A 144179-nucleotide genomic window follows, 5' to 3' on the forward strand; every position below is an offset into this window, starting at 1 on the left:
AGATCTCAACACAAGACTAAATCCTATCAGATCTCTCTCGAACGAGCTCAAAAATATCCTGTGCTACCCTGAAACTTAGCTATTCTCTTCCAAATGTTGGCTGAGCTAAGATCATCACACAATGCAGGGAAGAAGAGAAAAGTCCACCTGGTTGCATCCGTTTTCTTCCAGCCACAAGGTGCCGCTAGGGGGTCCCCGTTAATAAGCTCTCCTCATGAGGAAATCCGGCATTCACACTGCCCCTGCCGTCCCCAAGCAGCCCCGACGCCCCTCTCCCACTGGTGGCCGCCCAGCCTGTCAATGGTCTTCTAATGACCCTCCCAGTTGGTGGCACTCTCCCCCTCTTCCCTGCTTCACACACACACACACACACACACACACACACACACACACGGAGCCAGGACAGCCTTCCCAAAGCACAAATTTGATTACATCACCCCCACTTCAAACCCTTCAGAGGCTCCCTGGTAGAGTTCTAGCCCCACCCCCGACGCTGCTCGCCCACCTTCACCACAGTTCCCAGGTCCACAATGACCTCAGGCGCCCCCTGAACTGCTGCTACTCCCCACTTGCCTCCAGGCGCATTTTGACGGTTTGTCAAGGGAGCCTTCCTTCCCTCGAACCTCTACACTTTGGGTTAGGTGCCCCTGCTGTGTTCCCAGAACATTCTACGCTAAGACAACTTCTGACAATGCTAAACTCTCAAGAAGCAATACATTTTGCTTACTACTGTGAGTCCACCCTCTCTCCCCTGGACACTCAGAATTGCATGTGTTATGAATAAATGAATGAAGGGGTGGGTCTCAAAGGGACGGGCAGAGCTGCTCTCGCCCACCCCGACCCCTTCTTTCTGTAGAACATCAGAAGCAAAACCAGGAGTACCTCTCCTGAGGGTCACTTTCTGCTGACACCCTTCACTGCCTCTTCTGTGTCAATTCTAGTAAAAAACCAAGCTCCTCCTAAGCCCTCCATCCCTAGGCCCACTCCAGTGTCCTCCCAAGCAGGGGCACCCTCCACCCTGGACCACACAGTGCACTCTCCCCGAGTCCCCACCCCACAAGCCTCCAGGCCTCTACCCGGGCTGCTCCTGCAACCTGAGTCACCCTCTTGATTCCTTCTCCTGGCTGACTCTTACTCTGTCCTCATAACTGAATGTAGAGCCCATTTCTTCAAGGAAGCCCTCTCTGATGAAGTCCTTTAGCTCTTGGCTGGGCTCCCTCTACAGCAGGACTGCTTGGCGACCAACTGGTGTTTGTCCACCTGCTCCTCTGAGACCATGAACTCTTGGAGGCCACGTGGGAAAAAGGAGTGAGACGATAAGGGGGGTGGGAAGAGCAAAAAGCAAAATCACAGCCCAAGTCCCAGATTCAAGGATTCTGTCTCAGAAGAAAAGAATAAAATGTTTAATACGTATGTCATTTGGCTATGATTTTTGTGGCTCATGGAAAGCAAGAGGTTGGTGTTCTAGTCTAAGATCCAAGTTACATGCAAAGAAATGTACATATTCATATCCAAAGGAAACCAGAGCTGCTCAACAACAGTTTGCAGTTAAAATCAAAGGAAATTTGATAAGGCAATCTCTCTCGCTCTCTCTCTCTTTGTTTTTTTTTTTTTGTATCATATAGTTGTAGAAGTATTTGTATAATTGAGTGATGGCAACAGCCTATGATTCTGCACTGGAGTGTTTGGGGCAGAGGAAGCCCAGATTACATGCACTGTGTAAATGCAATCACACCAACACACTGACAGGTGCCCTACTGGCTGAGCTGAAGTTCCAAAGCAGACAACATTACGATGCAAGACACCTCTCATTAGAAAGTAAGGAATGCAATGTTCTGTACTCAATTACTTACGTTATATGGGCCATTAAGCGATAGTGCATCTTGTCTAATGAAACCCCAAAATAAATAGTTAACGTCGATTTTCTCCATCTGACCCTTATTTGCTAACTTTGGATATCAAACCCTCACTCCATACAGAAAGCTCAGACCTACGGTGCAGCAGGTTACATCCCGTGGAAGAAAGCCTATCAAGGGAGAACTGGAGAGTTTCCCTTCAGAAGCTGCTAAGTCTGGTTTTGCACCTGTACGTCATTTGCAACCACGTCATCGTCAAAAGAGTAAGACCTTACCTCTGTGGGGCGAAAAGCACTGCGGTGCTTCTGAACAATTAAAGAACACTGAGATTTGGGAAAGAGTCCTGAGGCACTTAAATCGTACTTTTTGTGAAAGGCTCCAATACTGACCCAATTCACCAATCCAGGTACAACATGGAGGTACCGGAATTAGTAGAGAGAACATGCCCTTGAAGTCTGACAAGGCCCTGCTTGAATCCTGCTACAGCATTTACTAGCCGCGAAATGGACCAATTCCTTAACCCCTCTGAGAAGGCTTCCCAATCTGCAAAAGGGGGCTGCCACCGCCCACCTGGGAGGCACGGATGTGAATGCAACACGCAAGTAGTGAGGCCGACTGCTACCTGACACGAGACCTGGCTAGTTTCCCTCCGCTGCCCTTCTCCCCCTTTAAACTTGCCCTGTTCCCCCTGGTAAGGGTCAAGCCCCGGACCAGACTGCCCGATTCTTCTGTGTATCCCCGGATACATGTCTTACCCTTAGGAGGCCAGAAAAAGAACTATCTCCTCCAACGTCACTATCAATGTTCTTAAGAGTCTGGGTTTTTTTAACTCTATTTTGCAGGGAGACAATTCCAGAACTGTCCAACCACCATTCTCCACTTTGGCTCTTTTTCACCTCAAATCTTCTGTCTGCTGGCCTTTTGTTCATGGGAAATAGAGTCCGCTAGGGTGGAGACTCATTAGGCCTCTGTCCCTCCCTCACAGGTGAGTGTGACTACATTCTCAACACTCCCCACTCCGACTCCATCTTCCGAGGAGGTTCCCCTCCTGGAACATGCAGCCTCTGCTTCATCCCCAGATGCGCACGCGTGGCCACAACCCTCCATTCAGATTTCTTCCTGGGTGGCCCTGCCCACCCCCAAGACCCTTAAGGATAAATGCCATTGCTCTGAAAATCCCAAACGCCACTGAGTGACACGCCAAAGCTGCATGGTCTGGGCTTTCCTCCAACCCAGGCACAGCCCTGACCCGCCTCAGCCTCAGTCTGCACCTCTCGAGATGAACTCATCCACCTGCACGGCTGTGAACACCAGCTAAGAATGACGACTCCCAACGTGTATCTCTAGTCCGGCTCCTTCACCTGAGCCCCGGGGCCATAGACCCGAGTGCCTCTTTGAAGTCCTAACTTGGATGACAAATGGAATCTTAAAAATGCCTCATGTCCACCATTTACTCTAGAGTTCGATTCCTGGCAGGTACCTCCCAGGCTCCCGATTTTAGTAACAGACCCAGAACCCACCTAGGTGTTTGAGGTCACATTCAATTTCCCCTGTTCCTCCCCCCGGCCCTGCCCTGGAATCAGTCTTGTCATTTCTATTGCTAAGCCAATCTCAAGTCTGGTTCTGCAAGGACCACGGATGGAACCCCACAAGCTGACAGCAAGGTGCAGTGCGTCACAGTCCTCCGAAGAGAGCTCCCTGGAGTGGGAGGCATCTCCTGCCTCTGGTCACCTCAGAAGGCACTGGATTCTCACAAAGGAGGCCCAGGAGAAGGGACTCAAGGTTCTCCTGTGGTCTGAACTTTGAAGGGCCCGAGGTTTGGGGGAGTTCCTAGTTAGCAGACACACCTGCCAGTGAGCAGATGAGGATGGGGGAACCCAGGCAAGGCTGTTCTCACTCCGACCCCTGGGCTCTCGGGAGCCACGGGAAAGGCCTGTGAAGGGCACAGCCCAGCCTTCACAGATCCCAGCCTGCATTTGCCAACCCAGAGAGCCTAGACTCCTACTTGCGATTCTTGTGTTCTGTTCCCCCCCAGAATGTGATGGGCTCTTTCAGAATGTCTGGTCTGTCTCAAGCGAGACCAAGTCAGTGAAGGATGAAGTGTCCACAATTGGACCAGGGCATGAAAGGTAAAACAAGGTCTCATGGCCAGCATGACAGTGGTGGCCAAACCCTTCCCCCGGGTGAGATGAACCAGGGTGTGGGTGAGAATGCAAGGTCACTTCACAGCTGACTAGGGTGTTGGAGACTCACTACCGCAAACTAACGACACGGCCGTCAGTGGTGGACGTCAGCTGCAACAGACACGGAGTCAGCTATTTACTGCCATAATGGGTTAATAGTAAAGGCTGGTGCAGGGAGGACTGCATGGCTGCTGAGGCAAACCACAGACCCGGCTCTGAATGCCCACCGGCTGGAGCAGAGAGGAAGCTACAGTCCCCTTTAGCGGTCCCTGTGTCCACCAGATCCAAGTGAGCCAGCTACTTAGGAGAAGGCCATGTTGTTCTGATACTCAGAAAAACCAGCCTCGTAAAGGGAAAATAAGAGTGGCATGGAGTTTAGACCCGCTCCTGCCTCTCTATGAAGGCAAAGTAAATTAAATGGCACCGGGAAGGTGAATGAAAAAACAAAAAACAAAAAACCGGTGACTGCTTCTTCCAACAGCATCCCCTGCAGCTGCTCACCCCCGAGACTGCCACTTTCTCACCAGTGACCGCCGGCCAGGAAGCTCCGTCACGCACGTCACACAACGACAGCCCTGAACCGCGTGCCAAGCACGTTTGTCTAAAAGCCAGAATCAAGGAAGATGCTGCAGATTTTGACATTCCAAGTTTAAATACTCCTTGAAAAAAAATCCCTCAGCAGCCGCCTAAATCAATTCACATCTCACTTCTTCAAAACAATCAAACAAATTTAATAAGGGCGCATTTGTCACCAAACATAAGGAGGACCAAACTGTTCCCCAAAGCAAGGATTTTAACAGGTATCAAACACCAGTGGGTGATGTGCTAACAAAGCAAAAATTCCAAAAATCTAGAAAATAAAAAGATGACTAGGATAATATATGGATCAAGGCAACTGTTAAGGTTTTTGCTTTTTAAAGCGATGGGGACAGCACGGAGGACAATCTCGCTATTTCCAATGCAGGGTGTGCACAGTCCACTTTTCAGACGCAACAACATGCTCACAGGGCGGTACAAGATAGAAAGGGAAATAGAAAAAGGAAAAGAGGAACAGCGAAAATTAGAAACACATGAGAACAAAAATAACTGAGAGCAATTACAAGAATTTAGGTGAGTTTGGTGAGGACAGGGACGTGGGGACGGTGAGACCCACCCTCACCTATTGTTCCAGGGAAGGCAGGGGCCTGAGGCGAGCGGCGCTGCCGGGGGACCCCAACGAGGTCAGCGCCCCAAACCTAAACTTCACCTAGATGCGTGTAAACAGCTTTTGAGCTACAAAATGTGGTCGCATTTCAAGCTGGACAATTTTACTCACTCCCACCAAGAGTAACAGGAGAGAATTAGGCTCTGTTCCTGCACCAAAGCATAGTTTAAAAAATTAATGACTGTGTAATAGTAAAAGAAACAATGGAGTAAAAGTGACTGGAGGAGAACTTACTTGACCCGAGCTCACTGGCCGCGTTATCTCACTGACGTTCAGAGGCTGGCTGAGCCCTTACGGTACCAAAACAGACAGACCCACCAGGAGGGAGGTTTAATGCGCTGCTGTATTTTGATGCCGGGAGCCATGCCTGGTACACGAGGTTCTGGGTAAACAATGGTGACAGTGTCAACCACTATGGGCTAAGCACACATCCAGCTACTCCGCCAAATCCCAAGGACAGACTTCAAAAGGCAAAAACAAGCTGGTATTCTCTGGTGGGTCTGCAGACTCAGAGCCAAGCAGTTGCTGAGCAAACATGTCACCAGTGCCTCCTGTGACAAAAGAGGAGGCACTGGTCAGGGGGCTGGGGCAGGGCTCCAGGCTTCCACTGCTCACCCACCATTATGTCCAGGGGGAGATATTGGTCCCTACTTACGTTGCACCGATGTACCGACATTGACTGACGCCTGGGGACTCAGCAGGAGGTGACAGGTGACGGGAATGGAGCCAGCCTGGGAGTGGCACGGTGCTGGCATCTGTGTCCTCAGCTTTGCCCAGGCCACTACATCTGCCAGCTCATCTACAAGAAGCAGAAGGGGAGAAAGCCGTGTAGATCACGGGGCCCTGTGAGGACAAGTACAGGTCATGGAGACGACAAGCCTCGCCCCTTCCTTAAGATATAGATGTATGTCCGGGGAGGAAGTGAAAATTCATCCAGAGCCCGCCAGGCACCACAAGCAGGTGGGACTCGTGTCCCCTGTGCCTGTCACTCAGAGGACTGGTCTGGACTATCTTTTTATCAATTCTCTGGCATCTTCTCCTCCAACTTACCAACAACCAGAAAGTAGAATCTGATTTTAGACTCACAGAGAATCGCAGAAACCCTCCTCCACATCAGGCCCGGCAGCTCGTGCCAGGCCCTCCGACCGTCACCTGTGGGACCGCCATGAGCCCTCTCAATACTCAAGGCCCGAGGCCGTAGGTCGGGGTGGCACAGATTCCCACACTCTCCCCAGCAAAGGGGGACCACCTCTCGGCAAAGGCATCTCACCTTCTTCTTCCTGAGGGACATCTCGATAGATACACAGGGAAACAGAGCAGAATGTGGGGGGGTAGGCAGCCCAGAAGAGCTCGTCTGCACTTCCAAGGCAAAGTGGGTCCGTTGACCTAATCACAGGGACAAAGTGAGGACGAATCTTTCCCTGCTGTGCCCCATGCTCCGTGACACGCCTTTCCCTGCGTAAGGAGCAAATTTTGGAAGCCCCTGGCAGTGTTTCTGTTGTCCTAAATTGGCATGGTGGTTGTCAGGCAGGGAGAGAGCTCCTGAGCCGTGCAGGTGCTGGACCTGGGAGGCAGGAGGCACTGGCTCCACCCCCAGCTCAACCAGCACCTCATTCTGCGTCTCAGGATTCAGCATGACATCTATAAGCAAAGGGATGAGACTGTCCCAGGACATGCTGTCCAACAGGAATGAAATGACAGCCATGTAAAGAAAGTTTCCCAGTTGCCACATTTAAAAATGTCACCCCCCCAAAAAAAACCCTAGAAACTGATTTTAAGAACATATCTTACTTATTGTACAGTATGTAAAATACTATCATTTTGACATGTAATCAATAAAGAAAGAAACAAGATAGTTTACATTCTTTTTACTAGACAAGTCTCAGCGTCTGATGTGCATTTGACCTAGAGCACATCTCAGCTCAGAGCAGCCTCCTCCCCAGCTCTCCTAGCATCAGTGGCTTTGGCTACTCTATTGGAGAGCAACTCCAGGGGTCACACCAGGGGAATTGGCTGAAAAGCGGGAGTAAGTGTCCATAATAACCCTAAAAGTATCTCTCTGAAACAAAGGCGGATTCACTTTTAAACGTCTGAAAACCGGCGGGTTTCACCTCCTTCACGCCTTGGCTACAAGACAGCCCTCCTCCTTGCTGATCCCTTTCTGGATGTAGGGAAGCAACCCTTCACACAGCCAGGGTGTCCGTGCATCCAGGTAGACTTTCCTGCTCTCTGTGTCCAATCCCACAAAGTCCTCCTTCTCAAACAGGATGTAGAGCAGGAGGATCTTGTCCCCAGTCTTGTCGGATGCACAGTCCAGCCACTTGGACTTGAGCATGATGAAGTGAGACTCAGTGAAGTCCTCGATCCTCTTCTCCACCACCCTGCAGTCCTCGTAAATTGAAGGCCACGTTGGTGCGCGGCTGCTCGGCAACCTCCCCATGCAGCACAAAGACAAAGAGCCGAGAGTCATAGAGCGTGGTGCCATACAGCTCCTCTGCACGTGGAGCTTCTCGAAGGTCTTGGCCAAGAGGCAGTCGGTAATGGTGACAAGGCCCACTACCTTGCGGTGGGTCTCGAAGTCTCTCCACCCATTCTCGGGCGCATAGTGGTGACTGTAGTGGATACAGAGTGCCCACTGCGAGCCGCAAGGGATGATCTGCCTCACCAAGGAGATTCGCTTATAGATGCAAAAGAAATTCTCCTCTGAGATGATCCCCACGGGTTGGACCACCACGGGGAGAGTCTGGTGGTCCTAAGCACACTGCACGTAGTCAGGGATGTTCATGTTGCAGGCCCTGACGAGAGGGAAGAGGAGACCGAGGTACATACTGTGCTGCAGGCTGCGGGCCTCACTGGGTTGCGGTGACCTGGTGTGTACCAGTCAGAAGGCAGGGGGAGCCCAAACAAAGCCGGGGGTACAGTTTGTCCTCAGCATCTGCACATGGCTACCGCAGGTCGGATCACATTACGCAGCTTTTGGTCTAGGCTTCCGACCTCTGCAGAAAGGGTCATTTCTTGTTTTCTGTTTCCAAGCACCTAGCCAGGCCCTGATGCAAAGTCAGTGCTCAAAACTGCTGAATAAAGGAATGAATAAAGGAACTGCTTCCACACCCCTCAGCAGGATATAATGCAAAGAAACACAGTAGGATCAAAAGACCTGGATTTCAACTCCAATTTATTTGAACTCCTAAGCTGCAGAATACTTGATAAGAAAACTTGCTTTGGGGAGGAGGGTTCAGTTCAGTGGTAGAGCACATGCTTAGCATGTATGAGGTCCTGGGTTGAATCCTCAGTACCTCATTTTAAAAAAAATGAAACAAATAAATAAACCTATTTACCCCCCTCAAAAAATATTTTTTGAATTCCAAATTCAAGAAAAAAAAAACACCTTGCAATTGACACAACATTGTAAACATGAGTATACTTCAATTAAAAAAAAATCCTTGCCTTACAAGAATATATCTGGATTATGGAAGTTTACAAATGTAAAATGCCTAGGGTCCCACCTGCATAAGAAGAAGGAACTGTACAAATTTACTATCCCTCATTTATGAGCTATATTTCCTTTGGGGGGTTTATAACCTCTCAGAGCTAATTTTCTCAGATTAAAAAAAAGAAGGAAACATTACCGGATTCTCCATACTGCTGAAGAATCAGATAAATCTATGATAGCATCTGACCCACAGGGTTTACTCAATAAATGCTTGTTGAATGAATGAATAATCAAGCAATGTGAATGCTGCTCCCTGCCACAGAGAATCATGATGATACTGCCAGGAAATCCCAAGCCCAAGTTTCACCATACTCTACACTAACCATGGGTGACCTGGGCAGGCCTGTGTGCTCCTCTAAACCCCAGTTTAATCATGAATAGAAATGAGGGCAATAACACAAACCTCAAAGGGTTAGTGAGTCATTACTGAATTGTATACCAACTTTGCAAGATGGAACCTTTAAAGAAATTTGGGCAAAAAGTCCGTAGGCCCTCTCCATATTATCTCTTACAACTACATGGGAATCTACATTATATCTCAAAATTAAAATGTCTAATTTATTAAAGAGGCTATTGAGGTTAAATGAGCTCATTGTCTCAAATAAGGAATACACAGTACCAATCGGTCAATGCCCAGCCCATGAGATACACTCAGTAAACATTCCCACTGAGCCCACTGGTCCCTCCAACTTCAGAGCACGATGATGTGTCCTCATGGCCAGAGGCCCCTGCACCTGAAGCTAACAAAGCTAATGGTCCCCACTTTCAAGAGCCCCTGCCACCACCGTAGGCCTAATTTTGTACTTGTAAATTTTTCTTTTTATTAAATAGAAAAACGTAATTGCATAGGCTTCAGGTCACCAAAACCTGACCACAGAGATCATGATGGCAGCCCTTCTTCATGAAACAATAAAATGAAAAGCCATTTCCACAAGATCTCTGTGTAAATCTACTAGGGAACCTCATCCTGGACTGAGAGGAAGAGGCCTGGGGAGGAGGGGGCCATCTGCGGCACACAGACCCATGGGCCACCTGTCCCACGATGGACTTTAGACCCAACCCTCACCCTCAAGGAACTTCAAAATAGACACAGACAGAGAGCTGTGGACAAGATTTTATTTTTTTTAAAAAAATCCCTGATTCTCCCGCAGGTTTTGTTTCTACCGAGAAACAAATATCTTATGTGTATAATGTTTCACAAAAGAGTTAAATTGTTATCACCCCAACTTGACGCATTAAGAAACTGAGGGAGAGAAGTTTATCACATTGTGCAAGATTAGAGAGAGGCAAAAAAAAAAAAAAAAGATTAGAGAGAGGCCACGTCGGACACTGTATATAAGCCCAAGCCCCTGTTCCAGTGCTCACACTAGAAAGTGGGATATACTGCCCCTTTCCTGCCCTCTCCGTGCAGTAAATGTCTGAAGAGTGTTTTCTGTGCCACCTGGAATCACAATCACTTCAATTTTCCACAAAGAGCTATGTCACTCCTTGGAGGATGTGTCAAAATGTATATGTTGAATGGGAGGAGAGATTTGTATTTTCTGTTTCTCAAAGGAAACATGGCTTAAAAGAAACTGAAAAGCACTTTTCTAGTCTAAGTCTTCATTGTGCAGAGAAGGAAACGGAGGCTCAGAAGAGATGAGGAAAGGGCCTTATTAACAAATATTGCCTCAGCGCAGCACCAAGCCAGCCTTGTGCTCTGCTGGGGGAGGATCTGGAAGGCCCAGGAGAATGAGTCTTAGAAAACGGAAAGAGAAGAAGCATACAAGGCCCCGTCTCTACACCACCATACCATGAAGTTCCACCAAATTACACAGTATGGGTGCAGCCAATATTAAGGTGGGCTAAACCGGTTATAGAAACCTGGAAGTCTCAACCATAGTGGAAATTCCAACATTTACTATGTTTTTTTTCCCAGTTCAAGCATCAGCTCAGTGGGTGCTCTGTACCAGGCACTACACGAGGCCTGGAGTTCTCCCAAATACACAACTCTTATATCACGTGTGCAAAACACAAACAGGCGCACCAGAAGGAAAATGCCCACAGATAAGTTGGAATTACTGAAACTGAAAGCAGCCTACCAGCATATATTACTAGGAAAATCGATGCTGCTAGAAATAAACTCATGGACATAGAAAGCAAACTGTGGTTAGCAGGCAGGAAAAGGGGGGTTAACAGATACACATTAATAAATATAAAATAAATGACAAGGACCTACTATATAGCACAGGGAACTATATTCAATTTCTTGTAATGAGTTGTACTAAAAACAATCTAAAACATATGTAGATACATATGCATATGTTTATAACTGAATCTCTGCTGTACATCTGAAACTGACATTCTAAATTGACTACACTTCAATAAAAAATAATTTTAAAAAATAAGTAAAAATAAAAGCAATGCCATTTAGAAAAAATAAAAGAATACTCTGATCCCCTTAGCTGTAGGTGCTGGAGAATTCTGGTTACAAACACCAAGTCCACTGGATCACTCCAGCACTGGCTGTCACTATTTCTGACCATCAGAGAGTCACTTGGCTTCAGTGAGTTTATTTTCTCTTCTGTGAAAGGCTTCAGTTGCAACTAACGATGTATCTCATCATTCACAAACCCAACAATTAATGAGGACTTCCCATGGGCCAGGCTCTGGAAATATGAAAATATAGGGTCCGAGATATATTCATGGCTAGAAGAAATTTATGCCATAAAGACATTAATTCTTCTTGCTTTGATAGACAGATTCAATACAATTCTGTTTAGATTTCCTACCAGATTTTTTATGGGTAACAAGATAATTTATGGTCAGGAACAGCCAAGAAACTTCTTTAGAACCAGCACTGGGAAGGGGTGGATAGGTCATTCATTTCCACTGGTCTTTCTGAAGTGATGAAAACGTTCTGGAATATTAATGGTTGCACCACTGTGAATATGCTAAAGCTGCTGAATTGTAGCATTTATGTGGGTGGACTTCATGGTGTGTGAACAATATCACAATAAAGATGTTAAATGAAAAAATATTTCTTGACAATTATTTTTCCCTCTATACAACTAGTCTGCCCCACAATTTAAGAAGAACAAAAAAACCAAAACAAACCAAATTTTGCCAGGAGCTCTTTTGGACTGCAATGTCCCTGAGTCTACAAAGCCTCTGGTGGTGCTGTTCCTGTTAACACACCCTAGCTGGATTGGGCTAGTTAGGGACTGTAACTATTTTTTTAACATCGACGGTCACACGTTTCACCCTGGGAGAGGGAAGGATGGAGGATGTCACAGCCTCATGCCTTCAGCTGATTTTTAACTGAACCAAGCCTTGCTTTCAACACTGTAATCCCTCTCACTATAAAAACAGTGACATCATCAAGCACCGCCATCATAACACGTGAAAGGGTTCAAGGTACTTACCTGGGGCAGAAACACTGAGGGAGGAGACGGAAGCTCGCTCAGCACTGACGCTCCATTTTCCCGACTCCACCAGGAGAAGCTGGGGTTTACAGCCGGAGGCACTCAGCCGGGGGAGCAGCGCAGACGCCACTGAGCTGGTCCCCAGGGGGCGGGAAAGGGAGAGGAGGGCAGCCCCGGGGTCGCGGGGCAGGGAAAGCGGGGGTGGGTACGCGGGCTGTAGCCCCGCTCGGAGGCCAGCCCCAGCCCCAGCCGCCCGCCCCCGTCCGGGTCCGCAGACCCCGCCCGCCCGGGACGCAGCCCGCCCAGGGGCGGGGACGGGCCGGCGGCCGAGGAGAGGCAGCCCGGGAGGAGAGGACTCGCGGGTGGGAGAAGGGAAAGGGACGCCAGCCACGGACACAGGGGAGCCCGGCTGGGGCGAGAGGCGGCAGGTGCACACCTGACCCTGGACAGCTGTGGACGGGGCGCCGGGGCAGGAGCAAATGTCCTACCTGGCGAAAGAGCTGAGCAGCCTTTGGGGCCGATCCCCGGCTCGGAGCTGGAGCTTCCAACCCTCATTCCAGCTGGCAAAGACTGCGCATGCGCAGGAGGGCCAGCGATCCTCTCCGAGTTCTGTGAGAGAAGGTGGGGAAGCAAGGGACGGAGAAGATGGGAGGAGGACGGGAGAAGGGGAAAAGTGGAGGAAGAGACATGGACAGGAGGAACAGAGAGAAGGCAGGGATCTGGAGGGTGGAGGACAGTAGCAGAGATGGAGAGAAATAGTTTTAACTCTGGGGGCATCCTGAAGGAGGCAACAGTCCTGCCTCTGCACACTTCTCTAACCCTTTAAGGCCCGCAGCTCATATTTTACCTCCCTGGTCCAGCCCTCCACCCAAGGCCTCTGCAGAACCCCTATGGGGATCACACCCGTTGCTCCCAAGTGGAGCTGGGCTTCTCTTGCTCTGGGAACCAAGCACCCGCAGGTGTTGTCGCTCAGAACTACCTTGGAAAGAGTACATATTCCCCTTTTACATGCTGGGACACAGGCAGGCAAGATGTCTGCCTTACCTCCACTGTCCCAGGTGTGTTGGCGGGGAGCGGGAGGTACAAGGTCAGATCCCAAAAGGAGCATACTGCCTGAGTTTTGGTGCTTAGTCCCCATCCTTCCTGGGTAAACCACTCCCCACCCTCGGGGAACCATCAAGGGCACACAGTATGTCCCTGGGTGTGGGATAGCTGCCCTCAATTCCAGTGCCCAGCTTGCTAGGAAGATAGGAGTGTTACTGAGTCCAAATTCATTCTCCTTAGTGCAGGACAGGCCAGTAAGTTGGGAGACCAGGTGTTGGGGCATGGAGTAGCAACTTTCTGTAGACCTAGATGGCAAACTAATGTCCTGGAAAACCATCTCCCCAAGTCAGAATTCAGGCTCCTTTCCTACGTGCTTGGTTGTTGCAATCTTCTTGGTGTAGGAATTCTTTGTTGTTAGAATCCTTTGTTCTTGCAGCTATCTGCCTGGGTCAGATCCCTGTAAACCTCAAACAAAACAAACGTTATTTTCTATTATGTAACTTGTTATCTTTATATGAATGGAAAAGTGTTAAATATCCTTAAAGGTCAGAGCATTCAAAATAGGCTCTCCTGTATATATTAGGCTCTAGGCAACATTGTTTTACAAGCAAAATGAAGCCTAGGAGACAGAGCACAGGTTACAGTCAAAGGAAAAGATCTAATATGGAGTCAGATTTGTTCTTTTCTATTACCAGGGCAGAAGACACGAGGTTTTAAATCCCTTTAAGTTAAAAATAAGTAATACTTTAAAGGAATTTACATACATAGGTCGGAATGTGCATAGCATATCTGCAAAACAAACAAAGGATTGTAAACAGTGGCATCTCCAGGGAGGGCTGAAAGAAGAGAGGATGAGGGAAAACTTCTTTCACTTGTGTATTTTTGTGCTCTGTTTGAAATTTTTTAACCACATGCATGTATTTCTTTTTCAGTTAAAAAAAATGTGTAATGGAGCAAAGGAGTAGCAAGCTCAGCAAATACAGCAGCCATGGAATCACTGAGCCATCAATTTTGATTTTAGCCAGGAAGCATTTATTGACTCTCTCCTATGTGCCCAGTGCTGTTTTAAGACTTCTTTTATTTTTTTTTTTATAAAATAATAAAGTGCTATTCCTCACCCCTGCCCATGGCTGGTGGAAAACCAACTGAGTTTTTATTGAGTTGTTTTCCAAGAAGTAGAGATCAGTTATAAACAGAACACATCTTCAGGGCAAAACAGGCGGAGTGGTTTTCCAGCAGGCTAGATAGCTATGAAGGGTTTTCAACAGAGGCACACAGAGGCTGAGAGAGAAAGCCTCCAGGACCCTACGAAAAGCTGCCCAAACTGCCTTCTCCATGGCACTACTGAAATAGGAAAGAAAAAATCTGACTCCATACTAGATCTGTTCCTTTGACTTTAACCCTGTGCCCTGTTTCCTAGGCTTAGTCTTGTTGGTTCTGCACCTTTTGTAAAACAATGTTGCCTAGAGCCTGAAATATACAGGAGAACCTGTTCTCAAGGCTCTGACTTTGAAGGATATTAACACTTTTCTATTCACATAAAGATAACAAGTTACAGAATAGAAAACAACATTTGTTTGTTGGAGGTTTACACGGATGTGACCCAGGTGAAGAGCTGCAAGAACAAAGGATTCTAACAACAAAGAATTCATACACCAAGTTTGCAACAACCAAGCATTCCCACTTCCCATTTTTAATAAAAGAAGAGCCTGAAATCTGACTTGGGGTGATGGTTCCTCAGGACATTATTCTACCATTTCTCAGCTGGCTTTCCAAATTAAAGTCGCTATTTCTTGCCCCAAAACCTGGTCTCCTGATTTATTGGCCTGTAATGCACGAGCAGAACAAGCCTGGACTCGGAAACACAGACATTGAAAGTACCCATTTGGTATATTAAATGACCTGCTTCTACTCATCTTCCTGACGTTTTATTCTCTTGAACACTCCTGCTATGTTTATGAAAAACCTGTCATGTGGACACATTTCCACCTCTAGCCACTACCCTTCCAGGTAAGAACTGATGCCAAGAAGGCAATGGAAGTTGCTAGAAGGTATTACCTGGGCAAAATAGAGCAGAAGTGGGTTCTGGCTGATGTTCAGGAGCAGGCTGGAACACCTGACAAGATGTTATAAGTACGGATAGACAGCTGGGCACCAAAGGAGAAGCTTCTAAACTTCCATGAGGGACTTGTTGGATAGGAAGGAAAAGTCCCAGACTATAGCTAGGATCCCACCACGAGCTTCCTGGGTGAGTCTGGGCAAGTAATTTAAAATCTCTAGGCCCGTGCTGTCCAACATGGGAGCCACCAGCAACATGCAGGATTATGAAGTTATTCTGTAGCCAGACAGAATTATAAAAAGACATTTTATTGCAAAGGCCCAGCAGGTATAATACTTAAAAACGTTATTGGTTATCTTGACCTAACGAGTTATTTTTGTATGTGTAGGTTTCTGTGGTTTGTAAGGCCTGTGACTAATGATTCCGTTACAGTGATGTATTTTGAAATTATAAGTTACTAGACACAGTATCCTTATATCACAGTTGAAAAAACTGATCCACATAAGCAAGGTGATCTGACTTATTAGTTATGAGCAGGGGCTCTTGGGCCAGCCTGCCTGAGTATAAATTCTCACTCTGCCTCCAGGGGGTTCTGTGTGAATCTTGGACAAATTATTGTTGTTTTTGTTGTCGTTGTTATTATTTGTGCCTCTTTTTCCTTACCTTTTAAGTAGCGAGGAATATGTGGACTCTATCTCCTACTGTGTTGGCAGGATTAAATGAGTAAACGTCTGTGCTGCCCACTTCCCTGGGTTTCAGCATTCTCCAGGCAATCAGTGCCAAACTCAGAGGCATTCTCCACTGTCTTCGTCAGTCTGGGATGCTGTAACAAATTACCGCGTGTCGGGTGGCTTAAACAAACAGCATATTCCTTATGGTTTGGAGGCTGAGACTTTCAAGGTCAATGTATCCTTGAGAGGATTGCCAGCTCGAAGATGGCTGTCTTCCCAATATCTTTATATCCCAGAGAGCAGAGAGAAGCAAGCACTCTGGGGGCTTGTTTAAGAACACTAATCCCATTCATGAGGGCTCTACTCTCATGACCTCATTTTATCCTACAAATCACCTCCCAAAGGCCCCGCCTCGCAATACCATCACCCTGGGAGATGGGGTTTCGACATACGGATTTTGAGGGGATGCAAACATTCAGTCCACACATCGGCTAAGTCTCCCCAACATGCAGTCATCAAACCTGTAGCTAATTTCAAAGTAATATTTATATCTCTCTGCCCATTTCCATTCCTACATCCACTATCACTGAAGCCCTGTTACATTTTATTCCTTATTTTTCTTGTGGAGATTTAATTGATTCCTCTAACTCCAATGCTCCCCTCGCTCCAGTCTGCTTAACAGCCCTGCCAGGTAAGTCTTCCTTAAAACACCTTCCCATTTCACCTGGTTGTTTTTTAGGTGTAAATGTCAGAATCCTCTCCACACCCCATCCTATACCTTTAATCCGTTACACTACGGCTCACTATGTTATTTTCCTTTTACCAATGTAAGAAATTTCCATAAGCTTAAGAGCTTAAACCAGCACAGTTTTATCAGCTTATGGCTGTGGAGGTCAGAGATCCAACACAGTTCTCACTGTGCTAAATTCAAGGTAGCAGCAGGTTTCCTTCCTTCTAGAGGGTCTAGAAGAGAATGTTTCCTTGTTGTTGTTTTTTTTTTTTTTTCAGTTTCCAGAGGTCACCCACCTTCCTTAGCTTGTGCCCAACGACTTCCTCCATTTTCATGGTCAGCAGCCTTTCTGAACATTGCTCTATGGCTACACCTCCCTCTGATTTTAAACTCAGCTGGGAAATGTCCTCCATTTTAAGGACCCCTGTGAATACATTCGGCCCACATGGACAATCCAGGCTACTCACCCTATTGTCTCATCTCAGGATCCCCTTGTCCCATCCAATTCAGGCATTATGGATGTGGCTGCGACACTCACCTGTGTAACATTTCCTCTCATGAGCATTTTATGGTTCAAGGCACTTATGAATGACTTTTTGTTTTTCTTCCTTAGCCTTTCTGCATTCAGTATGTCTGGTGGATTATATGAATCCTTTTTATTTGTTCCCCTGCACTAATCTTTAATAATGTATCATGGGTTTAAAACGCTAACTGATAGACAATTTAGAAGACAGAAATCTTCTAAGATTTTTGTCCTAAAATATCTGTCATGCATTTTGCCATGTACAGTAACATGTCACAGGTGGCTACCCTGTGGCCGGGGAGGGACATGATTCTGCCATCACACTCCCCTCATTTTCAATGTGCTGATGTGCTGATCACCTATCCAAGGCTCTATGCTCCCCGCTTCACTCACTTCCTCCTCCTTTCCATTGACTACCCTGTTCCCATCACTTCCTTCATTCAGCACATCAGGATTTCATGACCACATTCTTCTCTAAATGGAAAGGGTATCTTGAATCTAATGTCTGACAACTCTTCTTACTGTATATGCACACACTGACCTTCACATAACCCCGTCCGGCTCTTTATTTTCCTAGAATCTCCCAGAGGAATCAGTTCCATGATGATGGTGATGATGATGATGATACTGACAATGATGACAGGGACCTCTCAAGGATTCTGATAAAGAGGGAATCAATAAAGGGAGGGAATCATTGCAAAATTGCCCCAGAGACAGGCTTAAATGTAAATAACTGCTATAGTGTTTAATGAAATTGACTAATATATAACTATTTTTAAAACTTTATATCACTGAATTTAAAATTTTAACGGGAATTCTCATTCACCAGTAACCAAGATTCAACTCTAGGACCAAAGTCTAAGGATTTTGATCTTCTAACAAATTGTCCACTAGCCTTTTAAACACGTGATCCTTTTAAAAACTTAGTGCTGGGCTGAAAATAAGCAGGATTCATATAATCTCACCAGACACAGTGAATGTGGAAAGACTAAGGAAGAAAAACAAAAAGCCATTCATAACGTCTTGAACTTCACGTTGCTCACAGGAGAAAATGTTAGCCAAGGTGAGTGTCACATCAACATGACGCCTGAGTGGGATGGGGAAGCTGATCTTCCTCATCAGACATTTATGCTGATTTGTTAGATGACAACACAGTTTCCTCATTGGATTTGCTTCTTACAAGTATGGAAGAATTTACGTTCTACCAAAAGCAGTCTAAACATTTTCCCCTGCTGTCAGGTCTCTGGACTGAATGTCCCCACAAGAAGGACATGAATATCCTTCATAGGGAATTCTTCCTGAGAAGCAACAGGATTTTCGAGGGCAGAACTTCAGGCCCCCCATGGAGGGCTGGAGGAGGGCTAGAGGGGGCACTGGAAAAACAGCAGGAGTGAGTTCAGATACTACCGCTCAGGTCGCCAAAGACAGCATTGCTATCTCTGAGGATATGACATTCTCCCAAAAGTTCCATGAGTGAAGGTACCTGTGAACACTAAGCAGGTTGTTAAGAAACAGCAGCACATAATTTGCGTCACAACTCAATTACAGTATGTTTTGATATTTGGAAAATAATTAGCCCATTGTCCTTTGAAACTGCAGCAGTAGCAATAGAAATAAAAAAGGCTGAGCCGTCTTGGAGACAACAATCAATAAACAATTCTAAATCTGCAGGATTCCTTGACGATATGCAAGCAATGAGCTAGATGTGTCTTGCAGATAGCTCTTACTGCAGGGCGCTGTCCTGCAAAGCATAGAACTAGTTTTCTCAGCAGACAGAGGGAACCAAGTCAAGATTCCAAATCTTCAGAGATTTACTATATGGCAGGAAAGATCACAAGTACATCCAGCCAAATATGAATAAATGTAATCAAATATTATCAAATGTGATTGGAGCACAGATGAAACAGAAATTCCTTTCACCTGGGATCTAGAGAGACTTCTTCAAAAAATGTGGCTTTGGAGATGGCCAAAGACATGGGTGGAATTTTGGCAGAACAGGATGTAAGGAATTTTAAAACTGATTCTAAATTTCATATAAAAATTCAAAGGATCCCAAATATCCAAAACAATTTTGAACAAGAAAAACACAGTTGGAAGACTTGCACTATCTGATTTTCAGCTTTTTTTTTTTTTTAAACTACAGTAATCAGAAAGTATGGTGTTGGTGTAAAACAGGAAAATAGAATAATGGAGCAGAATAGAATGTTCAGAACTAAACCAACACTTATATAGACAATTGATTCTCAAAAAGGATGCAGTGGAGAAAGGATCTTTTCAACAAATGGTGCTGGAAGAATTAGAGAGTGATATGCAAAAAAAAAATGAACTTTGATCCACACCTCACAAAATATACAAAAATTAACTCACAATGGATCATAGATCTTAATAGGAAATCTAAAACTACAAAACAGCTAGGAGAAAAAGCATAGGCTTAATCTTTATAACCTTGGGTTTGGCAAATATTTCTTTGCTATGACACCAAAAGTATAATCTATTTTAAAAAGAAACTGATAGAGTGAACTTTATCAAAATGAAGACTCTTAAAATTTGTTCTAAACACTGCTAAACAAATGAAAAGACAAGCCATAGACAGAAGCTATTTGCAGATCATATATCTGATAAAGGTCTCTCTTTGTATCTGATCCAGAATAAAGAGGTCTCAAAACTCAATAATAATGCAAACACCTGAATGAATGAATGAGACCAGAAAACACACTTCAGTAAAGATATCCAGATGGATAATAAGCATATGAAAAGATGCTGATTAAAGATGCCATTAGTCATTAGAGAAATGCTTTCAAAAACCACAGTGAGATACTAGTACACATACATACAAGAATGAATACGATTAGAAAGACCGACCTTACAAAGTGCTGGTAAGGAAGTAGAGCAAGCAGAGCTGATACACACCACAAGGAATTTACAATAGTACAACCATTTTGAAACAGTCTTTTACAGTTTCTTTAAAAAAGGTAAATACCTATCTACCATATAACCCAGATATTCCTCATCTGGTGCTTTAGAAAAGAAAAGCATATGTCCTTATAAAGACTTGTAACCAAATATTCACTGCAATTTTATTTATAATAGCTCAAGTTGTAAATAACCCATGCATCCATCAAGAAGTAAATGGAGAAACAAATGATGGTCTATCCAAACACTGCTCACAACAAACTATTCAGTAAAAACTCAGCACAAAACAATACTCTGCTATAAGACAAAAAAGCTATTAATACAGCAACACAGATGACTCTCAAAATAATTACACTGAATGAAAGAAGTCAGACAACATAGAGTAGATACTGCATGAATCCATTCATACAACGATGTTGAAAATGCAGACCAATATGTTGTGATGGAAAGCAGATCAATGGTTTCCAGGGTAAGAGATTGGGAGGGAGGGAGGGACAACAAATGGCAGGAGAGAAGCTTTGTGGGTGATGGGTATGTTCACTCTCTTGAATGTGGTCATGGTTTCTTGGGGATATACTTATGTCAAAACTTATTAGCTGTACACTTTATACGTGTGAAAATTACTTTGCCAAGTATACCTCAAAGCTGTTTTAAGAAAAAAGGCACTTCAGTCCTGATCCACTTCAGCGCCTGATTGGAGTGACATGATCAGTCCCTCACCCTGTTTGCCTAACAGGAAGGTAGAAAACCTCTCACGGAAAATAACATATGGATTTTTCATTTGCAATGTCTGCCTTGTAATAAAGAATTTCAAGACATGCAACATGTCAAGACTATATAACAGATAATATGAGAATAAGAAACATTAGACAAAGGATGCAAACCCCCAGGTGATGTAGGCATCAGAGTTACCAATAAAGGCTATGAAATACTTTTAATATATTCAAGAAAATAAGGAAATTATGGGAGAATAGATAACAGGGTAAAGACTTTCACCAGAGAAATATACTGGAATGTATTTTTAAGAGAAATCAAACAGATACTCTAGAACTGAAGCTTTCAGCTCTGGAAACAGGTAAACAGAGCTAATTAGGATCCCTTTTAAGTAAAACTTTCAGTAATACCGGGTAAAATACAACAACAAATGTAACACAGAGCTAACTATGGAAAGAGAAGTTCCCAGGTGACAATACAAAGAGGACACTTAAAGCCCAGAGTGGTAATCTTGTGAGCTGATGCCACCACACCCTGGAGGGAAGGGGTTTTAATCTGCACATAGAGATACAATGTCCATTTAGGAAAAACGGTCCATACCAGATGTAGAAGACTCTTCCTTTATATCTATATAGGCAGATACAGAGATGTAAAGTGGCAGCAGAGGTCACAGTGACACAGGGCCCTGGGCCAAGGAGTGTGAACACCTCTGCAAGCTGGGAAAGGTAGGAGGACGAATCCCTCCCTAGAGCCTCGGTGTGGAACATAGCCTTGGCCACACGTTGGTTTTAGCCCACTGACAATGACTTTGCACTTCTGCACAATAGAACAGTGAGACGATGAATGTGTATTGCTTTAAGCCACTGAGTCTGTGGTCCTTTGTTACAACAGCAAAAGGAAAGAAACTCAGGAACCAACATGAACATGAACCCCAAGCTGCCTGCTGTGCTGGCAGGAAGTTCTTTGTCTCTGATCCTGAGGGAGACTCCTGTCTTCTGGCAGCATCCACAAACTACCTCATGCTAACTTGACAGCTTGCAGAGGGTTAAATCTTAACCCTGCACAGTTCTTGATATTTAGTTAATAAAAATGATGGTGTCATCATGGGTATTTTTCCATCTTTTAAATACCCTTCAGTCTTCTAATAAAGCTACCTCTAATTGAGAGACAGTGTAAATAGTTTTCAATCTTCATAATAAATAACTGTGGTTTTATTTGGTTATTTAAATTATGAATAATAATATTCACATTAGTAAAAGTTATTAAAATCAACATTGTTTAATGAAAATATCATTTCTTTTTGCATGAACATGTATTAACTACAATAAATGTTCCATGCTTTGTTCTACGATTTACTGTTAGAGCCTTAAAGAATAATATTTTCCTCAAAAGATATTATGGCAAAGGGATTTCTTTTGGTGGAACAGTTCCTACATCAAATCTGGTGCATGGCTCAGGCCACTGGGAACCTAGAGTTGATAGAAATTAGGAGGCATTATAAACACAAAATGATTTTTAAAGAATTAAACAACTGGATGTGTGAAACAAAGAATCCGAGAATATTCTAGTGAAATAAATGTATTTTTCAGCTTAAGCAAGACACTGGGTGAATAAATCTAAAATGAAAAAAACACCCAGAGATCAGCAGTGAGTCATGCATGCAGTGTGACTGATCAAAACCAAGTTGTTTCCAAACCAGTGTGCAGGCTTGATGCCTTCATGTATCAAGTCTGTGTGGCACCAGGCCATCTCGAATACATGTTGATGAGGTATTTATAAGCCCTTCACCATCCCAGCACAAAGCCCACACATGAGCCACAAGACCATCACCTACACATCTGCAAAAGACACAGCATGGTGAATAGCACTTTTCTTGTTCAGTAGCCGGTGGCAGGGCACTGTGAGCAGACAGAGATACAGGGACACAGAGACACAGAGGCACTTCCCCTCACTCAGCTGATAACCTTCCGTGCATTCTTGGGGACAGGATTGTCATAAAATGCACCATGGATTGATCCTCCTCCTAGGAAAGGAACGGTAGGTCTGTCCTCAGGTTGGAGCAAGGGTGGCCGGAGGATCTCAGAAGAGCTGTTTCAGCACAACAAATAGAATTTTCGGCCACCGTGACCACGAGAGACAGGTCTCCTGCCATCCCGGTAGGCACTTGGGCTCCTGACAAAAGCTGGGCTCAGTAAAGGCTTGAGTAGAAGGCACAGACCTGAGGGATGCCCCAGCAAGAGACAGGAGGTAGGGCCTGGTTTATACTGCTCTGGGTGTATCCCAGCCTCATCCGAATACGAAATCAGAAATTTGCAAAACAGCAGAGCTGGGATGGATCATCTACTCCAGACTCCTCACATTACAGTTTAAAGGGTGGCAGCCCTGGGAGGCAAAACAACGTGCTAAAGGCAGAACGTGGAAGAGGCAGCGCGAGATAAAATGCACCGTGCCAACCCCTGTTCAAGGATGCTGACACTGAGTGTGGGGCCAAGGTTTCCAACGAGGAGAATGAGACAGTGTAAATACTTTGTTCCCCCCAAAACCCCAAATATTTTTTAATGGCACAAAACTCACCTTAACTAGCTCTCTTCTGAGGGCGCTCTCTTCTGCTTCTTCGTCTTTCTGTCTGTCTCCATTTCTCTCTCTCAGAGAAAAACACATACAATTTTGTGAAACGGGACTTCCTGCCATACAAAGACAAAATTCATATCTTCAAAAAGACACCTGACAAAGCACGTTTCTCAACTCAAGTCTTTGTGTGGGGTCTGGGCAACTGGCTTATTTTCTAGAACATTCGGTGGTTCGAAAATCAGATCATCTTCCCCAAAGGAAGAGTTCTGGTCCGTGTTGATGAAGTTGGGGATGTCACATTTCATGGGCAAGTTCGGCTCCTCCTCTGGCCATCCGCTGCATCTGATGGCTTCCTGGAGCCGAACATCACTGTCAAGGGCTATGGTGGGGATACTAGCTTTGGCCTTGTCGAAGTGGCCCACTTCATTGACGTAGCAGTGAAAGATGGACCTAGATTCGTCATTGACCTGCCAGAGAACATCTGGGGCACCAGCGGTCTCCCAAAGTCTGACACAAATCTGTTCAGTCTGAATCTGTTCTCGGGAGACTCTGCATTGCTATAAAGAAAACCAAAATAAAATATCGCTCACACTCTAGCTCGGTGACCTGAAGAATCATAGTTTTTGCCATCTACTGAGAGCAAACCCCTGCAGAGAGCATGCTGACAAGCACTGGAAGTGAAAGACATCACTTCTGAACACATACAATTACACCCAAGGCAAAAGTCTCAAGTGAGGACCCTTGGACAATCCTGAAAAGACATCGCTCCCTGAGAATCCTCAATATTGGTGTCTCGCACACCAGTGTTTCTCAGTGGGACAATCAGATCATCTTCATCAGATTTAGTTAAAGTGCTTCTTAAAATGCAGAATTCTGGTGTGCACACCCTCAGAGTCTCAGAGGTAAGGACGGGTAGTCTGTATTTTCATAGCCACCAAGATCACTAAACATGCTCAGGTTTAGCACAGCGGTCTACATCGGGTCACCTGAGCATCGACAATGCTGTCTCATGTGGTGGGGTGGCCATGTGTGTCAGGGTGCTGTCCTACCCACGTGACTCCCCTGATTCTCAAAACTCACAGTGCAGCCCCATTGGGCAAGAAATACCACCATTTCACAATGCATACTCAAGGAGCCCGACTGACAGATACAATCAGTGATAGGAGAGGGGACAAAACTCAGCTTCCTGATACCTTCTTTCACTTACTGTGGGACAAATGATCAATTCAATGGTAATAAATTAGTGAATGAGTGAATAAGATGACTCGTTAGTCCCACGAATGCCTGGAAGAGCGAGCCTGGGCACACTGAGAACCGTAACAGCCCATCTACTTAATTGCCATCCTCCCCAGATCTATGTAAAGGTTACTACCACGCAGGCAGTGTCTCCTGAAGGGCAAGAATCATGTCTGAACACACTCTCAAATCCAGAACAGAACCTGACAACAATTAGGCTCTGGAGTCTGTGTTTAGCGAGTGTGGAATCTCAGTGATTTCAGCTCTTAGACCTTGCCTTCCCATCCCACCCCTCATGATATGGCCCCTAAGACTAGTTCTTTCAGGGCTGGGGCCACGGAAACCATTTACAGGACTGGAAGAATCTGATCATATAAACCATCCCCCAGATTATCATCAAATGTCACCTGCATTTCAGGGATCAGTAATTCCAGAAGCTTTGCAGTTCAGGCAGTGAGGGATTTTTATATCAGCTCTGTCTTCTACTGTGACTGCCTGGGTGACATCCGACAAGGAATTCTCAAAAGCCTGAGCTTTTCCTTTCAGGAATAATCTAATTAACAAATCTCGCTGACCACTCAACCAATGTGATGTGAAGATCAATGATTTACACAGGAGTACAACATTCACTAGGTCGTGGATTTAGAATCAGAGAAAAATCATTTGAGAAAGATTGACAGAATTTAGCTTTAATGCAAATTTAAGTATTCTTACCTTTCAGTAAATCATCTTCCCCTACTTATCACTTCACCCAAGTTTAAAAGATATTTGAGAACAGGGATGAGTGTGCCAGCAATCTGTGACCCAATAACCTAAAATGTCACCTAGGAAAAAGAGAGGAGTAACACATTTTTAAAAAGCATGGTGAGGATGGCGGGGCCATCCCCCAACTCCAGACTAAGAAGCTCTAAGTAATAGATTTCCTGCCTGCCTGGGGCATCAGCTGATGTGAAAACCCACCCAGAAACCTCACTGTCCAGCAACTCTTCCGTAACACAGGCTACACTTCCTCAGAATTAAGAATTGGGTCAAGTAACCCCTTTGCTGAAGAATAAAGACAAAGGAGAACAAGAGGTTTCTGCCCCTCCCCAGGGGAGAGCCCAGACCTTGGGCTGCATGCACTGCGCCCACCTCCCAGGAGAAGAATTAACTGGAGAAGGGCGTTCTGCGAAACTGGGGCAGCAAAGTTTGAGATGGGAACAAATTGACCAGCTGGCCAGGGACAGCCCCCTTCGTCGCTGCCTTGGCAGCTGCCTCCGCCCCCTCAGCACATCCTGCCCACCTCCAGTGGCTAAGCTGTCAGGGAAACTGTGCTTTGGGACCTGGGGCAAAAGAGGCTGCCCCCAGGCCAAGCTGCGGAAGAGATGGGAGCTAAACCACCAGCTCCCAAGCGGCAGGCTCCATACCCCAGCCAACACCCCGCCGCCCCCTCACACTACTGCAACCCCGGGGCAATATGACCCGGAGAAACGTGACCTGGGAACGAGGGTCGGCCACGTCATGCCTCCAGAGAGATGGGAGCTTATCCTTCACCTCGCCAGGGGCAGCCACTCTCTCCTCTCCAACACCTGATCTCACCGCGCCCACCTCCCAGGAGCAACCTGACCGGGTGTGGGGTGTCAGGCGAATCTTGCGCGGGAGAGGCCATCCCCAGGCCAGGTCAGTGGAGAGGAGAAGAAGTGGCCCCATTAGGACAGGCAGCCGGACCTCGCAGCTGCCTCTGCCCTTCGACCGCATCGCGCCCTTCTCCCAGGGGCAAGCTGACCTGGAGACGGGCATCCGGCTTCTTGGGCAGCAGAGGATGCCCCCAGGATTGGCAGCGTGGAAGAGGAGAGCAAATTGACAGGCTCAGCGCTGCAGGTCTTCTACCCCCGCCGTCGCCACCCCCGCACCTTAAAGGCACCGCCCAGGGCACCCCTCCCCCAGCAGGTTGAATGGGACAGGTGTGTCTGGTGATCTGGGGGAGGAGAGGCCACTCCCACACCAGGCAATCGGGGAGACGGGAGCCAATCCACCAGCTCCCCAAGGCAGCCACCTACCCCTGAAGCAGCCACCTCTCTTGCCCCCTGACCTCACGGTGGCCTCCTCTAGGGAGCAGGCTGACCTGGAGATGGACGTCCGGCGAACTTGGGACAACAGAGACAGCCCTCAGGGCAAACCATGGGGGGAAATGGGAGCAAATGGACCGGCTCCATGGGAAAACCTGCCGCTGCTGCCACCACCCCCAACGTACCACGCCCGCCTCCCGGGGTCAGGCCGACTAGGATACACGTGTCCCGTAACCCAGGGCAACAGAGACCGCCCCTAGGACAAGCCGCGGGGAAGATGGGAGCAAATGGGCCCGCTCCCCCGCTGCAGGCCCCCGACCCCCGCCACCCGTGTACCCTGACTACCCTGCCTCCCGCCCCCAGCAGGCAAAGTGGGACAGGGGTGTCCGGGGACCTGGCGCAGCAGAGGCCGCCTGCAGGCCACGCGGCACAGACATGGGAGCTAATACACAAGCTCCCCCGGGGCAGCCTCCCTATCCCCGCAGCCACCACCTTACCAGCCCCCTGACTGCACCGCACCCATCTCCCAGGTGCAACCTCACCTGGAGTCGGACCGCAGGCAAATCTCTGGCGGCAGAGGTCGCCCTCAGGCCAGGCCGCGCGGGACAGAAGAAATGGAGCAGCTCCCTGGAACGGACCCCCTCCCCCTGCAGCCGCCGCCGCCGCCTCCCAGGGGCAAGCTCACCTGGAGACCGGCGTCCCGTCTCTACGGCAGCAGAAGCTGCCACTGGCTCCGCCGCGGGGGAGAGCTGAGCGAACTGACCGGCTTCCGCGCGGCAGCCCCCCTAACCCCGTGGGCCCCGCACATTAATGGCACCGTCCCCACTCAGCAAGCTGAGCGGGACAGGCGTGTACGGTGACCAGGGGCAGCAGAGGCCGCTCCCAGGCCCGGCAGCCGGGAGAAGGCAGCTATTCCAACAGTTCGCCAGAGGCAGCCGCGCTCCGCCCCCCTGTCGCTGCCGCTGCCCCCTGACCTAACCGCCCCACCTCCCAGGAGCAAGCTTACCTGGAGTCCAACATCTGGCGAATCTCCAGCGGCCAAGGCCCCCCTAGGCCAGGCTGCAGGGAAGAGAAGAAATCGACCGGCTTGCCCGGGCAGCCTCCCACGCACCGCCGCCTCCGCCGCCCCAAACGATTGGACTAGCCTCCCGGGGTCAGGCTGACTGCGAGGATGTGCACTTGCCTTCTAATCCTGGCCACGTGCCTGAGCACCTCCCTGCATCCCTACACTCCCCGCACCTCTGCACCCCTGCCACTATCTGCACTTCTGCACTGCCTGCACTTCTGCACCCCTGCACCCCCGCATCCCCTGAACTGCCTGCGCCCTCCACAGCCCCTGCACCCCTGTCACCAGTTACACTTTTGCACTTCCTACACTCCTGCACCTCTGCATGTCCCACACACCACCTCTTGGGCCTGTGGCAGAGTCTCTGCTGTTAGACCAATGCACAGGAACTCACATCTTTGCCAGTATATGATGCATCAGTGGACGTCTGGGGTTGGCTGCAGGAAGGTACATGTTCCCGGTCACTAGCCTGGGCCACTAGGGTGATCTCTCTGAGGTCACCAAGGGCGGGCTCAGAGATGCTGTTTTCCGGGAAGAGAGGAGTTGAAACAGGTCTTGAGGGCAGAGCTGTGCTCAACAGGCCGTCCACGCTTCATGTTTTACACAGGGCTTCGGAGAAGTGAAATGGATCCAGCCAAGTAAGACCGGCCTGCTGTACGCCCACCTCAGTCCTGGGCTCTGAGTCAGACCGACTGGCTCCCACACTCACGGCCCAGTTTTGGTACCTGAATGGTCCCTTTGAGGCATCCCATCAGTTCTCAGGAAGAAGTCTGGCTGCTTCCACCCCATGGCCCTCCCTCCTGTGCTGGCCTCAGGAAGTTTCCTTATTTGGGGAAGAAGGCAGCCCACCCCCTACCCCACCCCTCACCATGCTCTCACCCAGGCTGCAGCTCTCGCTGCCCATCAGAGTCTGGAAAGCCATCCCTCTTCAGTTATGTCCCTTCTGAGATGGACTTGCTTCCACTCAATTCTAGGCGAGGATGCACCATGGAATGCACTGGGTAAGAGAACCAAAATAAATAATTTCTTCTGTGAGGTTTTCTGTTTATCTACTGGGATGGGCTGTGTGTAGTTTGCTACAGCTATTGGTATGAGAGGCTAAAACAGCCTGTGTGTCCTTGTTTTCATCTCCCCACTGTCTTTGGGTTTTCCCTTGACACTCCTGAGACATTTACTTCTTTTAGTTTTATTCCTGTTATTACACAGGGGCCCTACTGACATGGAGGTAAGGTGTTGGGGGAGCAGGACAGAGCAGGGCATCTGTAGTCCTGTGATTAGTTCTCATTGAGCCTATGCCCTGAGCTGTGACCTCCACAAGTGTGTCTCTTTCCCCCCACCCCAATTTGGGTGAGACAGAAGGGATTTCCCTTCTCCCAGGTTGGTTAGGCTCTGGTAAAATAATTTCTCATTAAAAAAACAAACAAACAAAAAACAACTTCCCCAAATGAAACAGAATGTTTTGGGTATATTTCAATAGAGTTATTTTCTCCTTTCCAGGCAGGAAGCATGAGGAGTTATCCTCTGAGGCCTTCATTCTGAGAACAGGACACGGTCCTGGAGGTAAAATGCATGAAAAAGAGCAGGGGGCCCCTCTGACTGGCCCCCTGGAGTTGTCACACTCGGACTTCCCCACGCTGAGATTTCCACTGGCCTCAGGGACCTGTTAAATCTGCCTGCCCTGGGGGTTGTTACAAAAGCGGGTTCTGCCCTGGGAGCTGTGACTCGCCAAGCCTGCCTGGCTGCCTCTCTGTGTTGGGAGCAGATTTTCCCCTCATTTTTCTGGGATCTAAGAAGTACAGTGGGATTGCAGCTCCCTCAGCTCTGGTGTTGTTTTCAGGACAGAAGGAGAAATTTCTGAGCTCCACACGAGCTGGAACAAAGGCTGGAATCCTCCCCTCCTCTGCCTCCGTGCAATAAGTTTCTGTGGTTCTAGCCGAGTTTCTGAAGATGTGGATTTAAACACACACATCCCAGCCCCTACAGGAGCACACAGTCCCATAAATCCCCCCAGTTTCCACTGGTAACTACTGAGCTGATGGGGACACGGGTTTCGGGTCCACAGAGGCCTGACTGCACTACTTGCTCCGTGGCCTATTAACGTGGTTGCTCTGGGTCTTGTCTGAAGTGGCTTGCTTACCGCACCTGGTACATGGGAAACACAAAATAAGTTCTAGAAACTTCACTTTTTCTCCCTCCAGGGCCTTCAAACATAGAAAGTATTAAGTGAACTCAGACGGCCTAGTCACCGCAATGAGGTCCGTCCAGCCTGGCTCTCCTGAGTGATGGGCACTGACTTGCACCTTAACTCGGAATAGTAGGGGAACCGCCTTCTTCTAACTGGGCCTCTCCCCACACCGGGCACGCCCTCAGCTGAGACGGTGTCAACTCCCCCATTGAGGTGTGTGCTGGTGGCTTCAGTGTGACCTGGCCCTGCCGGGATATGAACCTGCAGTGAGTGAGGTGGAGGGTCGGGTGGAGAGGGGTCCCTTCTGGGGTGGCAGGGGGCCCGGTAGCACCCAGCCCGGCCTGGTGCCTGGGGCTCCCTAACACCTCCTACAGCTCCTGGGTTGGCTCCGGTCCTGGCCAATCCATACACCCTCCCAGCATCTTCTCATTAAGTCCCTTTTTGCTTTTATCAGCGAGAGGTGGCTTCTGTTGCTTGTTCAGTGAAACAGTACATAGGGAAACCAGACTATTTCTAACATCAGTAAAATACCAACCTCAGTTATCTCGCCGGGCAGACCGTGCAGCACAAAGGCCTGCACAGGGCTGTGCGAACGGCTTACGTGAAGGGTCCTCATCATCTGTCTTCAGAGATGCAGAAGCTGGTGGTTCAGGTAAAACCTCAGGGAGGGATTGAGGAATCCAAAGCTGGTTGGTTTCAAAGGCTAACTGGTCAGACCAGACCCCTGAGCTGTGGTCAGAAGCCTAGCTCAACATCACTCAGACTCAGCACCATAAGTGCCAGGTGGGGGTGGTGGTGTTCCCTTTGCAGGCTCTCATTGGGGATTCACTGTAGTCCCTTAAATGCAGCAGAGATTCCAGCCCCCTTAGCCCCCACTCTGCGTGTTCCATGACACAAATCCCGGGAGTGTTTAATTTTCATCTTTGTTTAGGAGGATGAAGGAGGGGCAAGAGGAGACATAAATTCATACTGACTGACACAAGGTCACAGCCAGTACCTCCTCCTTGGAGAGATATGTGCTCCCAAAGTGGTGGCTGGGGGGCTGGGCGGAGACCCTCCACTGGTCCCAGAGGGACTCCCTCATCTGGCCACAACTGATGGGTTGGACAACAGATCCAGAGGGAGACAGAGCATCTTTCCTGGGAATTTGGAACTGACACACAGAAATCAAGTTCACTCATCTGGGGATTGGCGAGGGGCGGTGGTTGGAAGTCAAATGAAACCAGAGCATGAGAGAAAGTTAGAAGTGAAAGAGAGAGAGACAGAGAGACTGAGCTTGTGAGAGCAAATAGTCAGAAAGAAGGAAAACAATCAGGGGACAGAGGAATTCCAGCTCTTGACTGTCTAGTCTGTCCTAGCCCATCAACGACCCCGCGGGATGGTTAATAAAATTCCAGTTTTGCAGATAAGGATAAAGGCTGAAAGAGGTGGGGGCTGGGTTTGGGTGCACAGTTAATTCAAGTGCCGCTGGACCCCTCATTTCCCATTGCCTGAAGGCACTGTAATCCTCACTGGGACCCCTGCGGTCCCCTGACAGCCCAGCACCCTGATCAAATGGCCCCTGCGGGAGTGGGAACCCCTCTGAGCGTGAAGAGTTCCCTGAACCGAGATGCCATGCATCAGCAGGCTCCTGCACACCCCAGGTTAACATCTCCCCAGCTGTGCAGTCTCCCGACCCACTTCCCTCCCTGCCAGGCACCCCTTCCTTACCACCGAGTGTACTGCAGGAATTCAGACACAGGGATGCCCAAAGCAACACGAGCCCACCGGCTATACAAACAGCAGACTCCCAGCCCCACCTGGGTTCCGAGGGGACAGTAGGCGTCCTCAGCTTCCATGTGTCTAAGACAATCTTCTTCAGCTGGAGGTTATAGAGAAAAATAAAAGGTCCAAAACATAGTTCAGTGAGGAATTCCTCCAAGGACCTGACTCCAGAGACTACAACCAGGGGTCCCTACCCCCCGGACTTGGGGTGAAGGTGGATTATTGATCAGCACAACCTCCGGTGGCCCAGCTCCTCAACTTGGCTGCCCAGAGTGGGCTGGGGGAATGGGTAAAGCCAGGGCACTCAGGAAGAGCACAGAGGACCTGATCTCCCCTCTCCGCACTTGTAAACCCTTCCTCAAATCTCAAGGCATCTGACAGAGAGCAGCCACCACAATAAGGAGATGCTCCCATTTCTTCACTCACTCCAGTCTGTTCACTTACGTGCTGAGCATCCACTGGGTCCCAGGACATGACACATAGGATGGCCGATGGGACAGGCTTGGTCCTTCCCCCTGGACCCTGTTCAATCTGATGGAAGAATGATCACTCATAAAGAGTTTTTCAAAATTATACAGAGACCAAAGACAAACTGCAGAGTGAACCAAATTTAAAAATATATATGAAGATCCCCCAGTCTCCCCGCCTAAGGTTAACAGCATAAAGCAAAAAGATGTTGCCTTTGATCACCAAGGAAGTTGTCACCCCCTCTCAGGTGGAAAGGACAGTTATTCTTTGAGCAGGACACAGAAGTGCTCCATCGGATTGGACCAGGGCATCTACAGTCATTCAGCAAATGTGTATAAGCTCCTACTACGTACGGGAATCTCCTAACTAGACCAATTCACAAGGTTCTCGGGCTTTATCAGTCAACAAAATAGACATGACTCCCCATCACTGGGGGCTCAGAGTTTTAGTAGAGGAAACAGGCAGCATGTTGGGGGTAGTAAGAGCTTGGAAAAATTAAAAAAAAAAAAAAGAGTGATATGAGCAAACTCCGGTGATGGCGGTGGGGTGGGAGGCAGGCAGGAGGGAATAAGGCAATCCTGGCAGATCTCACGGAGTAATGAACTTGAAGCAGAATAGATCCGGAGGAAGAAGGAAGAGCCGGAGTCAGAGGCCCCCTGAGTGAGGGGGAGAGTGTGGGCAGAGAGGCAGAGCACGCCGGGTCCTGAGGCCTTTGTGATGACTTTGGCTCCTAATGAAATGATGACCCGTTTAGTGAGTTTTGAGGGGAGGGGTGATATAGTCCAACTTAAGCTTTTGTGTTTGTGTTTATTTGTGGGAGGTAATTTATTTATTTTAATGAAGGTGCTGGGGATTGAACCCAGGATCTCTTTTTTTTTTTTAACATTTTTTATTGATTTATAATCATTTTTGAACCCAGGATCTCTTGCATGCTAAGCATGCGCCCTACCACTGAACTAAACCCACCCCATCAATGTATGTTTTGCAGGCTCCCTCTGACTCTGTGTGGATGAGAGATTGTAGGAAAGCAAAGATGGAAACAGGAGGCTATTGGTGTCCAGGAAGGGCTGAAGGTGGCTCTTAGGAGGGCGGGGAGCAGGGAGCAGGTGGTTAATGAAGACAGAATACCCAGAATTTTCTAACAAGCTGGATTTGCTGTCTGTGTGTGTAAGAGAAAGACAGAAAGAACATTGTTCCAACATCTGGACCTGGACAATGGGAGGGATGTCCTCTCCATCCACAAGGGATGGGACAAGGTGGGGCTGAGCAGGTGGAAAGGGGCTGGTATCAGCTCAGTTCTTCAATGTCATGGTTAAGGTGTGTATTACATATTGCCACAGAAATGCCTAATAGGTAGAGGAGTCTGTTTTCTTTTTCTTTTTAACATTTAAAAAATATAATTTAAATGTATTAATTGTATTATGTGAATGATTTGGGAAGTTTGTTTCATGCCAAGGTATATGTTATATATAGCCAAATGGAAAATATATCAGAAAGGGGAGAAATGAGGGCTTTCACATAAACTGACTGTCCATAACGTAGGTAAAATTTCAATAAAACCAGTGTTCAGTGAAAAAACCTCATCTTGGTGTTACATAAAAATAAATGAAAAAGGACTATGTTAATGTATCATTATTTCATGTTACATAATAGCCCCAAACAAACACACTGTTTAACTATGAGGCTTGTAGAAATGCTATTCGCTTTTTCCACATAAATACAGAAATGCAGAAAGGTTCTAAGTTAGAATAAGCATCTTAGTGGAAATAATACAGATTTGAGCATTTTACATGATATATATATTTACTGATACAAAATTTGGAAAAGTAATTACATAGTAGAACATATGTATGAATGTGAAAGCAAGATTAATGAAAGAAAAAGAATGTGAGTCTCAGGGATAAAGGTCCAGATGGAAAGGGCAAATCAGGGAGTTTTGGAGAAATCGAGAAATTGATGGCATGCCACTTTCCAAGGCTGGGTTGCTTCCACCAAAGGAATAGCAGAGAGAGAGATGAGAGGCCCAGGAGCCAACCCTGGGGCACACCCACAGTGTATGTTTGGGAAAAAGAGGAGACATTGGCAAAGGACCAGCCAGTAGACCAAAAGCAGAAAACAGACTGAGCGATGGGCTGGAGTTTAAGTGAAGCAGGAACACGGGGGAGGAGGGATGGAAGAGCTGGGTCAAATGCTGCCGAGGGTCTACTCATGATGAGGACTGAAAATTGACCACTATATTTAGCAACGTGTGGTCACTGATGGCCTTGACAGAGCAGTTTCCATAGAGCGAGGGATCAGGGGAAGAGCCAGAGTGGGTGTAAAAGGGGATGGCTCAAGAGAAGATGCAGACAGTGAGTTTAAACAACTCCTTAAATATTTGCTGCAAAGACACAGGGTGGCAATTGGTGGGGGTGAATTAGGGTCAAGGAGTGCTGTTTGTTTCTTTTAAGAAGATGGACGTTTATATACTGATGGGAGCCAACTAGCAGGAGAACAAAATAGATGAGGTAGTGAAAGAGAGGATGGTTTTGGGAGTGACAACCCAGAGAAGATGGGAGGGATGGGGCCCTGGGGACTTTTCGAGGAATTGGCTTTCGATGTTATCTGTAATAAGAGGTGGGGCACCGAGAGTGAGGTCACAGACAACACTAGGTGAGCGGATGTGCTGGGAGTTGCTTGTGAAACTTCTCTTCTGTTGGCTTGTTTGCTTGTTCAAAGTAGAAAAGTAACCTTATCAGCTGAGGGATGAGGAGGAAGAAAGAGTTACTGGAGCCATGAGAAGAAGATAAGAAAGAGCCTTCCAGGGAGAATGGGACAGTGAAAAGAGCAGGGGGAGATGGGGGAGTGCGCTCCCAGAAAGTTACATTTTCTCTTTGACGTCCCCAAATGTGTGATGTGTGATTACCCTTCCTGCTGTCTACGAAATAAAAATTAAGTATGGTTCAGAGGAAATGCTATTTCATTCTAAGAGGCTACCTGTTTCTCAGGAATGGCCATCTTAAACTGCAAATATTACAAAAAATGTTGAAAAGATGAACCTGTGTACCTAAAATCCCCTATTTTCTATTAATCTGGTTACTATTTAATTCCCCTATCAATAACTCATAACCAATACTGCCATGATGGAGGTACACTGATGCTTAAAAGGAAATGAGATCTGTATCCTTTTCCTAAATTCCATGGCTTCCTTAATATACAGTTCCCCTTGGAATTTAGGAATGTCTGGTATAAGAAGTGAGAAACAGTTTGAGAAAATCCCGGCTCAGAATTACACAGCACAACCGCATCTCAGAAGTATATACAGCCGTAAAGAATTTTAGAAGCAAAACTCCGTAACTACTCTTAAAGACTTTTGCAAACCTGGGCCTGCCCAGATGTTTCCAAACTGGAAAGGGACTCCAATCACTTGCCTGGTACCGGACCAGAGGCTGACCAGCCTTTTCTGTAAAAGCGAGAGAGTAAATATTTTCAGTTTTGCAGATCATTTTGTTGTAACCATGCAGGTCTGCAATAAGAAAGCTAAGAGCACTGGGAGACAGGAAACAAATGGGCATGCCCACACCCTCCCTTCCACTCAGGGCAGCTTCTCTGTGGTGGGCAGTTTTGCCACAATAACTTGTTTCTTTGTTTCCATTGGTTTCTTTTTTTCCACCTTACTGCTCAAGCTCAGAAATTCAGGTGGTCCTGGTCCTTCAGCATCCATGCAGAGAGAAGGCTGAGTGGGGTTGGGAACCCCACCTGATGGAGAAGAGAGATTGCTGGGAGGGACACTACGGCGGCCACCATGACACGAGACAATCACACCTTCTGGGGTGAAAGGGAATGAAGACAAGGGAGGGACAGAGCAGTGGGACCCCTAGGTCGCCTGCCAGGCTTTCTCTCCCTCCACAGCCACCCTGGGTGCCTGGGGGGTGTTGGGATTCAGCTACGGTGATTAGGCTGAAGGGACTCAATATAAAGGACCATCCAGCTCCTCACTAGGTTCCAAACGCAGCCCCTCAAAGTCCACCCTCTGAGTTTCTGGAACTCAGCTGGAAGAATAAATGAGCAGGCCAGATCCAGAGCCCAAGCCAAACACGACGGTAGTCACGTGGGGTTGTAACCCCATGCTCAGTGGTAGGGGACGCCTTGCAAATCTGCAGAAATCCCTGTTCCACCTCATTCCTGGGGGAAACCCCAGATCTCCTTCTGCTCTGTCTGTTCTTCTCTTGATGCTATTGTCCTGGATGGATGCAGAGTCTTTGAACCTGGCCCTCCAAACGTACATAAGCAGCCTGTTCGATAAAACAAATTATGCACTTTTTCACATTTGCCAGTTTTTTGATTCCAGAAATTTTGCGGGACTCATTCTCACAGTCTCCTGTGCCCCCACCACTTGGTGGCCCTCTGCTCATGGAAACACCATTTCCCACAACTGCACCCTGCCTCCCAGCTGGTCAGAGGGGAAAGTCCCACAAAGACACAGGTGTTTGTGAGGATCCTGTCCCCAAGCAGAAAGCCTACTCCTGGAGCCACGGACAGGGATCTGGCCTCCTGAGCCGCTCAGCTCTAATTCAAAGCCTAAACTGGGGGCCCCGAACATTGCTGAATGACTTTCTGAGTCACCTGGACTGGAGGGGCCTGATTTTTCTTTCCAGGAATGGATGTAGTGCAGCCTCCATTTTCAGGGCTGATATTGACGATGGATCTAGTTCCCCCCACTGCACCGCAGGAAGGAGAGGCCCTTCCATCCCACAGCTTGGAAACCCAGCCCAGGTAAGTTCTGAAGCAGTGTATTGCTGCCAGGTCCAGTATCCCTGCAGAGTGGCCTCTGTCCCTGAATGAGCCCCTTACCTGGGCCTTTTCTGCCCCGACACAACCACACCCCAGTCTGTGCCAGAGATCTGGGGCTCTGTGTGTCCAGGGCACACAGTTGGGACCTGAGCCAGGTGTCCACTGGGCCTCAAGGGGGAGAGGTCTGCCTCTGCATCAGGGGAAGGTGATCTCTCATGGCTGGCAGGACGCTCTCAATATGGACCTCCAGGCGCCCAGGGAGCAGTTTCCCTGCAGGTGTTAGAAGCCATCATCAGGAGGGCAGGCCCCTCTTTGTGCAGACCATCCCGCAGTGCTGGGCCCACGTGCTGACCACAGAAACCTACATGTCCCCAGGTTACCCCAGGCAACCTCACAAATTCGTCACTTGGTGACCTGGGTACCACGGGATCATTGGCCATCCCATGAGGGTGGTCCTTGAAGGCATGGACTCCAGGTGCTCCCGTTAAGAAATCCCCCTGGGTTTCTGTGGTCACAGAGCCCACACCAGAAGATTCTAGTCCTGCAGTGACCACCACAGCAGTCACCTCCCCTGTGCATGTCCAGGAACAAATGACAGCAATTTATTGCCAGGAATCGTGATGAACAAGGGGGTGGGATTCCATACTAGTTTTAGGATCCTGGTAACTCACTCTGCACCCCAAAAAGCATCCATGAGAAATGTGTTTATTGGGATATCTGTGCCCCTAGAAGAGCTGTTCCTCAGGGCTCCTGGGACCCTCCAGCCCCTCTCAAGGTTCTCAGAGCTTGGGTCTAAATTTCTATCTCCCTCCTTTGGTGTACAGCCACCTGTGTCTCGTGATCACAGGTCACTTTATTGCATGACTTGGCATGTTCTTAGTTCTCGTCCTCCACCCCTGCACTAGACTCCCACGATGTTCCCACTGACCCTTGGCTCCCTGGGTGGGTCAGGGGGCCCTAAGTCTGCACCCTTCACTCTCCTCCTCTACCCCCAACTCTGAGGCCACCCCTAGGTGGACTGGAAGGTGTTTGTAAATGAGTCTTACACAAGGACATGACTGGACAAAGCAGGGCTCCACCCCCGGAAAGCACACCTGCTCCCTTCTCTGATGAGGACCCCACAGCCCCACATTGCCTCCAGGAGTCTACTCAGCACACAGTTCCCCAGTTCTGGGCAAGGCGTCTCCCTGGAATCCTTGCTTCCAGGCAGAGTCTCTCTGTCCTTCTGAGTTTAGAGTTGTTCCCATGTTCCTGAGCACCAAGGTGCCCAGCACAGACCCTTCACTGACCTGGAGAGACAAGGAAGATATGTGGCCACAGGTATCACAGGACACACCTGCTGGGACCCCAGGCCAAAGGGCCATCCTTCTGCCTTCTCAGGTGTGGATCCCGTGGTACCTTTTTGCAGGGGGCCCAAATGGGGAGTGGGGCCCAAAGCAGTTCATGGGGCTCTCTGGGCAGGGAAGACTTGGGCCAGGCAGCCTTGCCTGGTTTCCCTCCTGGGGCACTCTGAAAACTCCTGCTCCTCTGGCTGTGGCTGGAGGCCCCCAAACTTCAGGGCGGGGCCCTTTCTCTCAGCCTCCACTGCCTCCAAAGCCACGCTGGAGCTGGCATGGGGAAAGAGCTTTCTTGCCCTCTTGTGGCCAAGCTGCCAGAGGTGGATGCTGCGGGGAACTGGAAAGAGTTAGCAGTTGCTCAGATGTGAGTGGTTAGGCAATTTGACACCCTGTCAACTAGCCTTAAACATTGGAAAGAGGGCTTTCCCGGGAAAGCTGGAAGTTACTTTCAGTAATTTGTTTAAAGATTTCTTTTTTTTTCCCTTAAGGACTCATAAAACCTCTCCCAGGTCATTCCTGGTATGGACCATTATCCAGGGATCAATCGGGAAATGCAGGAGGAGAGGGGTGGGGGTAGGGGAGAGGGTAGGGGAGATCAGAGCCCACAGAGAGGAGATGCCCCTCCTAGGAGCCACAAACTGGGCAGTGGCTGCTGGCATCCAGCTCTCCTGTTCTCAGGCCCATTTCATCTGTGGGGTGTTTCCAAAAGAAACAATGGTGGAAGGGCCATGGAGGACCCCTAGGCCTCCCAGAATAGACAGGGGGAGCAGAGTCACCATGCTGGCCCAGAGCTTGGAGACAGACCTGCAGTGGAGACCACAGGTCTTCTGAGAAGCCAGTTTTGAAATAAAGGCAGTATGCGCTGGAATACCCATTTCGAGCAATTGCTTCATCATAGACATGTAATTTACATAGTTCTTCTCACCACGAAACTGTTCCCAACACGCTACATGAATGACGGCTTCAACACACATTCATTTCTGAGATGTGAACAAGTGTAGAGCCGCTCTTTCGTCCAGCATAATGGGCATGGTTACACCTAGGAAAGCTTACCAAGATTTCTCAGCAACAGCCAATTTCGAAATAAAGGCAGTGTGCGCAGGAAAAGCCGGTTGGAGTGAGGGCTTCCCCATACACATGTAAGTTTTATAGTTCCCCTCACAATGAAACGCTGTTCCCAACATGCTACATGCATGAAGGTTTTGACACACATTCAGTTCTAAGAAGTTAGCATGTGGAGAGCCGCTCTTTCATTCAGCATAAAAGGCCTGGTTACACCCAGGAAGATTTACTCAGATGTCTCAGCTGGTTCCTTCACCCAGATTCAAAATAAAGGCCGTTTTTGCTGGGAAAGCCTGTTGGAGCGTGTTCAGAGCTGTTTCGGGCTCTGTCCCAGCTGGAGGGTGCAAACCCCAACCTCCAGAATGAGGGACCAGGACCCCACCGGCCAGGTGGTGTTGCCTTTGCTGGGGAACAGTGATCTTTGGGTTAGATATTTTGCAGCTCTCTCTAAAACCTGTTTTGACTTAAGTTTGCATCCTAGTCACCAGTTTCAGGGCAACAGAAAAAGCATATCCTACATCCCTTTGCACTGAAATCTTCCCAAAAGAGCAAATATTTGCCCATGAAAATACCAGCTGCTCTTCTAAGGCCCCCTAAATACCCAGCAGTGTGGCCGGTGCACTCTTGATCAGGAACAGGATGAGAGGGACCAGCGGTCTTCCAGCAGGCTTGGCCTGATGTGGCAGCTGCGCTGTGGGTCCGTGGTGGGAGGGCCATGCAGGGAATCCTGTTTGAGGGGCCTCTGTGCACGTCTGCATTATGCTCTGAGGTTTCATACAAAGCTCCAGGCATCCTAACTGGTCAGATACAGCCCCCACCCTCGGGCTGGAACCACCAGGACCTCAGTACCTGTAACAGGGACGGTGCCCGGTGTGGGGAGAGGTCATGGGACACTCCGGGGGCAGGGGTAGTGGTGCTGGGGAAGGCAGGGGGTGCAGTGAATGGTGGAGGGAGCAGGGTCCCTTGCTTGGGGGTGAGAGTTCTTGGGGAGACCACAGAGCATGGCACACACAATCCCCACCCCATACCCCAAATTCCTAGCCCCGCCAACACAGGGGCTTTTCTGAACACTCTCACCGTGGCTAGCCTGTAAGACTGCACCTAACCCGGCATCTGGCACCCCTGCCCTATCTCCCCTCTTAGGACAGATCCCGTCTCCTTGGAAACTGCCCAGCAGCGTGAATTCAAGGCCGGCAGCGGGCCTGGAGGATCTGCACTTCAGGTGCCCTACCTGGCCAGCCGTTTGTGCCTTGGCTCAGTCCTCTATCTTGCCCAACGGCAGCCTGGGTCCACGTCCGGTGCAAGGGGAGGCCGCGGAGCCCAGGCTGAGCCACACACACGGACAGGTGAGGGTGCCCCCGCCCCGCTGCCCCACCGCCCCGCAGCCCCGCCCACTGGTGGCAGCACCGCCCCAGCATCCGGCCGGCGCCAGCTGCAGGTGAGGACGTCTGCTCGGCACCGCCCGCCCCGGCCCCGCCCAGCTGCCCCATAAGCCTCCCCCCAGCCCCCGTCCTGGCCGAGCCCTGGCTCCCATTGGCTCCGCAATTTCTGCCCTCTCACGTCTAGCCTCGGGAGGACACAGACGCAAGCGCTAGAGGAGGGCCCCGCGGCGTTGCCATGGCTACATGCGCCGCGCTCTGCGCGGGCCGGTGTGAGCTTCTGGGGCGGGCAGCGGGCTCCGGAAGTGTGCAGCTACCCGGGACCATGGCGGTGCTTGCTGCTGGGGCTGGCGGCTTGCTCGCCTGGGCGACTAGTTCTTGCCTGGTCAGTCGGAGGCCGACATCCTGTCTGGGGCGGCGTCCCACAGACGGTAAACGTACGGCCGCGCCGTTGGCGGGGCCAGTGGACATGGACCGGGGTGGGATCCGGGTTGGTGTGGCTGCCGGGGAGGCGCTGTGGTGCCAGGGAGCGGGTTGGGGCGGGGAGGACAGGGCTGGGGCACAGCCTCGGGCTTTCCTCCCCCTCGGGCACTGGGGCTGGGACCGCGAGTCCGGGTAGCCCTGCTTGGCCGCGGCCTCCCAGAACCCCCGGGAAGGGCAGGCGGAGGACCTGACTTTTATGAAGCGGGGCCTTATCCGGGTTTTGAAGAGCCCCAGAATCAGATGTTTGAATGGGGTGGTTTATCAGCCTTGTTTATCTGCAGGGAAATTTCAGTTCCATCCAGATGTTGGCTCCTTCGGTAAAACTCAGGAATAAGACAAGGGTCATTGTCGATTAGCAGTTATCTAGGGCTTGACTCAAAATAGACTGTGCGGGGTGTAGGGATGGTAGATGGGCCTTCCCTCTCAAAGTTGGCAGTCTTCTGGGATTAGAGGCCCCAGTTGAGGATTACATCTTCATCTGCGGTAATGGAGGTTGTGGGAACATTAACACAGAGAAGGGAGGAGTGTGGCTGCGATAACTCATTAAAGAAGCCAGGACCCTTGCCTGGCTCTTGTGTAGGAGAGTCTCGCCTAGGGTAGGGCAGCAGTTATCAAAGTGTGTCTGAGGCCCCTGAGATGCAAGACTATTTTCATAGAAACGCCGGTATGTCACCTGCCTTTTGCACACTCTTGCACTCCCGAGTTTCCTGTGGGGGTTTCCAGGGAAAACCTGGTCTGTGATATCACAAAACAGGGAATTTAGAGGCAGATAGAATTCAGAACTCACCAGTCCAAAAGAGTTTTGCAGAAATTAAAATCACTGCTCTTCTTCTCATTAATGATTTTTGTTTAGAAAAATATACTTATTTTTTGCTTGAGTATTAATGGTAACATGTAGTAGGTTGTTATTATTTTTAAGTGAAATCATAAGCATTTTTTAAAGTTCTTATTTAAGTTCTAACACAGGAACTATTGATAGATTTAACCCACATAAACAGCAGCCTTTTGGAGTCCTCAGTAATTAAGAGTGTACAGGGGTCTGTAGGCCAAGAAGCTTGAGAGCCCCTGGAGAATGTGTGCTCAGGTACTAGTCAGGTACTTAGCGTTGTTAGACAGATGCCAAGATGTCTTCTGCATGTGCTCCCGGACTCGAAGTAATTGGCCACATGGAGACGGGTGGGCAGTGCCTCCACTATACAAACCAGAAGCTGCTGAATGTGTCTGGATTGTAGGCCATGGGCTGTGCAGGGATTCCCGTTGTATCTGTTCTATCTAAGCCGGGATTCCTGTGCAGAGACTTGGCCCTGAAGACCCGCTCTCCTTTGCTCCCTGCCAGGTACCTTCTGTGTGACGTCAACCCTCCAGAGGGCTTCAGCCTCCATAGGAGCGTCTGTATCCACATCGCCTTCCTCCTGAAGACCCTGCTGAAAATGGAGGAATCGGTGCTGGTGATACCCCCTTGGGGCCGCCTCTACCATTGGCAGAGCCTGGACATCCACCAGGTCCGGATTCCCTGGTCTGACTTTTTTGATCTATCAAGTCTCAACAGAATCATCCCTGACACTGAGTACCAACCGTTCATTGCAGGGGAGATGGTGATCGTTTAACTGGGGCCAGACGGTTGTTGTTCTGGTTCTGATGTGAACATCAGGCCATCTTGCTTCGGGCTTATCGGTCTGCTAAGGGGTCCTGCTCATGTTTCCCGCACTGCAGGTGAATTTGGTCTTTCCATAGTTTTTCTCAGGAAATAGATCTGAAGTGTATGAGATATGTGTTCCCTCCGCTCTGAAAATCCTGGCCTCCTGGTGAGATGGAGCGGTGACAAGAAGGCCACTGCCACACAGGCCTTGTCTAAGGAGGACTCGCTCCCTGGGCAGTAAGGGCCATTCTTACCTGAAGGAAAACACGATGTGTGTGTAGCATGGGCCACGTGCTGGGGAAGGTATGTAACCTCTCATTCAGTATAATTTGGTCCTGCTCAAGCTTCCCATTTTACTTTCCGTAAGAGGTAAGAGTTGAAGATTTTCTTTGAATAAAGGTATTTAGAACTTATCTTTTTCTTTAATTGAAATGTGGTTGATTTACAATGTTTTGTTAGTTTCAGATATACAGCTGTTTTGTTAGTTTCAAGTATACAGCATAGTGATTCAGTTGTACATATACATAGTCTATTCTTTTTCAGGTTCTTTTCCATTAAAGGTTGCAAGATACTGAATATTTTCCCCTGTGTTCTGCAGTGAATCTTTGTTGTTTGTCTATTTTACATATAGTAGTTTGTAATTGTTAATCCCAAACTCCTGTTAGTTTTCTAAGTCTGTGAGTGTGTTTTTGTTTTGTAAATAAGTTCATTTGTATCATTTTTAAAAATTCCACATACAAGTGATATCATATGATACTTGTCTTTCTCTGAGTTATTTCACTTTAGTGTGATAATCTCCAGGTCCATCCATGTTGATGTAAATGTCATTATTTCCTTCTTTGTTATGACTGAGTAATATTCTTCTATATCTAAATTCTACATCTTTATCCAATCATCTGTCTGTGGGTGTTTAGTTTGTTTCTATGTCTTGGCCATTGTAAGCAATGCTGCTGTGAACATTGGGGTGCAGGTATATTTTGGAATTAAGGCTCCCTCTGGATATATGCCCAGGAATGGGATTGCTGGATCAAATGATAAGTCTTTTTTTAGTCTTTTGAGGACTCACCATACTGTTTTCCACAGTGGCTGCACCAAACTACATTCCCACCAACAATGTAGGAGGGTTCCCTTTTCTCCACAGCCTCTCCAGCATTTGTGGTTTGTGGATGTTTGAATGGTGGCCATTCTGACTAGTGTGAGATGATAACTTATTGTAGTTTTGATTTGCATTTCTCTGATAATTAGCAATATTGAACCTTTTTTTCATATTCCTATTGGCCATTTGTATATCTTCATTGGAGAATTGCTTGTTTAGTTGTTCTGCCCATTTTTGGACTGGGTTGTTTATTTTTTTTTCTTATTAAGTTGTATGAACTATTTATATAGTCTAGAATTTAAGCCATGTTCAGGCTCATCTTTTGCAAAAATTTTCTCCCATTCCATAGGTTGTCTTTTTGTTTTGCTTATGGTTTCTGTTGCTGTGAAAAAGCTGATAAGTGTAATTAGGTCCCATTTGTTTATTTTGTATTTTATTTCTGTTGCTTGGGTGTATTGCCCTAGGAAAACATTGGTGAGATATATATCAAATAATATTTTGCCTATGTTTTCTTCTGAGAGATTTATAGCGTCTTGTCTAATGTTTAAGTCTTTAAGCAATTTTGAGCTTGTTTCTTTTTTTTTTTTTTGCGACTCTATTGTATGCTTTCGATTTGTGGTTATCTATTTTTTCAAGTATACCAACTCATTACTATATCTATTTCCTTTAGACTGACAATCACGTAGGCTCCAACACATCCTAAGAATAATGAGAAAAAAAAAAGAAAGAAAGAGAAAAAAATCTATCTTTTCATGCTACCGTCTCCCATTATCACCTTTTTGTATTTTGATGTACTTTTTCTTTTTTCCATCTTCATGTTTATTGTCTTGTAACTCGTTATTGCATTTCCAACTATGGTTTCCCGTTTGTATAGCATCCTGCTTTCTTTCTGTTTAGAATAGAAACTTTTAATGTCTCGGTTTGGTTCAATAATGCTGAATTATCTCCCCACTCCCCTCCCCCCCTGCATCTCTGAATCCTCAGTGCAGGGAAGCCAAACCATCCTTGCCTTCATCGGTTCTGGGAAAGCAATCTTCATAGTGGGAAAGAAAACATTGAAAAATAATATTCTGTGTGTTGCTTTCTACCCTTGCCCAGAGAGTGAGAATCACCTCTGAAGGTGGAGGAAGAAAGTTGGAGGTGCGGGGCACAAAGTCTTTTGTCCTTTTGCTACTGAAAAAATGATTGCTTTTGTAATTAATGATGATGCCCTTTAAATTGGTGAGATCGAGATTCTACAGCTCCAGCGCCTGTGAATAACCAGCCGGGAGAAAGCTCTCCAGGGCCCCTGCAGTGGGAAAGGCAGCCCCTCTGAGCACCTGTTGTTCTGTATTCTTCCTGACTCCACATGGGTTTGCTACGCACCGCACCGTGCAGGACGATGCAGTTACCCGAGGTGGAGGACAGGGAGACCCCTGCTGGGTGGAGAGCCACAGGAGCCCACATTTGAAGGACAAAGTGAAGAGTAGTGGGGCGGGCATAGGAGGAGAGGATGGTTGAGACCCAGGATGGTGTCCTGGAGTCCAGCAGGCGAGGCTGGCGGGGCAGATGGGGCCCTGGGGCATGGGCAGTCCTTGAGGGATCTGAAGCAAAGATATGAACCAAGAGACTGGATTCGTGTGGGCGTACAGCGCCCCCTGGATGCCGCGGGGCAGTGCAGCAAGCCCAGGAGGAGCGGGCAGTTCCCCAGAGTTGGGTTGACAGGTCACAACCAATTCACTGGGGACCGAGAGGTACCGAGATTTTGTTAACTTTTTGTCCCTCTTCCTGGAAAAAAGCTGCTTCCTGTTGAATAGCCTGTGTCATTAGTGAGAATTAAAGACATGAAGCAACATTTCCTCAAAAGTCATCCATTGTGTAGTTGTTAATAAGGGTCAAATGCAGACTTGAATAGACTAAATCAAACATTCATCATCGGATTTTAAAATCCTTTAAAATAAAAATTCTTGCTGTCTTTGTTCTTCATTTCAGGGTTCACTTGGTGATAATAATAGTAAACAAAGCAACAGCAAACCCTTACAGAACTCTGTCCTGCTGTTCCAGGAACTCTGTGTTCACGACAACCCAATGAGGTGGCACTTTACAGGAAGGACAGTCATTAATCACACAGCTAGTAAATGGCAGACCTGGGACTTGAACCCAAGCTGTCTGGCCCCAGAGCCCCCTCTCAGGCCTTTCACTGCAGCTCATCACTTGGCATGCCCGACACAGGCCAGCATTAAGGAGCAGCGTGACCTTGGCCAAGGCTGCTTCACTGCTTGGTCTCTGTTTCCTCATCTGTAGAATGGGGGTGTGGGCAGTGAATTCTGTGAGCTCAGTGGTCACTTCCTCCAGCTCTGCTATTCTACTGCTTTAAGTTAATTTATTAAGTATCTGAGCCTCTGAATGGGCCACACTGGAGCTTTGCTAGGACCTGGGTTACGGAGAAAAGTAAGATCAGCCTGCTTCTCCAAGGAGCCTGTCTCCCTCCACGGGAAACAGCTGCAAGGCCCAGGTTCCCTCGCTGGCGGACGGGGGCTGGGCAGGAAAGTCTGATAGAAGATGGAGGCGGAGCCCCTCCGAGAACAGTGTTGGCCACACAGCTCTCAAGAACGGGAGCGTCTGTCCAGGCTGCTGAGAGGGGTGTCCTCGTGAGACCAGCAGCCCCCCCAAATTAAGCCCTCAGGACAAAGATCCAGCCAGCCCTGCAGTGTCACCATAGAGCCAGTCCATCCTCATCACTGTGCCCCTGTGCTAATTTGTCCTGGGGCCTCTCTTTCCCCTACACCCAGAAGACTCTTCTCCCTCTGTTTTCTGAGTGTCCCCTCACTTCACCCGTGGTCCTTGCTTCCTGGCCCACCATCTCTGGAGTTGACACTTTGCCCCCTCACACCCCCCGTTTGATAAGGAGCCTGGGTTTGCCTCCTTGTGCTCACTTTCCCCTTTCAGATGATTGCTCCTACTCTCCTGGGAGCACCTGGAAAACCCAGATCCTTTCCTAGCAGTGCCTGCCACCCTGGCCTCCCTGCTCATCTGCCTCAGTCAGGAGCACCTGGACCACCAGCTCTGTATTGCCTCGCCTCCTACCATCAAGACGTCAAAGTTCATTCTCCCTCCACCACCCAGTATGTTCATTTAGGGTCTTCTTCACCGTCAGCCTGAGCCAGCCACCCCCCATTCACCCTACCTACGGGCTCATACCCGGGTGTGTCTCCACCCCAGGTCTAGCCTCTCTCTTTTAAGTGCCCACCTCTAGCCATCCAGCTGCTTCTCCACCAGCCTCGTTGGCCCTCATTCACCCTCACTAAGGCCTCATGCACTGACTCCTCTGCTTTCCTGCCTGTCCACATTCCTCTTACTTCCACTACCCCACCTTCCAGCTCTTCATCCACAGTCAGCACTCTCTTTATGACAAACAAAACCCCCTTGAGCCTTGACCTTTTCAGTTCCTCACCAGGCCGACTTCCATCTCGGTTCACCCAGCTCTATTTGTTCTGAGCCTGCAGGCAGCAGGCTCTCCCAGCACAGGTTTCTAAGACTACAAATCAATGCCCACCGTGTTGCCACTGCCAGGCAATCCTCCAGGATTTCTCTAGTGAGCACATTTCCCCACTTATCACTCAGTGGTGTCAACATTCTCTGCTCTCTGCACACCTCTAAGCTTCCCTCTGTCTCTTCCCTGACTCCCAGCAGATGGTCTTCCCTCCTGCTTCAGAGAGAATGACATGTCACTGGAAAGGAACTCGCTCACCTGCAGCAAATCTTCTCACCTCATCTTTTATCTGTCCCTCTCCCACCTGGACTCTAGCTGTAGTTCTTAATTCAGTGAGTTTAGTTGACATATATATACACAGTTAAAAGCATAGCACACTATCGCCTACCTTCTAGGGCTTATGTTTCAATTTAACATAGAGTGTGTGATTCATCCACTTCGCTGCATGTACCTACAGTTCATTTGTTTTAACTGATCTTAAGTGTTGTGTGTGTGAAAGTAACACAAGGCAAGGGTAAGCCAGGATTCAGGATGCTGGTTACTTCCTGTGAGAAGAGGCCAAGTGCAGGTTAGGACACAGTATGTCACTGTCAATAGTCCTGTTCTGATGCTGGGTGATAGGTTCACAACTGTTTCTTATAATATTAATTTTAATACATAAATACTTCTCAAAGGCACCTAAGGTGAGATTGTGTCATGAACCAAGGCATACAATGTGTAATATTACATCATTATTGTTATGTAATCTTGTTATAAAATATATTAATCATAATCCTACATTGTTATGTATTATATATTATATAGATGCATGAATTATATATTATGTATATAAATACCTACATACGTATTATATACTATCTGATAATAAATAAACAGAACATATTATGGTAGTATATCTACTATTATGTATTATTTAATAAATAATAACATACTGTATCCTGTTATATGACATGGCACCTAATCTTTAATCAAATAAAAATATGCCACTATATGTAATGGTAATTAATAAAATTAAATGAAAAAGCCCGCAGCTTTTAACGCCAACACCGCTTCAGCTGTCACTATCTTTTTTCTTCCCTTTCATGGCCGAGGTCCTCACAGTGCTATCTGTTCCCCCTTTCATCTCCTTGTCCTGAGCCTTCCTCTTCCTCCCATCCCATGCTGCCTTCTGCCCCGTGGCCCCTCTAGTCACCAGCGGCCTCCGGGGCACTGATTTTCGGAGATGGTCTCAGGCCCCTGCTCACCTGCCTGTCCGCTGCCCCTGCCACCGCTGGTGGGGGTGGGGTTGGGGTCAGAATGCACCTCTTGTCCTGGAAGAGAACACAGCACAGACTGTGACCAGCAGCAGGTGTGGCCGGGAACTGCAGGACTGGGGGGAGAGCCAGACTGTCTGCATCCAGACCGGGGGCTCTTGGAGTGTGAAGAAGCCCAGTCCTCACTGTCCCTGAAGTGAGGAAAACACCCTCAGGTGAGTTAAAGTGCTTAAGACCTAGGTCTGTTGTCTGGAAAAGACAAACGGGTCCCTAAGGGGAGGGTAGTTGATGTTCCAGTCCCCACCAAGGCCCTAAGGGCTGGCGGGGAACCAGGCTGGATGCTCCACTGGACCCAGTGCCCCCACGGGGCTGGGGCCTTCGGGAACAAGCAGAAAGCCCTCAGTCTCTGGGGGGAACGGGGCAGTGTGGGAGCATCCCTGCAGCGAGTCAAGTGACGTCAGGGCTTGTGGGATCCTTTTTTATGGCCACACCGAGCCTCAGCAGAAGCCATGGCAAGAGTGGATTCCTGTCTCTCCAGGTGCCATCTTGTCTGAGTTCCAGGATTCAGACCCGATCCCCTGGGGTGCTAGGACATTTATACACAGAGGCGGCTCGAGGAGGCCTCAAGAGGGTGGTAATGGCCTTCCTGCCAACACGATTACACAAAGATCAATCAATCGATGGGAAGTAAATAAGAACCATGGTCACATCTGGACCCCAAGCTTAGACGTGGTATATGGGTGACATTTATCGACAATCCAGCGAGGTTCTGGTCAGAGCTAGAGGCCAGGGCAGCAAGATGGGAGTGGCACTAAGGAGCATTGTGGTGCAGAGGCTAGACTGAGGGTCTGCAGGCTCCTCCCAGGAGGAGCCTCAGAGTTTTGGAGGTGGCTAACTTGCCTGATTCGTGTCACCAGCAAGTGATGCCACGTGCTGAAAATCAGCTATAATCCTGAGCCGGGTCAGCCCTGGGTGATGTGATAAAAGCTCCTACAAGAGGGAGCACCAGGCGGATAGTGAACCAACCAACAGGCTGATGCGTTTCTGGCCTGTGTTTATCGTGCTTTCATAGCCAAGAATGAGGAGAGAGTTGAATGGCTCACCATGAAGATTTTAACAACTTAAGAGGTTTCCGTGTCTCACTGCATTTCAGTGTCACCCGGAGGAATTCAGGAGGTGTTTAGACCCAGTGGAGACTAACGGCATCTTGGTTCCTCAACCTGGCAAACCTACCAGCCCTCTATGGCCAGACCTTGTCAAGTGCCTTCCCTTGTAACAAAACCTTTCCACCCACGATTGTGGTATGCTTTTATTTTTTTTAATTAATGGGAATGAAGATACCTTACAGCCTCCTCAGACCTTTCCTTGGGGCTTCTGCCCTTAGACCCCGGCAAGGGGGCCCTCTGACCTGGGTCCTGCACTACAGAGGGTCCCTCTGGCCCTGACACTTCCTCTGGCCATGCCCTCCATGGGGTGGAGTCAGCAGGGCCAAGGGGACATGGTCATTGGCTCCGCCCTGTGCTCTAGAAACCCAGACCACAAATGCCCTGTCTCAGCAGCCCCTGACCCATTTCTAGTGCCTGCATCAGCTCTCCCCAGAGTTCAGATTCCTAGGACTCACAGAGAGGCCAAAGCATAGCTGTTTGCATGGAGGGTATGAGCAGAGCCCGGACATGAGGTCTGTGTGTCCCCCTGTGCACATCCAAGGCCCCTTGTGGCAAGGGATGGACCCAGCATTGGGAAGAAAACGGTCAGGCTAGTGATCAGAGACTGGGAATCAGCTCTCCCCACACGCTCACTTTCTTTGCCGGACTCCCCTGTGTCTGGGAATTCTAAATTTGAACCTGGCCTTCCCCCTTATAATGAATGTATATTTGTAAAGGCAGGAGATTAGACCCTACTGCACTTAACATGTTTACATGTATAGGATGTGAGCTCCCAGGTATGCTCTGGCCCTGCACTTCCAAAGGTCCAGAGCAGTTATGTTGGCTCTACTGAGACTGTAAGTGGTAAAGACCATCTCCAGAGAGGAGGGGTTCCTGCTTCACGCTCCAAAGTCAGGATCTTCTGAGTGGATAAAACAATGGACACTGTGACCCTCAATTGTAAATTGATTTAGAATAACGCCAAAGTGTGTAAGACGTGTGTGTACGCATGCACGCACCTGGGGACGTGTGTGGTACATGACTGTGTGTGTGTGTGTGCATGCGCATGCCTGGGGATGTATATGGTTCTGTATGTTATGTATGTGTGTGCGCCTGAGAGCGTGTGTGGTTGTGTGTATGTTATGAGTGTGTGTGTGTTACATGACTCCATGTGTGTGTGCCCGTGGGGATGTATGTGGAGCAGAGCCAGTGTGTCTGCACGTGTGTTTGTGTGTACGTGCATGTATTAGTTTTAATAGTAGAAGCTGTCCTTTAGAATTATGAAGTAGTAAAAATTGTATGATGTCCTTGGCTGTATAATTCAAAATTAAAATAATCTTCAATCACCAGAAATTTAGTCCCCCTCAGATTCTGATTTTTTTTCCATATTGATTATGTCTTCATTTCACTGATGAGGAAACTGTAGCTTAGAGATGTTAACTGACTCAACCAAGGACATGGAGCTAGCGAGCCCAGGACCAGGACGCAGTCCAAGCCACGTTGTTCCAGAGGCCTGGAGCCCTGCTCACGATCATGCGTGGCCTCTTGGCGGGGGAACAGATTCTGATGGGCTGTGGCCAGCGTGCAGGCTGCCCAAGCCGGGGATTCGGGAAGCTGGGCGGAGAGTACCAGACAGCAGACAAGAGTGAAGGGCTGCTCAGAAGTCAGATAGGTTCCTAGGTCTTGGATGAGGAAGGATGCTCACTGATAATCCTTGATCCCTTTGCTGGTGGCTAAAAGGGACCAAGGCCTATGAGAGCACTTCTGGGAGCTGCCTGCCAAAACCTGGAAAAGGACTGCTCAGGACTGGCTCTGCAGTAGGAGCAGAGGAAGGAAATGCCGCCTCTTGGTGGACATTATTGGTGATGGCAGTAGGAGGCCTAGCAGCCTTGGCATAGAGGTGGCAGGACAAGGTCCTAGTGGATGATCGTTTTCAAGTGTCTTAAAAATCATTGCTTCATATATTTTATCCATTTTGTGGTTTATTTTAGGGTGGTAATTATGGTCAGTGTTACTCCATATTACCTGGATTAATTAATTTTTTTATTGTTAATTTTCTCTTCAGTGATTTGGAAGCTATATTACCTCTTAATGAAAATTCTCTCTAAATTTTTAAAAATCATCTCTAAGTTCGTAACTTTATATGCAATTGGACCAGTATTCCTATAAGAGTCTCAAAAATGAAATAATCTATTAGATCCTGTTCCTCAATAATGAAAAATTTAGCATATTTTACCTCTCTGCTCTTCCAAACTGTGTGTGTGTGTGTGTGTGTGTGTGTGCGTGTGTGTGTTTGTGTGCTCCAGTTACTTTTTAGACAGTTGCTTTAAGTTTGTTACATTAACAAAGAAAATATAGGTATAAACATCTTGGATTTCATTGCTCACTAACACTATTTAATTCCATGTGTTTCCCACTTTTGAGTTATTTACTTATCGGGATTTCCCAATCAACTGGACACAAGATTGACTAATTTTTTTCAAGCGGTTGACTTGGAAAACTTTCATATCTATATGCAGATTTATGTTCTCCTCATCAACAACTCTCAGTGTGTTGTTCATAGCCCAAACCTTATTTTAAATTAAGGCATTGTCTTTCATCACCAAAAAAAAAAAAAAAAAAAAAAAATTCTTAATTTAAGGTGCTGTCTTTTTATGGCTGGCTAGTCTTGTATGCTGAATGGATATTAATAGAGATTTCCTTAACCTTCCTCCTTCTTTTTGCCATAACTCGAATTCATTGAGAAGCATGTTTTTACCATTTATCACATGGGCTTCCACTTTGACTTCCGCCTTAAACCATCACCCCACTCTTTTTCTCCATGCTTATTCCTGAAAAAGTGAGCTCTCTATCTTTTTAAAGGTGGTTCCAGTTAAAGATGTGTGACTCCCTGTCCAAAGGTCCAAAGGAAGAGAAAAGGAAAGATTCCTGTTTCTGGTGGTTACATTTTGTCAGCTTAGAGATCTAGTTATCCGTGTGGCTGCGGTGGAATCTGCAATATCTTGGCACAGAGTTTCCTTTTTCTGGCTTACTAGGGGAGCCGCATTAGCTGGGGTCAAGGCGCTGTGGCCGTTGTCAGGATCCCGGGGCTGAGGCAGCCCCTCTCCCTCCTTGTTATTTTGATCTTGCAAACTGGGTCCCAGCTATGTGAACCCTGGACCTGGCGGCCAGGATCGCCCCCCATGCACCGTGTCCCCAGTTCCTCGGCGTCCCTCACTGCTATCAGCTAGTTCCAGTAAGAGTACGAGATGGCTTCCGCTGCGGTCCTTCCTCCTTCCTCTCCAGGCAGGCCCTCCTTTCCCACTAGTTGGCCCTAAGCCTTCTCTCCTGCGCTACATAAGCTGACGGAATTCCTCAGGGTTTCCAGCAGGTAGATGGCGCTCTTCTATGTTTGGACCCCTTCAGTGCTTGCAGTGGAAATTTAGGAGGTGGGAAGGAGGAGCTTGGGGGTTCTCCTGATCTAGGGGCTCCCTATCCAGCAGATTCAACTAACTGTGGATTGAAAATACTCGGGAAAAAACACAAAGTTTCAAAAAGCAACACTTGAATTTTCCATACACTGGCAACTACTTACATAGCATTCATGTTTTATTAGATACCAGAAGTAACCTAGAGATAATTTAAAGTACACAGGAGGACACAGCAAAAGAGAAAGTGACAACAAATATACGTGTATATTCATGTATAACTGAAAACTTCTGCTGTATACTGGAATTTGATACAATGTTGTAAAATGACTATATCTCAATAAAAAAAGTTTGTATATATATTGAAAAAGTAGATGGGAGGATGTACATGAGTCCCATGCAAGTCCTATGTCATTTTATACAAGAGGTGTCAACATCCATGGATGTTGACGTCTGGGGGGAGTCCTGGAACAAGTGCCCCATGGTTACCAAGGAATGACTGGAGGCCCAGGCTCCTTATCCCAGCCTGTCAGGTCCCCATGTGGTCTGAATCCTACCTGTACCACACTTCCCTTGTCACTCTCCTCCAGCCCTGGCAGACTGCACTCTGATTTTTGAACAGGCCACACTCACTGTGTTTCATATCTGGCCCCTAGAAATACACATTACTTTCTGAGAATGGCTCTGCTTTCACAAAATGGGCTGCATTGTTACTAGAGAAGACAGTGTGGATGTTCCTTTAAAAACTGAAAATGGACTTAACTCATGATCCAGCCTTCCCACACCTGGACATATGTCAGAAGAAAACTCTAATTCAAAAAGTCACATGCACCTCAATGCTCACAGCAGCACTATTTATTATAGCCAGGACATGGCAACAACACAAATGTCCATCAGCAGCTGACTGGATAAAGCAGTAGTAGTATACTTATACAATGGAATACTACTCAGCCATGAAAAAACAAAACAATGTCATTTGCAGTAACATAGATGGACGCAGAGATAGTCATTCTAAGTGAACTAAGCCAGAAAAAGAGAAAAATGCCATATGATTTCACTTATATGTGGAATCTAAAAAAAGACACAAATGAATTTAACTACAAAAGAGAAACAGACCCACAGACATAGAGAAACAAACTTACGGTTCCCAGGGAGAGAAGGGGATGGGAAGGGATAAATATGGGGATTCAAAAAGTGCCCGTCTTGGGGAGTGATGGAAATGTTAGCTATCTTGATCGTGGTGATGGTTTTCTGGGTGTAGACATTTATCAAATTCATCAAATAGAACATGTGAAATATGTGTATTTTACTGTACAGGAATCATACGACAATAAACGTGCCTGTAAAAAAACAAGAAAAGATTGGCGGCATTTTGTCCTACTTTTTTATGTGTCTTTAGTGAGTCGGTCTTCAAGTTTCTGGTCTGCCATATTTTCTGAACCAGAAGTGCCCTGCTTCCCTTTCCTTTGTTAAACTGTCAGTGGGTGGCATTTATTCCCGTGGCTTCAACTGCTCTCTGTCCACTGATTAACTGTCAAATCTTTTCCAGCATGGGCATCTCAGTTCAGTCCCAGAAATATACGTATAATTGACAACTAGACATTCCCATTTTATTAGCCCATAAAAATCTCAAGCACTGTATGTTTGGATTTACACTCGCTCAGACCTAGGTTTACTTTTTCAAACAACGGCATCACTATCCCTTCTGTTTTCCGTGCCAAACATCTGGGAGTTTTCCTTTACTTTTCCACTCCCTCACCCCCGTCAGTACTACAATTCTATTCCTTAATGTCCCCCAACTAAATCCCTGCTCCTCGCTCCCCACTGCATTAATTCCCACCCCTTGCTAGTCTGCCCAGTTCTGTTCTTTAGAGTGAACAATCCACTTTGCTCACTTTTAATGACAAATTTGTGTCACTCTCCTCCTTAAAACCCCAAAGAATTCCCCGCTGCGTATGTGAGGAAGTCCCCGCTCTCTGATTTAACGTCACACCTTCTCATAACCTAGTTGCTGCTTTTTTACAGCCTCAGCTTCCGTTAGTTCCTCACAGCCTCTAGCCTCACTGACCTTCCTTCCCTAATTGCAAAGTGCTGTTAGACACGACAAGACCTCTGCACGAGACACGCAAGCTGCTGAGAATCCCGTCCCCACCACGCACTCTCCTGGTCTACAGATTTGCTGGAATCCTTCAGATGTCAGTGCAGAAAGCATTTCCTCTCTGACACCTTCCCTACCTTCTAGAACCCTGCCCCAGGCAGTGCAAAAGCCCCTCTGAACATACAGTAAACATGATGCCAAGTGAATCTTAACACATTGTTTTGAAAACCTATTTAAATTTGTCTCTTCCATGACACACTGTGATCTCCTTGAGGGATGGGGGCTGTTTGGTATTTGTCTAGACAGCTAATGTCTGGCACAGACCCCGGGCCATCGGAAATAGTCTGCTGACTCATCAAGAATTGTCGTCTTTGCGATGTAAGAAAGACTACATGATGTCTGATCTTACACCATCCGGCAAGGGTCAAAATAATTTCACATAGAACTACACAGGAAAAATATGTGTATACTTTTCCTCTTTGTGAGCCCAAGATCATAGGCAGCCTGGAACGGAGGTGTCACTCTAAGCTGTCTGTCCCCTAGGCTGTCACGTCCAGCTTCAACATATTTTTTAGAAGTTGTAGGGATACGTGTACATCACCCCATCTTAGAACAAACGGTGCTTCAGCCTGACCAACTTTAATGTCCATATAAAAATCAGAAATCTTCCAAACTGAAGCCTGAAGAAACATTTCACTTCTCTCCTTCCAGTCTGTCTGCCATCTGCATCCCACATCCCCACTGCTCACCTGCGTCAGACCACCTTCTATCTAGAAACATTTTAGGTGGGACACTTGGATGAGAACTAATTACAGCAGTCATGAAAATGGTCCCATGAACGTACGCTCTGCACAACAAGGATGTTTTGACCGGAGGCCTCAGCCGTGACCTTCAGGGTCTGTTCACATGTTCTGCCTGGCTTCCCTACAGATGTTCTGCAGAAAATCAAGCCTGCAGTTAAAGTCATAGAAGTCCCAAGAAATCCAGAAAAATAGAGTGAGATTCATTTCCTTGGGAATATTTTTGAAAACCATCCACTAATAGGAAGAAGAGCTTTAAGAGGGTCATTTCAGATCAGATGATGTCCAACTGCAGGTGGGTCAGTTTTGTCATTGTTGCTCGCTAGTTGGCTTTCTGCTGCTTCTAACATGCCGCTGTTTAGAGAAGTGGCCTGAGTAGGCCCTCAGAGCATAAAGGTGAGCTGGGCCTGGAAACAGCCAAGCTCCTCTGCTGTGTAGTGACCCGCTGAGAAGGAAAGGATGGCCCAGGGCTTCCTCTGACTCTCTCCCTCAGTTATAAACTCTATGAAGGGAAAATGGAACAAAAAATCTTAATTCAATATGGTATTGTCAAAGTATAAAAATAATTGTCTTTGGAGGGGATGGTATAGTTGAAGGGGTAGAGTACATGCTGGGTTCAATTCGCAGTACCTCAATGTAAAAATATAATAAGAAAAAGTCTTTACAATAAAAGAAAAATAACAAATAAGAAAAGAGATCTCAAAGAACCCAAGTTTAAAAAGAAAAAAATGTCTTTTAAAAATAGTAGTCAGCTCGGTCTTTTGCTAGATTAGGAGTTTGGGATTAACAGATACACACTACTATGTATAAAATAAATAACCAACACCCAGGTCCTTAATAACCTAGTTCAACCTGAATCCTTTCTCTTTTTTCCCCTAAGCAACCCGTGGAAGCATCTGAAATTCTCATCTTATAAAAGAATTCATTTAAAGGCGTTTTGAAAGTTACTGGTTAAAAGTTATTTGTGGTTCCATGAATATAGGTCTAGTAAGAATGACAGACAATAAACCACTAAGCAAATTAATATATGACGTACTGCCAGGTTCTAATAATTGCCAGAAAGAAACATAAAGCATATTAGGAGAGAAAATGATTGAATAGGAAATATGTGCGTGCTATTTTAAATAATGTGGTCAGGTAAGTCCTCTCTGAGGGTAAAATAATTTGAACAAAGTCCTGAATGAAGCAAAAGAATAAGCCACATAGGTAACAGACAAGAAAAGCCTCCCAGGCCGGGAGAAGTGTAAGTACGAGACTTGGAGTTACAAACACAGCTCTCCTGGTGGGGACCATCTGGGCGTTGAAGATGGGCTGGAGCAGAACGGTGAGAACTGAGGCTGCAGAGATGGGTGAGGGACCGGATCACACAGGGCCTTGGTAGGGACTCTGGATATCCTTCTGAATACAATGGAAAATTACGAGATTATTTTGAAAAGCAGAACAGCTTGATCCGATTCATAATTTAATAAGACCGTTGTGGGTAATATTTGTGGAATAAGCAATGGAAGCAGGGCAAGGTAAGCTGATGGGAAGCCAATGGTAAGAGTGCTGCTGACCTGGAGAGAGACACCGAGGTTGGGCTGGGATGATGGCGGGAGACGGGCTGAAAGGGGGACACGATTTGACAGTAATGGTAAAAGGCCTTAATGCTCGAGTTGGACACAGACACAGAGTGGTTCAGGGTGATGGTTATGTGATATTTGGGGCTGAGCCACAGTTTTTGTGCAGAGACCTGAAAGGAGAATAAAGTGGGGACGTTGACATCGGTAAGAAGGGTTGGTGGGTGTTTAATTCCCCCTAGAGCCGCGTCTCTGTTTCTCTGTAGATGAAGTCAGCAGAGCAGGGATGGGTGTTCCTAATTCTGCAGTGAATTGCGTGTCCTTCTCATCGACAAATTCGAGAGGCCGACCTGCCCATCCAATTGCAACACCTTGAATCTGCTTCTTTCTATCCAGGAGGAGATTTCCAACTAAGATGCCACTCAAAAATTCCCATGCCCACAGTTAGAGCTGTGTGCCTTTGGAATGATGTCAGAGATGCCTCCACAGAGGCTTGGTGTGCTCTCTCTCCCTCAGAGCACACAGTTCCCTTCAGTCCGGTGGGTCTCAGCAGAGAAGATTTCACAATTAGCCCCTCTCAGGCCCTGGGGACCAACCTCATGCTTGGCAGAGCTCTGAAAATGAGCACGAGTTCCGGGCAAAGGGCCTTCTCCAGGGCGCCATCTGGCAGATTACATGAAGACAGTGTACAAAAGAGTGGGATGGTTGATGGTATAAATGGATTTTACTTTTTGCTCTGAATCTGATTCTGTCCTTCCATTTTATTAAGGAAGAGTTCTTAGGCCAGACATGATTCTCTTTTTTCTTTCTATTTGATCATCCAAGAGGTTTAGATAGGGTATTTGTTTTAGGGTAAGAATCTTTAAAAAAAAAAAAACAAACAACTATGCAAATTGTATCTTGTTAGGTATTTGGACAAGTAAATTCTCCCAGCAGTATTGAACCCCCTTGTACCTCCAGGGGTTCTCCAAAGGTTTACATGTTCCAAATCTGACCCAAAACCAATGAGCCTTTTTGTTTTAAGCACTTCACCATGGACAAAAGATGTCACTAAAGAAGGTGAGAAAAGAGCAGGTCCCCATCATCCAGAGTCCCTCCCAAAGGGCACACAGAAGTAAGGAGGAGATGAACGAGACAAACGGTTTATTTATACACAAGCAGGAGCCAACCAGAAAAGTAAGTACCATGTTAAATGGTGAAAGTTAAAGGCTTTTTTATCAACCTAACTTAATAGGGCAAAGGGAGAGGAGAGAATTGGCTTCCATGACAGGTTTTCTTCTACATCTATTGAATCTCAGGTGTCTTCAGCTTAAAGTGCTTTTGTATTAACCATGGGTTCCATCTGACTTTCCATTCCTCGAACTTTGTTTTCTTTTTCAACATTCACTCATGTATTCTGAGCCCCTGGATTTACCACATGAATTTTAGGTTGATTGTCAATTCCTGCAAAACACCACCTGGGATTTGGGTAGGCATTCTTTGAATCCTTAGATCTATTCGTGGACTATTGTCATCTAAGTAGAATGAAGCCATCTGCTCCATGAATATGGGATTATTCTCTGTGAATGTAGGTCTTAGTTTCTCTCAACAGAATCTCTAATCTATTGTAGTATTAAGTGTCCAAGTCTGGTACTTCTTCCTCACCTCTTTGGATGCTGATTCAGAAGAGACACGACCTCCTGGAGAACCTCTGCTGCCACGGAGCTGACATGGAACTGCATCCTGAGAAGACTTTAAATTCTTTTAAAAATAGGATTAATGTACTTTAATTACTAGATGAGTAATGAATGGGTCACATTAAGATAGGATTTTAATCCTTTTAGAATTAGTAGAGTAATATAGACACAGTACAAAAAATTGAAATATTGCCTAAAAGAGAAGAGATTTGTAATTCCCACCCACAGAGGTGACTATCATGAATGATTTGGTTCTTATGTCTCAGTCTCTGTGTCTCTCAGTATGTCTTTCTCCATCTCTGTCTCTCGCACACTCACAATCAGATCAGTTTACATCTATACTGATTTCACACATATGTGGTCATGCAGATGGGACCCTGGGTGCAGACAGTGGGTCTGCATACTTCCACCCTGAGGCCTCCCTTGACATTGGGTTGAGACCAGACACCCACTTTTCCAACTGCACAGCATTCATTCATCCACATGAACCAGAAAAAATGGACCCCATACACTCTTCATCAACATTAGTATTGCTTTAATTCAGACTGTTTCAACCAGTGCTGTGATGATCACCCTTGAAAAGGCATCTTTGAATAGGTGTGTAAGGATTTTAGTGGGATGAACTGTAAGGATCAGAACTTCTGGGGAAGAGCTGCATCTGTGGCCCTTTGATGCGTCCTGCACCCTGTTCTCCTGAAGAGGAGTGTCCCTTCTCTCTTCCCTCCAGGGGATCTGCTGGAGCCTCTGCCTGCTTACATTGTCACCAGGGCTGGTTGTCACCTGACTAAAGACCCGCCAGTGTGATGGTGACCGGTGCTCTCTCTGCAGTTTCCTTCTGCCTGTGTTCTCACCTGAGAGGTCAAGCATCTCTAACACACACTGGCCACCTGCATTGCCTCTCATTGGAACTGCCCATGTCTGTTCTGTTTCTGTTTAGAACACTGCGTTTCGAAAGGATTTTGGACTACAGGGATGGGAATCCTTTCTCCAACCTTGGGTTATGAGGAATGCTTTTTTCAGGTTGTGGTCTCACTTTCAAGCAGTTTTTCTGGGCTTTTGCTAATTTTTTTGATTGGTTTTGTTTTTGCCACAGGAAGAGCTAAGCATCTCCCTTATGTCTTCTGGCTGTGGTGTCACAGGGGGAACAGCAGTGTCTACCCTGAGATTATGCACAGAGTTACTAAAAGGGCTTCATTTTGTACATCACATCTTTAATCCCCCTGGATATCCCCTTAAAATGATAAAAATGCTGTTTCAAGTGAAAACAAAAAAAAATCCCCAGCCCCAGCTAAAAACAAGTGGGCAGGGACAAAAGAAAACTTTTTTAAAGTTTCATTGACAGGGAACACCAAGGAGAGTTAAAGACACTCAGAGAGAAAGAGGACTTGGTGTTGTCAGGAGCTGGGTGAGGAGGGAGGGGAGTGCGCGCTCTGGATCCAAGGTTTCACTTTGAGGAAAGAAATAGTATGAAACTAGATGGTAGTGATGGTCGCACAACATTGTGAATGCCTCTAATGCTCCTCAGTTGCACAATTTAAAAGGGGAAAAGTCTATATTTTATTAATGAAACTCCAAAAAGAAAAATAAACCTTGCCATAAATGAAGTGAAACAAACAAAGGAAACTAAAGAAAACCAAACAAAAACATCTCCAGGGGAAGGGAAGTCAAGTTTGGGAGGGGGAGGGGAATGATAGTGGGAATTTGGAGAACATTTTGGAGAAGAAGGTGTGGGTGGGTGCAGAGGGGGCTCTACCCCAGTTGGTGGTGATGCCTGAACTGTTTCTCCATTGTCCAGCAGTCCAGCTGCAGATGCAGGTTCAGGAGGAATTGCAGGAGCGGCAGGAGGGAACTCGCGGTCTCCTGCTGGATCCAGATCATCCTTTTTTTGGTCTCTGACATCTTCCCCTGCCCCTGCCTCCTCTGTAACTATTGGATGTGGAGAGAGATTTAAGTCTTGTGGAAGAGCTCATGCTGTGTGAGAGGAAAAATTTACCCACCTGCCTCCCTTTCCATGTGCCTCTTCAAGGACAGAAAACTTCCCAGAGCTTTCCAGACAGCTCCCACCCAGAAAGTGCCCACAGGATGTGTTCTGTGACTGAATTTTTCCAGACAGGTGGTCTGAGGCCATTCTTTTCTCTGGTCCCAACAGTAGCTTCTGGGTACACCTCCTTGTGTGGCCCAGCCCTCGCCCCTCCCTCACCTACACACACGCATCAGCCCTGCCTTCCTGAACTTCGGGCTCTGTTTTGGGGGCTCCTGGTCCTCCACCTGACTTGCAGCGAGGTGGGCACTGTGCTCCATGTCAGAGCAGGGTGTGCTGAGCAACCCGTCATCCACGGGCAGGTACCAGGGGAGAGCCCTGGGTGATCTCTGGGTCAGAGGCGTGCCCCACTGATTTGTGGGCCACGGTGGAGGGGACCCTGCCATATCCAGACCCACCTGGATCCTGCGCTGGCCCTCAGAAGAGCGGCACATCAGCCCTTCACTTGGGGGAGGGGGCGTTGGTTTTCTTATTCATCAGCTGCTGTTCAATATGTGGTATCTAGCTCTGCAATGACAGTGACCAGCAGCTGACCCGGCCTGGAAGCCTCAGAGCCCTGCCCGGCCAGGAACACTCCTGCTTCTGTCCACTCGACCCTCTGCTGCCAGATCAGACCGAGACCTTGTTCAGCTCAGACACCCGGGAGGGAAAAGACATACCCAGAATGCATGGGCTCCACCTTGGGCAGCAGGACCCTTCCCTGGCTCTCCACATCCCAGCCAGCCAGCTTTGCCCTGGGCTGTGGATGTGACCGGCCCACCAGGCCTCTGAACTGCTCTTGCTTTGGGCAGAAACGCATCCCCAAATTGACTGCTCCACCTCCACCAGCCAGGACGGGGCCGTCGGGATACCTGGGTGGGATCAGAGTGGTGGCCTGGCCTGGGCGGGCCTGCCCTGGGCCTCCCTGTGTTACCTTTGGGTCTCTCTGGCCAAAAGTCCAGAGGCGCCTTGGGTGAGACATGACCCAGCGCTGGCAGCGTTGGTTAAGCCCCTCGCTGCGGGCTTTCCGGGGTCTGTGGCCTCGGGATATTGGGATGCAGCAGAACGTGACTCTGTCTCCAATCAAGTGAGCTGAGTAGGGACTTCTCTACAGAGTGGGTGCCTGGTGACTTTAGTTCCAAGTTCTGTTGGGCTCTATTGCTGGGGAAATGAGATCACTTCCTGGGGTCCACTTACCCAAGCTTCCTCCTGACACATAGCTCCCCAAGGACCTTTCTGGGCTGCCGATCTATCATTTCTCACTCCATGCCATGTCCACACACAGTGACACCAACTCAGCCCCCCTCATAGCCCTGGGGAGGCGTGGATGCAGCCAGTGCTGCAGCTCTGAAGATACAGCTGGGTTCAGACATGGCTCCCCCAACTCAACAGTTCTATCACCATGGAAAAGCCACGTGCCTCTCAGGGTCTCCCCAATCTCCCGTCAGCACAGTGGGGACCATTCTGGCCCCTGCTTCCTAGAGAAGCCATCCTGTCTCTAGACCTAGAAACACCTACTGCATCTGTCACCCCCATGGGCTGGCATCACAGGGAGCTCGTGCACAGACTTAGCAAAGGAATGACCCCACAGAGGGATGGCGGAGCGCAGAGAAGATGCCACACAGGCCTGGGTCTGCCCTGAGGTCTGGAGAAAGTCACTTTCCTTATTGCTTGCTTCCCAGCTCCCAGTCGTGCGACTAAATTTAAATACAACTCTGACGTCGTCAGCTCTGGCAAACAACCTCCTAGGTCTTTCTGTCATGTTGACATACAGGCCCAGTGTCTGATCTCGGCCTCTGTGGTGGACTGCCCCAGAATGTCTTCATACTTTTTGCCTTCAGTTCCCACGCCCTTTTGTGATCCCCACACCCTCCCCTGGAGGATGGATGGACTTTGAGACCAGGTTCTGACATGCAGACTGACTTGTGAAAATGTGCGTGAGTTCCACTCCTTCCCAGCTCGAGTTTTCCTTCTCTCTGTCTCTGTCTCTCAGTGCCTCTCTCTCTGTCTTTTCTCTCTGTTTCTCTGTCTCCCCTGCTTCTCTGTGTTTCAGTCTGTCTGTCTCTTTTCCGGTATGTATGTGTGTATATATTTATGTGTATATGTGTGTATTTATGTGTGTGTATTGTTCGGGCCCAGGGCAGGTCACTTCTGAAAATCCCTTGATGACATATTGATTATTTTGAATTCATGTTACTAAAGAAAAATTATCTTTGAAAATTGTGCAAGCACTTTGGTGGAATCTTCTCTAAGGACCAGCACTGCTAGGGAAGTGATGTTCCTGTGGCACTTTGGTGTATCCTGTACCTTGTTCTGCCGGAGAGGAGCGTCCATTTGCTCTTCCCTCCAGGGGAACTCCTGGGGCCTCTGCCTGCTCACGTTGTCACCAGGGCTGGTTGTCACCGGGCTAAAGACCTGCCAGTGTGATGGTGGCCAATGCTATCTCTGCAGTCTGTCCATCTGCCTATGTCCTCACCTTACAGGTCGAGCATCTCTAGCACACACTGGCCACCTGCACTGCCTCTCGTTGGAACTGCCTGTGTGTGTTTTGTTTCTTTTCAGAACACTGGGCTTCAAGAGGTTTTTGCACCAAAGCGATGTGAAGCTTTTCTCCGACCTTGGGTCATGAGGAAAGCTTTTTCCAGGCTGTGGTTTTTCTTTCCAGCTGTCTTTCTTGGCCTTTGTTTTCTGCTTTAGTTTGGTTTTATTTTGCCACAAGAAGAGCTAAGCATCTCCCTTCTGGCTCTGGTTTCACACTTAGAACAGCAGTGCCTACCACGAGATTATGCACAGAGTTACCAAAAGGGCTTCATTTGGTACGTCTCATCTTTAATCCATCTGGATTTCCCTCTCAAAATACAAAAATGCTAATTCACGTGAAAACAAACAAACAAAAAATTCACCCGTCCCTACTTAAGATATGAGGGCAGCGAGAAAAAAAAGCCACCTTTTATATGATTTCATTGATAGGGAACATCCAGGATAGGTTAAGACAGAGAGAGAAAGGGGATTAGTGCTTCTCATTGGCTGGGGGTGGTAGGATGTGGGGTGCGCTTTGTATACAAGCTTTTAGTTTGAGGAAGGCAATTGTCTAAACCAGTGGTGTTGGTCTCACAACATTTTTAATGCACTTAATGCTCCTTAAAATTGCACAATTTAAAATGGGAAAAGGCTAAACTTTATTCTTGTAAACTTAAAACAAAAATAGAATATACTATAATAGAAAAGAAAAATATCTGACTCCATAGAAGATCTGTCCTTTTGGCTTTAACCCTGTGCCCTATTTTCTAGGCTTAATCTTACTAGCTCTGCACCTTTTGTAAAACAGTGTTGCCTTTAGCCTGAAATATACAGGAAAGCCTATTTTCAAGTCTTTGGTCTTTAAGGATATTAACACTTTTGCACTTATATAAAGACAGCAAGTTGCAGAATAGAAAATAACTTTTGATTTGTTAGAGGTTTTACAGAGGCCCTATGACCTGGTCTACGTTGACAGCTGCAGACCAAGATAATGGCAGACTAATATCTTGGAGAACCATCTTCCCCAAGTCAGACTTCAGGCTCCTTTTCTAGTAAATAGGGGAGGGGCTGTGGTTGGTTGTTGCAAACTTCTTGGTGTCGGATTTCTTTGTCCTTTGAATCCTTTGCAGCTGTCCACGTGAATCAGATCACCGTGTTCCTGTAACACCTGCAACAAAACAAACTTTTTCTATTCTGCAACTTGTTATCTTTATAAGAGTGCAAAAGTGTTAATATCCTTAAAGGTCAGATTTTGAGAATAGGATCTTCTGTTTATTTCAGCCTAAAGGTAACATTGTTTTACAAAAGTTGCAGAGCTAGCAAGACTAAGCCTAGAAAACACGGCAGAGGGTTAAAGGAAAGGAAAAGATCCAATATGGAGTCAGATTTGTTCTTCTCTATTACAGTGCCTTTGGGTGAGAGCTAAGAGGATGAGTCCTGGGTGGGTCCTCTACAGTCCCAGGCTGCAGTTCAGGCAGGGTCCCTGCCAGATTCACCATGACTTTGGACCTGATCTCCCGCAGAGAAAGTGACAATTATTGGATTAAAATTACCTGTCAAAATCCCTTCAATTGCCTGTAAACTATACCACAGCAGGGGATGTCTCATTGGCCAGTTAACTGCCAGTCTCCCCTGATGCAAGGGACCAGCGTCACGGCGGGATCCATGGTGGCCTGGACAGTGCACATTCCTACTTTTCTCTCCAGCCTTGGCTTCCTAAAATTGATGCTTTGAAAGCTCCCGTCCCTCTTCCCTCTGGCCTGGTGTGAATGAACAAGATACCTGCACCCACCTGGGCTGAGGCCAGGCCACGCACACAGCCCCATGCACACAGCCCACCATCTGCTGTCTACCCCTGGGCTCAAGTGCACCCTCTGAACTCCCCCACCCCAAAGGTCCGCGTGCCTCCGCCCTAGGGGTCCAGATCACCATCAGGACCATCAACCACCCAAGGCCCACAGGCCATTGGCTGGCAGCCTGGGATCACCCTGACCCATCGGGTCAGATGAGACACAGGGTGCGGGGATCAGGGTGCCAGGGCGGGAATTGGAACCTCTTTCAGCCCAGCCTGCCTCACCCTGTAGCCTCAGACACTAACTATGAAGGTGCACACTAGGCTGGATCCCCCGCTGGTGGCAGTAGTCATCATTACTGGAGCTCAGATTTCCCCACCCCAACCACAGGGTTAGAGGTGAGGGAGTGAGCTTAGGGTAGGGGTGCACTCAGAGTGAAGGGGATCCCATGGTGAGGGGGTATAGGTTGAGGAGTGTGGGGCCGCTCAGATTGGAACTGACCTGGCTGAGAGGTGAGGAGTATAGTTTCAGGATTTTGGGGGTCCTTTGGTGAGGCATGAGTGTGTAGGGGCCATAGGTTAGGACCAAGCAGGACGGAGTGTCAGAGCACAGACCTCGGTGTGAGGAGAAGAAGCCCTGTCTTTAAGGTCTGGTGGGAGACTGGGCCTGGCCAGGGGTGGGAGGGTAGTAACAGGGAGGGGAAGGTGAGCAGGGGAAGTGGGGCTGGTGGGGTGTGGCCTGGCCCAGGGAAGTCGTGGTTCTAGTTCAGTGCCAGGACCCAGTCGGTGGCGGGGTGAAGGCTCTGGGGATGGAGACCCGGCGGGACGAGCAGGAGGGGCACCACCTGGCTCCTCCCGGCCCCAGTGGCCAGGTCTGGTAAAGCAGGAGACCCACCCGAGCAGTTTGCGCTGCAGGAGGGAGGAGGAGGAGGGGCGCGCACGCGCTGACGGACAGATGGGCGGACGCCGGAACCCGCCCAGAACGAGTGGAAGCTGGCGGCAGCCGGTTGCTCCTGGACCAGCTCCTGGAAGAGGAACACGGCCTGGGGTCTGGGCCGCCGCTTGCCCTTGGTTTGGCTGCCGCTCCCGGGCAGTTAAGGGGGCGCTGGTGGGGGCGTGCTGCTCGAAGCCGGCGGGTGACGCCTGGGCTGTGCGACTGAGGAGGCGCACAGGGAGGGGTGCGGAGGTGAGGTCACGGCCGCGCATCCGGTTAGGACCCTGAGGCGGTTCCCAGCCGCCGCTGTGGTTAGTGGTAACCCCGCTATTAGTAGTTCCTGAACCCCGCGTTTTTGCCGCCGCTTATACCCGGGTTTAGGAGAGCAGGTACTGCCCCGGGAGGTGGGAGGGCACCGGACGGCTCCGAAGCATCTCTGACTGGCCCTCAGACCATGACCTGCTCCCGGGAGGCGGGTGCGGTGCGGTCGCGGGGCCTCGGATGGAATGGGGTCTGCCCCATGAGAGCCCCTGGATTTGCTCCCATCTTCCCCGCGGCCTGACCTTGGGGGCGGCCTCTAAATCCCCAGGTTCTTGTGACTCAGGTTACAGGTCAGGCTGCCCCTGGGAGGTGGGCGCAGTGTGATCAGTGTGCTGGGATGGCTGCAGCAACAGCGGGAAATGGTCGCAAACCCCGCGCTTTCACAGGGCAGCCCCAGTCCCGCCATCGCAGCCGCCGCCATTCCCTGACAGCACAGCACCTGCCTTCCAGGAGCAGGCTGGCCTGTAACCTGAGTTCCACGAATCTGGGGCAGCAGAGGCCAATCTCAGGCCATGCGCTGGGGAGTTTGAAGCCAATCCACGGGCTCTCATGGGCAGACCCCATAACCCGCCACTGCCTTCGACCACACCGCGCCCTCCTTCCAGAAGCAGGCTGACCTGCGGACCGTGCCTGGAGCAGCAAAAGCCGAGCCCTGGACAGGCCGTGGGAGAGAAGGGGGCAAGTCGACCAGCCTGCCAGGTCGCTGCCCATCTCCCTGCCGCTGCCCCAGGTTCGTGGATCACTTGTTTTCAAGTCAGTGGGTTCCTGAGAGGCAGGAGCGGTGCAGTAAGGAGGCGGGGTCTGCGGGGAGGGGTGCTGCCCCAAGGGGATCAGGTGGACTTGCTCCCATCTCCCCCAGGGCCAGATCTGTGGACGGCCTCTGCTGCCCCATGTTCACAGGACGCATGTCATGTCAGTCTGTCCCTGGGAGGAGTGCTCAGTGCCCTCGGGGCAGCCTCAGTGGCTGACAATGATTTTGGAAGTGGGCTCTAGCCCAGCATAACTAACTCTCCTTTCTTCTCTTGCTTCCTCAGTTGGTGGCTGTATAGGATTTTTCATTATAGGTTATTGCTGGATAATGAACATAGGTTTCTCTGCTATACAGAAGAAACTTTATTTAAAATCTATTTTTATATATAGTGGCTAACATTTGTAAATCTCAAACTCCCAAATATATCCCTTGCCATCCCCTTTCCCTGGTAACCTTAAGATTGTTGACTAAGTCTGCAAGTCTGTTTCTGTTTTGTAGATGAGTTCACAGTGTCTTTTTCTCTATTTTTTTAGATTGCACATATGAGTGATATCATTTGGTATTTTTCTGTTTCTGGCTGCTTTCACTTAGAATGACGATCTCTAGCTCCACCCATGTTGCTTCAAATGGTTTTATTTTGTCCTATTCATGGTAGTGTAATATTCCAGTCTATAAATATGCCACAACTTCTTTATCCAGTCATCTGTTGCTACATTTAGCTTGCCTCCATGTCTCGGCTACTGTATACAGTGATGCTATGAACACTGGGGTGCAGGTATCTTTTCACATTGGAGTTCTTTCCAGTTATATACACAGATGTGGGATTTCTGGGTCATAGGGTAAGTATACTTTTAGTTTTTTGAGGGATTTCCATGCTTTCCATAATGACTACACCAAACTGGATTCCCACCAGCAGTGTAAGAGGGTACCCTTCCCTCTACAGCCTCTCTAGCATTTATCATTCATGAACTTCTGAGCGATGGCCATTCTGACTGGTGTGAGCTGATATCTCATTGTAGTTTTGATATGAATCTCTCTGTTTGTTAGTGATATCGAGCATTTTTTCATGTGCCTATTGGCCATTTGTGTCTTCATTGGAGAAATGCTTGTTTAGGTCTTCTGCCTATGTTTGGATTGAGTTGTTTGTTTTTTTGTTTTTAAGTTGTATGAGCTGTTTATATATTCTGAAAATTAAGGCTTTTTTGTTAGTCGTATCATTTGCAAATATTTTCTCCCATTCGTAGGTTGTTGTTTCCTTTTGTTTTACTTATGGTTGCCTATGCTGTGAAGAAATTTATGAGTTTAATTACGTCCCTTTTGTTTTTTTCTCTTATTTCCATTGCCTGGGTAGATTGCCCTAGGAGAACGTTGCTAAGATTTATGTCAGATAATGTTTTGCGTATGTTTTCTTTTAGGAGATTTATCATGTCTTGTCCATCTGCATCTTAAGCCTGTACTCTAGATCTGTGCTTCAGTTTTGAATTTTGAGCTTCTTAGAGAACACCTACTCTTAGCTCATATGTCAGATTCAACATGTCTAAAGCTGATTTCATAATCATTTTTCTTGCAGCGTATCCATTTATTCAGTGGCATAATCATTCTTCTAGTCTTGAATACCCAAAGGCTTGGAATGGTCTTTGATTTATATTTCTCTCACAACCCTCCACATATTCTTGGCTTCTGGAACTGTATGTTTTTGGTTTCAAATGTCTATTCTGATTGCTGATACTCTGATGAAGAGCGTTCATCCCTGATACAAGAATTTTTCCTTCTGCTGAATTCTTGGATATTCTCTCCCCTCCTTTCAGTCAACCTTCAGTTTTGACCCTCCAACATCTAGAGTCAAGTCAAAGACTTACCACAACCAGATCTCAGCCAGGTAGTCTCGACCCTTAATCACTTTGGCCTTACCTTATTTGTTCCAATCATTATGTGACTTAGCCTCCTAGGGTAACCTGTGCCTTATTAAAATCCAGGAGTCACCAGTCTTTTCCTATCCAGTCCTCAGTTAAAACAGCTTAGAATTGCCCTGAGAACTAGTTGGACCCCCATCCCCTTCATTGATTCTTCCCTATTTACCCAAATACTTCTAGCTCCTCTTTGTATTTCTGCACTGTTCATGATCGGTAGCCTGTAATCTAGTCTTTGAGTACTGACTTGGTACCATTGCCGGTTGGTTTCCAATGTGTCTCCTCACTTAGCTGGTAACTGGAGAAGACTCCCTTGTTCAGCCTCCTTTATACCTTCACCCTGCTTAGCATCGGGCAATAGCAGGCATCCAGGCAGTGCTAACCTACTTTATTCGCAGGGGTGGTGGTTTGGAGTATAGCTAATAACTATTAATTCAGTGTTGCAATTAAAAAAGAAAGCCAAGAAAATCCATAAAACTTTATCTCCATGTTCAGTTTAGCGCTTTACCTCAACAGTTTTCTTAACTCTGTGTTTACATTCACATAGTGTTCAGTGCTTTTACTGTTCCCTGAGGCAAGCAGGTGAGTTGTCATTATGTTTGACTTTCACGTTACATTTCATATTGGATATATTTGTGCAATGACAAAACCTTCTTTTATAAGTAAACAGCTGGAAGCCCAGAGAGACTAACAGCCTAAACCAGGGTCACCTGTTTAGTGTTTGGCACAGGCCAGGACCGCGGTTCACATCTTCCAGCTGCTCCTCTTCCAGTGCCTTTTCATTCCAGTGCTGGGAAATTTAGCCCCATCAGCCAAACGGCCAAGTCTCATTGCTGCCCCTTTACCTGCCAGTGATGGCAGTGCTACAAAACGTGGCAAAGGAAAGGTCAGAAATAGGAGTGATAAAAGACATGGAAGTGCTGGAAATGGATCCTCAGCCTCTTCCTCCCTATTTGAGCACCTCACAAGTGTCCCTCTCTGACACTGCTGTTCATTGATTATAACACAGTCTTTAAAATCAGACTGATGTTTTGTAGGACATGCTTTTATCCTGGTCCCTTTCCTGCTAGTAGTCACCGTCATGGGCAGAAAGTGCCTGACTGTGCTCTGTTTGTCACTTAGGTGGGAGGGGAAGTGGGAGACAAAGCGGGTTGAACTGAAGCCGAGCTTTTTACAGCTCTGTTGTTCTAGGACCAGAGTAGTTCCACTCCTGCTTTCATCACCTCTCCACCTCTGAGTCCCAGCCACCCACTCCTGCCTGCTTCCCCACATGCCACGTCCTGGGGGAGGACAGTGTGGTTGGCAATGCCCCCTCCACCCTCCGCCTTCCGCCCTGGGAGGTGCAGGAGTCTGCTTCAACTTTTGAGCTGTTTTGGTAGTTGGGCTTTTCCAGCCTTTCTAGGCATCTGCTTTCCAGCTCTGGGAAATTGGAGATGTAACTTAACCATACAAGTTCTATACTAATGTGTTCAGTGGCATTAATATGATGTTGTCTTTAAGGTGTTCTGGGACTGGATAGGAGGTTTTTAACACAGGATGCTTCACATCCAATTCTAAAGGCCTACAGGATGCAGGTGTAATTCAAGTTCTTACATGGCTGTAAGGCAGACATGGACATTATTTTATAATATGACCATATGTTCATAGATTACGGTTAGTCCGCCGGCTCTGTATCTAATAAAAGTTTAAATTCCAAACGCTTGAAGAAAATTTGTGGACCATGTCTTTTTGCCTGTAACTAGTTGCAAAAACTGAAATCAAGACTCTACCACAAGCCAGTGTTTCCCAGTAGAGAAACCCTCTACTTTTACAACCTCTAAGTAATTCAGTGGTTCTTTGGGTGAGATGAGGGATGCCAGAGTATTTTGTTGGGACACTAGAGTGGCATGTCAAGTATTCTGGGACTGGTTACAGTTGAATCTCTGCTTCCTATATCCTGGACTGATTACAGAGTCAATGTTAGTGCGTTAACCAGCTTCTGAATGCAAGGGTAGCTAGGAAGACAACAGAGAAAATAGAAGGATATAAAGTAATGGAGAGACTTCAGAGCAGTACAAATGTTGACTTTGACACCACCAGCTGCTGACGTGAACTTGGCAGGAATTTGTGAGAAATGGTGGGTGTCACTGCAAGAAGGAGAGTCCTGCAGATTTTGGGGTGAACAGGCAAAGGGGAGAGCAGATATGGTGACCACTCGGGGGCTGATTATTTGTGTCCTGAATGTGAAAATGTCTGGTCTCCTGTTCAATTTTGCAGCCACAACTTCACGTGACTCAGGGCATTATTTCCACCAGATACCATAAAAACATAAACAACCTCTGTTTCCCAAATTGTTTGTTCTCGATCTGAGATGATTGTCCTGTGGTGGGAGGTAAGTGGGCGGTGGGTCCTATTACATCACTCCCTTTCACTAAAAGTCTACCTTGCTGCTTTTCACCCTACTGCTAGGGGTGCTGCCATTCTGTTACACCTAGACCTATAAGACAGGCTTACCTGAATCCTCACGTGAAGAGGGATAGTTATGTGCAGTTTTAAATAATTGCTTGGGTCATGTGGTCCTTTGTTCCCTCCATTGGAAATCACTATTCCAGAGCAAATAGTATGAATCTATATAAACTATATTGTTTGTAAGATGTCTTCGGAAGTTTTGCAGTAGGTTTAAATATTTGCTTGGTGATGGCCTCTTGATTGTTTGAAGGAGGCAACCCTCACTAGGGGCTTTGTTGGCTCCCTTAGATTTCCCTTACTGGCAGTAGAGTGTTCGTAGGCAGAGTTAGAAAGTTAACTGGGCTGAGAAGCCGAATTTGCCCGCAGCTGGGAATTGGTAGAAGAGTCAGTTATGGAAGGAAGGATTTAGGATTATCTGGTAGCAGAGTTGTGGGATCCAAGCCCTGGGAAACCTCAGCTTTTGTAGAGTATATTCTGTAACAATAGGCTATTGGATAACTTTAACACTTGTTATGGGATGTAGAGTTGGGGAAAGACTTAAAAGTGAAAGAACCTTAAAAAAAATCTCCAAATATTTTAAAGAAAACAGTACTCAGAATGAGAGCTTTCCTGGAAAAGACTAGTTCTTCACTTCACAGGGGAAGCAGGGAGAAAGTGTAACTGCACTTACGGTAACTTAAAAGGTAAACCTTACCCTCCCACTTAGCTGTTTCCTGGTGTAAGTTCATATTCCACATCTGTAGTTTTAGACATGATGTGTCATTTTCTGGTACTCCATTCTGCTTCTGAGTGAGAGACTGACGCAAAGTCACATAGCAATTGAAAAATTGCACAAAAGTCTTTATTGTTAAAAATGTAGATATGTGGCAGAGTGCTGCATTTGCAAATGACTTTCAGTACAGAGAACACTTAAAAGAATGCGGTGTTATTTCTTTTTTTATTCCTTTAAGCCTTTGAATAGAAGGTTTTCTTTGCAGAGTTTCTGGAGTACATCAGAACAAGCAGGAACTAAAAATAGCTTTAAGAAAGCACCAGTATAGATGTTGTTTATAGTATGGTATCTGTCTTAAAGTTAACTCTTTAAAGCAGGAAGTTGTAACTCTCAATTTCTTAAGCAAATAAAAAACATTCTTGACTCTTAATGACATACTTTGTGGGGTGAAGCCGCTTTTGCTTCCATTCTGAGCATTGAAAGGCCTTCAAGGATAATTCTACCAGTCCTCAATATTTTATTTTCCTTCTGTTGTGAACTTGTTATTAAACTTGAAGGAGATATAAATATCATTAACTTGCTACATATGTAGATATTTAGTGTTACATAGTCAGAAAATTTGTGTACATCACACGTATCTACATAATTCCCCAGGTTCCAACTGTGTTCCTGATAAAAGAATGGTGGGAAATGGCATTATGGGGATATGTCTTACAGTACACAGTGTTTCCCCTGTTCCCTCTACCAGATCTGGATATTCTTTCATCTTTCGGCTTCTAGAATTTCTACCTCTTTTTCTTAAGACAGGTGTAACTCATCCCCCTGCTCACACAAATATGCGTACACACACACACACAATGTGCCATAGGGAGTAGCGTGCACCATCCCATTCTCTGACTACAGCTCTGATCCCACACACTGGAGGCAGTGTCTTGCACGAATTCATTTGTAAGTTCCTTTTTAAAACTCGGGTGGTCGGGAAATAGGACTGATATCCTCACCTAGTAGGCAAGCCCTCAAGGATAACTTCTATGGTTAATGCCAGGGTATCTTAATGTTTGAGTACCTGGGTTTCATGTCTTCCTGTACCACCTGTGTGACCCATGATTCCCACAGTTCTGTCTCCCGTTAGACTTTTTCTCTCAAACTCTGGACTCTTATAATATTCTGCTGATTTGGCATCTTCACTTGGAACTCTGATATCTTAAAACCAACATGTGTAAAAACTGAGCTCTTTGTCCTCCTACCCCCCAAACTGGTTCTTTATGCAGCCTCCCCCATTCAGTTAGTGGAAACTTAATCCTTCCAGCTGCTTGGGTCAAAAATCTTGGAGTTATTCTGACTTTCACTGACATACCACATGAATTCTGTCAATAGATCTGGTTTGACACTGCCTTTAAAACATATCCAGAGCCCAGCCACTTCTCACCATGGCTCCTGCTTCCACTGCTGCTTCCCTGCCCTGAGCCACTGTCCTCTCCTCCTGCATAGCCCTTCTCAGTAGCTTCCCACCTTTCATCTCTGACCCGTTTGCACTATTCTCACCCCGCAGTCAAGTGAGCCTTGAAAACCTAAGTTAGATTGTGTCGTCCTTCTGCAGTGCCTCCCCATTTCACTCCGGGTAAAAGCCACAGTCCTTACAATGTCCTCCAAGGCCATACAGGATCTGCACTGACCCTTCTCCGCAGCTCCAGCCGTGCCCCCATTCTGGAACATGCGAGGTCACGCTGGCCTTGGTGATGGTTATTCCGTCCTCCTGGGACTTCTCACCTCCTAGTCTTAATTCTAACCTCAGTTCACAGTGTGCCCTGCTCTGGTATTTAATACAACATCACCCTCATCCTATACCCTCAACTCTCTTTACTTTGCCCTTTTTACTTTTTTCCATGGTTCCTCTTTCCTAGCATGCCACCTCCTCTGCTGCTCTGTTGTGTGTATTGTCATCTCCACCCCCCACCCCAGCTAGACTCCAACCAAGCTCCGTGAGGACAGGACTTTTGTTTTGTTTATTGATCTATTCCAAGTGCCTAGAGTAGTCCTGGGTACATTGTAGGCCGTCAAAAATTATTTGCTGAATAAATTAAAAGGCTATTTTAAAAATGAATCATCCTTTCATTAACAGGTGAGGAAAGGAAGCTGCATGAAGGAAAATGGTGCAGTAAATAATGATATTTGCCTGTTGTACTATGTATGATATATATATATGTGTTTTAGTCTTAATTTGTTATCTCAGTTTCTTAATTTAATAGCTGTATTAAGGTGTAATTTACAGGCCATACAATTCACATATTATAATTGTACAAGTCAGCCATTTTAACTATTTCTAGAGTTGTGCAACTGTGTCCTCATAAAGTCCCCTTGTGTCCATCCTTATGCAGTTCGCCCTCCCCTCAGTGGCACCCTGATTTTATTTGTTTTTGTTTTTTTGGCAATCACATCTGAAAAGAATAAATTACACAGCAGTACTAATATAGCTTTGCACTTTTAGAAATGACACACTTAAATATGAAATCAGGAGTCATTGCTGAATGTAGGCAGCAGTATCAGACATCGGTGAGAAGAATGGACTTGAGTGTCAGACTGGCTGCGATATTACCCAGCTCCACCATTTACCAAGTTACCCAAATTATTTTCTGTCTCAAGCTCTATGTCTGTTATATGGGTGTAATAATAGCAGCTTACAGAATTGTGAGGATTAAGCAAACAGGGAAACAAAATTTAGTATAGTGGCCAGCTTATGTTATTACATAAGAAATAGCCTTGCAGGTAGAGAGCAAAATTCAAATCAGTTTCTAAAGTATGTGTAAAATATGATCCAGTTCCTGCCTGGTTTGTAAACACGTATGCCTACTGCAGAATATAAAAGCAGGCTAATTTCCAACAGAAAAGATCATTTCTCAGCATTTCTTTCAAAGGTAGTTGCAAAATAATTTTTACTAAATTTTCTGTGCCCATCTCTGACAGAGCTTTGACACCAGGGAAGTAATTATCTACATTTTTGTTAAAATGATGCTGACCATCAGGAAGTGTTCCGAATTATATTTTAGCCTTTATGTTGGGAAATATTGTGAAACTTCTTCTAAATTAATGGGGGAGGGGCATTCATTGTAGCTCTTGTAGCCTGATAAGGCTTCTCTAAATTATCTTTTTTTAAATTTTAATTAAAGTAATTAATTAATTTTTTGCAGGGGGTGGTAATTATGTTTTTATTTATTTTATTTTTATAAGAAGTTCTGGGGATTGAACCCAGGCCCTTGTGCATGCTAAGAATATGATCTTTCACTTGAGCTATACCCCCCTAAATTATCTTTAATAAGGTCTTTTTCTCTGTTTTGTTATTTTCTTTTATGTACAGATGCACAAAGCAGGGTCATCAGAAGCCTCTCAATTCCAAAGATGATTATAGTGAAAAACATTGCACAGTGACAGTGAATCCTTGGAATATGAAGAAAGATTGTAAAGTCCTGAATGAATTAAGAAGGAATTGTTACATTAACTTACATGTAACCATGGCTCTCTTACCTTTATTTTTCACTTTATAATGAAGATATTCCTCACCCGTCAAGGTTGCTTTGTTAGATATAGGGAATATCTAAAGCCTTTTCTGGAAGTTTTTTAAATAAATAAGAGCAGGTTATTTATCAGAAGTGTGAATGGTGTAATCTGCTCTGTCTAGTATGGTAGCCACCAGCCACATGTGACTATTGTGAATTGAGATGTTCTATAAGTGGAAAATACATAATATATTTTCAAGACTTCGTACAACAATAATAATGTAAAATATTTATTAAAAGTTTTCAAAGTGTTAATCACTTTTGAAATGATAGTATATTGGATATTTTGGGATAAATATAATTATTCCTGGAATTAAGTACACTTGTTCCTTTTTATTGTCTAAATGGGATTACTGGAAAATTGTGACTTGCACTATGTTTCTATTGACAGTGCTGGCTTCTAACTTATTGCAAATAATATGAAAAAAACTTTGATTAAGTATTTTATAATTGAGTAGTTGATTTCCATCATATTATTTTCAGGTGTACAACACAGAGGCTCAACATCTTTATATATTATATTCCATTTAATGTCACCATAAAATAATGGCTATATTTCCCTGTGCTGTATTATACAGCCCTATAACCTATCCATTTTATACATAGTACTTTTTACCTCTCAATCCCTTACCCCCTTCCTGCCTCCCTCTCCTCCTTCTCCCCATTGGTAACCACCAGTCTGTTCTGTGTACCTGTGAGTCTATTTCTGTTTTATTATAGTAATTAATTTGTTTTATTTTTTAGATATACATATAAGTTAATAAATAGAATATTTGTTTTTCTTTCTCTGACATATTTCACTTAGCATAATACCCTGTAGGTCCATCCATGTTATTGCAAAAGACATTATTTAATTTTTTAATGGCTGAGCAGTATTCCATTGTGTGTGTGTGTTCATGTGTATATATGTGTGTGTATATGCGTGTATATATGTAAATATACATATATATATAATATACCACAACTTCTTTATCCAGTCATCTGCCAGTGAACATTTGGGTTGTTTCAGTGTGTTGGCTATTGTAAATAGTGCTGCTGTGAACACTGGGGTGCATGTGTCTTTTTGAATTATATTTTTCTCCAGACATATACCCATGAATGTGATTGCTGGATCACACGGAAGTATATTTTCAGTTTTTTAAGGAAACTCTATACTGTCCTCCATGGTGGCTGCAACATTTACATTCCCACCAACCGAGTAGGAGGGTTCCTTTTTCTCTTAAAAGGTCAAAAATTCTCTACATTTATATACTTTCCTTACAGTTTAGGACACAATTTGGCAAAAGCCAGATAGAATTTAATAGGAGTAAATACAGTATTTTTTCAAATGTCCATGCATTATGGATAGATATGTTATTGATGAGTTGGTTCCCTATTTTTGTAGATGCAGAAGTTTTTATAGCTTCACAGACATTTCAGTCTTGCAGAAAGAAAAATGTCTTTGCATTTTGCTGAACTTGTCCGGGTGGCTTTATGGAATTTGGTCCAGGCCTGCAGAGGTGAATACACATCCAAACCTGAACCATTTGAATGTCTGCAAGATTTTAAGAGTCTAGAATGTCAGATCTGGACTATAACTCTGGTGGATGACATCAGTGAGTGGACTCAAGAAAACTCCATTTGAGTGCAAAGCCTTTCATAAGCCAAAAAAGGCTTTGAAATTGTGGCAAAGCCAGAGACTTTTGTGCACCACATATGGCCACAAACCCATGGGGACAACCACAGGCCTTCTGGAGTGCCAAGGGAATTCCATGTGAGGAGTCCAGCACTCACAGGAATCCAACAAGTCCCTGCCAGCCAGAGCACCTTCATTGCTACTGTGGTATTTTGAGCAAATGTCTTTTCTTCAGGTTCAAATTGGTTTGTTGTTTTTTTTTTAATAAAAGAAAATCAAACAACTTCTTGTTCCCGTGGTGAAAGTAAAAGTCTAACATTTTCTGATTTCTTTTGACAGAGAAAACTTGAGCCTATGAATCTAAACTCATCTGTGATGGTCTGCAGCTGGGAGCAAGCAGATCAGTGTCAGTCCCTTTGCAGCCGTTGGCTGGGAGCCTGTATGTTCCCTGGAATGATATTTGAAACATGTCACCCTAGCCGTGCCTTTGCTCTGGACTGGGAGGCGAGTCAGTCAGAATCTGCATTATGGAATGTATGTTTCAGATCCAAAGCTAGGAGATCTTTTTTAATAGCCAGAGAATGTAGTCATAAATATATCTATTAATGTATTTATGCAAGAACAATTTTAAAGTTTTTTTATTATAAAAATTTCCCCCAAAATTGAAAATGAAAGAACATTGGAATTAAAATCCAATGGAATTAAAAACAGTGGAATTAAAAATCATCTGTACCTTAGTTATACATAAAGAATCTTAAAATCCTTCTAAACATTTTTTTGTTCAAATGTAGATATTTTTCCCTTCCAAAAATGAAAATTATTATTTCACATTTTTTTCTTTTTCCTTTTATTATATATTCCATATTAATAAATATAATTCTTTTAAATCCCTTTTAATGGCTGTTTAACATTATATTGAACAGATATGTAAATAGTCCTAGGTTTAAGAAATTTAAAAAATTGTCATTACAATGCCCCTGCAAAGAATTATTTCGTGTTTCTATTTTTAGTTACTAATTTGGACTAAAAGTTAACAAGTTTACTTTTCTTCATCTAAAACATTGGTTATTTTATGAATGAATTGTAAGGATTTTAAATAACTTTTCAGTAATTTCAACAAAGAAATTAACTTTAAGGCAAAAATGTATGATGGTTTGCAAATCTATTTTCATTATATCTTCACTTTTACCAGTGTCATATCTGTGTGTGTTTGCACAAGTGCTTTAACTACCAGCAATGTAAGAAAAATCTGTGTACTAAAAATGTGAAAATAGTTTCCTGGTTTGTGTTTTCATTCTCCCAATATAGGTTTTGGATGACAAGCTTGTATTTGCAAATGTACACACCCTGTGGGAGGTGCTCTGTACATACGCTGAGATACTGTACATAAAATTGCCTCTGAATCCCAATCATCTGAAAACCGTGTCCTCAGCCTTTGATACCTTCAGCTGTTTTATGAAAGTCCTCCAAGTGGATGAAAGTATCAACAACCGGAACAAGAGTTTTTCATTGCCCTATTTGAGAAGAGCTGCGTGAACGACTTTTATATTCAGGATAGAGATACATTCATCAATCCAACCACCAGGAGCCTCACTGTAAGTCTAAACCGAGTTTAGCTGCTGTCTTGGGGGTGATTTAGAACCTGCTGTTGAATTATAAGTGATTTGGTTTTGTTGGTTTGGTTTGGTTTTTAAAAGCTGCCCATAAAAATGAAAAAAGAGAAAGAAAAGAAATATGCCTACAGATTCCTGTTAGGATAGTAAACAGTGGCTGGTTATTTACCCTGTATAAACCACACGCTCTCTTAGAATCTATTTAGGTTTACTTCATCCTTTCTCAGATCAAGTATCAAGTAAGGGACAGTTTTAAAAAAAAATTCAGGATTAACTGGCTTGTGAGCTCCGGGATCTGCAAGGCAGCTTTCCCTTCCCATGGTGTAAGTCAAATGGCAGAAATGAAATAAAGCACTTCATGTATCCTCCGGTGTTAACAGGAAAAGGTGAGTCTTCTTGACCTTGTTACTTCCTGGGTAAAATGAAGATAATATGTCAGGAGTCGACAAGCCCATTTAGGGCAGGAACCATGTTGTCTTGTTCACTGCTGAATCCCAGGCACCAGGAAGGCTGAGTTTAACAAGTGGGTGAATGAATGAACTGTAGTTCCCCCAGAGTTACCATGTGGGGCAGTGTGGATTAGCAGCTAAGAGCATAGACTCGAGAGGTGAGGGTACAGCTCAAGTGATGGGGCGCATGCTTAGCACGCATAAAGTCCTGGGTTCAGCCCCCAACACCTCCTCTAAAATAGACAAATAACCCTAATTACCTCCCCACCCCCCACCAGAATTACCTTATTATCTCCCTGCCACCAAAAAAAAAAAAAAAAAAAGGTAGAAGTGGCCAAGAGCATAGACTCAGGCTGGAACACTTGTGCTGGTTTCTCGCTGTCTACCTTGTAAAAGTCATTTAGCCTCTGTGTTTATCAAGTTCCTCATCAATAAAATGGGGATAATAATAGTACCCACCTCGTAGAGATGCTATGGGGATTAATGAATCTGTTTGAATTTTAGAACAGCCTTGGCTAATAGTAAGTACTATGCATTTGCCAGCTCTTTTCATAATTACTGACAGATGTTATTATCAACCAAAGAAGTATTAGTTCTTTGTAAGGGAAATGCATGTTAGACCATTTCATTTATCATTTTCTGTAATTCAGGCTTTTTCCCTCTGAAATACCATTTTCTGTCTGTGCACTAGTAAATCACAGGGCTTTCCAAATTTCATCTGTCTGAGTTCTTGTCATGATGACAATACTGCAGAGTTTTGACATTTTTTAGGGACTCCATCTGAGATGACAGCAACCCCTCAAATTCAGAAGCACTTCTCTAACTGACAACATCTCGCATGAAATGAAGTTTGTAAAATGTAAGAGCTTCAGACGCTAAATGATGCCATAAATGCAAAGATGTTATATCTAAGCTCTTTAAATAAATCCTGTCATTGAAATAAAGGAAATACTATATTATAGCACTCTATGACTTTGTTACCTTGCTATCCGTTTATCTGACTCTCTAAGACAAAAGAAAGCAAAGACTGAGATTGATCATTACTACTGTGTGGTACACGTATTTGTGGATGAAGACCATACTGAAATGCACTGTCTAAGATACTAAAATGGACACTAAACAGCTGCTTGATGCACATGCATGAACAGAACAGGGAGCTGGTTGCAGGGAGCAGACACTGAGCTTCCTGGATCAGAGACTCAGCATAGCAGTCCAGCCCAGCAGTCCACATGTTTTATATTTATATCCCAGCAAAATTAGCAGTGAGAGTCTGAAATGAACTTTGGGGACACTTGCAAACAGCTGTCATGATTACTAATGTGGGACACCAGGATTCTACAGTGTTTAGTTGGCATCTGCACACAACCATTTCTTTTCCACTAAAGCCTGTTGTAATTGCTGGTTCCACATCCAGGCTGAGGAATCATCTCATGTGGTGTTTGGGAGGGAGGTAAGTGGAGTCAGGACCCATGCTAAGGCTGGGTGGGTAATAATCTGGTTCTAGTACAGGAGAAAGGAAAGTAGGTCAGGTGGGAAGGAGAATGACTGGATTTAAATTTTGTTTCTTGAGTAAGCTAAATATATAACATCATGTCAAGTTTCTTTATTGTTTATATTCCATGTGCTGTCACCGAATAACTACTGAATTGTGGGGACAAAAAAGCCTGGGTTTTAGAATTGACCCTGCCCCTAAACAGCCAGAGTCCAGGTTCCTCTGGGTGTCCAAGGAGGGGGCTGCTGCCTCCACTGAAGCAGTTTGGGCACTTGGGTGGCGTAGTTTTTTTTGCTGTGGAAGACTGGCCCGGTTGTAGGACATTAAGCATCTGCAAGGCCCTCACCAGGTACCCACGGTGGTCCCAGGACTGTAACATCCAAGTGTTCCTTTCCAGCCACGTTTGCAAATGACCCTCAAGGGGTTAGTATTAATCCTCGGTGAGAATTATGAAAAATTATATGGTACCTCCATCCCTTCTGGCAAAGGAGGGCCCCTTATTTACAAATGACCACAAAGTGTTAGCACCACATTTTATTAGCAGAACATGTGAACACGTGGTGACAGTGACGCTCACCTGTTTGCTTCTGCTTCCCAGTGCAACTTCAGCCTCCATCAGAGGACCTCAGCTGCCCCAGCGAACAGGGCCTTCTGTACAGGGAATGTGCTCCTCCTCGAAGCATAGACAAGAAGCAGCCCTTAGATCTCATCAGGTGAGCTGTTGTGGAGAGCACTCCAGTGGGAAGGGCTCAGGGTTGCCCTCATGGCTTCTGAGTGTGACAGTCCTCCAAGAGTGTTACCAACCAGGAAGCTCACAGGAGCTCTGAGCTTTGTTGCCCCAAGTTTTTACTGGAGACTTTATTACAAAGACATGATTTGTTGGGTCACTACTGACATGGCTACCCCAAACACTAACTGTAAGTCAAAGCCCTAACATTTGAGCCCCTACCTCTCCTGATGGTCAGTCACTTGTCACAAAGCTCAAAGCCCCACTCCTCTAATCACATGGTTGGTGTCTCTGGCTGGCCAGTCCCCATCCTGAGTTATCTCATGAACACAAGCCATCCAAGGGTCCACCATGAATAGTAAAGACACTCCTATCTTGGGAAATTTCAAGGCTTTAGGGGTTGCCGTCCAGGAACTGGGAACAAAGACCTACCAAATTCTTCATTAAACAGGAGTAAATGTTAGGTTTCACTTAAATTATAAAATAAGAGAAGTATTCTCACTGCTTAGCTCTATCTGCTGTTCGACACCGTTTCACTACACCACGTGACTGTAATGTCGCGCTCAGCATGTGTATTCTCAGAGCATCAGCGCCGGCTGCTCCCCGGGAGCTTATGCTGTTTGTGCAAGGCTGCTGGGAGGAGGGAGGCCAAGGACAACTGAGCAAACAAAAATAATCGGGCTAATAAGGAAACAATTTCAGATTGAAATGAAGGAAATAATACAGTGTTGAGATGGGAGACTTGGGGGAAATGGAGTCAAGAAAGCTATCTTTGAGAAGGTTACATGTGAGCTGAGATGGTGATAAGGAGGCTGGTCTTTGAGGATCTGGGATAAGTCACCCCAGGAATAGAGGCAGCTTGTCCATTGCCCCGAGGCACAAATGTGCTCAGCAGGTTTGAGGAGATACTGGAGCCAACACTGGTGAGAGTGATGAGACGCGAGGTTTAGAAGGGCATCAGGAGCACGGAAAGTAGTGTAGACTCTAAGTGCAGTGAGAAGCAGTCATGATAGTTTAAGCACTAAGGTAATTTTCTCTCACAATTTGCAAAGATAATGTGGAGAATGAATTGCAGGGACCCAGGAAGCAGGGAGGCCTGGTCGGAAGCTCTTGGAGTGGGCCAGATGAGAGATGGTGGGAGCCAGGGAGAATGCGTTTGGGGAGTGGAGCTGACAGGATGCAGTTATGGGCTGGCTGTGGATGGTGAGGAGAAGAGAAGGGTCAAGGTAGCCCCAGGTCGGCCTGGAGCCAGGTGCCTGATCTTCCTAATCTCAGTGCCCCATTCAGATGCCCACCTACTTGGGCAAACCTCTTAACCTTCCAAGTGAGGGTTTTAAATCACTGAAGTCTTTTTGTTTGTTTCACATTTTATGGAAAGATTCAAACACGTACAGAAGTAGAGAGAACAGCACAGCCAGCCTGTCTGTATCAGTCACCCATCTCCAGAATTATCAACTCAGAGTCACTGTTGTTGCAACTTTCATCTCCACCTCTTCCCCTCCCCCACTTCGGGATCATTTTGAAGGCAATCCTACGTAGCTTAACCTTTCATTAGTGAAATGACAAGGTCTCTTTCAAATACAATTGGAATATTCATTTTTTTTAGGGTTACAAAATAATTCCCTGATTGTCACAAAAATACACTTTTAAGCAGTTTTGGGGTTGAAATCAGGATCCAGACTAAGTTCACACATTGCAGCTAGCATATCTCTCAAGTGGGTTCTAATCTATAATTTTCCTGTTTCTCATTTTCCTTGAAATTGCTGAGGGATTTCTCTATTTCCTGTTTGGTTGATTTCATTCTCCCCTGTGGTTAGACTTATTTCTCCATCCTATGTATTGGCTTTAGCTAAGTGATTTGATCCTCCCCTAAAAGCTTGATCTGAACGAGGTTCAAATTTGTGCAAGAATATTTGTTATATGAAGTTTTGTACTCCTGTCATAAGGTACATAATGTCCAGTTGACCCTCTTTTTTGTGATGACAGCAGCCAATAATGATTGTCACCCGGGATCATTATTTCATAAGGGATTTTATTTCATGTGGTCATACTCTAATTTCCTCCCACAATTATCAGCAGGATCACAGTCATGAAGAGGCACTTTCTCATTAACCCGGATTATCCTGTAGAACAGTTTTAAAAGAGGAAGTTTATATATTTGTAAATATTTAAAGTTGATACATTTTTCTATTGTTTCTAATGTTTTTTTTCTAATAGAGGTACTGAAGATTGAATCTAGGACCTTATGCTTGCTGAGCACACACTCTGCCACTGAGTGTACCCCATCCCCCTTGAGATTCATATTTATATGATATATTCCTTCTGTTATTTTTGTTTTATGTTATACAGAATTTGATGGCAGGGCAATGGGTTTGATGGCTATTTAATCATTCTTTATGGGATTTTGGGGTTGGTGTGTGTGTTTGTGTTTGTAAAGAAAACAATTTTCCCACTATTTTAAGTATGTTTTGTGAAGGAAATTATGTTGATCTGTTCCCTTCTCCTGGTCCATGTATTCCCTTGTTGCTTCCCACTAGTGGCCCCTTGAGCTCTGTGACAAGACTAGCATGTCGTTAATCCAGGTTGAAGGAGATCTGAAGAGATTTATTCAAGGAGATGAAATTTGTAGACAATGAATTGGAAAGTATTGAGAAAGTTATTCATTAGGAGAAGGTATGGGGTTGAATTGTTAAGCGCAGAGAAATCTAAGCTATGAACCACCAAGACAATTATTAACTCCAGGAAAAACAAAGTAGGGAATAAAAAAGTAAGCCTAGCAGACAACTTGCTACAGCTGTGAACAGTCTGTACAGAGTCCTAATAATGTAAAGCAAGGATACTGAGCTGATCAAAATTATAATGTATTTGTATCAAAAGGTTGGAAGAATGAAGGTTTGGATGTGTAGAGGAGATGTGGTTTGAAAGAGAGCTTAATATTCATTTTCCAAAATAGAAAGTTAAATAGGTGATACATAAAGCTGAAAAAGACAGTAGGCTGTGTTACAAGGATATTAATCAGAAATAGGGAGTTTTTATTCCAAGAGTCAGCAGTAGGAGCTGAACATTGTTGCTTCTGACCAGGAAATGGGGTGGTTGTTGGGAACTGCTCCTTTTTACAATCGGTGTTCGAGAACTGTTTGACTCTTTAATGAATGTATGGTATAAGTTTGATAAAAAGAAATCAAAGCTGAATTTTGAAAAATTGATGTTAAGAATTGGGGTGTTTTTGACAGAGAGAGATAACAATCAGACAAAACTACATTTGAAGGGATCCTCATTATTTCTAGCCTTTCAGCAAGGACTAGGGGGCAGACATCTGTTTAAGGTTCAAAAATTCTTTCTGACATTCTTGCCGACATGTAACCTTTGGAAGTAATGAACTCTCCGTCATTGTAAATATGCAGGCAGAGGCTGCCTGACCAGCTCTCTAACTGTAGCAGGGTGTGTTTACCATTGGCCAGTTGGAGCAAGCAACTTCTAACATTCTTTCAGTTTTGAATGTGGCATTTTCAGGATGGATAGTTGATAAGAATGTATTACAAAAAGCTTAACAAGAAAGAGTCCAAAACATCTCAAACCCATTGCCAGGGTTTTCTCTGCCAGACACCATCCTGAGCCTGCCATCTGTGAGCCAGGCCACAAAGACCAGTCACATGAGAATGAACACACTTTGTCCCTCCTATCTGATTTGGCATCGGGCTCAGCCATTTTCCCCATGGAATAGTCCAAGCCCAGGTCTCTGACGATGGAGCTGGTCTCACAGCAGCCCTGTGAGCGCTGGTCCAGCCCTAGGGGTTCCTGCGTGAAGTTTCTCAGGACTCTAGGCTGTTCTCAGAGCTGAGTCCCCCCTAGGCTAAGCCCTCGGAGCTCATCTCAGCTCCAGACTGAGCCGGAAGCTTCCGAGAGAACTCAGAGCTGAGGAAAGTCACAGGTCTTACCCAGCACTGCCGCGTCAGCAGTGCTCCAGCTGAGGGAAGTAGCAGCAGCAGCAAACACACCTGAGCCGCTGCCTCATTTTTCCGCCTCATCCCTAAGCCCTCTGTGTCTGCCTGTCTGTGTCTGTCTCCCTTTCAGGACCAGCCTGGCACCGCTTCGTGCCCTGCCTCCTTTCTTCTAATCTTGCCTCCCTGGCCTGTTCCGTCTACTCCAGTTTAACTGAGTAACATTGAAGTGTTTTTGAAACCTAGGAACAGCCGACGTGCTAGATACAAAGAATACAGGGCAGTTCCTTACTCAGCCACATCCCTCCTGCCCTCTCCCATTCCTACATGAGTTTTATAAATATTTTGTCAGAGAGACATTGCACTCCCAGTTGTTATCATTATCAGCCATTTCCTTATTATCTGTGGTTTACGATGCATTTGCTCCAGGGAAGTTCCCGAGATAAGGCAGACTCAGATGACTGAGCCAGTAGTTGAAGTCCACTTGTGTCAAGCCTGTTAAGAATGATCTTTGGTGGGATTTGTTGAATGTGCCAGACTGTCCAGTGAGTGGTGATGATCCCCTGCATCTGCTCCGGAGTCGGCCTCGTCCCCTCCTTTGCTCTGTTCTCATTTATCTCTCTTCAGCAGGTGAACCAGTGATCTGTATTTCTATGATACGTAAAATACTTCTTATTTCACGGTAGAATTTGGGGGCTGCTGTGAAAACGCATATGTTTTAAGTGTGAATTGAGTCAGAGGTTTAAACTTAAAGCCCCCTTGATTTAGAATCAGAAATTAGTATGATGGAAGGAGGGTATAACTCAGTGGTAGAGTGAATGCCTAGCATGCATGAGGTACTGGGTTAAATCCCCAATGCCTCCATTTAAAAAACAAATAAATAAACCTATTTATGCCCCACCTTAAAAACAAAGAAAAAAGAAATTAACATGAGGATGAAGCTACAGAGTGAATATGTGTGTCTTCTGAAACTACCTTCTGTCTTTCTACAGGAAATTCTACGGAGAGAAGGTCGGAATCTACTTTGCTTGGGCTGGGCTATTACATTCAGATGCTCCTCCTGGCAGCAGTCGTGGGGGTGACTTGCTTTCTGTATGTATATTTTAATCAAAATAACTGTACTTAGAGGTAACTTCTCTTTATTCCTTGTTACGGTGCTTACTTAACTTAGAATGACATTCTCCAGGAGCATCCACGTTGCTGCAAATGGCCCTATATTGTCAGTTTTTATAGCCGAGTGGTTTTCCATTGTATAAATATACCACTTCTTTAGCCAGTCATCCGTTGATGGACATTTAGGCTATCTCCATTTCTTGGCTATTGTAAATAGTGCTGCTATGTATATTGGGGTGCAGCTGTCATCCTGAAGTAGGGTTCCTTCAGGATATATGCACAGGAGTGGGATTCCTGTGTCATATGGCAATTCTATTCCTAGTCTTTTGAGGAAACTCAATACTGTTTCCAAAGTGGCTGCACCAAACTGCATTCCCACCAGAAGTGTCGGAGGTTTCCCTTTGTCCACAGCCTCTCTAGCATATGTCATTTGTGGATTTTTGAATGATGGCCATTCTGACTGGTTTGAGGTGATACCTCATTGTACTTTTGATTTGCATTTCTCTGATAATTAGTGATATTGAGCATTTTTTCATGTGCCCATTGATCATTTGTATATCTTCCTTGGAGAATTGCTTGTTTTGGTCTTCTGCCCATGTTTGGATTGGGTTATTTGGTTGTTTCTTAGTAAGTCATATGAGCTGCTTATATATTCTGGAGATCAAGCCTTTGTTAGTTTCATTTGCAAAAATGTTCTCCCATTCTGTAGGTTGTCTTTTTGTTTTACTTAAGGTGTCCTTTGCTGTGCAGAAGCTTGTAAGTTTCATTAGGTCCCATTTGTTTATTCTTGCTTTTATTTCTATTGCTTGGGTAGACTGCCCTAGGGGAAGATTTCTGAGATGTATGTCAGATATTTTGCCTGTATTTTCTCCTAGGAGGTTTATTGTATCTTGTCTTATGTTTATCTTGCTGAAGAGACTATCTTTATTCCATTGTATATTCTTGCCTCCTTTGTTGAATATTAGTTGACCAAAAGTATTTGGGCTCATTTCTGGGCTCTCTATTCTGTTCCATTTGGCTGTATGTCTGTTTTTGTACTAATACCATGCTGTCTTGACGACTGTAACTCTATAGAATTGTCTCAAGTCTGGGACAGTTATTTTTCCAGCCTCTTTCTTTTTTCTTAAGTTATTCCCTGGAAATTCTATGTCTTTGATGGTTCCATATAAATTTTATTGTGATTTGTTCTAGTTCTATGTAATATGTCCAGGATAATTTGGTAGGGATTGCATTAAATCTGTAGATTGCCTTGAGCAGTGTGACCATTTTAACAATATTGATTCTTGCAATCCAAGAGCTTGGGATACCTTTCCATTTTTTAAAGTCTTCTTTAATTTCCTTCACCAATGGTTTATAGTTTTCTGTGTATAATTCTGTCACGTCTGTGGTTAGATTTATTCCTAGATATTTTATTACTTTGGGTGCTATTTTAAAGGGGATTGTTTCTTTACTTTCTTTTTCTGTTGACTCATCATTTGTGTAAAGAAATGCAACTGATTTTTGAACATTAATCTTGTAACCTGCTACTTTGCTAAATTCTTCGATCAGCTCTAGTAGTTTTTGTGTGGACCTTTTATGGTTTTCTATATATATTGTCGTGTCATCTGCATATAGTGACACTTTTACCTCTTCTTTTCCAATTTAGACCCCTTTTACTTCTGTTACTTGCCTGATTGCTGTGGCCAGGACTTCCAAGACTATGTTGAATAGGAGTGGTGATAGTGGGCATCCTTGAGTTGTCCCAGATTTTAGTGGGAATCTTTTGAGGTTTTCATCGTTGAGTGCTATGCTGGCTGTAGGTTTGTCATCTATAGCTTTTATGATGTTGAGATATGTTCCCTCAATACCCACTTTGGTGAGAATTTTTATCATAAATGGGTGTTGAATTTTATCAAAAGTTTTCTGCATCTATTGAGATGATCATGTGGTTTTTGTCCTTTCTCTTGTTGATGTGAATTATTACATTGATTGATTTTCATATGTTGAACCACCCTTGTGTCCCTGAGATGAACCCCACTTGAGCATGATGTATTATCTTTTTTATGTGCTGTTGGAATTTATTTACTAGTATTTTGGTAAGGACATTTTTCATCTGTGTTCATCAGTGATATTGGTCTGTAATTCTCTTTTTTGGTGGTGTCTTTGCCTGGTTTTGGTATCAGGGTAATGGTGGCTTCATAGAATGAGTTTGGGAATATTCCTTCTTTTCAATCTTCTGGAAGAGTTTGAGAAGGACTGGTATGAGTTCTTCTTTGTATGTGTGGTAGAACTCCCCGGTGAAGCTGTCCAGTCCTGGACTTTTATTTGTAGGGAGGTTTTTTATTGTTAATTCAATTTCATTCCTAGTGATCCATTTGTTGAAGTGGATAGTTTCTTCTTGATTCAGTCTTAGTGGACTGTATGTTTCCAGAAACTTGTCCATCTCCACTAGGTTATCCATTTTTTTCCATGTAGTTTGTCATGATATTCTCATATGATATTCTGTATTTCTATGTTATTTGTTGTAATTTCTCCATTTTCCTTTCTTATTTTGCAAATTTGTTCTCTCTCTTTCTTCTTCTTTGTGAGTTTGGCCAGAGGATTTTCGATTTTATTTATTCTTTCAAAAAACTAGCTTTTGGTTTGATTGATTATTTTCTCTATTTTTTTAATCTTTATTTTATTTATTTCCTCCATGATCTTTATTATTTCCTTTCTTCTGCTGACTTTTGTGTGTTTTTGCTCTTCTGTTTCTAGTTCTTTCAGCTGGTGGGTTAGATTGTTTATTTGGTATTGTTCTTCTTTTTTGAGGAAGGCCTGCATTACCCTAAACTTTCCTCTTAGCACTGCTTTTGCTGTGTCCCATATGTTTTGTGTGGTTGTGTTTTCATTTTCATTTGTCTCAAGGTATTCTTTAATTTCAACTTTGATTACATCATTGACCCATTGGTTTTCTAATAGCATGTTGTTTAATCTCAATGCTTTCCTTTCTTTCTCCTTTGTTTCTCTGAAGTTGATTTCTAGTTTCCATGGCATTGTGGTCAGTAAAGATGCTTGAGATAATTTCTATCTTCTTAAAATTGTTGAGGCTTCTTTTGTGACTAAGTACATGATCAATCCTAGAAAATGTTCCACACACATTTTAAGAGATTATTTATTCTGTTATGGGGGATTGTAATGCTCTGAAAATATCCACTAAATCCAATTATTCTCTTGTATCATTTAATTTCTCTGTTGCCTTATTTATTTCCTGTCTGGAAGATCTGTCTAGTGATGTTAATGTGGTGTTAAAATTTCTGACAATGATTGTATTCCCATCAATTTCCCCCTTTATCTCTGTTAGTAGTTGTTTAATGTACTTAGGTGCTCATGTTGGGTGCATATATATTAATGATTGTAATATCTTCATCTTGTATTGATCCTTTAATCATTATAAAATGTCTTTATTTATCTTTCTTTATGACCCTTGTTTTAAAGTCTATTTTGTCTGAAATCAATACTGCTACACCTGCTTTTATGGCATTTCCATTTGCATGGAATATCATTTTCCGTCCATTCACTCTCAATCTATATGTGTCCTTCTCCCTAAAGTGTGTCTCTTGTATGCAGTGTATTGAAGGTTCTTGCTTTATTATCCAGTCTGCTATTCTGTCTTTTGACTGGAGCATTTAGACCATTAACATTTACAGTAATTAATGATAGATGAGAGTTTATTGCTATTTTGAACTTATTTTTGCAGTTGATTTGGTATTTCTTCTTGGTTCCTTTCTTCTTCCTTTTGTGGTATGGTAATTTTCCTTTGTATTGTATTTAGTTTTTGTGACTCACTTGTAAGATTTTGGCTTGTGATTACACTTTTTTGTAAGTCTGTTAACCAATTACTGTAACTGTGTGTACTAAACAGATATTAATGTAATCTCAAACCCATCCTACTGAGAAAAAGATTTAAAAAAAAAAAAGAAGAAAGGAATAATACTCTCACAGTCATGAATTCTCATTTCTGTAGCATCCTGCTTCTTTTCTATTTAGAGTAGACCTTTCAATATTTCTTTTAGCATGGGTTTAGTGTTGCTAAATTCTTTTAGTATTTGCTTCTCTGTGAAATTCTTTATCTCTCCTTCTATTCTAAAGGATAGCCTTGCTGGAGCAAGTATCCTAGGCTGCATCTTTTTTTTTTCATTCAGGACTTTGAATATATCTTGCCACTCCCTTCTGGCCTGTAGTGTTTCTGTAGAGAAATCAGCTGAGAGCCTTCTCTTGTAACTCACTCTTTGTTTTTCTCTTGCTGCCTTTAGGATCATTTCTTTATCCTTCAGTCTGGCCATCTTGATTTATGATATATCTTGGCGTGTTTCTCTTTGGGCTCTTCCTGTTTGGGACCCTCTGAGCCTCCTGTGCTTGGGTGTCTGATTCCTTCTTTAGGTTTGGGAAGTTTTCAGTCATGATTTCTTTAATTACCTTTTCCATCCCCTTTGTTCTTTCTTCCCCTTCTGGAACCCCTATTATGCATAGATTGGCATGCTTTATATTATCCCATAGGTTCCTTATATTGTTTTCATTGTTTTATATTTGTTTTTCTCTCAGCTGTTCTGATTGGGTTCTTTCTGTTGTCCTGTCTTCTAGGTCACTTATTCGTTCTGCTGCATTATCTAGCCTGCTTTGTACAGCCTTTAGGTCAGATCTCATTTCAGCCAATGAATTTACCAATTCTACTTGGCTCTTCTTTATAGCTTCTATTTTGTTTTTGATATATTTTATGTCTCTAAAGACTATCTCTTTTAGTTCCTTCAGTAATTTGATCACTTCTTTTTTGAAATATTGATCTAGTAGGCCATCAATGTCTATTTTATTGATCGTTCTTTGAGGGGATTTCTCTTGCTATTTTAATTGGCAGGACTTCCTCTGCTTCTTCATTCTGCTCATATCTCTCTGGCCCTGTGGCTTTTGGAGTATCAGTTATCTATTGTGGTCCTTAAAGGAGTTTATTTATTTATCTATCTAAAGCCTATGTGGGAATAAAACTTAAAAGAGAGAGAGAGAGAATTTTAAAAGAATGGAGGAAAAGAAGGTTTGAAAACAGTGTATAATCAATAATAGAAGAGCAAGTTGAAGCAGAATAGGAATCGAGTTGAGATATCTTTTAAGAATCTTAATAAAAAGAAGAGAAAATTCAAAATACAATATTTGAAACCTGTGACTAATAAATAACAGATCAAAACCAAGAGAATATAAATGAAATGAGAATTGTAAACATATAGGACTGTTTAAAAATAAAGATTAAAAATGTAATAGGAATAAAACAGATATAAAAAATTTTAAAAACAAAGATGTGTTCTCCTAGAGACTGTGTGCTCTTAATGGTTTTATTGAGAGGCCTTTGTGTCTTCGCCCTGTTTCACAAACTCACCTTGCTCTGTTTGCCCCCTTGTCTGTGCTGCTCACAGTGTCTTTCGGCAAGAAGATTGCACCCCTCCAACACTGGGTCAGGTGATCCTTTCCTTTGTGGTGGGTGGGTGGGTCACTCCCCCTCCAGATGCTGCAGTCAGTGCTGGGCCAGTTGCTCCATATGTGGGCTCAGCTTCAAAAGTAACAGCTTTATGGAGATATAATTCACATACCATAAAATGCAGCCTTTGAAATTGTGCATTAGGATTTTAATTACATTTCAGGGTTTTGTAGCCATCACTCCCAAAAAGAACCAGTACCCTTTAGTAAGTCACTCCCTAAACTTCCTTTCCCTTAGACCCCAGCAGCCACCACTCTACTTTCTGTCTCTACGGATTTGCCTGTTCTGGGCATTTCATATAAGTAGAACCATACAGTATGCTGCCTTTTTTGATTGTCGTCTTTCATTTAGTGTGACGTTGTCAAGGCTCATCCATGGTGTAGCATATATCAGTACCCAAAGTCCTTTTTGTGTTCAAATAATATGCCATTGTTATAAATACACCACTTTGCTTATCCATCCATCAGTTGATGATGAATAATTCTGCTGTAAATGCTCATGGACAAGTTTTTGTGTGAACACATATTTTCAGTTCTTCTCAGGATATATCAAAAAATGGAATTGCTGGGATGTATTCTACTTTTAACATTTTGAGGAATTGCTAAAGTAGTTTTTAAAGTGACTGCACCATTTTATATTTCCAGTAGTAATGTATGAGGAGTCCAGTTTCTCCACATCCTCATCAACACTTTTTATTACCGAGTTTATAGATACATATTTATATATCATATATCATATATATTTGTCATCCTATTTGGTATGAAGTGGCATGTCATTGTGCTTTTGATTTCTGTTTCCCTAATGCCTACTGATGTTGAACATCTTTTTATGTGCTTATTTCCCATTCGTATGTCTTCTTTGGAGAAACATCTATTCAAATTCTTTGCCCATTTTAATTGTATTTGTCTTTGTATTTTCATGTTTTAAGTCTCCTTTGTCTATTCTGGATAAAAAATCCCTTATCAGGGAAAATATTGGAAATATTTTCACCCATTCTGTGGATTGTCTTCTTACTTTCTTGATGAAGTCCTTTGAAGCACAGAAGTGTTTAATTTTACTGAAGTCCAGTTCACTTGATATATTTTCTTTTGTTGTTTGTGCTTTTGCTGTCATATCTTAGAAGTATTTGTACTTCAAAATCCTGAAGATTTTCTCATTGTTCATTTTCTAAAAGTTTTATAATTTCAGGTCTGTGATTTATTTTGAGTTAATTTTCATAAATGGTGTTAAGATAAAAGTTCAGTTTTCTTTCTTTCCAGGTGTATGTTCAGGTGTCCCAGCATCATTTTTGTAAAAATTACTTTTTCCCGTTGGATTGTCATGGAACCTTTATGAAAAATTAACTGGCTACATGTAAGAGTTTGTTTATGGACTCTCAGTTCTTTTCTCTCAATCTATTTGTGTGTCCTTTATGCAAGTACCACACTGTATGGATTACCATTTTGTTACTGAGTTTTGAATTTGGAAACTTCAAAACTTTGTTCTTTTTCAAGATTGTTTTGACTATTCTGGGTATCTTGCATTTCCATAGTTTTAGGAACAGTTTGCTCATTTCTCCCAAAAAGCCAGATTTGCATTGAATCTATAGGTCATTTTGAGGACAAATGCCATCCTAACAATGATAAGGCTTCTGATCCATGAACACAGAAGAGCTTTCCATTTATTTTAGGTCATTTTTAACTTCTATCAGTAGTATTTTAGTTTTCAATATACAAGTTTCAGACATTTTCCTCAGTATTCCACATATTTTTCTTAATATTCCTAAGTATTTTATTCTTTTTGATGCTATTGTAAATGAAAATGTTTCCTACATTTTATTTTTAGATTATTCACTGCTGTTGTATAGAAATATAATTACTTTTTTATATATCGATTTGTGTCTTACAATTTTGGTCAAACTATGTTGTTAATTCTAATAGTTTTTTTTTTCTCTCTCTCTCTCTCTTTTTTCTTTGTGGATTCCTTGTGATTTCAATGTATAATATCATGTCATCTGGAATTGAAATAGTTTTATTTCTTTCTTTCTAATCTAGAGGCTTTATTTTCTTTGTCTGTTTGCTTTGACTAGAACCTCTAGTACAATGTTGATTTTGGGAGGAAATAATTCAGTCTTTCACCATTATGTATGATCTTTGCTCCAGGTTTTTCATAGATGTTCTCTGTCAAGTTGAGGAAGTTCTCTTCTATTCCTAGTTTTTATCTATTATTCTATTAATATTGCATATTACATGAATTGACTTGTATGTTGAAGTGCCTTTGCATACCTGGATACATCCCACTGAATTGTGGTCTATTTTATATGTTAATGGATTGGATTTGCTTTTATTCTGTTGAGGACTTTTGCATTTATATCCATAAGAGATAGTCTTTAGTTTTCTTGTGATGCCTTTGTCTGGTTTTGGTATCAGTGTGATACTCGTGTCATTGAATGAATTGGGAAGTGTGCCCACCTCTTTATTTTTAGACGAGTTTGTGAAGCATTTTTTGTTTGTTTGTTTTTTGTTTTTGTTTTTTCTTTAAGTAGTTGATGGAATTCACCAGCAAAGCCATACTGGCCTAGCATTTCCTTGTGGGAATGTTTTGGATTACTGTTTCAGTCACTACTTATTGTAGGATTATTTGAGTTTTCTATCTCTCCTTGAATTAGATTTAGTCACATATCCTTCTAGGAATTTATCCATTTCATCTAGATTATCTCATTTATTGGCTATACAAGTATTCATGGTATTCCCTTATATTCCTTGTTATTTTTGTTAGGGCAGTAGTGACATCCTTCCTTTCATTTCTCATCTTAGTAATTTGAACCTTCTCCCTTTTTTTCTTCAGTACTAGCTAAAAATTTGTCAATTTTCTTGATCTTTTCAAAGAACCAACTTTTCTTTTTGTTGATTATTCTCTGTTATTCATCTATTCTCTATTCCATTTATTTCTGCCTTTACTATTTTGATTAGAATATTTAATTCATTTACATTAATGTAATTTCTTATCAGGTTGAAGTTACATCTGCTATCTGCTTTCTATATGACTTTTTATTTCCCCAATGCTCTATTACTACACTTTTTTGTACAAAGTAGGCATTTTCAAGTGTGCCATTTTAATTTGTTGTTTATTTTATCTTTTTCTTCTCCTCCTCCTCTTCCTCCTCCTCCTTCTCCTCCATTGCCCTGGAGATTATTATTAACATATTGTTTTAAAGCAATCTAGTTCACATGAATGCCAACTTAATTTCAATAGTACACAAAAACTTTGCTTTGATATCAATCTTTTCCCTCCCCCTCCTCATGCTGTCACTGTCATACAAGTTACACCTTTATGCATTTATAAGTGCATCTACACTGTTTCATAAGTATTGTTTTATGTAGTTGTCTTTTACATCAATTAGAAGAAAACACGTACATGTAATACTGTATTTATACTGTTTTATTTTCTTACTCATGTAGTAGTGCTCTTTATTTTTCAGGTGAGTGTCTTTTCATTTACACCTGCTGGACTATCCTTAGTATTTCTTGTAGGGCAGGCCTGCTAGCAATTTATCCTTTCAGACTTTGTAGGAGTGTGTTAATTTCTTCTTTTTTTTTTTTGAAGAATCATTTTGTTGGCTATAAAATACTTGGTGACAGTATTTTCCTTTTATCACTTTGACGATACTATCCCACTGCCTTCTGGTCTCCATGGTTTTTGATGAGAAATCAACTGTCTTACTGAGGAGCCTTTGAATATGTTGAGCCTCTTTTCTCTTTCTGCTGTCAAGATTCTTTGTTCTCTTTTGACACACTTAGTCTGATGTGCCTATTTTCGATGTCTCTACGTTCATACCACGTGGAGTTTGTTGAGCTGCTGGGATGTACAAATTAATGTTTTCATCAAATTTGGGAAGTTTTCAGCCATTATTTCTTTATATACTTTTTCTACCCCTTTTTTTCTCTCCTTCCTTCTGGCGTTCACATTATATGTGTATTGGTATTGTTGATGGTGTCCAACCTATCTCTGACACAGTGTTCATTTTTTTTCATTCCTTTTTCTTTCTGTTCCACAGACTGGATAATCTCAGTAGTTTTAAATTAACTGACTTTTTCTTCAACAAGTTCATATCTACAGAGAAATCTCTTATTGAATTTTTCATTTTAGTCAAATATTTGTATCTCTAGAATGTCCAGTTGGTTTTTAATGTAAATTTTATCTATTGATAGTCTCTGTACAATGAGATGTTCACATACTTCAATTCTTTAGGCATGGTTTCGGTTAGCTCTTTGATCATATGTGTAATTCCTTATTTATGTCTTTGTCTAGTAAGTCCAGTGTCTGGGTTTCCTCAGGGAGTTTCTATTGACTACTTTCTCCCCTGTGTTATGGCCAAACTTTTCTGTTTCTTTGTACATCTTGTAATTTTCTGTTGAAAACTGGACATTTAAAATATTACAATATGGCAGATCTGAAAGCCAGATTTTCCTCATCTCCAGGGTTTATCATTGTTTCCATTGTCATTGCTGCTGCAGATATTTATTTAGTTACTTTCCTGAACAAATTCTGTAAAGTCTGTATTCTTTATCATGCATGGCCATGAGATCTGTATGTGTGCAGAAAGCCTAGTTGTCATCACTGTAATAATGATTGGACAGTGAATTCTTTCAATGCCTGGAGCCAATCGTTTGAGCTGTTGCCAGGTGGCTGTGTGCCTGCGTGCTGAGGGATGCCCTCAGCACCGGCAGGCAGTCTGCAGCTATTCTGTAGCCTTTAGTTCTTGCTTATGCAGAACCTCAAGTTCAGCCAGAGTTGAAGGCTTAAGATTTTCTCAGATCTTTCCTTGCCATATGCCACACATGTGTACGGACTTCTACAATTCTCAGAATTTTTTGGAGCTATTTAACCCTACCTCCACCCCCAGAAAGTCTCAATACTCAATTTTGCCTTCTAAGTTTCCTAGTCAGCATCTAATTAGCCTGTACTGGTACCACTGCCTCATGCAGTTGTAAAGTTACTCACTGCTGATTGTTTTCCACAAACACTCTGGGGACAGGCTGTTTGCACAGCATGAGTTTGAGATAGGTGAATAAGTGACAGCTCTCTGGGGGCGGATTTTTTGGGTAACTTCAAATCACTTCTGCCCCTTCCTTGATTGTGAGACTTTTGCTTTTAAAGGCCACCATTTAGGTGAGGATACGGGGATGGGGGTAGTTCAAGTTACGATATGACAAAACTGACTATCTTTATGGAGATTTAGCTGTTATTTTTTCTCAAATAAACATTCCCCTTATTGCTGGAAGCCTTGGTTAAATTTCCAGAGTTCTGCAGAGGTTAATTTTAACAAATTTTCCCATTGTCATTGCTTAACAGAGGAGTAAGTTTTCCAAGATTTTTACTCAGATATTGTAGAAGTGTATCCCATTTGCATTTGTTTTTAACTGAGTTACTTGCAAGAGTAACTAATTCTACAGCTCCAGCCCCATTCAAATAAGAGTCCATCTGCATGGCTTCTCCTACAGGGAGAAGTGTGCAACCTGTTGTCCGTTTGTTGTTTTACTTATTAAAGTGTAGGGGTTTTTAAGAATATGCTCATGAATAGCCCTTTGTCATTTTTACACGTTACAAATCTTCCACTAGACTGTGGCTATTTTTTTCCCTTTCTTTTAGTTGTTTTAATGAAGTTCTCAGTTTTAAGGATTTTCAGTATAGCAATATGTGGATGCTGATTACACGGGTGAGGCATTTAACTACTGTCTAAACCTCAGTCTTTGCTCTGATTCACTGTCTAGAACATCTGAACATATCTACTGAACCCCATATACCAATGGACACTGACAGTCCTAATTAAAAAAATGCTTTTTAAGTAAAGCAAAAAATATTATCTTTGACACTGGAAAAGACAAATTTCAAATTTACTAGCTGATCTTGTTTTCTGTGATCATTAGCTACATCATGTTTATAGAGCCGAGAGGCATATTGAGCTACTGATTTTATTTCATCGGATTTTAGAATGTAGAACACATTTCAGGCCCACTTATAGCACCATATGTGTATCTTTAAGGATATGTACATATGATGATGTCTTTATTATAAGTACCTTATTTTATTTTAAGTACCAACTGCTGTGAACCTCATTAAGGAAACCTTGGAACTGCGGGACTAAAATTTTTCACACCACCACCATCCCGTAGCATCTCTTTTGCACTTAGATGTTGTGTGGCAGAGTATTTTTCTGCTCCCTAGGAATGATCAATGTTGAAGGGGGAAAAAAATCCCTCCTCTAATTAATAAAGTCCAAATCACATATTTATCTGAACAATGGCCACCATTTTAGTCCACACCAATCCATCTACTCATACTGACTCAGAGTCCTTAACACAGACAATCCACAACTGTAGTCAGGGTCCTCAGCCCACGTTGTATCCCCTCCCCATTCTTTGTTGATTCTGACCTACTTTTGTCCAACACGTCCTGCCAGCCTCTTCGCTACCTTACTGCAGTTTTTAATTTTTACCTTTGAGTCCCAGGCTGTGCCTAGTGATTTCCAGAGAAACGCCAGACACCTGGCTCATCAGGAGGGGTGGGGAGGATTTCAGGAAGCTATTACCAAAACTCACTTGCAGATCAGTAAGTGGCTGTTGTGAGCATTCCTTCTAGATCTCTGCCAGGCCCGCTGCATCCACCCCAGCAAAATAACGTAGCTCCTCCACCCACCTTTGCCTCCAATCATCTGGGTTTCTGCTTTAAGTGACACTCAGAAGGTGCTGATGGGCATTATATATATATATATTTTTTTTTTTATTTGAAGTATAGTCAGTTACAATGTGTCAATTTCTGATGTACAGCACAATGTTCCAGTCATTCATATACACATATATATGTATGAATTCCTTTCCATATTATTTTTCATTGAAAGTTATTACAAGATATTAAATATAGTTCCCTGTGCTATACAGAAGAAATTTAGTTTTTTTAGCTATTTTTATATATAGTAGTTAATATTTGTAAATCTCAATCTCTGATGGGCATTTTTAAAGCCACATCTGGAACCCTTGCTGCAGAAGAGTCTGAGAAATATATTTTCAACCTCATAGCATTTTGGTTAGGAAGTTGGAATAAAGCCTGAGCTGGCTCACCTAACTTTTCTGCCTTTGTGAGTAAAGAGGTCTGGAGATTCAAGGCCCAATGAAATGTCCCAGCCCTTCAGTAGCAAACTCTTAAAGCAACCAAAATGCTCCCATTTGCCAGAGCATGACTTGTCCTTAGATACTGCTGGCCATAACCACCAACGCTGTCTAATGCATCGTCTTCATCTGGTGCACAATTTCTTTAGATGTCTAATATCCTGATTAAGAGGACAAGCTGGTTTGGATTCCCAAGGTCACAGGCAGCCTTCTGCCTGACTTTGATGTATATATGTTCATTGAAGAGTCCTCTCTCAGATCAGCTAGAGCTGCCTGGTGTGTGGTTTGCCAGAGAATGTGGGTATATTGCTCCCCACCAGAGTCCTACCAGTTGTTTTATTGCAGGAAGAGAGAGAGCAAAAGAGACAGAACAGAAAGTTCTTGTCCAGCCTCAAGCACAGTCACCCCTGCCCAGGACTCTTGCTCTGGGACACGAAGAAGTACAGGTCAGCATCGACGTGGCCCTGGTGTACTCCAAAACATGGTGTGGTTTTACTGGGCTACCTGTGTCTTTCATGGACCCTGCAAAATTCTCCCCATTTGTGAAATGGGGTACTAAGGAACTCCCACCCATGCCTGTAGCTCCCAGGGTTTCCACCCTTATGGGTTTTGAGGATTTGCTGGCAATTCATTCTTTTACACCAGGTCATTTCTCAGTTAAACGGCAGTCCTGTGACTTCCTCATCAGAACTACTCCTTAAGTTCGGGATTCAGTGAAAAATGCCATTCATGTTCAGGGAGGAGGAGGAAGACAGCACAGATCAGAATTTCTGTTTTGCTTTTTTTGTTGTTGTTGTTTTCATAAGCCGTCTCCAGTTGTCGAATAGACCCTGAGCAAATGAATGACTGTTACACTCCCATTTGAAGGATGAGGAAAATGACACTCAGGGAGAGGAGGCAAATATCCTGAGGTTCCAAAGACAAAAAGGGATGAGCACAGAATAAGATCCCTGCAAATTTCTTGGCTGTCATCAGCCTTTAGGTCAGTGACAGAGTGCCGTGTGTAGTAGTAAAGTTGTAGCGTGCATTTAGAAGGGTGCAGATGTTCTTGTTTTAGTTGATACAATCACACTGTTTTGTCTGGGACTCTGAAAAAGAGTAATGGGTTAGAAAATGTTGGTTTCTCATCCTTGGTCCTTCCTCACCCTCACCCGTCTCATGAGATCAGTACTCATTCATTTCATCCCTGCCCACCTGTAGGTGATAAAGCATAGCATGATTTTCATGTCCTGCTTCACTTATTCTTGTGAAATTAGGTGTTTGAAGATAGGAAGTCATGAAAGGAAGCTGCTTTTTTTAAATAAAGTGCAGTAATTTTCTTAGCAGTGTAGGAAATTGAGGATTTTCTTCATTGAAAATCAATAGAGATTTCAAGAATATCTGTATTTCTGATGTGTAGATTAAAATGACAAAATCTAGAGGGATTACAGAAACACAAGGATGATACAAAAAGTATCTTTAAAGAGCTTTCCTAAGACTGGGCTTGTAAAGAGACTGTTAGTTGACAGAGACCCTCTTCTCACCCATAGTCCCTCTCCTTAGGTTGCAAAGGGCCAGCGTTTCCCCTGTGTGCAGTCCTGGTGCTTCAAGTGAGTTGTGGGGTAGGGCGGTGCACATGGTGCTGCCTTCAGTTTGTCCACCCTAAGTAACATCTAACAGTCAAGGGGCGAGTGTGTTGTAACGGCATGAACCATGCGCCATGCTCTCCGGGGTGTGTGCCCATCTCAGCTCATCCCAGCTCAGGTGATGGCAGAGCAGAGAGTGGTGGCAAGAGGTCAGCCATGAGTAGCAGGGAGCACCTGTAGTCAGCTGGGACCCAAGAGGCTAGGAGTTCCAGGTGGAAATCCCAGGACTTCCCACAGCTCATTCATTCAGCTAATACTTCTCCAGCACCTGTGATGTGCTGGTGCTTCCTTTGTGAACAGAACCAAATCCTTGTCCTCCTGAAGTTGATGTTCTAGTGGAAATAAGAAATGATACACACAGGAGCAGATCCTGGTCAGGACACATGAGTGCTGTCTATTTTGGAGTGCACAAGGTGAGATCCTTTGGGAAGGAATGTATGATACAGGAAAATGTGGGGGAGAGGATGGCCATATCCCAGGTCGTATTTGGGTCCCTGGGATGCACCTCACCAAGTGTGGGTCCTTGGTTTGCCCAGCAACGAATTCGAGAGCCACAGTTCAGTAAAAGTAGATTTATTCAGAGAGATATATACACCATAGACAGAGTGGGCTGTTTCAGAAGGCAACAGAAATGCCATGAGGCATGGGGGTTGGGTGCTCCAGTTTAAAGTAAAAGTAGATACACACTCCACAGACAGTGTGTGGGCTGTCTATCTCAGCAGAGAGAGCAACCACGAGGTGTGGGATTGTTAGATTTTATGCACTCAGTATCTTCATATGCTAATAAGTGGGAGGAATATTCCAACTGCTTTGGGAAAGGTGTTGGGATTCCCAGAAATTGGGCCACCACTCACCCTTTGACATTTTATGGTCAGCCTTGAACCTGTCCTGGGACCTGTGGGAGTGCCATTTAACATCCTGCTGTATTTCGGTGAGTGTGTATTGAAGCTCAAGATCTACTGGGAGTTGACTTTTCCACCATCTTGGTGCTAAAGGCTGTGCCATTCCTTTATTGGATTTGCCCGGCCCCTTCCTTCCTTTCTCATGAGGGAGCTCTGGACTGATTGCACAATTGCAGAGCAGGGGACACAGTGGAAAGAACTTCATAAGTGGAAGGTGGAAGGCAGTGTTTTCAGTAGAATTCTCAAGTCAATTACAAAGTAACGGTCTTCTTTTTGCTGGGGGTACATGGTGTCACATGAGGGAACTGTGAGCCTTGGATACTGTAGTGAGTGGGTGGCTCACTGTGTATACTGTGTTGCTTCTTAGGTGGCCCGAGGACAGTTGGCTTATAGGTGACCCATTCCCTCAAGCAGGGGTCTCTTTGGGGATTTTCTGCATGTGAGGGTAACATGGGTCACTTGGGGGGCAGGACCAGCCAGTCACAGCTTGGTCCACAGTCACCTAGTGCCCTCAAGGCTTTCACCCCATGGATGCGTCACCTCCCCCTGGATGGGGACAAGGGCACAAGTGGTGGGGCAGCTTCTCAGTGGTGGAGGCATTGCTCTCCAGACCCAACACTCAACAGCGTGGACCCCTGGTGTTGGCCACAGTCTTGGCTAGATGAGGCTGTTCGGTAGCTGAGCTCATGAGACGTGGGTGCCATGCTTCCATTCTCACCAAGAGCTCTAGTTTCGAAGGTTCTCGTCAGACAGCCACAAATACTCCATAGCCCATAAACAAAGAACAGTCTCCTTCAATCGGGGAAGGGCACACAGAAGGAGAACGGAAGATCCCGAGAGCAGGAGAGGACAAATCCGTCCTGCCATCAGGGATCTGACAGACGAGCCAGCTCAGTTCCTCTTACTAGTTGTTTACTTGGAGGATCTGGGGTATTTGGGTGACCTGCAAGTGTCAGGAAATAGTACACGAGGGCTTTGTAGATTTTCTGGTCCGGTGTTTACTCACCCCATTGTAGCTGTCGTGTAAGGAAACAAAACTTGTTGGACAACAGGCCATGGCCTCTGCTCCCTGGTGGAGCCAGGAGATTACAATATTAAGTACGACTGCGGGGGCATCATTTCTATGTTGAGAGGCCAGATGGCCTTACATAACTCTCATGCTGGATGTCTAAGTTGCAGAGGGAAACTGGATTCCATCCAGCTCTCCAGCCAAGGAGGATACCAGAAGTGGCCTCCGCCACCAACTGTGAGCTATTTGCCTCCACTGACAGCAGCTTCTATAGCAAAAAGCTGGGCTGCCACCTGCGTTTCCGTGTAAACATCCGAGTACCCACAGCAATGGCCTCGTGAGGGTTGGTGTGCCCAAGGAAGCGGTGTGTGAGATGGAGGGAGCAGTGCCGGGGTCAGACACCGGGCGGGCAGGCAGGCAGTGACGACATCTGTGCAGCGCAGGGCCCATGGAACTGAGCCAAAGGGAGGCGGGTTTTGGAGCAGGGAACCTGGGCAGTGCCGTGTTATTCATAAGAAGATCCTGGGCTCTGGATCCACGAAGTCATTGGCTTGATTCCAGACACTAACCTTCATCTTGGGCAAATGTTTGAAGCTTTCTGTGACTCTGTTTCTTGGTGTCCCAAATGGGGACAATAGTAGCAATTACCTCTGAGAGTCAGGAGTGCCTTTATAGTTGTCATTTCATTATGCTCACAGCAGCCCACGAGCACGGTTCTAGGTCCCCCAGTTTACACGTGGCAGACCGGTAACCTTTTAATCAGTAATCACGCAGCTAAGAATGGTCAGAACGAGCATTTGAATTTGATCCCTTTGTCCAGATTATTTCTATTCTCACCCAGTATTACTGGAAAATTAGTAAACTCAGAAGAAACACTGCTGGGAAGTGGGTGCTTGAAACATGTTTGTCATTGGGGAGTGTTGAGTTCACGTTCCTCACAGCCCATCCGAGGCTCCCTGCATCTCCGGCTGCCCTTGCTGGGGTCTGCAGGGCTCTGGGAAGCTTCTCCTTGATCTCTACCCCAAGGCTCTCTGCTCTCTACAGGTTGATTCTCAACCCTGACTGCTCAGTAGAGCTAATGTCTAAAAACAAAAAAATGGTGGGGAGGGTATGGCTCAGTGGCTGAGCACTTGCTTAGCATGCAAGAGTTCCTGGGTTCAATTCCAAGTACCTCCATTAAAATAAATAAATCTAAATACCCCCCCAAAAAAGGAAAGTATTTAAAAAACAATAAACAGTACAAAGGCCCCACACCAGGCTGGGGCGCACTATGTTTTAAAGGCTCCCAGATGCTTCCCATGTGCAGGACGGTGAGAGCTACCCCTCTACATCTCTTCTCGTGAGCTTGTCCACTCACAACCATTAGCCTCTTGAAGCAGGAAAACTACTTGGCTCAGCCTAGAATTTTCTCCCGATTTCTAGACTTTTATTTGCCTATTGGACATCTCTCCTGGAGCCCACAGGCACCCAGCCAGAACTGAATCAGTTGTCTCCTCTCACGACTTGCTCCTCTTCCTGCCCTTCTTGTTTTAGGAAATGGCACTATAATTTAGGACACTGCCAAAGCCAGAAAGCTGGCCGGCATCTTTGACCTCTTCCTGCCCTTCCATCACATCTGTGGCCAATCCGTCCACCTGCTGAAATGTTTTCTTCTCTCTCCTCCTAGCGGGGCCTCAGCAGGCCTTCACATGAACCTGCCAATAGGTCTCCCTGCCTCTATCTTTTTTCTTTCTAGATCACTTTGCATGTCTCCTTTACCTTGGAGGCACACAGAGTCCTGTGTGATGTGCACCTGTGATCTCTCCACCTGGTTGCCTCACCTGCCTCCCACACCCTGTTCTCACTTCTAGACTATTTGCAGTTCCTGGAAGTGACTTGGCTCTCTTTGGCCTCCCTCCTTTGCATGTGCAGCTCCCCAGGGAGAAATGGCCTTAACATTATAACTTCACCTGATCACTTCTAGGGCATCTCAGAACTCACCACAGTGGTTCCCTCCTCTGGGAGAGCGTTGGCTACAGTTCCGGCTCTCTGCCCCGAGCACCCACTGCTGACTGTTATCCAAGCCGTCTTAACACGCCTCCTCAGCCATCATTTCATGATGAGTCCTGTGCACCTAGGAGCTCCCGGAAGCAGGGACTGTGTCTTTTTTCTCTTTATTCTCAGAGCATGGTAGAGACTCAGGTATAATGGTGGAGGGAACAGTGGTTATTCTGGAATTTCTCTAGAGTTAGGGCCTAGGGGTAACAGTCTGGTTGGAAGAAGGGCTTAGGGGATTTACCCTGAAGCCACATTTTTCAATAAACATTTCATGTTGTTTTTGTCTACTATTTGAAGTTACGAGTCTTAAAACAGATTGACGATTTCTAAAAATTACTTTACCGAAGATTGAGGAAAATGGCAGTTTTCCATATTTAAGAATATTATTTTAATTTTGTGTGACTGGGGTGGTGGAAAATAGAAATGCAAGGGTTACTAAAGCATTGTTATCCCCTTCCCCACCCTCAGGTCCTTTGGACAGAAGAGAAAGGGATGTGAGGAGAAGGCTTGGAGGGTGGACCGTGCACTGCTTTTAAATTGTGACAGTTAATTTTATTTTTTTTAATTTTCTTTTTTAATGGAGGTACTGGGGTTGAACCCAGGACCTTGTACATGCTTAGCACGTGCTCTACCACTGAGCTATACCCATCCCCCTGATATTTGTGTTTTTAGTGGGCATAATGTGCTGGTAGCAGATACTTTAGCATCAGACACAGTCACCTGCGTCTGACCATCACGTTAATAACTTTTTCTTGAGCTAGAGAGCTAGTCTGTTTCCAAAAGTTCAATAAATAATCTACATTTTCTTTTTTCTTAAAAAAAGGCATTAACTCATGTTTCTCTTTAGTATCGCCTATAAATAAATGTGATTTTATTAACCGTTTACCAAAGTGTTAACGGTAATAAATATTAAGTACTGGTTTCTGAAGCATCAGTCATCACTGAAGATCCACATTCTGCTGTTCTCTCTCTCTGTTAGTCACCTTACTTCTGGAGTTCTGGAAGCGGCGCCAGGCAGAACTTGAGTAAAAATGGGACACGTTTGAACAGGAAGAACAAGTCCAGCCAGAATAGGAGGCGCGGTGTCCCCACGTGGAGACAGATGAGATTACCCAGGAAAAGCGGGCGCTGTTTAGATGCACTTTAGTCTGTTTACTTCTGGGCTTGTCAGCCTTGGCTGCATGTTGGAATCACCAGGGTACCTTAAAAAATGTTGGTGCCTGGATTCCATCACTGCTAACTCGGATGGTACTTAGTGGCCTTTGGTGCATTCTGGCATAGGGAAGTTTTTAAAGCTCCTCTGGTTATTCTAATGTGCAGCCAAGTTGAAGGAGCACTGACTGGAATGGTGTACACAGAAGAGAAGTGTGGTCCTTCATTCATAGTAACAGTAAAAAGGGGGAAAAGAAAAAGTCTTGTATAAGTGTATAAGAAAAGAGGCATTGACTTTTATCCTTTCATAACACCAATAAATAAATGCAAAATATAAATTAGCTGCTATGACATAGATGTAGGAGGAAAGACACATTGGTTTTTATAGTTGACTCCCATTTTTTCACATGTGCCTTCATTATTGCCGCCTCCTTTTCATCGTAGACTAGGTGCCCATTTGTCTTTAACTAAGTCCCGGTCACTGCTCCCACTTCCGGTTGGGATGTGCACAAAGCAGCATGACTCTCATCCTAAAGTCAGAGAAAGGTTAGGAGAAGCAGGGAAACATTTGTTGAGATGCCATCAGTGTTTGAGCAGTGTTTGAGCTAGGCATTTTATATAATTGGAAATGTAAATTTATTGCTGCCACTCCTGCTGCAAAATTAAAAAATAATAATATATATCTTTGTATCAACGTTCCAGAGCTATGAAAAGATGATTTTTTGAGTCATCTGTATTATTGCTTCTTTCCATCAGCTGAGATAATTTAGAGCTGATGGTACTTGCAGTCAGCAGCAGCAGGACAGTATGTTGTGAACATGAATAACTCTTGGAAAGAAAATGCTTTTACTAGGAGCATCTGAAAATGTCTCCAACTATAGATTTAATAAATTGAATCACAGATCTACAGAATGTTGGCACTGAAAAGTTCTGGAGGGAGCAGGTAAAACTCCTCTTTTTATAAATGGAAAAAAATGAGGTTCAGCTACCAATAGAAAGTGACATTTGTCTTTTACAATGTAATAAGCTTCTAATAATCCCCATTATGAATATTTCCCATTGTTTACAACTGAAGATGGGGGTCAAAGCATATGTTGGTAAAAGACTGTACATTCAGAGTTGAAAGCTGAAACTTAGACAAAATTAGATGTTCATAATGCTTTTGAGTCCTGAAAAACAAAAACGTATCATATTGGCAGCATACAAAAAATACTGAAGAAAAGTTTTTTGGTCATTTAAACTGCCAATTTTAAATTTAAAATTGCCAGCTAATAAGTTTAAATTTTCATTAGAACATGCTTGTTGAAAAATTGAAGATGAAAACTCATTTCACTTTATCGTACTTCCTTTTTTAAAAAATTGCCTAATATTTTTTTGTTTAGTTTTTTAATTGAAGCATTTTACTTTACTTGCGAAAGTATGCTCCATTGTTTAGAGAGGCCAGCGTTGTGGTAGTGAGAGCTTGGGAATGAAGTTGCCTAAATTCATATTTGAACACAGCAGCTTGCTTCCTGAGTGATCTTGGACAACTTAACTTCTCTGTGCCATAGTTTCCTATAAAATAAGAATAAGAGGGTTGCTTCTTCATGACTGTGGCAATGACGGGTCGAAGTAATGTACAGAATCTACTTGGAAGACTTCCTGGCACAGAGGAAGGGCCATGTACTTAGGGACAGCTATTATTATACTATATCTGTTTTTATAATCCAGGTAAACCTTGATTCTTACTGATTTCATCTCTTAAAAATATTCGAAATATAAACTCTATAATGTAAACTCTAAAACTTCATAGTTGTAGCTAATTAACACATAAAGCTCAACCAAGAAACACACAGTGGAGACCAGTTAGCTGCCGACACCTGTGAAACATTCTGTCCTGCACGGACTCTATGCTGTCACTACCGTCACTTCTGAAATCTAAGGCAAGCTCAGGCCTCGTCAGGTACCCAGACCCCCAAGCTCAGACCATTTCAGGGAAATAGTTTACTGTTCACATATGCATTTTCAAAAAATAGTATTAAAATGAACACTGTACGTATTTTGTTGTTTGTTTGACATCGTTAACGGAAAAGAAAAGAACAAAAAAAAGGAAAAAACCAATGCAATTACAAATAATGAGGCTATGTCTGAAAATTATTTTTTTTAAATTATGTTTAGGATTTATTGACCAATTAGGAGAAAAGTCATTTCATTGGTGTAATCCCTTGATTGACTTAACTTGTTTTTTTAATTAGGAAGAAGAGAGTTTTCCATTTACCACCTGGGGAAAGTTTATACATATAACCCTTTGTGCAAGTGCTCTTTTTCTGGGTAAGAACCTGCCACAGACTTTTTAAAATCTAATGTGAAATCCTGAGAAAACTGAAAATCAAGCTGGGAACTATGAAGTCTCATAGAGAAAACTTTTTCCAGAGAACATCTGAGCCAATGCAGGGCGCCACTCTGGAGGTTCCACAGTCTCTTCTGCTCACAGTGCTTCCCCCTATTCTTTTCACCTCATTTGTTCAAATCAGATCAGTGGTTTAGGATTCTCCAGGGTCTGATTAAGAGACCAGATGGAGGCATTAAGATTTCTAAAATTTTCCAAGAGTAACAACCAAGGTAAAATGTCTAAGAATAACCTAAGAAAAGGATAGTAGGAACTATCAAAAAATAAAAGTAAAAACTACTGAAAGATATAAAAGATGCTTTAATCACATGATTCTAGATTAAAAGATCATATCTCCAAAATATCAGAAGTTATAAAATTGATTTGGGGTTTATTGTGAATAAAATCATATTAGTAATATAATAATTAATAAGATAATGAGACTTTTAGTAGTTCAAGAATAGCCAGATTAGAAAATAGGACAGGAAGTCCAGATATGGGCTCTGATATCAATAATAATTTAATATAAGAGATGGAAGGCATTACAAATCAGGGAGATAAATAAAGGTTATTCAGTGAATGGAACACTCGTTAGCTACTTGGGGGGAAAAGAAAAGATTGAAATTATACAGTGAACCATATATTGTGATAAATTCCAGAAACATTTAAAAAGTAACACAATTAGAAAAAAACTAGAAATAAATATGGATGTTTACACAAACTCTAGATGAACAGTAAGTTTCTGAGGAAAGTATACAAAGATTTCCATGCATCAGAAGCATCCTAATTTTAAACAAAACACCAGAGGATGTTATTTGTTTACAAATCCAACAAGGGGCTAATTCCTTCAATACATAGAGAGTTCAGATCACTTCAAAGGTAACATCAAAAAATCTCAGGAGCATAGAAGGCAGAGAAAAGGAACACACATTCACAAAGAAAAATAGATGTCACACTCCAATGGTAATTCACTCAGTTCACATCAAAATGAAGTAGTTTTCCACCTCTCAAGTGACACAGCTCTGTTTATGAGGATGAAATGCCAGTGATCACCAATCCCTTGCGTAGGTTACTGGATATTTTTTGTGAAGTATGGTTGATTTACAATGCTGTGTTAATTTCTAGTGTACTCCTCAAGCTTTCTTAGAAAGCAGTCTGGCAGTTGATATCAAGAGTCAAAAATATTCATATGCTTTAATCAACTAATTCAGCTTTGAAAAACTTAATCAGGAAGTATTTCAAAATGGCAGGGAAAAGTCAGTACGGATGCAAGTCACAGACATACTTTTATATGTATATATATATATATATATATATAAAATCTCAGCCAAAATATTCTTCCAAACGTTAACAAAGTAGAATATTTTGCAGCCATGAAAAAGTGTGTCCATGAAAATATTTTATGACATGCCGAAGTGTTACGCTTACGATAGGCTTGAGAATAAAATTAATATATAAAATGATTTGTAATATACAAACAATGTACCCTTCTGAAGGAATTATGTCTATAGGTAGAAGCATTTTCCTTATTTTATTTTTTATTCATTTTCAGAGTTGGAGTCCTTTCATTGTAGGTGACAAAATCAATTTCCAATGTGTTTAAACAACACCCAAAATTGGGGATGCATGGGATTTATTGGTTCCTGTAAATGAAAACCTCAGATCTGAGGTCTGGCTTCAGTCAAGGAGAGATACTGTAGCCCAGATGATGTCAAGGGCTGGTCTTGTCCTGTCTTCATTCTGTGTCCAAAGATGTCTCAGCATGCTGCTTCTAGGCACTCACCATCCCAGATCATCCATCCAAACCAAGAGAGGTCTCTTTGGCAGCTTCCTCTCTTGATAGAGGAAGCTTATCATTCACATGGGCACAAGCACGTATCTCCTCACATAATAGTGGCTCTTACTGGGTTATTTGCCAATTCTCCAATCATGTGTGAGGCCAATACAATGAGGGGTATTATTTGTCTTAAACCAACTGAGATCTACCTCTGGTGCTTCAGAATGAGTTGGTTAATTGAGCTTAAATCACAGGACTAAAAACAAAAGGGAGGTTATTTATCCTAAAGCAAATTCTGGGCCCTCTTCTAAGACTGGGGACAGATCCAGGACAACAGTTCTGTCCAGTACTGAGTACTTTCAAATTATCTTTAATGAGCAAATGTTAAAATTATGATCAGAAAAGATGATAAATAAGAAGAAACTTGAGGAAGGGGAATGGAAAGCTTTCCTGTTTCATAAGAAATATTGAACCCATTAAGTGCTTGGAAGAAAAATGGAAATGTGTCAAGTTTGTAAAAGTTCTGAAATGAATTACAATTGATTTCACAGACCATGTAGTAGACAGTGCTCTACAGTTAGTGTGTCTTCGGGCTCTTTGAGTATTTCAGTTCTTTCACTTAATAGTTGCTTCATTTGGGGCAAATTGCATCATCTCCATGTGGCTCTATTTCCTCATCTGTAAAAGAGATATAATATTACCTTCCCAACAGGGTGATTGTGAGGATTTAGAAAAATAGATGTGTGCTGAAGCAATAGTAAGCATTTAAAGAATCTTAACTATTAAGTTTACTTAATACATAATTAAAAAATTATTATGCAGACTTTTTAAAATTGCATAGTATTTAAATAGCCTATATGTGCTGTACAAGAGAGGAAGGCTTAATATACCTTGTATAATACATTTTTCACAGCCTTAACTAATTTTCACATTTAATCACACACACACCAAAAAGTTATTCCTTTCACAATCATGAAGACTTACTGTGAAGAAAAGGATGATGAAAGAGAGTAGAGGAGAAAATAAAATGCTTTCTCTACAAAGTGATGGCTTAAAAACTAAGAAAAACACCTTTTTAAGACTTTGGTCACCATATTCATAGCTAATACTTAGGTATAGTTTTTCACATGCCTGTGGTTAATGTTCTAATTGTTTTCACAATTAGTAAATCATTGACTCATCACAATAGTCCTATAAATTGCTATTATTATCCCCCCATTATATGGGTGAGGAGATTGAAGCCCCTAGAAGTTAAGAAATTTGCACAAGGCCCCACAGCTTGCATCGGAGCTGGGATCCAGATGCAGGAGTGTGGCTCCAGGAGGGGCTTGTAAACACTCCATCTGCTCTCCCCTGCAGGTGCAAGCCAGCCTCCCGCTGTTACTGTAAATAACATGATGTGGTTCACCTAGTCTTGAAATTCACATTCTTTGTAGCTTTCTCTCTGGGGCAGCCATCAGGAGCAGCCAGGGACCCTGAGTACATGCTTCTGGACTATGACCAAGAAGGTAGATGGAAGGAAAACAGTTTAAAAATGGTACCTTTAATGTGCATTCTTCAGTGGGCAGAAAAATACCTGCCTAGTGAGGAACTGAAGCCTTACCAGCCACGTGCAAATTATGCTTCAGACACTCCCGTTGCCCTTGAGTCCACACAGTCAGAACTACAATGGATCAGGGACATGAATCTTGTGCAAATGCAGGGAGTAGGAGTACCTGCCATTTTAAGATCTCAAGGAGTATGAAAAGCATGTGAAGCTTTCATCACCAGAGACCTGCAGTCACTTCCACTATTTCCCTCAGGGCATGTCCACAGCTTCACTGGTCCTATTCAGAATGAAGATGACAGCTAGCACCTGCTGACCCCTGAATCAGTGATAGGTTCTCCCTTGAAAGGAAGCATATCCCCTTCATGGGTTACAACTAGTTCATAACCTAAATAATTCTATAGATGTAGAAGGGATACTTTCATTGGTTCTGCTATCACAGACTTGTCTCCAAAAGAACATGCCACCAGTTACTCCATTTTCAGCCATTTAAAGATATACTTAACAGGCTTCCTTCTTTAGTGCAGTTTTAGGTTTACAGAAAAATTCACAGAAAGTGGAGTTCTCATATATTCCTTATGCCCTGCACACAGCTGCTCCTGCTGTCAGCATGTTACATTAGTGGATGTACTCATTCTTTTTGACATCCTTCATTCCTCCTCCCCTAAAATTTAACATGCCGGATATTCACGTCTCTTGTGGCATTTACATGCGATTTACATCACTTCTCAGGTTTATGTGAGGTTTACAGCACGTGCATGTTGTCTGTTTAAGCGTAGATTGGGGGCAAGTTTTCTGTGTAAAAATATGATCATTAGTGAGCCTTATGCTGCTGGGCTTTTGGGTTGTCAGGTCCTGTTGACCATTGCTTCAGTTATTGGGATCATTGTCTACGGACTTTCAGTGTTCATTGTATTTTCAGCAGAACTTCCCAAGAACCTGAATGGAAGAGACCCAATCCAGAAGTACCTGACTGTGCAGGTGGGCCACGCCCATCACTGCTTCCCTCATCAGTTTTAACATCATCGTGACCCTGAACGCCTTATATGAGAAAGTGGCAATCAAGATGACTGAGTCTGTTAAGCTCCTTCTGCAGCTGAGGTCATTTCTACACCAGTTTTAGAACCAGGTCAAAACAGAGACTTTATCTTTTAGGCACTTCAATTCCAGTACATTACAGTCTTTAGAAAACTTCAAGTGTAAACGTATTTTCTCTAGCCTATATGAGAAGTGAATTAGCTGCAGCTATGCATTAGTAAAAGGGACAAAGAAAGCTTTAGAATGTCCAAGCTCTGTGTAAATATGTCAGTGCTTAATAATAATTTCAATTACATTAGATCATGTACCCTATTGTTGAAAGTAAATAGTCTCTCTATTGCAAATAAGTGGAAGAGGGTCGTGGTTCCAGTGGCAGATTTGCTTGTGCGTTACGGAGAGGACAAGTAATCACACTGTTATGTGTCCTCCCCCCATGCTGTTCCTGTTAGTGTAGCTCAATTCTCATCAGCTGTGGCTTCTATAACAAATGTTTCTTCTCTCTGGCTTGTATCCCAGCCAGCGGCTTAGCGGCCCTAGTTAACTGCTTCCCACACACTGCATGTGGCTGGGTCGTTCTCCCAGTTGTCTGCTCAGTGGTCATCTTCTGAAAACACTAAGACCAATTCAAATTTTGAACTAGCAGGATGTTTTATGTTCCCCAAATGCTTCTAGCAAGTTGCCCCGTGTTTTGTTTGTTTTCTTCAATAGTCCTACCTTCCTGCCGTTCAGGGAGACAAGAGAATTTCACTTAGCAGGATGTGTAGAAGTAGCTTTCTTTCAACTTACACCTGACAGAGGACAGTTCTTGCCCATTGGATACTGTTGTGCTTATAAATTTTAAGGAACGGGTGACTTTGTTTTTTTTTTGCCTTGTGTGATATTGCATTCATAGTGGGAGAAACTCTTACAACAGTGTGTACAGTTGGAATTAACATAGTAGCTATGTTAAGGAATTCAAAACAGCTTATATGGAAAAAAGTGTGAATTGTGTATATATATATATATAAATATATATACATATTTAGCATGTTAACTCATGTGTCCATGGCTTTGATTAGGGTCTCAAGGCTGTTCACAGTTTTACAGACTTAACTTTTCTTTATTCTAGCTGCAGAGATCCCAAGGACCAGACTGACTATGAGAACAACCTAGCCATGAAGGTGTTCTTCTTCCAGTTTGTCAAATACTACTCCTCGTGTTTCTACATCACATTCTTTAAGGGCAGATTTGTGACTTATCCTGGAGATCTGGTGTATTGGCTGTGAAAATACAGAAATGAAGACGTGTGAATACAGCTTTGTGTTCTGACAGTCTAACCTGTTTCATGTTTTCTCTTAGTTGCCCAATGAAGAGTGTCTTTACTCTCTGTTCCTTAGATTTTTTTAGGCATAAAATAATGACTTTATTTCATGTTAGAGCTATCTAAAATTTAAATGAGATTTTCTTTCTAATATTCCAGTGTGACCCAGGTGGCTGTCTCCTTGAACTGATGATGCAGCTGACAATAATCATGGGAGGACAGTCCATCTGGAAAAACATACAAGAGGTGTTACTTCCGTGAGTACTAAGTCATGTGATCTTGGGGTGAGAACGGCCCACCCATCCAAGTAATTTTCCTGCATGCCCATCTCTAAAACAGGGGAGACTCTCTGCTTATTAAAGCTCTCCAGATAAGATGATCCAGCCAACAGTGTAAACATACCTCCTGTTTAATAATTATGTTTAAATTCCTCCCTTTTTATGTTTAAATTAAATCCTCAAGTGCTATAGTTTCTGCTTATTAGCCCATCACTGGGGACTGACTGATCAGAGCCCGTTGAGAGATGGCCCTTTTTGGGGCCGTGAACTAAGTTTTCCCACAACTTCCCGCAACTTTCTCCTCCTTTTATACATGCATTTAAAAATCCATAACAGGAATTTGTTGAGTGCCTAGTATGTGTTAGTCACTGTATTAAATGTTGTACATATATGTGTGTGTGCGTGTGTTTGTGAGTAGAATTTAATCACCCAAACAATCCTTATTCTTATCTTCCTTTTCAAATGAAGATCCTGTGGCTTAAAGAAGGTAAATGATTTGCCCAAGTTCTCATTGCCAATAAGAGACCACTGTGGGACTCAGATGTAAGACCCTATCTCACGGAATCCATGTTCTTCTAAGAACAGAGACTCTCTTGGGGTCCTAAGGCAAAGGGTTACATAATGTTTTAAGAGACACTTGTCTAAAATAATAACTACAGAGGTTTTGACTTACTGTTCTCTTCCTAAAATGAGAAAAGCAGATGTTAGCAAAGGTCATACTGTCCTTTGGATTTTCACATAAGCCCAATCCCATATCAAAGTGGACAGTCCAGTGTTATCTGCAATTTCTGAACATTTCAAGGAGCTTAGTGTATTCGCTTTCTGTTGTAACAAGTATCCCCAAATGACATGGTAGTAGGAAGAAAAAAGAAATAGTCTCCACTAAACAACACAAATTTAACCTTTTAGTGTTCTTGAACGCAGGAGCCTGCTGAAGTCAAAATATTGGCACGGCTGTTTCTGAAGGCCTCAGGGGAGACTGTATCTTTGACTTTTCTGGCTTCCAGAGGCCACCTACGTCTCTTGGCCTGTGACCTCTTTTCCTTCTTTCATGGTCAGCATGGTTGTGTGCCTCTGACTCTGATCCTGTGGTCAAATCTCCTCTCCTCTCTCCCCTCTTCTGTCTCCCTCTTCCTACTTTAATGACCCTGGTGATTACAATGGGCTCACCTCTATAATCCAGCTCGTCTCTCTTAGAGAAGGCTGGTTAGCAACTTTAACCGCATCTGAAACCATAGACCCCCTTTGCAAGGGAAACTGACCTCTTCCTATTTTCTGGTGATAAGGACATAGACATATTGGGGGGAACATTTTTCTGCCCACCACACTAAGCTTTTTAAGATAATTTCTGGCTTTGAGTTTCTGTCCTCATGAAACTGTTGATCTCTCTTCTGTCTTGCCTTCCACAAAAGCATTCTGCTCCTGGCCAGCCTAACTGCATTGCTCACCCCTCTCTGTGGTGTCCCCCAAAACCAATTACACAAGCAATTCTTACTGTTGTTTGGAGCATGGAGGAGAAACTCAAACAACTTGAATTTTGAAATAAAAAACCTCCATCATTTTAAAATCTTCCATGCCACTATAAAAAAATTATTTTTTTAACTTCATTTTTTAATTTTTAAACTATTTTAAACTTTGTAACTTTTTTAAACTTTACTTTTTTTCTTATCATCCTTCATTGTAAGCTCCAGAAACCTGCTATTCTGCCCACCGCATCCAAGTTCCCTTTCACTGTTTCTCCTCCCTTCCCTAACCTTCCTTCACTCTCACTTATTACCAATTTTCTGTCCATTCTCTTTATAGGGCAGTTAAATTATTTTTTCTTTCCTTCTTTCTGTTTTTGCAGAGTGAACACATTTGTGTGTCAGTGTGTCCTTCCACATTTCTTCACAAGGTCTTCATCTTTCAGCTTCAGGATGGATTACTGTGGTCTGTCTCTAAACAAAGGCATTTCCCTTGTCCCCCAGCTCACCATGCCCCTCAAAAAAAAGATTCTGATCTTTGCTGTGAAATGAATCTTTTTTTTCCCTACTGTGCAGTAGACAACTCTTACCCTGAGCTCACAGTCAGATTTCTCCAGAGGAGTAAAAGTAGCTCATGTGCAAATAATACTACTTTTCTCTGTGAAAAGAAATAGATCAGATAGAGGAAATACTTAACTCAGATTACTCAAAAGCATTTCCTGAAGGAAATAGGTTAATTATTTAACACTAAATTTTGTTGAATCTGGTTATCAGTGAGCTATTTTTACCAATCAAGAAGGATATATTTCCTAAATTGGTACTGAGCAATTCATGTGAAATGAAACTTGCTCACATTAACTAGTTTAAAGTAAAGGATGCATTATAGTATCTGTGGTCTGTTTATACCTTCGCTTAAGTAAGCACGTTGTTGTAGGTTCCAGTGAGCTGAACTTTGCCTACATGTATTTCTACTCTGGGCTAAAATATTTAGGGAAAATATTTTGAATTATGTTTCCCTTTTTTGAATACCAGAAATTCTGAATGGTAGCCAAGTTCGAGGGTGGCTTGTGTTTTCCTCACTGCCTCTTCTCTTTGTATAAGGTGCCAGTTTCCTTCTTAATTTTTCATATAAAATCCTAACATACTAAAGATCTATCAATTACTCTTGCTGCCCCAAAACTATACCCATCCTCAAAAATACATAGGAAGGGAAAAGAAAACTTATCAAAGATAGTGACTATTTTCATGCTTTTTAAATATGTCTAAAGGAACATAATGAAATGAATTTTACCATATCTCACCTGCCTCCACCCCCCAATACCATGTGGGTTTGTTGTGTAGGATTCTGGGAGCAAATGAAGAAGGACAGTGATGCCGTGATCCATTCTCTCTCTGGGGTCTCCCCAGCACTTGGATCGGCACTTGGTATAAAGTAGGTCTCAGTCCGAGCCAGCTGAGTGAGTGAGTGACTCACAGGCATCGAATGAGTAACATCAGTGAATTAACAGCATTCTTTGTAGGACTCAGAGAATAAGCTGAGTGCCCTATGGCCTTCCCAGCCTCACGTACTATTTTGATGTTGGGGTCATTTCTGGGAATGTTATTCTGTACTTGACAAAAGTCTAGTACAATTCCAGGGTTAAGTAACTTGCCCTAGGGAAATTTTATGATAAAATATTAAGAAAAATGGTTAAATGCCCAACATGACATAGCACTGTCCTTTGGTGTTTAGATAATGTATGGCTGTAATTTTCTTACTTTATATGCTTTCTACATTTTCCACCGTGTGTATGCACTACTATATAGTAAAGAAATGCAAATATTTAAAAGAGAAAATCTCTCTTCTCCAGATATGATTTGGTTAGAGGATGAGTCAGATAGATATATTAAGAGAATCTTAAATACATGTGTCCATAATTCACTCTTTAAATCCAGGAACAGGAAACTCAGGAATGAAATAGATTAAGAGAATCAAAGATACTTGTATTCAAGATTAGCAAGTAGGAGTGTCCTCAAAAGAAATGGTGATTATCTAAAATTCAGGGATTAAATGTGATAATGAACGTACAAAGACAACATGAAGTAGAAAATGCCACGTGGGAAGCACTGAGTAAAGGGCAATTTACCATGATTTTGCCAATATGTGTGGTCAATTCCCAAGCAAATTATTATGTAACCCCTGCTAGAGGGAGAAAGCTTCCAGCCTTGGCTGGAGAGTGGGGAGGATCCAGTGTCTGTATTTTTTAAAATGTCTACAGGTGTTTCTCATGTGCAAATTGGTATCCCTGCATGAGAACCATAAACCAACAGAAAACCCAAAAGACCGAGGACAATGATGGGTTGCCGACAGCCCAAGCTTTTCTGCCACAGAAGAGTGGTTCCAGTCAGGAAGACTGAGCAAGAGGCTCAGAGTCTTAGCTAAGGACAAGCAAGTCGGGACTTCTAATACGACCAAATGTCATCGACGGGGGAGGGCAGTTCAGCACAAGAAGGGAGCAGCAGGTGAGTTAACATGGAAGTTACATCCTGGATCCAAGCGGTGATGGATTTGGGTCCCGGAGGGTTAAAGCCCTGCTTCCGTTGGGCATGGACCGCATTCCACAAGAGGCTGAGACAGGAATTATGAGGCAGAGAAAAATTCCCCCAGGGGACTCCCGAGTCTGGGTGCCTGGAAGGGTGATGGACGAGCGCGGTCCCAGCTCCACCCGCACCGCAGGGCTCCGAGTGGCTGTGGAGCTGTGCGCTCCCGGCCGGACCTCAGACCTGACTGCAGTGCTCCGGGCTGCGGCCTGGGGAGCGGCGTCAGGAGCAGGCTGTCCCCGTCATTCTCGTAGGTGCTGCAGTGACCGCCACCCCGGTGGCCACGGCGTTCCCAAGCCAAGGGTCTAAGTGACTTCAACCTTATTTACAGGTGACCACAGCTGGTTAGCCTGTGTTGCTCAAAAAGAAGATCCCATATGGGGTTTTGATGTGTTAGGGGGTTTGCTAATACCTGGCCTGCTTTGAATCGTTTCATCTTGACAGCAGCCTGGGCAGTCGAAGTTTCACCTCCCAATTTTATTTCAACATTTTTTGTTGAAAGTATAGTTGGTGTAAAATATTGTGTTAATTCTTGGTATACAGCATAGTGATTCACATATACATACATATATATATATATATATATTCCTTGTCATATACTTTTCCACTATAGGCTATTAAAAGTTATTGAATGTAGTTCCCTGTGATATACAGTAGGATCTTGTTTGAAACAAAAATTACTAAACAAAGTAACAAAGGAAGCAGACTAAACCTATCCATGTATACGGCACAGTTGAGTTTATCTCAGGATTTAAATGTGGTTTTGAGCTCCAGGATCTCTTTATCAACTTATCATATGTAAAGTGCCTGTGGAACACTTCTCAGAAAAATGTTTAAAAATCATAAGATTTAGAGAATAAAGAAGGAAGATAATTATACTGAAAAGCAGGTATCAAAATATAGAAATGGGCATTTTGTGATACAGTAATATCTGAATTATTGGAAGGACGTGTTGAATAAGAGGATCCAGTGGTGGGTCTACTGACCGCAACATTCTGCCACAGCAGTGAGTGTAAATCAACTTCTGAGATCTGCAACAATTGCATTTTGAATGTAAATAAAGTTAAATAACAAATAAGCCATGAAGTGTGGATTCAGATTCAGGGGTATCTCGAGTCCATATCCCCACCACTTCACAGAGCTCCCTGCTCTTCCCCTAATGTCATTGAAAGAATTGGGGAAAGTTTGTGAAGCGAAGGGCATGTTCCATTGCAAAGAAATCTCGTAGCAACCCTGGGAGCATGGCCAGGGAAAGGTTAAAGCTGAGATCAGAGGCAGTGGGAAACCTAGCAGGGGAAGCTCTTTACAAGTCACATCATATACTCTGTGTGTGTCCACGTGTGTGTGCATACAGACGTGTGGGCATGTATGATGTATACACCTGCCTTTCGTGTGAAGACGCCTCACTGTCCAAATTTGAAATCCATCCAAACGTGCAGTGCAGTCAGCCGAAGCTCCGCCAGATGCTAAGTTGTCTGTTGTTGCTCTGTCTCTTCTGCTGAACTCCACGAGTAAACCACGCGCCAGCTGTTGCTTTCAGGAACAACAGCTCTGTAGTCTACAGGTCCATGCCTTGTTTCACTGCCAACTCCGAATTCCTTTCAGGACAAATTGCCATTTGAAAAAGGGGGAAGCATTCAGTTGTCCCACAAGCCTCTGAGTGAGGAAAAAATTTAACCTTAGAGACAGCTCTGTGGGACAACATCCAGAAGGGTGCAGAGCACTGGGCTGCGAGTCGAGGCTGTTTCTTTCAAGCTCTGCACTGAATTTGAGGTGGCATGTCACTTCTTTGGCCCTTGATTTGTTCAGCTGAAATTAGGGTCTTGGACCTGTTCGATCCAACGGTAGAGTATCACTTTTCTGCTCAGTGATCCTCCATGGTTCCACAATTCCTTCAGAGGGAAAAATGAACATCCTCACGGCAGCCTCTAAGGCTCCACCCCCCAAAACCACCACTTATTTCCTATTCACTCTGGCCCACACCAGCCTCCATGCTGTCTGTCCAGCGTGAGGGACCTCAAGGCCTGTGATCACTGTTCCCTCTGCCCACACCTTTGCCTCCGTCTTTGCCTTATTCAAAGGTCACTTGCCCCATCCACACTCCTCCCTACCACACATTCCTCGCCCTCCTTTATTTTCCTCTGCAGCACTTATCACCAGCTCACCGACCCTGTATTTCTTTCTTTTACTTATTTTCTCTGACAATTTACAAACTGGAAATGCCATGGTGGATAATAGCAGAGAAATGGGGGAAAAAACAAATGAGGGTAGGTATCTTCTAAAAGCTAAAGTGCCCACCTGAAAAGGAGGTAGGAGATAAAGTAGTAGTAGTCGTTACAATTTTGGTAAACACAAGGTACGTAGTCAGGACTAGTTTTCACAATACTTGAGTGTAGGTAGGCAGCAATAAAAAGAAATTTATCCTGAAAACAAGAAATTAAATTCTTGGGAAGATGATGTGTTCAGCTTGAAATGTCAGTAATACTTTTATGACCTTGGTCTGATAATATCTTGCTTTATAATTTGATCTGTTTGACAGATGGGTCATGAATCTAATGATGCCACAGTTTCGGGAGCAGAATAGACCACCCCACGATGGGAATGGGACAACCATCTGTATCCAACGGGCAAACTGGGGTTATTTTATGAATACCCTGAAATGAGTAAGTCATCAGTGGGGATTTCTGTGCTGTCGGTTATACTAGAATATGCTTTGGGTCTCAGAAGCATCGGTTACCGAGCCAAACAAAGACCTAGCATACCGAAACGGATCCCGCTTTTCTCAATTAGATGCAATTATGCAGTCAGGCTTTCAAATAGGTTGCCTGTGTATATCTTTGTCAATATTTATGTTGTACAAAGCTGAAGGTTTACTGCCAAGGAATGAAATGGAATACTCATTCAGGTAATTCTCCATCATTGATTCTCAGATCCTTCTGGTCATGTCGTCTAAGGATGAACTCAGAACCGTTACTAGATGTGACTCAGCACGGGCTGCAGCCCGTGTGGCACAGCTGTTGGCTGATATCCTTCTAAACAGAGTCATGTGAGCCCGCCAGCCTGTGCAGAAAGCCCGCAAGAGCATCCTGCCTCATGGCAGCAAGGGTCACAGGGTCACCCCTTCCACACCTCACACCTGCCTTTGACATTTTTCCTATTTCTTCTGGCCGATGGTTTCAGCCTGGTTCCTTGAGTCACCTCATGGCACATCACTGGCTTGAAATCAGGATGAATTTGCTGATCTGGAGTATTGGTAGAACACAGATCCCCTCCTTCTCCAATGTCTTTGTCCATTTCTGTAAATTTGCTTGGCCTTTGTTTCTCTTTGTTTGAACTTGGTTTTGAGCTCTCGGTTGCCTTTAAATTGTTGCATCTCAAAATAGATTTCCATAGGATACTTCATCTTTTCTATTATGCATGGCGCACTTTTATCTACTAGAAGGCTGATGATGTGCACGTTTTGTATCTGAGACCTCTGAGCTCACCACTGCCTTGAATTACTTTTTTTTTTTTAAGCTTAGGAGACAGGAAAGTATTTTTGTCAATAGGCTTTGCATTTATGCATGCCGGTTCATGTCTGCAAGACACCCCATTGGGCTTCTTGTTTATAAGTCTACAGAAAGAGGGAGTTTTCTTTTTCCTAAATTACATGCTATATATATAATAATTGCTTTTAAAATATATAATATACATAGAAACGCATCTGATTCCCTCGGTGAATGAAAGGTCATTTTGTGTCATCTTCAGTCAGCTATGCTTTGTGGCCTGGTGTCTGATTTGAGTTTCATCTTTGCTTTTGTTGTGCTTAGTGACCAGGTTCGATTAAGGGTGCAGCTCCTGTCCCTGGTGTAGAAATTACGTTCGTTTTTTCTGCTTATTTTCAAAAGGACTTTAATCCAATGACCTGTTATTCCAAAATGAGTCATAATTGTAAATATTTCTTATTGGGGCTATTATCAGCATTAATAATAACAACAACATTCTGAGGGCAGCATATCATTTGGTATTTTAACACACACGAAAAAAGCCTTGGAAAATAGTTATTGTTCTAGTTAAGTCAAATAAAGGTCATTGAAAGGAAAAGTTGTACGCTTTTGGGAGAAATTGATAGGACTTTTAGAACTTTATAGTCTCATTAAAATACTAATTAAATAATTCAGCCTAACTCTACCCTACATAACAGGATGGAGTAACAGCTATTGTAGAGAGATTGTTCAGATTTATTCGTTTTCCTATTCTCTAAATAATCCCTAACGAATTAGAAAATTCAATCCATTTCTGAGAGTAGGCAGTCTGTTATTCTGTATTCAACGCTGGAGTGAAACTTATTTTGTGTTCTTTTCGTTCATGGGAGATAGGATTTCCAAGTGCTTTTTGAATTATTTTTGTTCCTCTCAAATAAAGTGCCTTTGGTGGTGATCTCCTGACCTCAGTTTCCTCCTCCCAGTTTTCCCCATGATCATTAATGACACCACACCTGCCTTTTTAGTTAGGCCTCTTAGCCGCTGAAGGGGAACAGCTTCTGACAGATGACCCTGGAGCCCTCCACCCTTGCTTCTTTAGGCCTCGCACCCTGCCACCATCCCTAGTCTCCTTCGCCAGAAGTATCTTTCTCTGCTTTTCTGCCTGGAAGGGCTCTTGCCAAGCCTTGGCAGCAAACCCTCAAATTTTTAGAGATTTTCTGCTCTCCTCTCTAAGCATGAATTGCAGTTGATTCTTGTCTTGATGGTGCGTGATCATGTCTGTGTCCATTGCGCTCCCCGGCTGGACTGATCCTGTCGGAGGCAATAGTCAGGCTTTTCATCTTCCCGTGCATGTCTGAAGCACCACAGCCTGGACCCTGGTTCTCATACGTGTTTAAGTGACTTGAGCTTGGAGTTTCAATGCACTCACATACAACTGTTAGATGAGTTGGCGGTAACATTGTCCCCAAGGCCCCCACAAGTTTCTATAGGCCATATGTTTTTTTCTGAGTGAAATTTCTCTTTTATTTGTTCTAGTGATTTCCCCACTGTCCTTTGAGATTATTGGAGTAACCCTGAGTTATTAACCACAATAGCTCACCACCAGAAGCAAAAGATCCTGCTGTTTGAGAACTCAGACACGGGACATAAGAGAAATAATCTATCAGTCTTAAAATCTGGAAGCCATAAGATACCGTTTTGTACTTAGAGCACCCACAGCACAAACACCAGTCTCTCAAGAACTTGGCGCTGCCTTCCCAGAGGGCGGGTGCCGTAAGTGAAATGCAGTGAGTGATGAAGTGAGAGCTCTTCGTCTCTGGTACTGCCTTTTCCACCCTTGCTGTGTTAACTTGATCTTCCCTTCATATATTATGTTCTCCATTTAATTTACTGCAGTTAATATCAGTTGTTCTTCAACATCTCCTTGCACCCGCCCCCTCCATTCCCTCTCTCTCCAGTGCTCTCCCACCCACGCCTCTCCTGCGCTCTCCAGGACCAGGCCTTTCTCCCCCACGCCCTCACCTCTGTTCTGTCTGCCCACCACCTGCACTGACATTTCCTTAACTCCACAGAATGAACTTTCCAAAATGGCAGCTGAGTAACTGGGGGGGATTGTAGACCTCTCATCTCTTTACTGATTCATTCATTTATCTATCCAACAAACACTGAGCACCTGCTATGCCAAACACTGTATCAACTGCTGAGGAGACCAAGACAGGTAAGACTTGGTGTCTGCACTCCGCAGGGCAGGCGAGACTTGGCGAGTAGTTGATGGATTCCTAAGCAGGTGAACACACATTGGACTTCATAGAGCTGGGAATATTTGAACTGAATTTTGAAAGGTGAAAGGAAGTTAGCTCTCTAATGTGTGGTAGAGGGAGTGGACACTTCATGCAGAGAGGTAGAGACATATAAGAGTACACGGCATGAAGCGGCTTGGCCAGACTGAAGAACAACAAGTAGGGTTAGAACAAAGTATCCACAGGTGGGAATATCAGGTGCACAAGGCCACTGTCACGATGGGTCTTGTGTGATTAGACTTGAATGTATCCTTAAAGAAACAGGGCTATATTGGAATATATGTAAGCAAGAGAATTGTATAATGATTATGTTAAAGTAGATCTGGTTATACTGGCAGCAGAATGGATAATAACATTTTTGGGGGGAGGCCCATATTTTGGGGGGAAAGGATATTTCGGGGGCCACCCCAGGTAATCCAGACAAGTGGCACACGCCTGCAGAGAGGCCCTGGGCAGAGGGAGAGAGTCGTGGGTGGCAGAAGTGGTGACTGCTGCAGAGGGGACTACAGGGCCGGGGCGGCGGGCTGCAGAGCTGCTGAGGTGACTTTCCAGTGACCCATCTGGAGAGCGGATCTGCAGTGGGAGTGTAAGGGGAGGAGATGCATTCGAGGAGATGGTTCTGTGTGTGGCATTTTGATTGCAAAATGTCTATGGGACATCTGAGGAGTGATGCCCGTTGTTAAGCTGGATTCAACAGTCAGGAGCTCAGAGGAGCTGTGGGTGAGGCCGTGGGGGCGATTCATTCCTGCCAAGTGGAGGATTGAGGACGAGGCCCTGGGGAAAATGGCCATGTACATGGCACATGGGAGAAGAGAAATCCACCAAGAGAAAGAAGAATAGCAGAGCTGTTGGGAGAAACTAGTTGAGGCAACACAGAGAAGGCTGTAACCTGGCTTAAGAGGGATTTGAACACTGACTAAAAGGAGCATAGTGAGAAAGGGGGGGTGTGTGGGGCAATAAAGAAAGAGCTAAAGCCCACCTTTAATTGCCAAGCCTGGGGAAAAGGAGGAGGAGGACTATACTTAGGTAGACTTTAAAAAACAGATCTGTGTGTATCTGTGTGTGTGCATATGTGCACACAAACTTTTCTGTCTGGGCTTTTTAAGTTTATTTAATAAAACAAAAATTAAGGGGGGAAAACATCCCCCTGAGAGGAAAATATTTGTCCACGGCAAAAGCTAACTGGTAATCAAATAAACACGAGCTGAAAATGCTGACTAGTTTGAAACTCGCAGCCACCGGCAGTACAACTCCTGTCTCAGTGCTGCGATGAGGGCCGTGGGGGATGCAGGGCTCTGAGCCCTGAGGAGTCTTCAGCGCAGGTACTTCTCCAAGAAACTGGACTTTAAAGGGAAGAAGAAAGTGTAGAACATATCAGAGAGCAATACAGGGCCGTGAGAGATGGTTGGTCCAGGGTTCGTTTTGTTTTACAGTGGGCGTTTCTGGCCTTGCTGAGTTGCTAGGCCTTTGCTCTTTTTGGTCTTTGTTCCAAAAGCTTTTTAGAAAGTTCTTCTCGCTTGAAAATCTGAACACATTTAATCATGTTGGGTTATTTCTGGTGTTTTATTTTTTAATTAAAAAATTATCTGGAATTTATTTTAATGTCATAAATGAGGACAGTCTACCAGGCCTTCCAATGATTTAGCTAATTACTGCAGAACTTGAATCCACTGATTTGAAGTGTCAGTTTTATAATATTACTAAAATCTCATAAATATCCACGTCTATTCTTGAAATGTAATGTATTTCATTCATACTCTCAGTGCACTATTTCTATACTGTTTCCATGAACATAGATTAATACCTCCTAGAGTTGGTCCTGTTTTATCCTTTTCCAGAATATCCCTAATACTACAAATTCAAACATCCCTCCTCATTACTTTATTTGTATATATAGGTATATTTCTGGAATACATTTAGGATCACTTTTCAGATTTTTTTCTTAAATCCATTTGGGAATATTAACTAAATTTGCATTCAGATACTAAATTTATTTTGGAGAAAAAATGTTCTATGTCCCCCAAATTTGAGTCTGCCCACTGAAGAGGGTGGTGCATTCTACTGTTCATTCAATCATCTTTTTTTTTCTTTTTTTAAATCATTTATCAGAATCTTCTTAATATTTTTCATTAATTTATTTCTGAATAGTCTGTGCCTGCTTTGTCATTATAAAATGATATCTTTTCTCGGTTTTGATCTGGGTTGATTGCTAATAAACTCTTAATTTCTGGCTTCTCTTGAATAAGAAGGAGATCTGACACTGTGAGGCCCTATTTCCAATATGGTGATGGTGAGCATTGCGTTTCCTTAGGATGTCCACTTGCCAATTTGCCAGTGGCTGCACCCACTCCAAGCATTTCTGCTACTTACCTGCCCCCGTAGGCAGATGAGCTCATGTAGGGTTAGGTGGGTTATGGACACAGATACTGACATCAATGCTGCCACGCTGCTGACCCTGTGGTGTCACTAACTCTGGTTCTTTCTCTCTGACCTCCCTGAATATGACAGCTCCTTTTGGGCTGTGGACCTACTGCATCTTTCCAGCACTGTCGGCTTTTCTGCAACACACGCCTGCCTCTCAGGTCAGAAGCAAATGTCAGCTCCTCCTACCCATCCACCCCATTCACGGTCTTGCCGTTCCTGGCCAGAGTGGTCCCTACCCCTTGACTGAGCAGTAACACTAAAGGGACTATAAATTTGCCTCTCATCCACTGTCTTAGTTACATACCTGTGCTAGTTTACTTTAAAGGTCTGCCAGTTAGGAGGGGAGGGTCTAAAAGTCTTTTAGATCTCTGACCTTATCATTTCTAACCTCTCCCCCACCCTATGGAACAGCTTACCACAGATCTCTGCTGCCCCATCTGTAGCATTGCTCTGTAAATTACACACAGAGAGAAAAGAACTTCTAAGCCACCACCATAACTTTGACTTCCTGTGACCACACAGACCATAGAAATATCAAGATAAAAATTCCTGAAGAAGAATATTTTGCTTAGGAAGACACTTTAATTGCATACCTTTCTGTGACTTGTAATAACTTCATAGACTCTATGAATGTGCTGCACTCACTTTCCCAGACTCAAGGGAGCTTGCTCACTTGCCTATATTCAGTGTATTTCCTCCAACATTCTCTATGCATAGCTTTCCCAAAGGTACATTTCTTATTTCTATTTAAATTGTTAGATACATCCACAATATTCTTTTTTTAATCCTCAAATACAAATCATCTTCCAAGATTGTATTATTTCAACACAAAGAGTGAATAATTTGCTTCAAGATTCCCAAGTTTATTATGAGCAAATAATTATGTTTGGTTGAAGATTTTTAAGTATGTTATTTCTACTAAGGGTATATATGTGAAAGAAACAGGTTGTAATGAGTCTTCTTTCCAGAGATTTTATATTTGCCTTTTGTTTGGATTCTTTCACTGTTGTACATTATTATTACCATGAACGTCTTTTCTCTTTGGGATTTAGTTCACCATTTTCCCCTCTCTCTTTACAGGAGTAAAAGAATTTATGTTGTCCTTCCATCCATCCACCACTCCATGTTTTGTGTCCATTCCTTCAACAGGTATTCAGTTTGGGTTCACCACAGTATATGTGGCCTCTTTCCAGTGGCCCCTCTGTTGGCTCTGGAGAACAATATATTGGAAATCAGAATGGGTACGTGGAACCTTGACTACCCAGTATAGACGCATTGTGCCAGAAAAAGCCCAGAACATCGCAGCATGGCAGCCCACCATGCAAGGAACAGCAATTCTGGCTTTGGTGGACCAATGTGAATAAAAAGGCTTCAGTGGGTGAAGACTTAGAAAAGTCCAAAAATGCATTGGCGTTGTTTCCTAAGGAATCTAGTGTTGGGTAATGTTTAATATGAGAGGGAGATGCTAACACTATCATCGTTATAAACAACATAGTTGTTGTAACTGTAATTGTTATTATTTTTAATATATTTTCTTTATAATTATTATTTGTGACTTACAAGACCCTTACAGAGGCAGTTGTTAAGGAGCGTGGCCGTTATACTGTTGCTGAAGTGTTAATTCAGTAGAAGCATGGTAATAGCATTAATAAGTACTCACTCTTTTGATCCTCACATTGACTATAAAGGTCACCCGGCAGTGCATGTATAATGGAGATAGAAATCTATCCGTTTAAGTGTTTGTAGAACTTAAAATAAGAGCAGACATTCCACCGCATTTGACCATATATTCCAGACTATCAGTTTAAAATAGGAACTACCTGATGAGGCCATAGAAACCCTTTGTGCATCCCCAATCATTCACTACCTTCCTGGTCCCCTGGGGCAGCGGTTCTTCCAGAAGGTGGCCCCATCTCTCCTCCCCACCCCACTCTTGGCCTTTGATACCAACTGTTGGTCATTAGCTAAGCATCCTCATGTCCTGCATGTGTCTGAGCTGTGAGGGAACAGAACTCAGCTGTTTACAAACTGTATTGACTATGACCAGTATGAACAGCCTCTCTCCTTCCCTGCCCACAACCCAACAGTGCAACACGGGGCTCACAACCACAGCAATTCCCATGCCAGCCCATCAGGGAACCTTCTTCCCTAGAAATATTCTTACAACCAGAGATGTTTCCTCCCTTATTTCACTGCCAGTTTCACTCCCAGGTTACAGTCCCCATCAAAAGGCTATCCCAGTTTGAATTTCTTAATCAAGTCGCATTGACCCTGAGTACCTGGCTTTTTCCTATGAGCACTCATAGAAATAGAACAGGGCCAGGCAGTGGCTGTGGGCCAGGTTCCTGGGTGAGGGGACTTGCTGGGAGCTTCAGGTTCTGTAGCCTGGCCCGAGCTTAGCTCCCAACACGGCGTCTTCCCATCTGCATTATTTCGGGCCAGGCTTCAACAGTTCAGAGTTTCATTTTATCATCTGCAAACAGAATAATCCCCTGCTGCATATTTTAAGACTGTTATGTACCACAAAGGGTGCTTAGGGAATTCAGTGAGTCAATGCATGGAAGTCACATAACCTGGTCCTCAGGAAATGTTAGTTATCTTCATTATGCACCATCGATAAAATTGGCTCACAGACTCGGCCAGGTATCAAAGCTACAGGCACAGGAATTTGACAATGTTTTACTGTCTGGATCATAGTCACAATTTTACACAGTAAAACAAGCTACCTGGGACCACCAGCTGTCAGCCCACCTGACTCCCCACCCCAGGATCCCTCAATTTATCTGATTTGCTTGCTACCCCTACTTTTTGGAGAAAGTTGGCAAATCACACACAGTCACTGACTGCTAGGTTATTTCCATTCCCATTCACTCAAATTGCCCCATTTTCAGTATCCACTGTGCTGCAAAACATAGACTAATGTTCAGAAATATGACAGCAAGGCCTTTCCCGTTCCACAGTCAGAGAACTAAGAATCTGTCATGTTTAATATGCCATGTGACACTAAGCAAAGCAGGAAAACAGGCTTCTGTGCTTTAAGAAAGTTTTTAACAATGACGTTTGAAACTAAAAGTGTTTTTGTTTGGCCTTCAGCTAACCAGAAAATTCAATTGACTCCTATTACCCATTACTCAGGTGTCCTGGTTTGATTGCATTAGGCACTTTTTCCTCATCTCCCCAGCATGGCTTTGCTCCATCAGCACAGATGGAGTGTCTCCAAGGCTGCTCCGTGTGCATAGGCGTGTGTATGCACACATGTGCACCCACTGATTGGTGCCACTGTTTCATATCCAGGAGTTGTTCTGTCTTATAACTCAAGCACTGCTTTATTATATCCTAGAAAACTGCTTTTAGATCATTGATTGAACTATAGACCATCCTTTTGCCCACATTAGAAAGTGACATCTTCCAAGACACAGGTCCTGTGTGCTTGTATTTATGTATAAGTAAGAATTAAATATGTATGTCATCCCCTCACATATTTAATTTGTGCCTTTCCAATTGAATGTGCACAGTAAAGGCTAACTTCCCATAACAGGAGAACTTTTAGGAAGTAAGAAGAATGAATTAGCCACCAGGGAGAAGACAGGATATCAAGCAGGAGTTTGGTATAAAGTCATTTATTCTAAAGCTGCTCTGGCTCAATAAATAAGTGGAATTGACATTGTTGTATCATGGCAGAGCATCTGCTATTGAAGACTGATTTTAATTTACTTTGATATAAGTGGAAAATTGTGTCAGAACAGCATGGGAAATGAAGAACACTGCATCTATCTGTACTCCTGAAGTGTGTTTCAGAGCTGCTCAATTTTGAGGAAAATTATCTTGTCTGGAGACAATAGAATTATTTTCATTGTTGGAATTTTTGTAGCTCCCAGAAGCACATCTGCAGGTGATTCTGTAAAAGTCTAGAGTTGACTTAAATAGCAGTAAATTTTAGCCTAATGAAATCAGGAGATGTGAAATATTTTTGCCTACCACCACCACCGCCACCACCACCACAAGGCAAGCACTTGTACACCCAGAGAGATTTCACATCAGAGGGAATGACAAAGCTGGTTCTGTTACTGAGGCCAAACTTGTTCTGCTCACTGCACAATAGTGATAAATAAATAAATCAGGAGACAAGGTTTTGGGGCAAGGAATAGTAACTTTATTCAGAAAGCTGGCAGACCAAGAAGATGGGGGACTAATGTCCTGGAGAATCATCTTTCCCAAGTCAGAATTAAGGCTCCTTTTGAACTAAAAAGGGGAGGGGGTGTGGTTGGTTGTGCAAACTTCTTGCTGCCGGGATTCTTTGTTCTTGCAGCCATCCATGTGGCTCAGGCTATTGTGTCCCTGTAAGCCTCCAACAAAACAAAGGTTATTCTCTATTTTGCAACTTGCCATCTCTGCATAAGTGCAGAAGTGCTAACATCCTTAAAGGTCAGAGCCCCGAGAATAGGCTTTCCTGTAGGTTTTAGGCTAAAGGCAACGTTGTTTTACAAAAGGTGCAAAGCCAGCAAGATTAAACCTGGAAAACAGGGCACAGTGCTTCAAACTGAAGGAACAGATCCAATATGGCGTCAGATTTGTTCTCAATTACAGTTTTAGTTAGGGGAAATTTTGCAGCAGAAAATCCCCTCAGTTGTTTTTCTTGCTTTGCCTGAAATCTTGTTTGCTGGCTTGTGGTCTCATGGTGTCAAAACCGTATGTTCAGATGAATACTATTAAAATCATATGGTGCACAAAACATACCTATTCTGCTTCAAAAAAATGACTGAAACATTTAGCTTTGTTTATTCCCATAGAATTTGGATTGAATCTATTCTCGACTTTCTTCTTCTTCAAACCAGTTTTTTACTGGAGGATTTAAAGCCCAAATTAAAGAATTTTGGAGAAGACTCATGTAATTTATAAGACGTTTACATCCGAATTTAAGACTGACTCATATTTGTACTTTTAATCAAGGAACACAATAAACTTTGTTAGTCAATCATTTATGACGTTTTAAACTTTGTCCATGTAATCTTTTGGAAGTTGAGAGGCTTAGACAATTGATATAACAAAACAGGTATCATTGCTTAACTGTGTGAATGAAAGAATCCCAGTATAGTTTCCTGAAAGTATATTTTATTAAAAATAATAATGAATTCTTGCTCTCTAATAAAGCAACAGACAGAAGCACATACTGAGTGTTTAAAATAAATAATACTGCGGGAAAAATTATCTAAGCAACTCAAGATAGTATAGAGAAAAAAGGATGAACTTGAAGGAAAATACATATTGTGCAATTAATATCTTATTTTTAAGAAGCAAATGATAAAAAAAAACCAATTTTTAAATGATTTATCGAAAAAGGATTTATATAAAGCCAACTTATTTTCATAAGTATTACATAAAACAGGGCTATCTAAATCTATATTATTAAAGAATAAAATATATGAAATATATCTCCAAGGTTAATTGATTTTCATAATATTATAATTTTTGAAAATATAACTTACATATACATATTCAAGAAGCTCTTCAGATAAACACAGTAACCTAGTATACAGTTATACCTATTCCACATAAAAAATGAAAAGGCAAGGATAATGCCCTTGCTTACGAACTGCCATTGGACTTCTGGATATTCCTTTAGGTTAAAGACCAAAAGCAAAGTAACTAATCTACTTTGAAGCGGTCGCTCAAGATTTTAAGATATTCACTATCTATATCCAGTTACAGGAAAGACTTAAGTTTTCTGAAGTTTAAAAAAAAGAAATCAACTGCTGAAAACGAAATTCTGTAATGTCTCATGGCCATAACTATAAAGGCTCTAAATTAATGCTCCCTTAACTGTTTTTTTACAAGCACAGGTCATGATCATCACTTTCAAATTCCATTTATGCTAGATGAACGAACGTCTCCCAACATGCTCAATTCTGAGAGTTAAGTGTGTGTGAAAGCCGTCAGTCACCTACCTTATTGAGAAAACACAGTTTCATTTAAGTGGGAAACAACACTACATACATACATATGGGGAGGAACAAGTTCCAACTGGGAATTAAAGTGAAAACTGCAGGAACTTAAAATCGGCAGAGGAAACATCCTGAGAATCCAGAGTAAGTGTTTTAACTGCAAACCATTTCCCTTAAGCTAGATGAACGAATGTCTTTCCACATGATCAATTCTGAGATATAAGTGTGAGTGAAAAAGTCAATCACGTAGCTTGTTGGGAACACAGCTTCTTTTCAGTGGGAAACTACACTATATACATATATATGGGGAGGTTCTAGCTCCAAATCTGTTTTACAGTAAAAACTGCATGAACTTTCAACAGGCACTAGGAAACATACTGAAACCAGAGTAAGTGATTCTACTGAAACTCACTACATTTGAGCTAGATGAACGAATATCTCTCCACATGCTATGGTCTGAGATATAAGTGTGAGTGAAAGAAGACATTCACTTAGCTCGTTAGGAAAACAAATTTTTTTTCAGTTGGATTCTACACTACATAAATATATATTTATTGTTACTTCCTCGAACTCGGGTTTACAGTGAAAACTGCATGAATTAAAACCTGGCATTTCGAAACAGAATGAGAAACCAGAGTAAGTGATCCTACAGCATCCAATTCCGTTTGTGCTACATGAAAGAACATCTCTCCAAATGCTCAGTTCTCAGGTATACGTGTGTGTGTGGCCGTCAATCATCTAGCTTGTAGGGAACATAAAGTTTCTCTAATTTGGAAGCAACACGACATACATATATATGGGTAGGTACAAGCTCCAACTCGGTTTTACACTGAAAATTGCATGAACTTCAAAACGGTACTAGGAAAAATACTGAGAAACCAGAGTAAGTGTTTTTACAGCAACCCATTTCCTTTGTGCTAGATGAACGAACGTCTCGCCACATGATCAGTTCTCAGAGATAAATGTGTGTGAAAAACGACATTCACATAGTTGGATGGAAAAAAAGTTATTTTCAGTTGGAAAAAACAGAAAATATATATATGTGGGGAGGTACAAGCTCCGACAGGTTTTTAAGGTGAAAACTGAATTAATTCCAAACCAGCACTAGGAAACATACTGAGAAACCACAGTAAGTGTTTCTACGGCAACTCCTTCCGTTTCTGCTAAATTATAGAACGTCTCTCCACAGGCTCAGTTCCGAAAGATAAATTTGTGTGAAAGCCTAACTTCACCTAGACTATAGGGAACATACAGCTCCTTTTATGTTGGAAATTGCACTCCATACATATATATGGGGAGTTTCTAGCTCCAACACGGTATTACAGTGAAAAATTTAAAGTTCAAACCGGAAATAGGAAAAAGACTGACTAACCAGAGTAAGTGTCTCACCTTCAAGCCGTTCCCTCTGTGCTAGATGAATGAACGTCTCTAAACAAGCTCAGTTCTGAGAGATAAGTGTGTGTGAAAGCCGAACTTCACATAGATTGTTGGGAACACAAAGTTTCCTTTCACTTAGAAACAAAACAGCATGGATATATATAGGGAGGTACTAGCTCCAAATAGGTTTTACAGTGAAAAATACAGGAATATCAAATCGGCACTAGGAAAGAGACAGAAAAAACAGAGTAATTGTTTCACCTGCAACCCGTTCCCATTGTGCTAGATGAAAGAAAGTCTCTCAACATACTCAGTTCTGAGAGAAAATTGTGTGGGGAAGCCGACTATCACCTAGCTTGTTGAGAACACAAAGTTTCTTTTTAGTTGGAAACTACAATGCATAAATATATACGGGGAGGTACAAACTTCAACTCGGTTTTTCATTGAAAACGGCAGGAATTTCTTACCAGCACTAGGAAACAGACGGAGAAAAGAGAGTAATTGTTTATCTTTCAAACAGTTCCCTTTCTACTACATGAGCGAACGTCTCTCCACATGCTCAGTTCTGAGAGATAATTGTGTGTGAAAGCCGTACTTCACCTAGCTTGTTGGGAACATAAAGTTTCTTTTCACTTAGAAATTACACTATATACATATATCTGGGGTGTTACTATCTCCCGCTTGGTTTTACAGTGAAATCGGCAGGAATTTGAAACAGGATCTAGGAAGCAGAGTGAGAAAAAAGAGTAAGTGTTTCTCCTGAAAACTTTACTTTTGTGCTAGATGAACAAACGTCTCTCAACATGCTCAGATCTGAGATATATGTGTGTGTGAAAGCCGTCCTTCACCTAGCGTGCTGGGTACACAAAGTTTCTTTTAAGTTGGAAACTGCAATATATACATATATATGGGGAGGTACAAGCGCCAATACGGTTTTTCAGTGAAAACAGCAGGGACTTCAAACAGAACCTAGGAAACAGACTGAGAAAACAGAAAAATATTTTCCCTGCAACCCGTTCCCTTTCGAATAGGTGAACGAACGACTCTCAACATGCTGAATACTGAGGGATACTTTTGTGTGGAAACCGTCCTTCAACAAGCTTGTTGGGAACACAAGATTCTTTTCAGTTGGAAACTACACTACATACATATATATGGGGAGTCACTAGCTCCAACTCGTCTTTACAGTGAAAACGGCAGGAATATGAAACCGGTACTAGTAAAAAGCATGAGAAACCAGAGTAAGTGTTCTCCTGCAAACCGTTCCTTTTGTGCTAAATAAACGAACGTCTTTCCACACGCTCACTTCTGAGAGTTAAGTGTGTGTGAAAGCCGTCCTTCACCTAGCTTGTTGGGAACACAAAGTTTCTTTTAATTTGGTATATACACTTCATACATATATATGGCTAGGTACTAAATCCAACTCAGTTTTACAGTGAAAAGGGCAGGAATTTAAAACCGGCACTAGGAAACAGAATGAGAAACCAGACTATGTGTTTCTCCTGCAAACTGTTCCCTTCGTGCTAGATGAACGAACGTCTCTCCACATGGTCTTTTCGGAGAGAGAAGTGCGTGTGAAAGCAGCCCTTCACATATCTTGTTGGCAACACAAATTTTCTTTTCATTTGGAAACTACAATACTTACACATATATGGGGAGGTACAAGTTCCAGCTCGGTTTTACACTGAAAACTGTAGGAACTTCAAACCGACAGAAAGAAAAACACTTTGAAAGCAAAATGTTTCTCCTTTATCACGTTCCCTTCGTGCTAGAGGAACGAATATCTCTCAAAATGCCCAGTCTGAGAAATACGTATGTGTGAAATGCGTACTTTACCTTAATTGTTGGGAAGACAAAGATTCTTTACAGTTAGAAATTTTACTACATACATATATATTTGGGGAGGTTCTAGGTCCAACTCTGTTTTCAGTGAAAATTGCAGGAACTTGAAACGGGAACTGGGAAACTGACTGAAAATCCAGTGTAATTGTTTCTACTATTACACTTTCCGTTAGAGCTTGATGAACGAAATTCCTCCACTTGCTCAGTTCTGAGAGCTACGTGTGTGGGAAAGCCACCTTTCACCTAGCTGTTTGGGAACACAAGGTTTATTTTTAGTTCAAATTACACTGCATAAATGTATAAAGGGAGGTACAAACTCCCACTCATTTTTTCATTGAAAACTGCAGGAATTTCTAACCGGAACTAGGAAACAGACTGAGAAAACAAAGTAAATGTTTCTCCTACAACCAGTTCCCTTTGGACTACATGAAGGAACGTCTCTCCACATGCTCAGTTGAGAAAAAATTTTTTGTGAAAGACGTCCTTCAACTAGCTTGCTGGGAACATAAAATTTTTTATCAGTTAGAAAGTACACTATATGGATATATATATTGAGGTACTAGCTCCAATAAAGTTTTACAGTGAAAACTGCTGGAACATCAAACGGGCACTAGGAAACAAACTGAGAAAGCAGAAAAAAGTTTCCACTGCAAACCGTTTCCTTTGTGCTAGATGAACGAACGTCTGTCAACATGCTGTGTTCTGAGAGATGTTTCTTAGAAAGCCGTCTTTCATATATCTTGTTGAGAACACAAATTTTTTTCAGATGAAAAAACATTATCTACATATATATGGGGAGGTAGAAGTTCCAACACGTTTTAAGTTTGAAAACTTCATAAACTTCACACAGGCACAAGGAAACAGACTAAGAAACAAGAGAAAGTATTTTCCCTGCAACCCGTTCCCTTTGTGCTGGATGAACGAAAGTCTATCCACATGCTCAGTTCTGAGAGATAATTTTTTGTGGAAGCCGCCTTCACCAAGCTTGTTGGGAAAGCAAAGATTCATTTCCTTTGGAAACTACACTACATACATGTATATGTAGATGTACTTGTTCCAAGTATTCATTACTGTGACAACTGCAGGAGCTTCAAATCGGCACTAGCAAACAGACTGAGAAAACAGAGTAAGTGTTTCTCCTGCAACACGTTCTCTTTGTGCAAGTTGAACGAACTTCTCTCCACTTACTCAGTTCTGAGGGCTATCTGTGTGTGAATCCGTCCTTCAGCAAACTTTTTGTGAAAGCAAAGTTTGTTTTCATTTGGAAACTACACTTCATACATATATATGGGGTGGTACTAGCTCCAACTCTGTTATAGAGGGAAAACTGCATGAACTTTAAACAAGCCCTAGGAAACAGGGTGATAGAACAGAGTAAATGTTTCCCCTGAAAACCGTTCCCTTTTTGCTAGATGAAAGAACGTCTATCCACATGCTCATTTCGGAGTATTAAGTGTGTGTGAATGCCGTCCTGCAGCTAGCTTGATGGGAACACAAAGTTTCTTTTCAGTTGGAATCTACACTACAAACATATATATGAGGAGGTACTAGCTCCAACTCGATTTTACAGTGAAAACTGCAGGCACTTCAAACAGACACAAGGAAACAGACTGAGAAATCACAGTAATTGTTTCCCAGCAACCCGTTCCCTTTGTTCTAGATGAACGAAAGTAGATCCACATGCTCATTTCTGAGAGATAATTGTGTGTGGAATCAATCCTTCAACAAACTTTCGGGAACACAAATTTCTTTCCCTTTGGAAACTACCAAACATAAATATATACAGGGAGGCACAAGTTCCAACGCAGTTTGACAGGGAAAAGGGCAGGATATTGAAACCTGCACTAGGAAACAGACTGAGAAACGAGAGTAATTGTTTATCCTGCAAAAACTTCCCCTTGTGCTAGATGAACGAATGTCTCTCCACATGCTCTGTTATGAGAGAATAGTGTGTGTGAAAGCCGTCCTTCAGATTGCATGTTGGGAAAGCAAATATCTTTTCAGTTGGAATCTACTCTTCATACATATATATTGGTGGGTTCAAGCTCCAACTCGGTTTTACAGGGAAAACTGCAGCCATTTCAATCAGGCACTAGGAAACACTATGAGAAAACAGAGTAAGTGATTTCCCTGCAACCCGTTCCCTTTGTGCTAAATGAACGAACGTCTCTCCACGTGCTTTTTTCGGAGAGATAAGTATGTGTAAAAACCTTCCTTCACCTAGCTTGTTAGGAACATAAAGTTTCTTTACATTTGTATACTGCACTTCTTACATATATTTGGGGAGATAATAGCTCCATTACGGTTTTAAAGTGAAAACTGCAGGAACTTCAAACCGGCAGTAGGGAACAGACTGAGAACAGAGATTAAGTGTTTTCCCTGCGGCCATTCCATTTGTGCTAGTTGAACGACCGTCTCTCCACAAGCTCAGTTCTGAGAGATAATTGTGTGTGAAAACCGAACTTCACAAGGTTTGTTGGGACCACAAATAATCTGTTCAGTTTGAAACTACAGTACATACGTATATATAGGGAGGTACTATCTTCAACTCGGTTTTAGATTGAAAACTGCAGGCACTTCAAGCAGACACAAGGAAACAGATTGCGAAAACTGAGTAAGTGATTTTCTTGTAAACGTTCCCTGTGTGCTAAATGAACGAACGTCTCTCCACATGCTCAGATCTGAGAGATAAGTGTGTGTGAAAGCCGTTCTTCACCTAGCTTGTCGGTAACACAAAGGTTCTTTTCAGTTGGAAACTACACTACATACCTCTATAAGGGTATTTAATAGCTCATACTCGGATTTACAGTGAAATCTGCAGGAACTTCAATCCGGCACTAGGAACAGTCTGAGAAACCAGAGTAGGTGTTACTCCTGCAATTCGTCCCCTTTTTTCTAGATGAAAAACTTCTCTCCACATGCTCACTTCTCAGATAATGGTGTATGAAAGCAGTCCTTCCCCTAGCTTGTTGGAAACACAAAGATTGTTTTCAGTTGCAAACTATACTCGATACATATATATGGGGAGGTACTAGCCCGAACTAGATTTTACATTGAAAACCGCATGAACTTCAAACAGGCACTAGGAGACAGACTGAGAAACCAGAATATTTCTTTTACTAGAAACCACTCCCTTTAAGCTAAATGAACGAACGTCTGTCTATATGTTTAATCCTGAGTGTTAAGTGTGTGGGAATTCTTCTATCTTCTATCTTGTTTGGAACACATTTTCTTTTCAGTGGGTAACTACACTGCATACATATATATGTGGAATTACTAGCTCCAACTCGACTTTACAGAGTAAACTTCATGAATTTCTAAAGGGCACTAGGCAAAGATTCTGAGAAACCAGTGAAATTTTTTCTACCCTAATCAGTTCCATTTTTGCTAGATGAAACATCGTCTCACCACATGCTCTATTCTGAGAGATAAATGATTTTGCAAGCCATCCTAAACCTTACTTGTTTGAAACACATTTTGTTTTCAGTGGGTAACTACACTACATGAATACATGTGTGGAGGTATAGCTCCAACTCCGTTTTACAGTGAAAACTGCATTAATTTCCAAGCGGCACTAGGAAACATAATGTGAGTCCAGGGTAAGTGTTTCTATTTCAACCCTTTACCTTTGTGTAGATGAACGAATGTCTCTCCACTTGCTCAATTCTGAAAGTTAAGTGTGTGGGAAACCTTCAATCACCTAGCTTGTTGGGATCACACAGTTTCGTTAGAGCCGGGAAATTCACTGCTTACATATATAATGGGAAGTACTATCTCCAATTCGGTGTTACAGTGAAAACTTCATGAACTTCAATCTGGCAAGAGGAAAACATACTGAAAACCCAGTAGAAGTCTTTCTAGTAGAAACCATTCCATTTAAGCTAGATGAACGAACTTCTCTCCACATGCTCATTTATGAGATTTAATTGTGAAGCCATCAATCTCCTTGCTTGTTGGGAACACACAGTTTCTTTTATGTGGGGACTACACTTCTTATATATGTATATGGATGTACTAGCTCAAACTCGGTTTTATCGTGAAAACATCATGAACATCAAACCGGCAGTAGAAAACATACTGAGAAACCCGAGTACGTGTTTCTACAAACCCATTCCCTTTATGCTAGATTATCGAACGTCTATTCACATTTTCACTTCTGACTTTTAAATGAGTATGAAAGCCGTCAATCACGTAGCTTGTTGGGAACACACAGTTTCTTTTGTGTGGAAAATTAAGCTAAATAAATATATTTTGGGAGGTACAAGCTCCAACTCGGTTTTTCAGTGAGAACTGCATGAATCTCCAACCGGCACTAGGAAAACATACTGAGAAACCAGAGCAAGTGTTTCGACTGCAACCCATTATTTCATGCTAGATGAATGAACGTCTCTCCACTTGCACAATTCTGAGAGTTAAGTTGTGTGAAAGTCTTCAATCAGCTAGCTTGTTGGGAACACAGTTTCTTATGAGTGGGTAAATTCACAACATTTGTGTAAATGTGAAGGTACTAGTTCCAACTGGGATTTACAATGAAAACTGTATGAAATTCAAACCAGCACTAGGAAGCTTACTGAGAATCCAGTGTAGGTGTTTCTACTGCAAACCATTCCCTTTATTATACACAAATGAATGTCTCTCCACATTCTCAATATTCAGAACTGAATGAGTGTTGAAGCCATCCTTCAACTACCTTGTTGGAAACCCAGAGTTTCAGTCCAATGGAAACTACCCTTCTTTCATATATATGAGGACTTTCTAGCACGGACTCGGTTTTACACTGCAAACCGCTTTTATTTGAAACCGGCTTTGAGAAACATGCTGACAACTCAGAAAATGTGTTTCTGTATATCACTTAACCTTCAATGCTGGATGAAAAAACGCCTCTCCACAGGCTTACTTCTGACATCTGAATTTGTTTTGGAGACGTCCTACACCTATCTTTTTGGAAAACCAGATTTTCTGGTATAGGGGAACTACGCAACTTACAAATCTAAGGGGAGGCACTTGCTCCAACGTGGTTTTCCACACTAAATCGCTTTTACATTGAAAACGGTGTTAGGAAACATGCTGAAATTTTAGAGAATGTGTGTCTATAATACCTCTGCATTTTATGCTGCATGAAGGAACTCCTCTTAACATGCTCAATTTTCATAACTGTATGAGTGTGGAAACCGTATTTCACCCAGCTTGTTGGAAACCCAGAGTTCCAGTCCAAGGTAAACTACGCTCCTTCCATATATATCGGGACGTACTAGTACGAACTCGATTTTACAGTGCAAACCGCCTTTACTTGAAACCGGCTATGAGAAACATGCATAGAAATCAGAGTATTTCTTTCTGTATGTCCCTTAACCTTCAATGCTGGATGAAGGAACGCCACTCCACAAGCTCACTTCGGATATCTGAATGTGTCTTGGAGCCATTCTTCAACTAACTTGTTGGAAACGCAGAGTTTGTGGTATAGAGGAATTAAGCTGCTTACATATCTAAGGGGAGGCAATTGCTCCAACTTGGTTTTCCACAGCAAACCGGTTTTACATTGAAAACGGAGGTAGGAAACCTGCTGAGATAACAGTGTGTGTGAAGAATACCTCTGCATTTTATGCTGCATGAAAGAACGTCTCTACACATGCTCAAATTTCAGAGCTGTATGAGTATGGAAGCCGTACTTCAACTAGCTTGTTGGAAACCCAGAGTTTCAGTCCAAGGTAAACTACGCTGCTTTAATATATATGGGGACGTACTGGCACCAACAAGGTTTTTCACAGTAAACCACTTTTATTTCAAACCGACTTTGAGGAACATGCTGAGAAATCAGAGTAATTATTTCTGTCACGTAACCTTCCATGCTGGATGAAAGAAAGCCTCCCCACAAGCTCACTTCTGACATCTGAGTTTGTGTTGGAGCCGTCCTTCAGCTAACTTGTTGGAAACCCAGAGTTTCTGGTATAGGGGAACTACGCTACTTACATATCTAAGGGGAGGCACTCGCTCCTAAGTGGTTTTCCACAGCAAACTGGATTTACATTGAAAAAGGCGTTAGGAAACATGTTTAGAAATCAGAGAATTTGTGTCTCGAATACCTCTGCCTTTTATGCTGTATGAAGGAACGGGTCTCAACATAATCAATTATCAGATCTGTATGAGTGTGAAAGCCGTTCTTCACCTAGCTTTTTGGAAACTCAGTGTTTCAGTCCAAGGTAAACTACGCTGCTTTCCAATATATGGGGATGTACTAGCACGAACTCGATTTTTTTCACTGCAAACCGCTTTTACTTGAAAACGGCTTTGAGAAACATGCTGAGAAATCAGAGTACTTGTTTCTGTATGTAACTTAACCTTCAAGGCTGGATGAAAGAAACCTCTCCACAAGCTCACTTTTGACATCTGAATTTCTCTTCGAGCCGTCCTTCACCTAACTTGTTGGAACCCCTGAGTTTCTTGTATAGAGGAACTATGCTACTTACATATGTAAGGGGGGGCTCTCGCTCCAACTTCGTTTTCCAGATCAAACCACTTTTACATTGAAACCGGCGTAAGAAACACGGTCAGAAATCAGAGAATGTGTGTCTAGAAGTCCCTCTGCCTTTTATGCTGAAGGAACGCCTCTCCACACGCTCAATTTTCAGGAATGTAGGAGTGTGGAAGCCGCATTTCACCTAGCTTGTTGGAAACCCAGACTTTCAGTCCAATGTAAACTTCGCTGCTTTCATATATATGGGGATGTACTAGCACGAACTCAGCTTTTCACTGCAAACCGCTTTTACTTGAAACCGGGTTTAAGAAACATACTGAGAAATCAGAGAACGTGTTTGTACATCTCACTCTGACTTTTATGTTTACTGTGAAATGCTGGTTTCAAAAAAATTACTTTGCTTTGGTAAACTGTTTTGAATCGTGTTCCTCTGCTTTGATATGTAAATTGGGTAGTTCCCGTATTCCAGAAACTCTGGTTTTCCAACATGTTAGGAGAAGGACGTCTCCAACACAAATTCAAATGTCAGAAGTGATCTTGTGGAGAGGCGTACTTTCATCCAGCATTGAAGGTTAAGTGACATACAGAAATACTTATTCTGAATTCTCAGCATGTTTCCTAATGCCAGTTTCTAAGGAAGAGTGGTTTGCTCTGGAAAACCGCTTTGGAGCGAGAGCCTCTGCTTAGATATGTAAGCAGCGTAGTTCCCCTAGACCAGAAACCCTTGTTCTCGAAGAAGTAATGTGAAGAATGGCCTCAACTCACATTTAGATGTCAGAAGTGAGCATGTTGGGAGGCTTTCCTTCTTCCACCATTGAAGGTTAAGTGACATACTGAAACACTCACTCTGATTTCTTAGCATGTTTCTGAAATCCGTTTCAAGTAAAAACGTTTTGCAGTGGAAATGCGAGTTGGTGCTAGGACGTCCCCAAATATAAGAAAGCAGCGTAGTTCCCCTAGTCCTGAAACTATGGTTCCCAAAAAGTTAGGTGAAAGACGGCTTCCGTACATATACAGATTTGAAAATAGAGCATGTGGAGTGGCGTTCTTTCACCGATCATAAAAGGCAGAGTGACATGTAGAAACACATTCTCTGATTTCTCAGCGTGTTTACTAACGCTGGTTTCAAAGTAAAAGTGGTTTGCTTAGGAAAACCGCGTTGGAGCAAGTGCCTCCGGTACTCGCTTTTTGGTACTAGTGCATCCCAATAGATATGTATGTAGCGTAGTTTCCCTTTCCCAAAAACTGTGGGTTCCCAATTAGCTAGTTGAAGGATGGCTTCCAAACTCATACATATCTAAAAATTGAGCATGTGGTGTGGAGTTCTTTCATACAGCATAAAAGATGGAGTGACATATAGAAACACTAACTCTGATTTCTCAGCATGATTCTGAAAGCCGGTTTCAAGTGAAAGCTCTTTGGAA

At 43.8% G+C, this 144179-nt stretch overlaps 4 long non-coding RNA genes and 1 pseudogene across 4 annotated transcripts; 1 reads left to right on the forward strand and 4 right to left on the reverse strand.

Moving 5' to 3' along the window:
* Positions 1-5483: 5483 nt before the first annotated feature.
* LOC141577416 (uncharacterized) lies at positions 5484-12472 on the reverse strand. Its single transcript, XR_012506276.1, has 3 exons — positions 12141-12472; positions 5899-6042; positions 5484-5794 (listed from the first exon to the last, which is right to left on the reverse strand). It is a non-coding gene; the product is annotated as an uncharacterized LOC141577416 (long non-coding RNA).
* On the reverse strand, positions 7304-8028 carry LOC141577414 (trafficking protein particle complex subunit 9 pseudogene; annotated as a pseudogene).
* Positions 12473-12661: 189 nt separating the features above from the next.
* Positions 12662-27278, reverse strand: LOC141577346 (uncharacterized). The gene is made up of 6 exons (XR_012506218.1): positions 26078-27278; positions 25316-25425; positions 23369-23436; positions 17709-17826; positions 15907-16066; positions 12662-12859 (listed from the first exon to the last, which is right to left on the reverse strand). It is a non-coding gene; the product is annotated as an uncharacterized LOC141577346 (long non-coding RNA).
* A 1333-nt stretch (positions 27279-28611) lies between these two features.
* On the reverse strand, positions 28612-40665 carry LOC141577347 (uncharacterized). The gene is made up of 5 exons (XR_012506219.1): positions 40536-40665; positions 32109-32195; positions 31611-31761; positions 30436-30559; positions 28612-28712 (listed from the first exon to the last, which is right to left on the reverse strand). It is a non-coding gene; the product is annotated as an uncharacterized LOC141577347 (long non-coding RNA).
* A 25977-nt stretch (positions 40666-66642) lies between these two features.
* Positions 66643-115479, forward strand: LOC141577418 (uncharacterized). Its single transcript, XR_012506278.1, has 7 exons — positions 66643-66829; positions 76075-76352; positions 78228-78422; positions 79197-79483; positions 82041-82155; positions 87103-87202; positions 114770-115479. It is a non-coding gene; the product is annotated as an uncharacterized LOC141577418 (long non-coding RNA).
* The last annotated feature ends 28700 nt before the right edge of the window (positions 115480-144179 follow it).

Source organism: Camelus bactrianus, chromosome 4 (genome assembly GCF_048773025.1).
Source record: "Camelus bactrianus isolate YW-2024 breed Bactrian camel chromosome 4, ASM4877302v1, whole genome shotgun sequence".
Classification (NCBI taxonomy): Eukaryota; Metazoa; Chordata; class Mammalia; order Artiodactyla; family Camelidae; genus Camelus; species Camelus bactrianus.